This window comes from Sminthopsis crassicaudata, chromosome 5 (assembly GCF_048593235.1).
Source record: "Sminthopsis crassicaudata isolate SCR6 chromosome 5, ASM4859323v1, whole genome shotgun sequence".
Taxonomy (NCBI): Eukaryota; Metazoa; Chordata; class Mammalia; order Dasyuromorphia; family Dasyuridae; genus Sminthopsis; species Sminthopsis crassicaudata.
In genome coordinates, this window is record NC_133621.1 from 75,705,223 (window position 1) to 75,849,401 (window position 144,179).

Sequence of the window (144,179 nt, forward strand, 5' to 3'; positions counted from 1 at the left end):
TAACTCTTCCTCAGTGTCCTCATCTGTAAAATGAACTGGAAAATGAAATGGCAACCACTCTAGTATCTTTGCCAAGAAAAACCCAAATGGGGTCACAAATAGTGAGATACTACCGAAATGACTAGAAAAGGTCTTAGTACATTTCCTTGCACAGTCAGTGCACAATAAATCCTTTTAAATTCATTTATTCATTAAACATCTGAAGGATTTGTCATATTTTTAAATATAGGCATATATGTACATGTATATATTTACATATATATAGAGAGAGATGTGCATAAAATATTATATAGGTTGACATATTTTGGTACATAGCTAGACTAATTTGATAAATTACTTCTTCATATTTATAGCATAACTTGGACAATATATCTTTTTCATTCACTAAATTTTCCAGGGTATTTGTTTAGACCAACTAAGTTATGTATTTAGTTTTTCTGTAGATTTCAGGGAGGGGGCTTTGTAATATAGTATTATAAAGCCCATCACTTTATAAGAAGTGATCAAAAATATATAATGATTGTCAATAAGTATTCTTGAGGAAGAACTACTAGTGTTCTCTATGACCACCAAATAAGCTTAGTAAGTGACTTAAAGGTCACAACTTTTGACAGCAGATTTATAGCTATAAAGTTCTAGACCCCAAAAGATACAAGGATAGATCTTGAATAGAATCATTCTGGAGGAGGCACTGGGAAACTTCCTGTTACTACCTCTTCATTCCTGCCTCTGTGAAAAATAGTCAAACTTTTCTTAAGGACTTACATATTCTTACTCTGAGCAAATTTGTGTTTAATTAGTCTTGTTCTGGATCCCACTTGGAAAGTAACATAATACAATATGATACAATGAAATGTAATACAACTAAATTTTATTAAGCATGTTTGTTGAATATTGTAGGCACTGGGGGAAATGAAAAAAAGTTGTATAAGACAGTCTCTGCCCTCAAAGAGTTTACAGCTTTGAAAAGAGAAAGGACAAATATAGATAACTACAGTATAGAATTTTTTACAATTGATAAGTGTATGAGAGAGTGAATAAGGAATTATATTGGCCCTTGAATGGGGAAGTTCATTACCAACTCAAGAAAAGACGTTCTTGAGGAGGAAGAATTTGAGTTGGCCTTTAATAGATGGATAAAGAATTCACTTAAACTAAGATAGAGTGAAAAGGAATTCCAGGTATGGGGGATAGTGAAGTTACAAAATTCACAAAAACTTAAGATGTGTTTGAGTTTTTGTGTGTACGTGTGTGCGCACGTGTATGCAAAATGAGGTGAGAGTGGAAAAAGACCAAGTTGTAAAGGTCTTTAAATGACAGATCAAGACATTTATCTTTTATGTAGTTGGCAATAGGGAGCCAGTGAAAGATTTTGACATCAGAATGAAATATATCTTTGAAAGATGTTTTTCTTTCCAGGGGGGAGATCTCCAAGGGAAATAAGTATGTAGCTCAGAGTTAAGACACATTCCATTTATGATGTGTGTGCATGTGTGTGTGTGTGTGTGTGTGTGTGTGTGTGTGTGTGTGTGTGTGTGTGTGTGAGTATGTGGCTATATATGTAGTTATGTCAGTACTGAATTTTTTTATGAAATAAATTTGGAGATACAAGATAACCCTGAAACGGTTCCATGCTGTTGATGCATGAACTCAGCTCTAGTGGTATTGCTGTTTATTGAATAAGCAACCTTGTTAACACTCCTTTCTTTTAATGGGAATTGATGGACACTTTTTCTTGAGATTTCCTGGAGATCTGATCACATCCTTAATGATTATTCCCTATCAGGCCCACTCGGATAAATAGGTGTTAAATGAAAAGGCAGCTGCTTGAGGCTAAAGCTGCAAACTGAATTTCAAATATCTAATAAGATACTGAGAATTACCTTAAGCTTTCAAGTGCCACATACTGTAAAAATACAAATTAGACTGGAAATGCAGCCTAGGCATAATTAACACTGTGATGTGTTCAAATAATCAAACCATCCTCTGAGGAGTCTATTGAAGGCGATTATTAGGAGTGCTAGTTCCCTAATCATTATGTGACAACTATTTTTATGTCATTGATCTAGTCTGCCTTGTCTACTTTGTCAGTGTTGCTCAGTATCTTTTAAAAAGGTGATATTTCCCCACACACAGAGACAGCTCTTCCTACAGCTCCAATTGATGTCAACCTTTGCTCACAGTTATCATCTGCACACAGCCAGGCTTCATTTTAAATCAGAGGAGCGGGGAAAAATAAAACTGGATGGCTTTCAGTTCCAATCACGTCTTGTTTTACCTCGCTCTAGCCAATAAGTTATCGGGAAATAATGGATTTTTATCTGTGAAAGTGAAAGAGCAGGTTTAAGATTTTCAAATTTAAAAATGTTCTCTTCCTGCATTTTATGTGGGAAGCAGAAGATTTCTTTGATGGAAAAAGGAAAGTTTCAATTTATTCTAATATTAAAGTGTTCTTTTAGGAAGAAAAATCCAGGGCCCTTTTTACTGGAAAGGAAAATAAGATACTTGCACTAAACAGGGTATTGATGGTGAAGGATCAGGGCAGATTCCTAATGTGCTCTTTTAAAAAGAATGGAACATTATCATCCCCTTTTTCATGTGTAGAGCACTTGACCTTTACATGGTATACACTTTATGGGGCTCAAGATCCAAACTTCCACGATCTATGTGTCTTTTCAAGACATGAGAGAAGATTTTGGTTTTCTTTCCAGGGTTAACAATCTGTGCTTAAGGAAGATTCAGAGAATAAAGACAATGCAGTACTTATCAGTCACTAGAATTCACAACCTCTACTGGTGAATCTTGTTTGAGTTAAAATTTCCCTTAGAAGTCCATGAGTCACACAATGTACAAAAAAGAATAGATATTCTCAAATCCTTCTATGGACATTTAAAAAAAGTCAGCCCACAAGCATTTCTTAAGTGCCTTCCACATCCCTTACTTCATGGTCAGACTTTTATAATAAACGTCTAGAATAATGTATAAGCCGCTAAAGGGTCACAACCACTAGATTTGAAGTTGAGGCCCTGAGTTTTAAGTCTGACTCAAATGTTTGTGAGCTGTGATTCTTAAAAAGTCATTTAGCTTCTATATGCCTCAATTTCCTCATCCATAAAATAGATCTGATAATAAGTGAGAGAACTAAATAAAATATTTGCAACAACAACAACCACAAAAAAAAAATAGCCCAGTGCCTGGCACATAATAGATGCTAGATAAATGTTTATTCTCTTCCCCCTTTCAATTCACCCTGAAGATAGCTGTCTGGTTATGTTCCAAAGCCTTTGATCATGTTCCTCCCCAGCTCAAAAAACAAAAACAAAAACAAAAAATCTTTAAACCTTCAGAAGTTCTCCATTATCCTTTAAATTAAGTTCAAATCTCTGAAAATGATTCTTTAAGAATTACAAAAAATACAAGATCTCAAACTTAAACAAAAACTTCAGAGACTCTGACCCATCTGCACCTACATAGGAATTGATCCCCTTTCTATTTTTTTTGAGACTAGTCTCCTACTCTCCCTCGAATTAGAAGCATACCAACCACTTACTTGAATGATCCTAGTGCTGATCAGTACAGAATTTCAGTCTGCTCCATTTATGACCTGGTCTGATTTACTTGTCCTTAAGCAACTTGGTGGATCCCTGCTTGCAATCCTAGTGCTGGACTTAATTCAGACAATCTATCAATTTCAATCCTACGGCAGTTCAGAACTTTCAGACTTAATGGATCTACTTGCCTTAGCTTCCCTGATAGCAGGGATCACAGTTATGGGCCTCCATACTAAGCTAAATTTCCTAATAAGTCAATGAAAAGAATAAATCCCTTGACAAAATGTCAGAATTATCTCTTTATATTACCAGTAAATCTGATGGCCATGGAATTTGGATGCCACATAATAAAATTTTTTGTTGCTATTTCTCCATGCACTCTTCTTTTTCCCCCTGAAATGCCTAGATAGTATAGTGGAAAAAAACCTACAGCCTACCCCCAACCAAAAATTAAACTCGAAATACAAAAATTAAAAGGAGAAATCAATAAAATTGAAAGTAAAAAAACTATTGAATTAATAAATAAAACCAAGAGTTGGTTTTATGAAAAAGCCAATAAAATAGATAAACCTTTGGTAAATTTGATCAAAAAAAAGAAAGAGGAAAATCAAATTGATAGTCTTACAAATGAAAAGGGGGATCTTTCCACCAATGAAGAGGAAATTAGAGAAATAATAAGGAGTTACTTTGCCCAACTTTATGCCAATAAATTTGATAACTTAAGTGAAATGGATGACTTCCTCCAAAAATATAGGCTCTCTAGATTAACAGAGGAGGAGATAAATTGCTTAAATAGTCCCATTTCAGAAAAAGAAATAGAACAAGCTATTAATCAACTCCCCAGGAAAAAATCCCCAGGGCCAGATGGATTCACATGTGAATTCTACCAAACATTTAAAGAACAATTAGCCCCAATGTTATATAAATTATTTGAAAAAATAGGGGATGAAGGAGTCCTACCAAATTCCTTTTATGACACAGACATGGTACTGATACCTAAACCTGGTAGATCGAAAACTGAGAAAGAAAATTATAGACCAATCTCCTTAATGAATATTGATGCTAAAATCTTAAATAAGATATTAGCAAAAAGACTTCAGAAAATCATCTCCAAGATAATACACTATGATCAAGTAGGATTTATTCCAGGAATGCAGGGCTGGTTTAATATTAGGAAAACTATTAATATAATTGACCATATTAATAATCAAATTAATAAGAACCATATGATCATCTCAATAGATGCAGAAAAAGCATTTGACAAAATCCAACATCCATTCCTACTAAAAACTCTTGAGAGTATAGGAATAAATGGATTATTCCTTAGAATAATCAGGAGTATATATTTAAGACCGTCAGTAAGCATAATATGCAATAGAAATAAACTGCAACCTTTCCCAGTAAGATCAGGAGTGAAACAAGGTTGCCCACTATCACCATTACTATTCAATATAGTACTAGAAACGCTAGCCTCGGCAATAAGAGCCGAGAAAGAGATTCAAGGAATTAGAGTAGGAAATGAGGAAATTAAACTATCACTTTTTGCAGATGACATGATGGTATACTTAGAGAACCCCAAAGACTCTGCTAAAAAGCTACTAGAAATAATTCAAAATTTCAGCAAAGTGGCAGGATACAAAATAAATCCACATAAATCCTCGGCATTTTTATATATCACTAACAAAATGCAACAGCAAGAGATACAAAGAGAAATTCCATTCCAAACAAATGTTGAGAGTATAAAATATTTGGGAATCCATCTACCAAAGAAAAGTCAGGAATTATATGAGAAAAATTACAAAACACTTGCCACAAAAATAAAATCAGATTTAAATAATTGGAAAGACATTCAGAGCTCTTGGATAGGCCGAGCGAATATAATAAAGATGACAATACTCCCCAAACTAATCTATTTATTTAGTGCTATACCAATCAGACTCCCAAGAAACTATTTTAATGACCTAGAAAAAATAACAACAAAATTCATATGGAAGAATAAAAGGTCAAGAATTGCAAGGGAACTAATGAAAAAAAACTCAGAGGAAGGTGGTCTAAGTGTACCTGATCTAAAGCTATATTATATAGCAGCAGTCACCAAAACCATTTGGTATTGGCTAAGAAATAGACCGGTAGATCAGTGGAACGGATTAGATACAAAGGACAAAAAAGGGTACATCTATAGCAATTTAATCTTTGACAAACCCAAAGATTCCAACATTAGGGATAAAAATTCATTATTCAGAAAAAATTGTTGGGAAAACTGGAAATTAGTATGGCAGAAATTAGATATGGATCCACACTTAACACCATATACCAAGATAAGATCAAAATGGGTCCATGATTTAGGCATAAAGAGGGAGATAATAAATAGATTAGAGGAACAGAGGATAATCTACCTCTCAGACCTGTGGAGGAGGAAGGAATTTATGACCAGAGGAGAACTAGAGATCATTATTGATCACAAAATAGAAGATTTTGATTACATCAAACTAAAAAGTTTCTGTACAAATAATACTAATGCAAACAAGATTAGAAGGGAAGTAACAAATTGGGAAAATATTTTTAAAAACAAAGGTTCTGACAAAGGTCTCATTTCCAAAATATATAGAGAACTGACCATAGTTTATAAGAAACCAAACCATTCTCCAATTGATAAATGGTCAAAGGATATGAACAGACAATTCTCAGAGGAAGAAATTGAAACTATATCTACTCACATGAAAGAGTGTTCCAAATCACTACTGATCAGAGAAATGCAAATTAAGACCACTCTGAGATACCACTACACACCTGTCAGATTGGCTAAGATGACAGGAACAAATAATGACAAATGTTGGAGGGGATGTGGGGAAATTGGGACACTAATACATTGCTGGTGGAGTTGTGAAAGAATCCAGCCATTCTGGAGAGCAATCTGGAATTATGCCCAAAAAGTTATCAAACTGTGCATACCCTTTGACCCAGCAGCGCTACTACTGGGATTATATCCCAAAGAAATACTAAAGAGCGGAAAGAGACATATATGTGCCAAAATGTTTGTGGCAGCTCTTTTTGTTGTAGCTAGAAACTGGAAGATGAATGGATGTCCATCAGTTGGAGAATGGTTGGGTAAATTGTGGTATATGAAGGTTATGGAATATTATTGCTCAGTAAGAAATGACCAGCAGGAGGAATACAGAGAGGGTTGGAGAGACTTAAATCAACTGATGCTGAGTGAAATGAGCAGAACCAGAAGATCACTGTATACTTCAACAACGATACTGTATGAGGATGTATTCTGATGGAAGTGGAAATCTTCAACATAAAGAAGATCCAACTCACTTCCAGTTGATCAATGATGGACAGAGGTAGATACACCCAGAGAAGAAACACTGGGAGGGGAATGTAAATTGTTAGCACTAATATCTGTCTGCCCAGGTTGCATGTACCTTTGGATTCTAATGTTTATTGTGCAACAAGAAAATGATATTCACACACATGTATTGTACTTAGACTATATTGTAACACATGTAAAATGTATGGTATTGCCTGTCGTCGGGGGGAGGGGATAAGGGAGGGGGGGTAATTTGGAAAAATGAATACAAGGGATAATATTATAAAATATATATATATATATAATAAAAAAAATTAAAAAAAAAAAAACCTACAGCCTACAGACTTAAAGGACACAAGTTCTGATTCGACTTCTGTTACTTATTATGTTGAGACAAGTCACTTAACATCTTGAGGCCTCAATTTCCTTATTTGCAAAAATATAGATGTTGGACTAGATGGCTTTTAAGTTTTTCTCTTGTAGCTCTAAATCTATAATCCTATGCATGTCCTCAGTACTTCTCTTTTGAAATCCTTCCTCTCCTGACCCCTTCCAAATGTCTTCTATGATAATTCTGAATTAAAAGTGCTCCTTTCTTCTTTTCTTTCCTTTAAAACAGCACCATTTCATAATTGAAAGGGTTCAATATAGATGAGAAAATTACCATATCAGTTGCTAATTTTTAATATTCTGTCAACTTTTTTGTATGTAGAAAGTCTCAGATTGTGTGTCTGTGTGCATGCCTGCATAATATTGACACTTCTGTGTACTTTGGATAATTTGCCTCAGTCTGTATTTCTGAACCAAATTTTCTAAAATGTTTTTCACATCTATTTCTACCATTATGTGAGTATCAAAGTGTTGATTTACTTTGAAGTATCTTCATAAATAGCAACTGATATTGAGGAATCAGTTAGATTTATTATTTCTATGATCATCTTGTGACAAATATTATCATTTATCATATTGCAAGAAGAATTTTAGAAGAAATAGATGAATAGGAGGAAGAGAACTTAAAACTCAAATATTTAAAAATGAATGATAAATTAAAAAATTAAATTAGGAAATAGTTGATGAAACAAAACTATATTAAAACTACTTATGAACATATTTAGAGTGTAAGATCCTTAAGGATAAGGACAATTTTACTTTTGTCTTTGTATCCACCAATGTGTCTAGCATATATTAGATGCTTAATAAATGCTTGATTGATTGATTGATTGAAAATAATCAAACTGCCTATGAAGTGATGTTTCTTGTTGCATTTAGATGGATGAGAAAACCGAGATTTAGAGTTACAGTATACTATAGATATCTATATACTACATATATGTATTATATATGTGTGTATATAGCTATATATCTCTATCTCTATCTATCTATCTTTCTATGTACTATAGAGAGATAGTTAAAGAGTTACAGTGTTACCTCATTTTATAGATGACTGAACTGGGTCTGAGGAATTGTCCAGATTCTGTCATCTTCTAGTAAATGACTGAGACAAGATATGAACTCGTCTACTTTCTATAAACCTTCTTTCTACCTCCCCAAGGAGAATTCAAGCGCTCTTTCTATTTAGATTCAACTCCCTTTCTTATTCTGGTTTTGTTCATAGCAAGAATGTCAACATTGATATGATTCAGTTCCTTTTATATATTTACTCACTGGCCATGAACAGAGAACTCACATTTAGATTATCCAGAGTCAAAGTAAAATTTGTGGATGTTCTAAAAAGTACAAGCATGATAATTTTGTGTTTTTCTTTCTATACTCGGTTGCCATGATGAAAGAATGACTCACTGAGTGGACAGGTAACTGCTGGAGATGTCACTCTATATTTAATCTAGCTTGGTCCTTAGAAAATAGGTTCAGTCAGTTATCATACTCAAAGCCATTCCCATATTGTACTTAGCTGACAAAGCCTTTGACACCTCCTGTCACCTCTATGTGACTCTGTATGAAGTTTAGTTTTTGAGATTAAACAATTTTAATCTTTTAAATTTTAAAGAGATTTAAATCTCTTATTTGATGTTCTTGGGAAAACAACTTTGAAATATCCAAGAGAGAAGAAGGCAAGGATAGCAACGGGTGAGTATTAGGCCAATTCATTGGCTCCTCACATTGGGAGCAGTATATACTGTATTAAATTCTCCTGCCATCACATTAAACATTCCAAAGTGGGAATGCAAAGAATCAGGGAGAGGATACAATTAGGGATGTCAGCAGGAAACTTTAATGATATATATGTATGTATATGTATATATATATATATATATATATATATATATATATATATATATATATATATATTTTTTTTTTTTTTTTTTTTTTTCAGATCACATCAGAAAATTGGAGTTCATGATGACTAGTACTTCTAAATCCAGTCTTCCAGGAAGGGAAGTATCAATCAACATGAAAACTGTAAAAATATTTTGACGATACCCTGTTTCCCAGAGCTAGGATACTACAAGCAAGTTATTTCCTAAGCTTAGCATAACAATAAACCTTTGTGCTCAGGATGATATCACCTTCTGGAAAAGTGTATTGCTTGAACCATTACTAGATATTCCCTGAGGGATTTAACTCCTCTTATTTCTCAGAACCGTCTATTACATATTAATAACCCCTGTTCTTGTCACTGATAGCTATTACACTCCTACTCCAGTCACAAAACTGTCTCTACATCCTCCAGGGGGGCCATAACCCCCCCCAAAAAACACAAAACTTTGAGACAATGACTGTTCCCACAGTATCCAAGAACACCTATATGCTAGCCATGAGCACTATCTCAAGATCTAAGAATAATTGTGTTGTGAGCCAGACTCTTTCAAATATATAACTGGCTCCAGAACCAGTAGCATTAAGCCCTCCTTCTTACAATAAAACCTTCCACCTACAGATGTCATTTTCTTCTATCTGAAATTAGTTGAACTTCCGTTTGTGTCCTAATTCTCCTGTCCCTAGTCTGCTTTGTTTCAGCTCCTTCTACCTGCAACTTAAAGGCTAGTTCCAGTCCAGTTGACACCTGAGACTTTCTAGATTAGACTAGAAGATCAAGAGAAGGAATAGGACAGAAATTAGGATGCACCAGGTAGAAGAAAATAAATAGGAAATAGTCTTTTGAATAAAGAACAAGGCTAGAAAAAGAGGAAGTATTTGTTTTGTTTTATTTTCCCAAATAATAGAGCTATACCACCTTAATAGATATGAAAGTCCATGAGGGCATGGACATGTCTCATCTAAATGAAATAACTTCTCTTAGCACATTGTTCTCTGTACATGATAGATCCTGAATAAATCCGTGTGAATGAATAGGGAGTGAGCTCCACTATCTCTATTACTAAATTTCTAAGGCCCCAGTTTTCCCAATGAATTTATTTTCCTTCTGAACTAGTTTACAGAATACAATGGAATTTAAATTTTACCCTGAACTGTTCTCTTCCATATGGTAAGGAATAGGTTCCTTATCTTGAGAATCTGTATCATCAATCTTATCAGCAACAAGCATCTCTTCCAGTTATAAATCTCCAAGATCTATGTTTCCAGCTTCATTTGTGTTTGATTGAGAGAACTCTCAAGGCAACAGGAATCTTTTAGTATGGTATATGTTCTATTGTTTGCTCATATAAGAACACTGGCTTAAAAAGTAGATTCTAGTCCTGATTCTGTCATTACTTTGCTATGTAACCTTGGGTAGGGTATCTCACTTTAGTAGACTTCAGTTTTATTTTTCCATCCATAAACTCTGGAAGTTAAATTAGCTGCTTTTAAAGTATCATAGTATCAGAGATTGAATTTTGGAAGGGATGTGAAATTGGCCAGGGATACCATCCAATCCTGTTCCCTGGCACCCCACCCTTGGCTTCTATTGTCCTCAGCCATGGGAAATCCCTCCCCAGTGATGGTTATGAACAGGACTGTCAGCTTGGAGCCCACCATACTGAGGTTGTGCATCTTGGCAGGCAAGTCACAGGATAGTCCTGCAGGATGATGTGGCTGCAGTATATAGACTTCAAGCTCCCAAAACAGTAGTACTGGAAGGGGCATGGAGTGTTCAAGGGTGCTCAGAATAAAGAGAAGCAACAAGACCAGGAAAAAAGAGGTACCACAAGTAGTAGCAGTTGTCCTGGAGGAGACAGTGGTAGTGGAGGACCCAGGAATCCTGGCAGCCCAGAGCCCTAGATAGCAGCCATATCTCTAAGCGATGGAGAATGTAGCTTCTGCTTCCACATCCATCTTTACACACACACATAAACACACACACACACACACACATTAACACACTTAAAAAAAAAGACACTTGGACAGAGTGGGGAAGGGGAGACTATAAAGGTTGGGTTCCTCTCAGGAAGTAAATTTGGGTCAAGAAAAGATGAGCCTGACAAGGCTGGGCTGGCTTGTTTTTCTGTAGCTGGAAGCCTTTTTTGCCTCTTTGGGAAACTAGTTAGGGAGAGATGGTTAGTCTGGGGACTGAGTATATACTCCTTATATTAAAATTTTATTAAATACTAATTTTCCCTGCTTGTCTGCTTTCTGGACCTAATTAATAACTGAGGTACTACTGTATAATAATAGAGAAGTGAAAAATTACTTAGAACTAAACTGAAATCTAAAAATTAGGCATTTTGACTGATTTTAGTTTGTTTCTTTGGTTAATAGCTTCTTACTTTTTGACAGAGACATGAAACTTGATATTGTTTTAAAGACAGCAATTTTTTAGTAGTCTCCCTTTTTACTACTTTATTACTAGCCTTAGAATTGTTCCACTTATTACAAAAACAAATAAACACATTAAATATTACCTTTTTTCCCCCCCAAGACCCATGATAAACTAATGAAGATAGCACACAAAGAAAATCTCATTCAATGTACTACAGTACCTACTCTGCAATTTGTTGTCATAGAGCAATACCTTCAGATGCACTGGATGGTTGTTATTTTCTAGGATTACACAAGAAGAAGGTATCAGCATCTGGACTTGAATCCAGTTCCTTCTAATTCTAAAGGCAGATATTTAAGCCCCTTCTGCCTCTATGCCTCATATGAATGATACATTTCCTCTCCTTCCTACCACTGGATGATATAGTGATCCTTCTATACTGTAGTATATTCAAATTAACTTTTCTATTCCTTAGATCACTGATTCCAAAGAGAGTTCTTTATCATCCTCTCACTTGACTTGTTTCTGCTTGTCATTCTTCCCAGTAATTGAGCTCCATACTATTAGGATTCACAAATGACTAAATATATGATATGGTTTTCAAAAATTGTTCAAATGAAAATGATTTTTAAAATTATTTGCATAAAGACTTCTAAGGTTTCAACCAGAAGCATTTTTCAGACTGTAACATTGTAATCCAACAAAGCAAAAATTTCACTCTATCTCCCAAACCCCAGTCCTAGAAAGTGAATGCCTCTTTAAGGCAGTGATATATTCCTTTGCTGCTACTAAATTCTGTCCAATAATTCCTCAGATTATTTGCATCAAATGGCAAGCACTAAATATGTTTTCATTTAAGATATCATAATGGCAATCATAAACAACATTAGCAACTGGCCAGTAAGGAAGCATAATACATAATAATAATTGGGTTAGTCTGTATACTTTAAGAATGCATGGCAATGCTTGTGGCTTTTTCCTTGTTTCCCGTTTTTATCAGAGTTCACTCTTTCATACTTATTACTGTTCCCCTGGCTATCAGTGATGTCACACATTTTGGAATAGCATCCTATGAATATCTCATTTGCCCTATAAGTCTATAATACTATTACAACCCAGGATAGTTATTTTTCTTGCTGTGACAACCATGGAAATTGACTCTCTCATCACATTTCAATATCTGTTCTCTGCAGTGTGCAGATGCTATCTATAAAGCTCTTTTAACAAGGCAAATCTGAAGATAGCTGCCAGCAAAGTCTATTAGTGGCCATCTGGGGATTTGCTGAAAAAATTGGAGGCAATTCAAAAATCAATAGTTAATAATAAGCTTAATAACTGCAATATTTTGATCACAAGTGTTTCATCTAACTGAGATGTTTTTTACCCAAACTTATTCTGGTCTTTAGGGGGTGATGAATGTTATTTTATTAATATATCTATTAATTTCCACTTACATAGTATTCTGTTCCCTACCCTGAAAGATATATACGGTATTGTTATCTCTATTTTAAAGATGTGCAAACTGAGGTTTGGGGAATTTGAGGAATCAACACATGATCCTACAACTTTGAGCAGAATTCAAAACAGATCTTGGGGACATAGGGTGGTTCCTTCAAAAAAGCACTGTATTGGGAGTCAGAAGACTTGAATTGAGGAAATTTATTTAAGTTTTTTGGGCCTCATTCTCCTTCTAAATAAAGCATTGCTGTTGAATTAGGTGATATCTGAGGTCCTAACCTCTATTTATTGGGCTAGATTCTATAATATCAAGCTTTTAAGTCTGACTCTCCGCAGTTCAGGTACAATACTCTTTCGGTTCTCCCACACTGCATTCCAAATAAAATTTGAAATTGCATTTTACATGATATCATAAATGGGCATAATTTTCTTGAGATGACTATTCTGTATGGATAATACTTCTTTTCTTTTGAATAGACATCCATCTAAGACTATACTAAAAATAATTTTTGTCATTTTGCAGAGGTAGAAATTTAGAGAAAACAAAATGATTGGTATCTTTGAAATTTATGATATAGTAGAGAAATATCCTAAATAGTAATTAGGAGATCTGGGTTCTAAGGTAGATATCTTAGAGATAATTGAGCATGGATTTCTTATTTGAGAATATACAACTGAAATTCAAAGAGATGAACTGATTCAATAATTACCAATCATGTAAGCAGTAGAGCTGGGATTCATATATAAGTTTTCTGATTTCAAATGCAGTCTTCCTTCCATTATACTAGGGGATTGGATGATACATCTTTAAAACCCTATCTAGATTTAACATTTTATGAAAATCACTAGTGACAGGAAGAGAATGAAGAGAGCCTCATTCACAAAAGCCAAGGGAATTAGGACTAATGGATCACTTTTGAAGCTTAAAAGAGATATAAAATAAAATAACAATGGCTAACATTTATAGAGTATTTAAAGAGGTTTGGAAAGCATTTCACAAGTACTATCTTATTGTATCCTCACTAATTCTTGGAAGTTGGTACTATTATTACTCTCATTTTACAGATGAGGAAACAGAAGCAGACAGACTAAGTAATTTGCCCAGGGTCACACAGCTAATAAATGTACGAAATCAGATTTGAACTTAGACTTCCTGACTCCAGATACAGACCTCTCTGTTCAGTGTACCACCTATTTGCCTTATAAATGTTTATGGCTTGCCATAGGTAGTGATTTTGTCTTATATTTTTGTTTTTGTTTTTCCACAACTGCAAGAAAAATGACTTGCATACAGAAGAAATTTCTCAGCAATATATTTACTGAACTTAAGATATCTTGGCTCCAAAACAAGAAGATAAAAAAAACCATTTTGAGAAGGTGTCATTCTATCCCTCATTCCAGAATAATCCCCCCTGTTCTTACCTCCTTGTATTTCTTAGTACATAGAACATGTGAAGGAAGCTCCCATTTTTGGTATTGCAGTAATTTGCTTTCTTTTCCACTTTTTTTGCTAATCAGGGCATTTTGACTCTTTTGGATTTGAGATAGAAATAAAAAGACTTGATTTTGGAATAAAATTTTAAGTGCCTCAAAGTACAAGTGAGGTAGAACGAATCTTACTGCTTAGATGCTAAATGACTATACAGGGGGATTGCTGTATGGGTGAAGTGAGAATTGCCAGTGTCTCTATGATGTCTTTCTAAAACTTTAAGTCTAGGCAATAAGGGAAGAGACAGAAAAGTAGACAAAGGAGAGTAAGAAAGTCAAAGGAAAAGGAGAGTCAGAAGGACAAAGAGAGTGTGAGAAATGAGATAGGACAGTGTGAAAGAAGAGTATACCCTCAAAAAGACTGAGAAAGCAGAGAAGCAAAGAGAGATAAAGACAAAGGAGAGACAAAGAGAAAGTCAGAGAGAGAAGAAACAGAGATAGTCAGAGGAAAAAGTTAGAAAACCTAAAACAGAAGAGAGAGACAGGCAGAAACTGAGGGAGAAAGAGGCAGAAATACAGAAGAGAGATGAGGTTGATGAGAAAGACAGAAATAATTAGTGTGCTGAGAGTGATACACAGAGAGAAACAAAGAGATGGAAACAGAAGAGACAGAAACAAGAGAAAAAGAAAGGAGACAGAAGAAAGATAAAAAGAAAAAAGATACAGAGAAACTAACTCATGAGAAACAGAAAAATGAAGACAAAAAAGAGAGAGAAAGGCACAGAGACAGAAACTATTATGAGAGAGAAAGATGGAGACAGAGGAGTGATAGAAAAACAGATACAGAAGCATGAGAAAGAGAAAGTTGGAGATAGAAGAGAAAAAGAGGCAGAAATACAAAGAGAGAGGGAGAAAGAAACAGAAGCAGAAAAAGACAAAAAAAGGAAAAAGTCATATGTTAATGAATGGAAATTATAGTGAGAACTGAGAGAAGCAAGAGCTGAAGAAAAAAATGTTTAGAGAATCTACAACTTTTTTCTTTTTTTTAAGTACAGTGTTATAGTCTGAGAATTGCTTAAGTTTAAATCCTGAGAAGTTTCTATTTAAATAATAAGAAAGGGGAAAAATGAACACAAAGCCCATTTTAATTTATTGGAACATTCATATCATTTTTTATGACCGAGGGCTATTTGAGGTTAGGAGAGTCAGGACACCATCTTGAGAGTCTCATTCCTTAGATTTTGTGACAACAGATTACTGATATAAAAATAGCAAGAGACAGCACCAAACTGTAAGCTTCTCTCTCCATTCAGAGCACTGAGAAGCAACACCATGCCCTTGAAGCTTGATAGCTACTTTTGCTCCAGAATCCATTAAGCCCTTTTTAGGTTCTATGTAAAAGAATAAGTAGTCACTGTCTTACAAATACAATTTCTCCCAAAAGTTAAAACTTGATATGACATTTATTTTAAACCTTAAATTTTTTTTTTAGATTCTGATGCTGTGATTTCTCTTTACCTGCATATTTCCTCCCATATCTGATTTCAGGATAAGATGAAGACATTTCTATAACCAAAGATGCATATTGGATGTTCAAAAATAGAATTCATCCTGGACTCTTAAAGCAGCTTTCTAGTTCACTCCTCTCTTTCCTCAGTTTGAAACCTCATCTCCATCCTGACCCTTACTTCTCTCAGTCCTAGAATTAATTGATTTAAATGTCTTTATCCAGAGAGGCAGCTAAGTGATGATATATAGAGTTTGAATTGGGATGACCTGAATTTTAATCCTGCCTCAGAGTTTAGGAGCATGTCTGTGTAAATCTCTTCACCTTACTTATCAATAAATGTGGATAATAGCACCTAACTCCCATGATTGCTGTGAGACTCAAATCAGAGTAGAGACATAAAAACTGTTCAAACCTAAAAGTGCTGTATAAATTCTAGTTGTTTTTGTTGTTGTTATTCTTACTGTTATTATTTAGCACTTTTTACTGTGGTACTCAAGTACACAGTGGATAGAGCACTGGGCTTGGAATCGGGAAGAATCATTTTCATGAGTTCAAATCTAGTTTCATATTTAATACCTGTTTGACCCTAAAATTTTTTTCTGCCTCAGTTTTCTTGTCTTTAAAATGAATTGGAAAAGGAGAAAAAAATTGAAACACAAGGTTTTGCAAGGATGATTGTTGAAAAGTATCTATGCATATGTTTTGAAAATAAAAATAATAAAAACTTAGGAAAATAAAAATCTCCAAAGGTATCATGAGAGTTAGGCATAATTGAAAACAATCATGACATGTATGAATAAAATGTGACTCCTAACAATAAGGTGCTTAGAATTTGGAAGGAAAAACAAAGTATTTATACAAATAGAATAAAAGGGAGAAGAAATAAGTTTATGAAAGAGATAATCACAAGTACCATGAGGAGAATGAGAAAGGTAGAAGTGGTAAAAAGAGGAGAAAGTGACTCAAACAGAGACAGAGAGTAAAATGGAGAAAGTCAGAGAGAGAGAAAGACAGAAAGTCAGAGACATACAAACATACCTTAGGCATGGTGTCATGTCCAACTCATGTCTCATGGAGACATTCACATATGATCTCATTATTTACATCTATTAGAGAATGAGGTAGATGATATCATCCCAGAAAGCTAAGAAACAACATGATAATATACAAAGTCTGGATAATGCAGTTTATTTATGAAGTGGTGAGTATTCTGATTAGCTAGAATATAAAGCAGTTGAAGGAGAAAGCTGGAATGATAAACTGGATTAGATTGTGGAAGGCTTGGAACAGCCTCCTAAAAAAAATTTGACACTAGGTGTAAGGCTGCAGGAATCAATGCTCTGGAATCAAGAAGTATCTAGGCATCATTGATTTAGATCCCGGAGATATCTTAAAGATTACCACTAGCTCAGCCCTATCATGATACTGTGAGGCATAAAATGACCTTCCCAAGTTCACATAACTAGTAAGTATTGAGCCAGGATTCCAAATTAGATTTTGTAACATCAAATCTGAGGATTCTTTCCACTATACTCTGATGCTACAAATAAATAAACCCTGGCTGTACAAACAACCAGAAATGTACACATTGCAAATGACACAAATGGATAGAACTCTAATTATATGGTTTTCTTTTCATTTTAATATGCTATTTTAGTATGCTTGCTGGCTTTATCATCTAGGAGTGGATATAAGAAGATATAAGAGAAGAGGAAGGTGAAAAACAATTCCTTCTTTTATTTGTTAGAAGCTTTCATAGATGTTTACAAGGGGAGGGCATTGTAATTAAAGAACAAAATTAGAAGTTAGAGCTTATCTGTGGAATTCAGTTGTCATTGCCATCTTTGGACTCCTCCTACTTAGAAATTGTTTTTTTGAGTGTACCTTAGTTTACACAATGATTTTATTTAGTTTCTTTTTTTTCTTTTTCTTTCTCTTTTTTATTTATTATAACAATGTAAAAAAGTGTGGATGACTGATCAGTACAACATCTAATTGGGAATTTAGGGGAATCATGGTGAAACCTGCCTCCCACTTCTCAGTAGAAAGGTAGTAGGTTATAGATGTAGAATGAGACATACATTTTGAGACATAGCCATTATATCAGTGTTTTGCTTAGATGGGGACCAAATATAAGATTTCTTTTGTATAGGAATCTTTTTGTGAGAAATTTCTATACTCCAACTTCCCTGCAATTTATATTCTTAAAAGTTGTCTAGAGAATGGAGATATTAGGGGACTTTGGAGAGTCTATAGCCAGTATGTGACAGAGAAAGTCCCTGAACACACATCTTCCTCATTTTAAGGCCAGATCATTTTATTTGACTCTACTTGTTTGGTGTAAGGGAGGATTATATAGGTATTAGCCAATTAGTCAGTGAAAACAGATATTGATGAAAGAGAAGGTAGAAACATATAGTATTTTTTTAAAGTATATATGAATGAAATTTTTATAAATGTGATATTTTAAATAAACAAAAGAAGACTTTTTAAAAAGGAAATCCTTCAAAGAAGCAAAGAATTCTATTGTAATTCAAATAATCGCCTTGAAATTTATTTATTTATTTATATTTTGATAAGCTCAGATTTACAAAAGAGAACATCATGTATACATGAAAGTTATTCCATTGTGAACTTTCTTGGAAAGTTAGCATTTATGCCCTAACTACAGTAAAATTACTATGAATGCATGATTCTGGGCAGATATGACTTAGTTTCCTTCTTTATTCCTATATGTCAAAGATGCCAACTAATTGGAACCATTTTTATCATCCTTCAAAAATATGACCATTAAATTCTAATAGATTTGGGCTAGAAAGTACCATCTGCATCTAGAAAGAGAACTATGGAGACTGAATGTGAATCAAAGACTTAGTATTTTCACCTTTTTTGTTGTTAATTTTTGTTTTGATTATTTTTCTTTTTTGATCTGATTTTTCTTGTACAATATGATGAGTATGGAAATATGTTTAGAAGAAGTGCACATGTTTAACCTATATCATCAGATTGCTTGCTTTTTTAGGGACAGGGGAGGAGGAAAGAGAGGGAGAAAAATTTAGAACACAAGGTTTTGAAAAGGTAAATGTTGAAAATTGTATTAGCATATCTTTTTGGAGAAATACTATTAAAATATTACCATTACTAAACCTCAACTAGGGAAAAAAAGGACAAAAATCTTGAAAGAACTGGTCAAACAGAAAAATATCTTCTTACCTTCTTAGGGTATCAGCATTTAGTGATTACTAATCTCATTCAAAGGCATTGCCTTTATTATCATGACATAATCTGTATTTAAAACAGGGACAATGATTGTTTTAACCCAATTACTGGATTTTACTATTTTTTTCCCTACAATTTCCTAAAGAGACATAGAAAATACCTGTAGAGACCTCTATAATGACTGTGATTTGTTAATAATGGTTTTGGTTCAAAACAAAAATGGGCATAGTAATGGGTCTGACCTCTTCCATTCTCTCTGTCAGGAGCCCCATGTTGTAGCATTGGGATTCATTTGTTACTCTTGTTCACCTCACCGCAAAAGGTAATTACAGTTAAAATGAAACTCTATGGACTGTGTCCTGAAGACTCTTAACTGCAATGCGAAGGAGAAGCCGATTCCTGTGTACTCACCTCTTGTTTAGAAGATTCATGTTTATCTAATGTGAAGTCAATATTATTGTCCTGGAAGGAGTGAGGGTATTGCTAACAATCCATCAGGGAGTTCTCCTTTATAGCGCCAGGGCCATGCTCTAGTGCCTCAGAAACCACTTAACAGCTTGAAGATTCTGATCTCTCTTCACATACCAACTTGCAGCCTATCATTTATCTCATCTTAAAATGCTGAAGAGTAAAATATTTCAGAGCATTTTAATGACAAGTAAAGTAGATACAGGGATACACAGGGACTTTTAGCAATAAATGGCTTAAAAAGCATAGGGGACCCCATTTTCATAGCTCCTCTATTCCCTGACCTGAAACTATATCCCTCAGTGTATGTGAGAATGGAATTTGGGTGGGAGGGTACTTGGAGAAGTGATAGAGCTCCATAAAATGAAATGAATCAGAAAAAAAAATGATCTTTGTAACAGATACTTTTGCCAACTCCCAGTCGATTTATGCTGGTAATTATGGCCACGATGTAGTTTATTTTTATCTGTCCATGCTCCTTTCTATGCTCATCAAAACTACTTCTCAGTCATTTTTGCTGTAGTGTGATTAGGATTCATGTATTCTTTGATACAGAAAGATATTTGAATTTTTGGCTTTCTCTTTAAATGTAAAATGAACACTTTTCTTTCCTATTCAAGGGATCTCAACTAAGCAGGTGGAAAAGATTGATTTGGAGGAAGGATTCTTATTGTTTCTAAAACCCTGCATGTACCTACTCCTCTATCAATCCATGAAGCCATTGCTTTTTATAACTGAATTATCTACAGAAACTTGAAAAAGTATAATAATATATAAGCAAGATTACCAGAATGGTACGATTTATAGAATGGATTATCCCATTATGGTACTCTTACAAGTACTTTTGGGCATTGACCAGTTGTTTAAAAACTAGACAGTAGTTGCTCTTTAAGATTTTCAATAAGCATTTTATTTTTTTAGAAAGTTGAGCTAAAAATTCCTTCAAGCACAATAAAATATCATCAAAAGTTATTTTTCCTGAATAGCTGAATAGCTTCATTCCTATTTTTTATGAATATGGTTTTAAACTCAAAAGTGTAAAACTTTGATATGAATAGGTGTTTTGTTGTCTTTCACTATTAAATCTATGACTAACACTGTGGATGTGTAATAAAATCAACAGGTTCATCATTCTCATTCATTCCCTTTGCCTTTGGCCTTCCTTGGGTTGTGGTTATAAAGAATGATTATCTGAATGTTGGGAACAAGCAAAAAAATCCAAGTAATTAGAAAAGCCATAACTGTATCATTTTTCAATCCTGGAAAAGTGAAAAAGACATATCCTATGAAGAAATTTTTTTTTTTTTCTGTCCTTTTTATCCTTATCTGAAATTCTTCTTGAAATTTGCATTGTAAAGCCAGTTTTGTATGGAAATCTCTCATACAATGGAAAGTGGTCCAAATATAGGTGACTTCTAAATAGCTCCCAAAATATAATAAAATTATACAACACAAATACTGAAAACCAATTACTGAATGAAAACAATATTTACAATGAGTATATGGTTAAATATTCAAATAACATACATATATTAAATGCCTATTATGTGCCAATCTATATCTGAGGATATACAGAAAGACAAAAATAAACAAGGCAAAATGACAACAGCAAAAGAAATCATTTTTTTAATGCCAACTTCATTCCAGGTACTGAAATTATTGTTTTTTATTAAAGCTTTTTATTTTCAAAACATATGCATAATTGATTTTCAACATTCACCCTTGTAAAACCTTGCATTTCAAATTTTCTCTCCCCCTTGCCCCCACCCTCTCCCCTAGATGGCAAGTAATGCATTTTATGTTAAACATGTACAATTCTTCTATACATATTTCCACAATTATCAAGCATTAAAAATGTTCAAGGAGTTTGTAGTTTACTGTAAATAGCTATATACAAAAAAGTATTTATAGGTTAAATTGAAAATAATCACAAATGACAATATTAAGATTAGGGGATAGTGGGAAAGACATCTTGTGGAAAAGTTAAGCTGAGATTGGAAGGAACCAGGAAATGAAAATGCCTACATTAAGATGTCATTTGCAAGGAAAAGCAAAGAAATTAATGTCACTGATCAGAGTATAGATAAGATATAAGATGTAAGAAAACTGGAAAGATAAGAAAAGAGTAGAGAGCTTTAAAAGCTAAACAGAAATTTTTATAGTTGTTCCAAAAAACAATAGAGAACTACTGGAGTTGATTGAATAAGGAGTTGACACAATCAGACTTATATTTATGGAAGATCAATTTGCCAGCTGAGTCGAAAGGACTCTAGAGGGGAAAGATATTGAGACAATGAATCAAAGTAGCAAAATACTGTATTTCAGATGTGAAGGAAGAAAGGTAGTGGCAGTGTCAGAAGAGAGAAAGGTAAATACTTGAAAGGCATAATAAAAAGAGAAATGATAGAACTTAGCAAAAAATTGATTAGGATGGAGAGATTAGAGAAAATGAGAAATTGAGGGTGACACAGGTAGGCAAGCATGGGAGAATTGTAATATACTTTTAAAAAATAGATATTTCATTTTCTCCAATTACATGTAAAACATTTTGTATTCATTTTTTAAAATTTCAAATTCTTTTTCTTTCTTATCCTCCCATCATGAGAAGGTATAAAAGAAAAAGGTATAAAATCACATTTCCACATTTGTCATGTTGTGAAAGGAAAAAAAAAACATGCTTCAATTTGCATCCAGATTCTATCAGTTCTTTCTCTGGAGATGGATACATTTGTCATTATAAGTCCTTCAGAATTGTCTTAGATAAATATTTTGCTGAGAATAGCTAAGTTGATTATCTTTTATATTGCTGTTATGGTACACAATGTTCTTCTGGTTCTGTTCTTTTTACTTTGCATCAGTTCATGTAAGTCTTTCAGTGCTTATTCTGAAAGCATCTTGGTTATCATTTCTTATAGCATAATATATTCCATTATAATCATAGACAATAACTTGTTCATACATTCACCAATAAATAGACACCCCCAACTTTCCAATTCTTTGTCATCACTAAAAAAGTTGCTATAAATGTTTCTGTACATGTAAGGTTCTTTTTTCTTTCCCTTCTTTTTTTAAAGGATTGTATTATTCTTAAGGGTAATAGGGAAATTAAAAAGAGGATAAGTTGTTTTGGGGAAGATGAGTTTCTTTTTGAATATATTGAATTTAAGGAGTCTATGAAGCTTCTAGATCGGGATTTCTTACAGACAACTCAAAATCTGAGACTAATGATAATAAAAGAGATAATGGATAATTATCTATCATATAATGGAAAATTTGCATATGCATGTGCTGAAAAGATGATCATGTGAAATAATATATAAAGAGGAGAGAAGGATCAGGAGATAGCTCGAAGATCACCTATATTTAAGAGACCATGATCTGGATGACAATCCAGCAAAGGACCCTAAGAAAGAAAGATTAGACAGGTAGGAGATAAATCAGGAGAGAACATTATCACAAAAACATAGAGAAAGGAGAAGATGAAGGAGAAAAGAATAGTGAAGAGTGTCAAAGTCTGTGAAAAGATAGCAGTGTGTAGGAGTATGGATATCTGGATATAGTCAAAACAACTACTATTAAGTTGTAGATGTCCAAAGAAATGAAATGGAGCAGTGGGAAGATTGAGGAGTCTGCCAGCCAAGACCAAATGAAAGGACCCTGCAGCCTACCATGACTATTCCTATGGAAGTTTTGAGCAAAAATACATAATTGGGAAATTAATACACTTTGAATAATGTAGAAAGACCCTATCAGTGTACACAGAAGAGGCCAGGAGAAGGTCAGAGAAAAGCCATTTGTATTTAGAATGAAATTATATACAGTCACATTTTGTATAAGCTGTATGTGGAGGATAAGTGCAACTCATGTTTGGCCAAATATGGCGATTACTCTGCCCTTTTTATTTCTGAATATACATAAAAGCTTGTTTATTTGGCCTTCCTATGACCAAGGACCCTACTTTTTAAAAATAGTCTAGCAAACACAAGGAACTTTATAAATGATCAGTAAATGCTGACTAGTTGACTGATGTTATGTGGTCATTCTTTGAAAAAGGAAAACATGGATCAGGTCCTTCATTCCCCTTGAACTTTTGGCAAGAGTATAGTTTTAAAAACTCTATTTGTGTCATTGTTAACTAGGGAAGAGGATGCAAACCACTCTAGAGGAATGATAAAAGAGATCAATTAAGAATAGAGAATAGTGGAAGAAGACAGATAACTCAAGAGGAACTGAAGGAACTCATAGATGGGGATTATTCAAGATGAGCAGAAAATAATCTTAAGCATGTTTGCTAGCAAACTTATTTCAGAGTTCCTTTATCCTATTTGAATTTGATTCATATCATTTTAGTTGTTACTAGATCAGTTATTCTGAGAAAGATTACTGAATGAATAAAAATGATTCCAGTCAATTCCCTGGTCATCTCTCCTACTTGCCTATCTGTAAAAGTTTGCATTAATCATACATGCATGGCACTTTGTGTTTAATCACTTGACAATTATCTGGTTTATATCTTCTGTTTTCATCCACTAAACAAGATTTGCCTCATCAGATCTTAAAATTGCATTTGACATGGTAACGAATATTTGAATTATTTGTTCCCTACAAATGCAATTATTTACCATGTAATTTTCAGGAAGATACTGCTTCCAGAATTTGCCACCTAATTATCAGGCTTGCCACAGCCCCTCCCCCATCACTGAAGCAGCCAGGGAGGGTGTTCCTGTCAGGGGGAAAGATAATAAGCTTCAGTGTGATTTACTGTACAAAGTACTGGGCACAGAATGGGCTCCTCCTGAGCTGTCACTGTGCCACGATCTTCTTTGGGAGCATTCAAGGAAATCATTTAATTTCTCATTGTGTCAGTTTCTTCATCCAGAACATGAAGGTAACAAGAGGGAAGGAACTTTGTAGAAAATAATAAGGGGAAAAAAAGGATTATTTAGGGGGGAAATGCAGATAAAGTTAAAGGAGAAAATGAGCAGGGTGAGGGAAAAGACATTATCATTAGGGTACATAAGGAAGGGGAGAGAAAGTCTTTCAGTCATTTTAGGGGGAGGAGACTAGCTAGACGACAGCCTGATTTTCAGGGCCAAGGAGAAAGTGAGCTACATGGGAAAAGGAGAGAAAGAAAGAAGAGTTTCCAAACCTTGGCATTTGTTGCCTGACGAAGGTGGATGAGAAGGGTATCCCTGGAGAGTAATAGCAATCACATTTAAGGAAGGACTACTCAGTGAGTAGAAACAGCTTTCAGGGTTGAACCAATGTGGGAATGAGTATATATTTTAATATGCTGAAAACTGCAGTCACATCTTTGAAATAAACAGCTCTAGTTCTTGTCATCCAATCTGTCAGGGGTGATTGTGTCAAAGACAACCATTCTTGTGAAAGTCAAGGTTTTTCCTTTACTTAATTCTAAGTTTAGAAAAAAATGAATTTGTCTTCTTCTTTCACTTAAATAGGTTTTTGCATATTTGATTCAACAGTATAGCAGACTGTTAATATCTAACATTCCATAAGAAATAATTATATTTGCATAAAGTAGGTCAGACTGGATTTTGAGAGTAACACTTTTGTTGTATTTATCATATTATTCTCTAAACCAGCTCCTAAACTGTTTCATGTTTATGGTAATGACGTGATTATTTTCCCATCCAGTCACCCAAACCTTGGTATCAGTTTTGATTCCTAAATCTTTGATACTCACTACCTAGACCAACTCTACCTTGGATTCAATTGCTTGCCAAGTTGTATTGATTCTATCTTTATTATTTCTTGTCATGTGTCTTTTTCTATCCACTTCCAAGGGCTGAATCACATCTTCATCGCCTCAACTATGATATATTGATATATAGCATACCAATAATATTTAGTCTCCCTGCTTCTAGTTTCACTTTTACAGCCCCTATTTGCAATCAATCTTATACACCATCACCAAAATATCATCCTCCACATTAATTTCTGACCATGTGATTCCTAGAAAAAAACAAAAAGACTTTAAATGCATTCATTGCCTATAAAATTAATTTCAAGTTGTTACAAGTTGGTTTCAGTACTTTCCATTTTTTCAAAGCTGCTTTCCTTATTGTACTGTCAATAATGACCTCTATTTCTAAATCCAAAGTCTCACTTTTCTGGCCTTTTAATCAATGACTTCTTTGCAGCATTTGACATTGTGAATAAACTCTCTTTGATACCATTTCCCTTCATTAATACACTCTAATTATTATCTGACTTCCTGGGACTTAGTGGTAAAAAGAGGTGACTAGTAAGGTCAGATATATGTTTGTCATTTCTGAGTCCCATCTTCTCTCTCATTGCTCTGTTTACCAAATAAACTTCAGGAAGATCAAGCTTCTTTCTTATGCATTCACTCTTGTTTTGCACTCACTCATTTCTGCTGTGTAGAGATGATGGAGAGAACTGAAAAGAGGGAATTACATAGAGAACCAATTATACATTAATCTACTAGTCAGTGTGAGGATATATAAAATGCAAATGTTTTCTAGAATCAAGAAAAAACATCTTAATAGAGAACAAACACACTATTGTTTCATTTTTTACTTTTAAAAATTCCATCTATTTTTCTATGAACAACAGTAACTGTTGCACACTTCTGATTTTTAACAATGTCACTTTCAGGAAGGCAAGGTCTTCAAACACAGAGTGTTTGGTCAGCAAACACATAAAGCTGCAAGATAGCATATAATGCAAACTCTTTTCAAATTGGGTTCGGGAATTAAAGTGACAGAAGGAATGAATTCCAGATTTGAAGAGCAAACATTTAATGTGGTGTGTTCAGTGTTGGCCGATTTGATTAGATTAAATGCCATATTTTCATGCACGATGTAAATATTGAACTACAGCTCTATTCTGTTGATTAAAGTTGTTTGCTTGGCTGCAGTGATTAAATAAGGGTTAATAAATATAACCTCTGTTTAATCTGCTAGAACCAAATTTTTCTTTCATCCTCCCCGTAAGAAGAAATCATGGCCAAAGTTATCACAATGAATCAAGAACAGTGTCTTGGGAACAAATCTGGAACCCAATCAGCATAGAATTTTAATCAGTTGAGAATCCAACCAAATGCAATTTTTTTTGTTTTCTTTATAACTCACTCACTCAGTAGAAAGGTTTGTTATTTTAGAATTTTAAATTAAAATTTTTGCTATAATGCTTCCTTATTCTCTGAGTAATTTTGAGAAAGTCAGTGGACCATTCTATGCCTTATTTTCTCATCTGTAAGATTAAGGTATTGCTCACAATATTCTCTAAGGTCCCACCCAATGCTACCAATCTGTAAATTTTTCTACATATTTGTGAGGCAATAGAAAATGGAAAATGGTCAGAGAGATTTATGCCCAGCCAGAGGCCCATAGTAACAATGCCCCATGTGCTTTGTAAACAACAAAATGATTGCTTTATCATCAAGAAATGGCTTTGCCTGAATTCAAGAAAGTGGAGAAGCAAGTCACTGAATTCTAGAAACTTGACAATTTTTCTTGTAAATGAGAAACTCTTTAAGCATGTTAGTACTGAATTTATAAATAAGTTCAGATCCATTCCATCAAACTAGGTTGAATATGATGTTATTTGTTACCTGGAAGCAGCTAAGTGGAACAGTGGTTAAAATGCCACCACTGGAGTCAGGAAGACCTGATATCAAATCTGGCCTCAGACACTGATTGAGTGACCTTGGAGAAGCCACTTAGCTCTATTTGCCTCAGTTCTTCATCTGCAAAATGAGCTAGAAAATGAAATGACTAACTCAGTATTTCTATTAAGAAAACCTCATATGGGGTCATGAATAGTGGGTCACAACAGAAAAACAAATTAATTGGCTACTTACTTAGGACTATCCCAGAAAGGACCACTTATTACTTCTCAGTAAGAAGAATAGTTATTCCCCCTATTGTAGAGGTTTAAATATCTTTGGGGAATATCATCTCTAATTCAAATTGTAAAGTTTTTGTAGTAGCCTCTCCTTTGTATAATAGAAATAAGCATGTGTATTGAAAGAAATGTCACTATCTATGAAGAAATGTTATTTTGTAACCCATAACCATCTCAGTTTTATCAAGGGATGCTACTTTAGTCTCTAGGGCATCATACTAAGAATATAATTTGGTTTAATGAGGAAAGTAGTAATGAAGGAAGGAATCAAGAAGAATTAATTAGGAACTTACTAACTGGCAAATATTGTGATAAATTATGGGAATACAAATTGGGAAAAAAAGCAAAATAGTCCCTGCTGTAAAGGTCACATGCCATTGAAGGAAGACAGCATGGATGGAAGGTGAAAGATGGGAATGTAGGATCAAACTTAAAATATAGGTAATGCAAAGCCTAGAGAGCTTGGTAAAAGCCCCATTGTTTGGAAGTAGAAATTGTTAATCTCCATCAGAATTAAGGTTTTTGTCACCTATCCCTAGAATAACTCTTGGAGCAGAGACTAGCTTGGATAATCTCTTATGGGGAATATAAAATACAAAGAAACAGTTAAAGTAAGCTATAGTAATGCTACATTGGAGCTTGGCCTTACCATGAGTTAGAGAGAGAGGGAGGGGAGGGGAGGGGAAGAGAGAATTATTTTAATAGGATCCTACAGATTAGTATACAAAATTATCTTCTAATTCCCAAATCCTGGAAGGAATTTGTTTTCATCTTGTTTCCCTGACAGAAATGAACAGGGCTAATATATAAATCCTGATCCCCAATATATGCTGAATAATTCTGAATGCTTTATATGATTCTTCATATGTCTTTATGAATATTGAAAGGTAACATGCCATGGCAGTCAGCGTGGAGAGTGGAGTGAGGAAGACTTGGATTTGAATCTTCTCTCCAAAACTTAATAGCTCTGTGATATCAGGCAAGGCATTTAATTTTTCTGAGTCTGTAAAATGGTGATAATAATAGTACCTAATTTACATAGGTCTTGTGAGGGTGAAAGGATATAATGTATGCCAAGTGCTACATAAATGTGAACTATTATTACTTTCTTCCCAGTGTCATATTTTATGATACCCCCAAAGCATTATAGTAGGAAAAAAACACTAATTTTGGAGTCATGGTCCCTGAGTTTTTATCCTATCTCTGATGATAACTGTGTATATTACTTGGAACATGTCACCAACTTTCTTGGGCTTCAATCTCCTCATTTATAAAATGAAAAGAGTTGGACTTGGTGGCCTGTGGGGTCCTTTCTCACTCAATATATTATGCTGTGATTCTCTCAGTGTTTTTTAAGTCTGGTATATGGAGGAATTAGGCTACTTCAGGCATGATTATGTAAAACAAAGTATTAGAAAGATTGATGGTATGTCTCTATAGACTAATTTTCTATTCAGGGCCAAAAGTAACAGACTATATTCATGCTTTTTTCTACAACAAAAGAATCTATCTCATTAGAGAATGAACAAACATATTTCTGTTTCTTTGTAATAATGGCTTTTGAGTTGGTTGAGTGAACTGTCTTCAGGTACAGGAATAATGTACTTTGGGAAAGTTTTAGGGGAAAATAACAGCATTGTCTTATATGTAATATCCTAGTTTCTAAATAAATGCTTGATTAAGGGCCCCCAGTTATATATAATTTATCTAGAATATTTTGCTTTCCTGAATTCCAAGAGAATTCCAGGCCCTAATAGAATTTGAAATGGCAGACAGAAAAGATGTGTTTGGGTAAAAGTCTTGCCCAGCCCTTCCTAAGTTATCAGTTTATTTTGTCTGTGTTAAAGGTCAAACAACTCTCAGCATAAAGGCTGATGTCTAATGGAATAATTATATTTCATCCCAAAGTGACAGGATGATTTCAGGACATTTCACCTCTTTCCCAAACATTGGCATTCTTATTTAAGGACTCTGTTATTGTTGTCCATCAGAAGAGAATCTCCTTAGAGATGAAAAAAGGAAAACTTATCACAGATTGCTCTTTGATTCATTACCTCACCTTTCAATGATCCTGCCTGATCAGGGTACACTGTGGGGTCTCAATAAATATTAATTGAATTGGATTGAATTTATGCTTTGCTCCTTTTATAAATAGCTTAAGTAAAGATGAACAACTTTCCAGAAATACCAGCAGGCCGAACTAAAGGCTATCTGGGTTACTCTATGATTTTATTTCATTAATGTTCCTCACTGGAGGTACTAGGAAGAAAATAGCTCTGGGAGTCAGGAGGCCTGGCTTTCCCACTAGATCACTTTTTGGTCTTAGTCAAGTTATATAAAATCTTTGGGCTTTAACTTCCTTATTTATAAAATGAGAGGGTTGGACTAGATGATAGGTTAAAGTCCTTTACAGGTGTAACTTTCTTTGCAAATCTATGATTAAGACAAAAGCTGCTCTTTCTTCCCTTTGCTTCTTTTCACAAACAGCTGTGAAAATTCACCTTGTATTTTCCCATTAGTTGCAGGTAATTGCAGAGATTCCTTTAAAGACTTAAAAATCTCCTCTCTTTATTGCCTTGTTAATTTCTGGCAGGGAAACAAGATGAAAACAGATTCCTGGCAGTAACTGTATTCGAAAATGAGAAGATAATGTTGTGCCCTCCTCTGCTAAATACTCTTAAAGATAGGGATTCCTTTAGAAAATGGGTAATTCTTGGCACTTTGTTTTCCCTTATCAATTTTCATTGAAGTTTGGCTGTGCAGAAGCAATAGTAAAATAACTGGAAAGCTAAGAATGTTATTTCACCGTCCTCTCCACAAAACTACACTTGTCAGTTCTTTCTCTTTCTCCTTTCACCCACAATCATTTTCAAGTATGTCTACTTCTAAAACTAGCAATTTGTACCCAGAACTCCTCAGGCTTCTTCTTTATTAACTGGTTACTAACCTTCTGTCTATTAAATTACAATTTCCTGGAGAGGGTCAAATGAAAGTGGATTATTGCTAAGGATCTTGATATCAAATGTAGTCCCTCAAATACGGTTAGCATTTAAAGCTTCACTAATGATATTGACATAGCAGATGGCTTACTTATAGGGCTTTGGTTTGCTTTATCTGGATCACTGATTTGGTAGGAGTTGCAAACTCTCTCTAAGGTGAATTAGCAGAAATCAAAGTCTTTGAGAATTATTTGGGACATTGAGAGGATAAGTGAGCTGGCAAAATGCCACAACTAGAGTCAGAGGCCTGGAATCTCAGAGTTCCAGATTCTTAAGGCTGGTCACAGTGACAAAGACCACTCCCAACATACATGACCCAGACTAAGTTCTAATGGCATATATAATTTTTACAATTTATAATTTTTCCTAAAGTGTCAGGATGATTTTAGGTACCTCCTTTCCAGGAATTGATATTCTAATTTCATAGATTATTAAAGTGATTCAGTAATAATATATAGTATTTTCACAAAGAACTTTTTATATGTTATCTCATTTGGTTCTTCACAATGAGGAAACTGAGGAACAAAGATTTTATGTGATTTGTTCAGAGTCATGCAACTAGTAAATATCTGAGGCCATCCTCCATTCACTGTGCTACTTATCTGTTTATATCAAGGTATGCCCAAAAGAGCACTAACAAGGGAATCACACTTGGTTTCAAGTCTTAATTTTATCACTTATTAGCCAAGGGATCATAGCCAGATTTTTTAACCATTCTGAGTCTCAGGTTGCTCATCTTATAAGGAAAATAATAATACTTTTCCTATTTAAGTTCTATTTTTTTTTTGGTGATGGAAGTGCTGTGTTAAATAAAGTGTTGTGCAATGTGAATTATTATATGAGCTATTATAACTACAAAGAGAACAGTAATATGAAGAAGAAATGTGCAAGCACTTTAACCCATCATAATTGATTGTCATTTATGGAAATAAAAATACTATTTTGCAATAATTTGTTTCTTGAGAATGTCAGAGAAATATTAAAAAATGAAAACCAATCTACAAATGTAAATTATATAATTCTTAAATATATAAATTCACAGGCAACAATTATAATGTCTAAGATTCTGTAATTAGTAGCTGTAGTTTTATTAACCAAGTGATTGAATTCATTTTCAGTACTCTGACCTACTGATGTTCCATGTGATACCTTTGCACATTTAGCAATCTTCCACAAGCCACAGCTGCCTAAAGGTCAAATATTCATTATCTTTAAGGACCAGACACTCTTTAGGACCTAATCTTGGTTCATTCGTCTTCATGAAGCCTGGCTCATGTTTTTGATGATGATAATATTTATAATAGTACTATAATTACAAGATACCTCATTTGATGGTCTGTGTTTTCTCTTTACTCTCCTTTCCTGTACTGGCAGATTGGATCCCAGGGTCTTAGAGAGTGTCTCCTGTTTCCTCAAAATTTTGGAATAGCCCTGATCCCTTTCCAAAGTTAAAGCAACACATGACCACTTGCTTATTGGGCCTCCCAAACTCAACTTGGTCTGAAGAGAGCTCATTGTCTTCCCTCTCTTCCTACCCCAAACCATCCCATTTTCTTAACCTCTGTAAGATCCTGCCAAACAATGAGGCTTACTGTTGTAGTGTCAAAGTCAATTTCTCATTTTCCTTCATCCCCTCTGTCCAATGTATTGTGAAATCTTTTGACTAACTCCACAACATCCTTCTTCACATCTTCTTCTCTCTCCTTATCTAGCTATCCCTCTTACAATCAAATCCAGATTCAGATACTTCCTAGATTATGAAGTTGGACAAATCTTCACTCGTTTTGCTTTGGTTTCCTCGTATCTAAAATGAACATAATAACAGTACCAATCTGGAAAGGCTGTGGTGAGCATGGAATGAGAACTTGTTTTGCACAGTACCTGGCACATAACAGGTGCTATTTAAATTATTATTTCCTTCTCCTTCCCCTTTCTTTATCTATTATAACATATTTGACAAGATAGAATAAGGTTAAAAAATGAACAAACCAAAAATTCAAAAATAAAACTATGAAGGAGAGGCCTGGTAGTGGATTGCATATCCTCCTTGGAGTCTGGAATAGCTGGATTCTAGTGCAACCTCTGTAGACATATTGACTGTGTGAGTACAGTAAGTCACTTCTTAGTAACCCATCTATTTCTCTGTGAATAGTTGCTACTCTCTACAAATGGAGAAAATGTAGCTACTAAGGAGTAACTTATGATAACCACAAGAGTATTTGCGTCTCCCTCCCAAACAAGATAATTTTTGCCAAAAAATGAATCATAAATGACATGATTTAAATTAAAAGATACCAAAGTTTGGAGAGAATAATGAAACTGTCCAGTGTCCTATTGCAATCATGGGCAGGTAGGTGGTACAGTTAATAAAAATCTGGTGGTCTTGGAAGCAGGAAGACTTGTCTTTCTATGTTTGAATATGGCCTGAATATGACCCTGAGCAAGTCACTTAACTCTGCCTCAGTTTCTCATTTGGAAAATGAGCTGAAATAGGAAATGGAAAACCACTCTGGTATCTGCCATGAAAATTCCAAATAGAGCCACGAAAAAGTATGAAATTACTTAACAATCAATTAACAGTCATATATTCAGTGCTTTCTATGTGCCAGACCACTATATTAGGCATTGGGTATACAAATAAAATACATGAAAGAATCTTTATTTTCCTAAGAAAAAGGAGTGAGATTTCTTTTAAATTGAATTTCATTAAGGGGTAAAAGTTTGAATACCTCAGAAGGAGAACTCAAGAAGCAAAAATATGGAGAGCCAAGTCTTAACCTCTCTCATTTCAGCTTAGACCAGAAACTTAGGCAGACTATTGCATTTAATACCTGGAAAGCTGATAAATGCAAATCAATCAGAGCAGTGGTAAGTCAGTAGGCTTTGCTTTAGCAAACAACTCAATCACCAGGTGAATGTTTCTATTGGTAAGAGTAATTGCTGATTTAGGGCATCCTAGCTTGATTAGATCAGTGAGCACAAGATATCCTTAGAACCATTGGGAGACTTTTTTTTTTGGTATGGTATACATAATTTGTAACATTTGCCTTTGCAAGATGTAAATCTAGTTAGTTGCATTTACTACTGGATATAATCTCGAGAATTTTTAATTATTTTTTTTTGTGTGGATGTGAACATATCACTGTCTCCATAGAAGACCAGACAAATAAAATATATTGTTGTTTAAAAATTGATTTTTCCTTATTATGGACGTTTCCCTGAGCTTAACTTTAAATTATCCACAATATAAGTAAGTCAGCAACAACTAGCTGAAAAAGAATAGTTATGACATGAATAAAACAATGAGTACAGATTAGTCTACTGTTGACTGAAGACAATATTTTTTCACATAAGGAATAAAGAGCACCTAGAGAGCTTAGACTGTGTTGCCTTTGTAAGTTGATTAAAATTCTAAATGAACTGGTGATATTTTAAAACAATTTCAGATAGCCTTCTTATGAAAACTCACCAAGTAATTGTCTTATCAGGTTACTTTTTGGTTAGTGGCCTGACTTAGAAACACATACACTCACACATTAGGAATAAGTTGTAACCTTTAAAGAAAGACTAATCTAAGCGGAATTGTGGGAGTAGTCTTTTCAGTGTATGGTAACTGTCAGAAAAGCAAATAAGGTATGTCTCTCTTTTCTTCATATAGCTGGCCTCAAAAAGGCATAGGAATGACAGTGTATAAATCAACAATGCATTCTCACCTTGAATATAGCATACAGTACGGCATTCTCATCTTTTAAAGAAACCAGAAAAATTATTATTCTGATAAATGAATGATGACCAAAGAGCAAATGATGATCTAAAGTTTAGGAAAAGGGTATAAATGGAAGTTGATGGGGGGGGGATGTAGAATTATAATTGGGTAAGAATGGATATTATGAAAGGTTTAAGATATTTAGTTATATCTTTCTGGAGCTGTAGTATATTCAGTCAAATATTTTATTGAATACAATTTAACATTGCCCTCTGACATGTTTTTTTTAAGATTTATCAGACTAATAAGAACTATAAATTGGTTGAGAGCAGGGACCTTGCTAGTATTGCTTTTGGAGTTTCTAGAGCATCTAACATAGTCTTGATCACACAGACTTTCTGAATTAACTGTGTATGTAGATTCAAAAGTGGATTAAACTTCTTTTAGCTCATTTCATTTAGGAATATGCTATGTTCAAAGTGCTGAGGAGACAAGCTGCCATATCCCAGATGCTCCTCCAACTAGAATCAGTCTAGTTGGAAATTTCTGGAATAAAGAAGAAACCTATTTACTCGGGGCAAACGGATTTTTTCAGGCACTAAGAAAAGACCTGAGGACCTGGCAGCATTATTATGCTGTTCTCATGAGGGTCATTTTCCCTATTATTGTAAGGACATATAATGTCTTTCATATTTTGTATATTTGCAGAGGATACAGCTATAAATGACTGCAATGTGACAGAGACTAACTGTGCATTCTTATTTTCCCTAATCGATAAGTAATTCAAAACCAAATATAGAATAAGGGGAAACAAGGTGACTATTGATAATCTATTTATGTGGCAGGTGTTTTGGGTGAGGAATGCTAGAGAATGTTAAACTGAATTCACCAACTTGATCATTTTTCTGCTCTCTTTTATTCTAAAAAAAACCAAAAAAACAAAAAACAAAAAAACAGAGTATCATGGGATTATGTCAGTTATTTATTCAAATTGGTGTAATGGGCTGGTGGTTGGTGTTGTATATTATTTGGCCACCAGATGGCACTTTAGCTACCTGTGAGTAGCTGACTCGCTGGCTCCTCACTGCTTATGGTCTCTCACGGGGTTGCCAGTAACTAGTGGGATCCAGTTTTAATAAATTTTAATGATATATTTCAGAATACAACCAAGATGATTAAAACTGCAGAATTTCTTCATCCCATTGAAGCCTCATTTCCCATAGGTCAGATGTATCCCCTCAATTATGGCTCCTCCAGACCTCAAACTCATTGACTGTAACAATTCATGGTTAATGACCATGTGATTTATTAACACAATCAGAATGGAAGACCCAAAACAAATAGTAAGCAAAAGTTTTCAAAGAAATTGAAGTATTAGGCAGGTTAGTTTGGTTCACCTTTTCTTCTACTTACAAGGAAAAAAAAATAGATACAGTTTGGTCTGTACCTATGATTTCACTGGTGAAGAAAACTGCGTCTAATGGATCCTCTTTTACCAATGCAGATCAGAACTTGTTTTCCTGGATGGAGGTAGGGAGGTGGTGGATATTCTGAGGGGGTTAGGCTTTTGTTTAGTGTCCAAAAGCCAGTATGGGTGGGTTAGTGGGTGGGTTATATTTGAACCAAGTCTTCTTAACTCAAAATCTGGTGGCTCTACATAACTTTACACACACATGCACACATACTCTCTGTCTTTGTCTCTGTTTCTATCTGTCTGTCTCTCTCCCTCTTTCCCTCCTTCCTTTAATATCTGTCTGTCTGTCTGTTTCTCTATCTGTCTCTATGTCTATCTCCTTTCCTCCTTCTCTATTTATTCTCTTTGTCTCCTTCCCTCTTTCCCTCCTTCCTTTATTATCTGTCTGTTTCTCTGTCTCTATGTCTGTCTATCTCCTTTCCTCCTCTTTTTATTCTCTCTTTATGTCTCTGTCTATCTCCCTTCTTCTTTCCCTCCTTCTCTATAGTATCTATCGTCTGTAACTCTCTCAGTCTCTCTCTCTGCTACTCTCTCTCTCTCTCTCTCTCTCTCTCTCTCTCTCTCTCTCTCTCTCTCTCTCTCTCTCTCTCTCTCTCCCTCTCACCCTTCTTCTCCCCCTCCTCACATTTGGATCCAAGCTGTTATATTCCAGACAAGAGAAACTCCTTAAGGTAACAATTGCCCCATGAAAAAGATCATTTACAATTCATTTATAGCTTTAAAACCTTGTTTATTGTGTTCTAAGATATATGATTAGCCCCGTGATTATTCAACTTGTGTCAATGGTAGGATTTACTTAAGTCTAGCTAGATCTTTTTGACTGACTGATTCTATTGGGCCCCATTGCCTATCACATACACCTCTATTTAATATATCAATTATAACTCTTCCCCCAACACACACATGAGCCCATATGCCTCTGCAAAAGTAACTATTTACCCTGAAGATATTTTGCAGTCAAATTATGTTACTGGGATATAATAAAAGTGATGTTGCTAAAGGCACTCTAAGGGTTTTTTTTTTCCTTTTTGTACTTCTAAATTATTTTAGTTTTAAACAAGATCTTGTGTTTAATTGTGAATTATAATTCCAAAAGATTTAATTGGGGATAAATTGTTTCTAGGATATATAAAATAGATAATATTCACACATCTATATGAAAGTCAAGCATATATTTGATTATCGATTTTTTTCCCCAAATATGCCATAGTTTGCTGTAATCCTAAATAATAACCTTTGTTTCCTTTTTCTGGATATTATTTCATATTCCATCTTAAGTCTTGATTTAAAGGGATACCACTTTCATTATATGGCCTAGATAAAAGCTACAAGCACAGATAGTGTCTTTAAAATTGGGACAGATGCTTCTCAATAATAAAACATTGTTTTTATTTTATATGTTAAAGAATAAGGGACACATTGCAGTTTTGTTTGGGGCTCTTTTTTTAAAAAATGGTTTTTGACTTTTCCCTAATGAATTCATTTGCTTCCAGCAAGATACCAAACTCTTTTCTATCCATTCAGCAGTAATGAAGTCTTTATGATAGTAGATTACTTAAGTCATGATGATCGAATCACAAATTGTTTCCCCTTATTATTCTTACAAATTGTTCCCAAGAAAAATGTGAAGTTGTTCTCCTGACCTTTTAACTTGTCATCTGCTCATGACAGAGAATGAGAATTGTCACTTATGTTATTTGAAGATGTTACTTTCATTAAGGAAATAAAACGAACAGTTTTTCTCTGACCACTCTATTTATTCCTTTTTACTTCTCTAACCCTTTCACCCCTTTATTCTTCTTTTTCCCATTCCTTCTATTTCCTTTTACTACCTTTCTCCCCATTTTCTCCTTTTCTTCCCATCCCCTGTCCTCTTTACCTTTTACCAATCCTTCCCCTAGACTCTATTCTCCCCTCTTCTCTTTTCTTTCCTTTTCCTTCCATTTCTCCCCTCCTCTCTTTCTCATTCTCTATTATTCCCATATGTGTATTCAAACACATAATAATAGGTTTTATTCCCAGAGAAAAATACATCACATACAATTTTTCTTTTCTTATTTTTTAGCAAAAGCATAATAGACATATATAGGAAAATTGAATTAAGACTTAGGAAATATATGAGCTTATTACCACAAATGAACTCTACTTTCAAAATATGTTTTCACACTGAAAAGTTGAAAGAGAACTTTTATAGAGAATTTGCATATATCTCATGGACAGTGATCTTATTTTTCCTGAAGTCTTAAAATGATCAATGATGCTACAGTGCTAGGCAATATAGTGTCTTCTGTAACATATTACATCATTAGAATACTTAAGAAATATTACTGGCAGTCAGTCACAGGAGGGCAGGAGTGTCAAGATCTTGAAAGGGTCTTCCCTGATTTGTTAAGTATCTGCTTAAACATATGCAAGGATAATCATGAACATTGCAGTTCACTACTCATGTTCACTTAGAAAAAATTGTTAAAATAATATATTTAATCATTCTTTGTAGCTATTTTCAAGAACTAGCAGAACCAAGTAAGCATGACAACTATATTTTTCAGCCAAGACTATCAATTCCATGAGTGTTCTCTAGACTGCACACCAAAGTAAGAATCTCTACTAGAACCATGCATTTTAATTTTTTATATTCCAGAAATAATTTGAATTTGCAATAATGCTTTAATGCTTCAATGATGGCATTACATCAGTAGAGTCTACATAGGTGAGACTATAACCCATGTAGCCTTAGCAGGGAGTCTTAAAGAATTGCTGTCACTATTATTGGCCCCCATCCTAGTTCTGAGGCTTTCAATCAAGTCAAAAGAAATTCTTGTTAAGATACTGTTCAGGGGTTAGTATTTTTAAAAATGTAGATGATTTAAAAATTACATACTGTTTTGTGTTCATTCTTTCTAGGGGACCGCCTATTTATTCCAAATTCAGTGAATAAGCATTTAAGTACTTATTATTCGACTGGTATTGTACTAAATGCTAAGTATACAAAAAGAGGCAAAAATTTGTCCCTGAGCCCAAGGAGTTCATAGTCTGTGTAAAGCATTTCACAAGGTGATGAATTGAGATGTAAGGTACTGGTCTCTGCACTCTGAGAGCTTTTACTTTAAGACCATATGTAGTCCGAAGATGCAATACATGAAGAAGAAACAGGGAAAATGATAGAGACAGATAAATATTCTTGTGCTTTTTAATATGTATTTGGGGGCTACATTACTGCTGAACATTTTATGGAGAGAAGTTAGGGCTTGATGTTACCCTTCTAGAAGTTTTTATGTTTAAAAGAATCCTTGAAGAAAATAATAGAAATTATTTTTTAAAAAGTTCTATGATTTCCAGTTGATGGCAGGTATATAGGGATACTACTGATGGGTGTGTAGAAGAGTTTGTACCTTAAGCTGTTCCTACAAAGCATCCTGAACATTACACATTAATTTCCCTAATGAAGTTTGTGGAAGTCAATTCTACAAACATTTGTTGAGTGCCTAGGTATAAGGCACTGCATTAAACATTGATAACAATAGGATCTCAGCCAATTACTTATAAATCATTTATAATTTTATCTTCTGCTCCTTTTGGAAGGCATTTTAGTTTATTAAAAAGAAGACCTGAATTCCAAAATCAGACTTTCTAGTTTTCTAGATGATCTTTGAAAAGCCTCTGGGTCCTCAGTTTCCTTAAATGTAAAAACTGAAGAAATTGAATTAGGCTACCTATAAAGTCTCTTCTGACTCTAAATATTGTAAAATAGGAAATGAATTAATTAAATTAATTTATTATCTTAATTAATTATATAATTTCCCTTTTGCAATTAAATATTATAGTATGCTATACATTTTAACAGTGTATGATAATTAATACCATTCTGCAGAGCTCTAAATATACGATGATTTTAAAAGGACATATTGATATTCTTTATCACAATTCCGTTTTAATGTTAAATGTTATTAGATTCTATAATTGAATAGAAAAATTTTAATTTTGACCATTATTGTATTATTCCTATTCTGTTTTTAGAATCTACCTCTTTAAATAGTTCATTATTACATAGTTTGGGCTATTTTTCTTGAAACTGAATGTAAAATAAAAGACTGGTATAATATTTATTCTTGAAATTGCACTTTAGTACTGGTTTCTGATGTCTCTGTTATTAAAGATTTATAATTTGCACAAAATTACAGGACTTATATCCTTACTATAACCTGACACTTTTCCCCTAAAATGATGACTAGGATCAGCAGTACATAAAATGTTAACATTTCAACCCGCTTGTTAATCTCACCAACCTTGAGGGCTTTCATGGTTCAGGGATTCTTCTGTGTGGTACATTAGTCCTGAGTTCATTGAAAATGTCTTGAATTTCAAGGAAGTATTTTTTTCATTCGTTACATTTCTACAGCCCATGGCTCTGCCTCAAAATGTGGAACTGGTTGTCTAACAAGAGCTTAGTTAATCGAATTTTTATGAAAACTAGCTATTTTAATAAGTACAATAAGAAGCACAGAATGCATTAGAATGGGGTAAAATATTTTATTTTTTTATTTTAAAAATTTTAATAGTATTTTATTTTTCCAAATATGTGCAAAGATAATTTTTAACATTTGCCTTTGCAAAACCTTGTGTTCCAAAATTTTCTCCCTTTCCTTGCTATTGCCAAGATAGGAAATGATCCAATATAGGTGAAACATGTACGTTCTTCTAAACATATTTTCATGTTCACCACAGTACACAAGAAAAATCATATCAAAAAGAAAAACTAAACAAAAGAAAGAAAAATCACAAGCAAACAATAACAACAATAAAAAGGTGGAAATATTATGCTTTGATCCATAAGAATGGAGTAAATTTTGCCCAGATTATGGAGTATATTCCAATAAAATGGTCTCCTCTTAAGACTCAAGGGAATCACTGTTTTAATAGAGATTGGTTTTCAATGGCAATAAAATAACATGTAAGTTTTACTGGTGAAACAAAAAGAGTGCTAAATCTGAAATCAGAAGAGATGAATTCAAATCCTGGTTTTGCCACATTGTACATTAGGCAAGTCACTTAACATGATTAGGTCTGAGTGCCTTCATTTACAGAGGAAGATTGTTAGATTAATTGACCTCTAAGGTCCATTCCATCTCTTAATGTGAGACCCTGTAATGTGCCAAGTTTAAATCAAAATTCTAATTTCTTAAGAAGACCCTACAGAGAAACTAGCTTCCTAAGCTGTTAAAACAGAACACATCCAAGTGCTCCACTCATGAAGATTTGTGAAACCACAGAGAGAAAAGAAACAAGGGCAAGAAAGTACAAATGCATTCTTAAATTGCAAGCTACAGAACAGAAAAGACTTCCCTTCTGTTTTTTGTCAATGCTACAAAACAATAAGGGATCGAAGAATGTCTGGAGGCTGTCTCTACTAATCAGCCAGTGGGTGAGAGGAGATAAGATAGCTCGCACTGAGCAACAAATGAACACCATGTCATGCACATGTCTCCAGTAATTAATATCACAGGGACTCCAATGCAAGCAATGGTTTTTGCTTTCGTTCCTTCTCTTTATTGCCTGACTGCAGTATTAAAAAATGAGTCACGCACACCTTCATGGCGTTTTGTCAGGATAATGATAAGCCTCTGCAAAATTACTGATCACTCGTTTGGGTCAGCCACAGAGCTGTCATTAAGTATAGCTGAAAATACAACTCAAGAGTCCTTGTGACACCTAGTGGGATCTGAGTGAGTGATGGGAAGGGAAGGGGTGATGGGGACTTGTGTGTGTGTGTGTGTGTGTGTGTGTGTGTGTGTGTGTGTGTGCTCATTCATGCACAGTTTCTTGAAAGCAAGAACTAAGAGCTAGACCTAATGAAATAATTTCCATTTTATTTTCACTTAATAGAATAGAATATGGATTATGCTTTTAGGTCAGCAAAAAATAAACCAAACAAACAAACAATTAACTTATTAGTTTACACCAAAGAAACATTGAAACTCCACAATTTAAAAAATGTTTTGTGTTTTTTTTTTTTACTAAAATTATCTAGATAACTAATTTATTGTTTTTTTGGTGAGGAGCTGGAGAGATCTGACTTCTGTTGTCACAATACAGCAACTTTATTAGAAATTTCTGCCTTATGTAAAAGATGATGCAAAGGAGTGCAACTTGGGTCAAAAGTTAATCTTAAAAACACATTGGGTAGCTATATATGATATTGCCATATAGAATTTATAAAATTTGATGGGAGGGAAATTTCTATTAATTGTTTGCATTAATATTCTTTAATAATTGTGAATTCACATTTATCTCATTATTTTCAAATAAGTGGGATGACCAAAGTACCTCTATAGTATTCCACCTAAATGGGAAATAGTGTTCTCAACATTTGTACTTTAATGGTCTATATTGTCAACAGTCTATCCACTTAGGATGACCATCATTTCTGACTTCTCATAAGGCCCCCAGAAGGATCCATCCAATGTGCTAGAGGTAGATTTCCTTCTAGTTGTCTTGACATTTTACATGTGCTGATCATCATGTATTCCCTGCTCTTGCCAGGTCACTGCCTTACCTTTTTCAAGGACATCTTCTATGCTGTTACTCCTGCACAATTCCTGAATGACCTGACCAGACCCATTACATGAAAAGACTATTCATATAAATCACAATATCTACTTTTAATATATGAATCTTTAGGATTCCTAGGACAAAAATACAAAAACACAATCTTAATGCAGAATCCCCTTTGTGATCTCATTCTTTTGGAATTGACAACGCTTGCAAAAACCTAAATATCAAATGCTGAGCATCTTTAAAATTTTGTTGCTTCTAGCTATATTTCCAGTTATTCTTCCTGACTGCATTTCATCCTGTGTTATTGTCACTTCATCATTGTTGTCACTTCTTTATATCTCAAGTAGGCTACTGAAGTGTTAGAATTTAAAATGTGGTGGCTCCACAGTTCCAATCATGGATGGGACTCACTAATCCTTTATACCTATTTTGGTTTCCATTCCTTTTCTCAAGGACATTTGACCTAATTTTCATTAGGGATTTAATCAATAATAGCATATTAGAATTCTGATCTTAGTTGCAAAATAGCAGGTCCTATCTGTGTCACATATTAACTGTTGGAACATGGATTGGACACAACTTCACAATTCATATTGGTAGCTCTCTAAGATTAAAAACAATAGGTAAGTTGCTGATCTGCTTCAGTAAAAAGAGTTTACATTCTAGGCTCCCTTCCATTTGTAAAATCACAGGTCTGGACCAAAAAAAATTAAAACCATGACATGTCATATATAGAATGTTTAGGTTCGAGTTAGGAAGTTAAGAGTTCCAATCTCATCTGGAACACTTACTAGCTTTGGCTCAGGTAGCTCCCTAGGACAATAAGTTGCAGATAAGGAGTTGATCTGTATTGGGAGACCCAAATACGGGACTGAATTCCTTGGGAAGGATTCATAAATAGGAATAGCCTGTGTTAGAAATAGGAGCAGGGGCCAGACTTAAAGAAACTGAGTCTACCATTGTGGGTTGACACTTTCTCTGTGTCTTGTCCTTGAGAGTTGACTAGAGCACCAAGATTTTGACTTAACCAATGTCTTATAGTTACTTGTATAGATACTGTACCATACTGTTACATAGTAAGGCATTGACAAATAATATGTAATGCCTTATTGTCATGTTAAAAGATTCCCTCCCCCCCAAAAAAAATGTAAAGCTTACAAGAAGAATGACTACAGAAGGAGGAGGAGAAAGAGCAGAAGACTTCCTTTATAATAATTGATATTTATAAAAAAAATTTAATGTTTAAAAAAAATTGGACAACCTCTTATTATTGGTAGGAGGGATTGTGGCCCCAAATTTTTTTAGATTGAGAAATAAGGATCAAATAAATTTAATGACTTGCCCAAGGTAAGGTAATAGAAGAAATAATAGTTTGTAAGGTTGATATTTTGAGCAGGGACATTCTTAAGATTAGTAATTGGATGCCTTCTAGGTAACTAGGTGGCACATTGAGTAGGACACTATACCTAGAGTCAGGCAGACCTGATTACAAATCCAGTCTCAGATACTTTCTAGCTGTGTGACCACAAATAAGTCACAACATCTATCTGCCTCTGTTTCCTCATCTATAAAATGTGGATGATAATAATAGCAACAACCTTATATAATATTTGTGAGGGTCAAATGAAATAATATTTATAATGTAGTTTGCAGACCTTAAAGCCTCTTATAAATTCTAATTAACATTATAGTTTTCCTAAAACTATAACTTTGGGTTAGTGTACACACATGAAAAAATTGGAGAACAAGACAGTATATAGTAAAGTATAAAGGAGACTCAGAAGCATAAATCAAGAAGGGTTGTAAATACTAAACAGTAATCACATTTTACAACACCTTATATCCAGGTCCTTCCTGAACATTATCCAATTAATTTGCCCCGTACCTACATAGGATATCAATCATTAAGAGCTTAAGCAATTAGTGTGCAGGAGAATGAAGGCATTCAACAAAAAACCAGGTAGTGTGAAATTAGGGACCACAATGGAAGAGAAATACAATTCCTAACCCTTTCAAGTGAAGCCAGAATAAATGTTCCCTAGTTATCAAAGACTTTAAAGAGATTTGCTACTGTTACTACTCTCTAAATGGGTCTTGTTCATGAAAATGTCATCTTAAAGCGCTATATAAATGTCAGCTATTATTAGTGTCTTAATGTTAGGTTTTGAAAAGGGGGAGAGATAGTTTTTAAATGAATGCTTTAGATTCCAGAACAATAATAGCATATATACATATACAGCATTTTAAAATTTACAAATCATTTTGTATGTATAATAAATTTCATTCTCATAATAACTTGTAGTAGGTGCTGTTATCTTCATTTTCTAGATAAGGAAACTGAGGCAGTGAGGTCTTTTGTGATTTACTCAGGGATACATAGCTAGTGTCTGGAGGCAAGATCTGAACTCAAATCTTCTTGATTTTTGGTTCAGCTCTCTAAGCACTGTACCACTGGGTTATATAGACTGAAAAGGGTCAGATATTTTGTTCTCTCTCTCTCTCTCTCCCTCTCTCTCTCTCTCTCTCTCTCTCTCTCTCTCTCTCTCTCTCTCTCTCTCTCTCTCTGTCTCTCTCTCTCTCTCTCTCTCTCTCTCTCTCTCTCTCTCTCTGCCTTTCCCTCTCTCTCCCTCTCCTTTCTCTGTACTTCAGAGAAACAGAGATAGTCTTTCTCTGTCTCCCCCTCACTCTCTCTTTACATTTATATATATATATATGCATATATATAAACATATATATATATATGTATAGATATATAAATATAAATATATATTCATAAATAGATTATAGATATAGAATTGATGCTTTCCATATATAGATATACATCCATATATATATATATATATACATATCAAGATAGTTCAGATTTTGTGGACAAATCATGGATCACTCAAATTGAGTAGGAATTAAAGTACAATCTCATAGTTCTGGAAATGTCATTTATTCATTATTTCTTGACATTTTTTGAAAATAGTTAATAGCTACATTGGCTACTGAAGACTCTTATACTTCCCATTTCTTTGTCTTTACACTGCCTCTTCACTATGCCCAGAATGGTTTGCCCCATCACTTCATTCTTTTAATTTCTCTATCTTCTTTCAAGATTCATCTAAAATCCTGCCCTTTGCAAGAGACTTTCTGCTTTCCTTCAGCTGCTACTACCTTCTTCCCCAAGATTATCTTCTATCTTCAATATATGTATCTTGTATGTATCTATATATATGTTAATTTATTGATTAAAATATATCTTCCTTGAGGTCAGGAATTACTCTTTGTATTGCCTTGTATCCTATGTACTTAGCACAGTGCTTAGCATATAGTAGTCATTCAATAAATGTTTGTTGACTGACTAAAGAAGGTGACATTTAATCTGAATTTAATAGATGAATAGGATTTCCAAAAATTGAGATGGGGAAGAAGTTTGAATATGGGAAAGCAATGTGACCAAAATGATATAGGAAACAAACAAAGCAATAATATAAATCCTTCTAAGGGCATGTCTTAAAATTAAAAACATCATTTTTAATGAGTTAGAAATTTCACATTTTCCTGAAGGCTTTGCTGTTTGCACAGTTAGTATGGCATGCATAAGAAAAAGGTAAAACTGAATGATTTCCTATTGTAGGTCATGCTGCTTTTAACATCTGTGTTTGCTAAAGACATAAAGCAAAATCCCTACTAATACTTTAAACAGAAGGTTCCAAGTATATTTAGCTCTTGGATTTAATTTTTATTTGATGAAACATCTTTTTTCAGAGAGTGAATTGAATGCTCAATGATAATTAAAATATATTTATGTAGATGTTCCTAAGATGCCAGTAACTCCTCTATGATTGTGATGACTTCAAAAATGGTTATTCATAACCTTTAACAATTTCCCCCTTTCTCTTCCAACAAGTAATAGATATATAGATGAAATGAAAATTATTTTAATTCTTCTCTCTAATTTATTTCTTATTGAAAATTAAACAACTTATTAATAATAATAATAATAACAACAAAAGTTACTTTGGCTAACGAAGTAAGAACTTAGGAGAATCATTGCTCACCAATCTGAGTTATTGAGGTTGGGGTCAGATAATAGCAGTAAAGAGTCAATTAAATATGAAGCAAGAAGCCCATATATTTTAGTTGGCTACTTGGATGCCAAGTTGGAAGGCATCTGCAGTAAACCTGGCCTAAGAGGTTACTAATATACATATTTTAGGGCAGTATTCATAAGCTAAATGTTATTCATTGTATCACCATATGAAACAAAGCAAAAAAAAAAGATGACTATTTCAATAAAGCACAGCTGTTTATACAAAAAAATTAGTATATTTGTGAAGAAAAATGTATATTAAGTATAAGAAATAGACCAGGGTGTTATCATTTTAAGATAATTAATTTCATTAAATCAAAGAAATTGGTCCATCAAAAGAGACAGAAAAGAGAACTTTCTCAGGCAGGACTTTGGAATCTTCCACCTTTAATAGCCTAGTCTTTTTGTATTTCTAAAAGAAGAAAAAGAAACATTGAAAAACACAAATTACAACAGCTGGCCTTCTAGTTCTTTATGGATCATTTATAGTAAAATGGCTGATATAGAACAAGATGGAGTCAGCATGCCTTGAAGCAGAACTGTTTAAGAAGGGGGAGGTCTTTGTGTTGCACCAATTATTTTTGAATGATTAAACCTTTCTTTCTGGATCCTTAGATTGCCATCTCCTAACTTCGTGCATATATCTGTAGGGCCTTACTATACAAAAAAATCCCTTTTTTTGGCTTGCCTCATCACAGTCATGAATATGTTTGGTATCTTTATAGCTCTGATCTTTATTATCGGAAACTTATTAAACAAAGTAATACTTTTTATATCTTAATGTATGGATAGGAGACACCTCATTATTTAAAAAAAAAAAAAAAAAAAAAAAAAAAGGTTTGTTAGATGGTATTTGGTTCCATTGAGCCAATTTTTAAATTTCATAATAAACAATCAACAACCAACATTAACTTGAGAAAATCTGCTTGGATCTTATTAATAGCTCTTATGGAAAGATAGGTAATAATCACCAATATTTATGTAGTTTTTAAAGCTTTGGAAAACCATGCACACACATACTTACAGATGCATATACACACATACACATATATGTTATCTTCCACATATATACAGAATATATGCAAGATAGTAGTAGTGAGAGGCTATACAAACTAGTGGAATCAAAAAGAAAATCATGTGGGACACAGTCCTTGGAGTAAGCTTTCAAAGGAGGTTTGGATATATGCAATTGTTAAATTATTAAATTATAAATATGGAAATTTATATGTGCCATCAATTGAATTTAAGCTATTACGTCTGATTGTTAGATTACCTATTAACTGTTATTGGAGAATGTAACTTTTTAGGGTTTTTTATTTTTTAGGGGGAAAAAGAATCTACTGTGTCAAAACCAAATGTATTCAGATTTTTTTTAATTTAAGAGACTTTTTAAAAATTAGTGAATGGAACACCTGTAAAATAGAGTTGACTAGGGGATGCTGGTCAGGGGTAGGCTGATAAACTCTGAATGAGGAACTGATTTTATATATAAATGGAAGAGAATTTGAATGTTTTTGTAGTTTTTAATTACTCCAAGACTATATGGGAATGGCCTAACTCCTGATATTGGTAAATGATAGAGTAAACATCATTAGGAAACTTACCTATTGGAAGTAGGGAGTGTTATAGTTGTAGGTAGAAAATGCAGGGTGGAAGGAGAGTTTATGGTATGAGTTAAAAAGAGAGAAATATTACTATATAAAATGTAAAAAAAAAATGTGGATCAGTGTGTGAATGTGTTTGTATGTGTACATGTGTGTATGTGTGAAAACACCTTGAGGTCAAAAATTGCATATGTATGTATTCATTCATGCATATACACAAATGTGAGCATAAGCAATTACAATATATTTAATTTCTATAGATTTGTCTATTCATCTACCTATTTCTCTCTATATCCCCAGTACTCGATTCAATTTACATTTTAATATAATGGGAGACAGATGCATATGAATTAGTACCTATGAAATACATAAAGAGTTGAGGTAAGTGAACCTTAGATTAAAAAGTTATTCCAATTGGAAAAAAAGAAAAAAATTCTAAATAATAGTCAGGGATGTGCTGATCAATAGTTTTGTATCTTTAAAAAATTGTGACATACTTTTAAGTTTAATCTGCATTATTAATACTTTCTTGAGACCAGAGAATCTACAAAACAAGAAACTAAGACCTCACTTGCAACTTTTGTGAATTTCTAAGGTGCAAATACTCACTGAACATTTAATAATCAGCTTTTTGGAGACCAGAGGCAGCTAGGTGGTACAATGAATAGAGTGTCAGGGCTGGAGTCAGGAAATCTTATCTTTCTGGGTTCAAATTTGACCTCAAATACTTACTACCTATGCTATACTGGGTAAGTCATTTAAACCTGTTTTCCTCATTTTCCTCATATATAAAATGAGGTAGAGAAGAAAATGACAAACTACTTCAGTATTTTGACCAAGAAAATCCCAAATGAGATCGTGTAGTCTTGGATACCACTGAAAAAAATGACTGAAGAACAAATCTCTGGAGACCAACACATCTCTGCTTACAAGTGCCCTAAATTATTATAGGTTGTCTTTGTTAGTAACGAATGTGTCATTATTGGAACTCTTTGGAGAGCAGAGAAGAGCCAGTTACTTATAGGGGATGATGTAAGTGGGGATTCCTGTTTAGGCATGGGTTGATCTAAATTGTCTCTGGCTTATCTTCTACCTTGGAGATGCTGCAGGTGTAGAGTTATTTTAGTTTTATAAATTGTCAGAAATGTTGTGACCTGAATAATTGAAAGAAATGTCCACACCTATGAGTTGACATATTCACTTTTGGAATATAAGAGAATTTGTAAAAGTATATAAGTTTTGGGAAATCTTTTGTTCAGCTGTATTCAATTTTGTCCAGCTTCATGACTCTACTTAGGATTTTCTTGACAAAGATACTGAAGTGGTTTACCATTTTATTTTATACATGAGGAAACGGAGGCAAACTGAGGGATAAATTACTTACCCAAGATCACACAGCAAGTCAGTGTCTGATGCTATATTTGAACTCAGGAAGATGAGTCTTCCTGACATTAGCTCAGCATTCTATCTGCTGTATCTAGCTACTTTATTATTATTATTATGAACTTAATTGCACTTAAAGGGAAAGTAATGGGTGTAAGGCATTCTACTAATAGCTAGTATAAAATGTCTCAAATATTTTTGATAATCTTTAAACCCAATCAGAATTCTCTCTAAAGAAAATGTGTGTGTTTGTGAAATCCAACAGTTGTTTTAAAATGAAAAAGTACAGATGAATCATGAAATGAAACAACAAGCTGCCAGAATTTCTAAGGGACTAAAAAGCTATTGCTGTATAATGAATATGCCTCTATCACCTTTTTTGTAGAGCATTGTTTTTCCAAGAGAACTTTTTGTGAGCTCTTTTGAGTAGGGAGAGAAAACAAGATTCAAATACTTTTCTCTTGCTAACTGAAGGTGACAGGGAGGACTAATAACAATTAAAAAAGGAAGTTGTCATATTAGATGGGAAGCAATGAGCTATTTGGAGAATGAGTATTAGATGAGTAAAGCAACTATTTAATTGACTATCTTTCTTTAATCTTAACTGCAATTAGTTTTAAATGTGCCTGGCACTTGATAGAGGAAAACATTTTTTTTTTTTGTTGTTGTTGTTCTTTGAACTCTTCTGGCCTATAGAAAGGGATTAAATGTGACTTTTGAGAAATGCCTTAATTCTGTAAGCCAAATTGCATGCATCTACTCTATTAAATAAGTATGATGGAAACTTTGACCAAAAGTTATTGCAATGGCACCATATTTAATTAGCAGACAATTTTTTCCCTCTTCTATCTGAACTTACCAAGATTTCTCCCATCCTATGTTCCCATACATCATTAGGGTAAGATCATAAGATTTACAGATAAAAGGAACCTTACAGATAATCTGATTCATCTAATCTTATTTTACATATGAGTAAACTGAGTCCTAGAAAGGTTAAGTGATCTAATACCCAAGGTTACATATAGTAACTTTGCTCCAAATTCCATGCTCTTGCCAATACATTACTAACTCACGGCAAACAGACTGTGACTTTCCTCCACAATTATTAGTCCATTAAAAAACGAATTGAACTTGAATAGGAAAGAGACTGAGCATAATAAATCATTTCAGTGTCACTGCCTGAATTTCATTAAGAGACCTGTTCTCTCTTTCTAAAATCCTTAAATGCAAGTTCTGGGTAAGTGGGGGCAGGGCTTATTTTCACAGTTACATTAAATGTTTGGGTAATAGGTTGTCTTTTGGGATTTGCAGGGAAGAATGACGAACACCTCACCAACCCCTCAAAAGAAAGAACTAACACTCTAATAGTTCCAGCATAAATTGGAATCTGATACAATACTGCTTTATTTCCTTGGACGACCCTATCCATAAAGGAAGTGGCAACATCTGTCTGGCATAATTTAAGGAATACTGAATGACTAAATGACTCACTACTCCCAAAATCATAGCTCTTAGACTAGGGGTCAATAATTCTTCAGTAGGAATACTCATTTTTATTAAAGCAGTACTTATAATAATCCCAGCTAAAATTCAAATCATTCATGATTTCCTTAGCCCATTATTTTGCCTGGATCAGAGATACAGTAGATGTTGGAAAGTGTTAAACCATTCTCATACTCAGGAGAGTTGAAGGTTGCCAAACTTTGATAAAACCAAATAAATTTCCAAAATATACAACTCAGGTCAGGTTGCTAGAAGGAAGAGGAAAGAACCATTCCCAGAAGCTTGAAGACAAAGGCTAGAGAGAATAGGAAACTCTAAAGAAATAATTCAGGAATAAGAATTCAGATCTATTAGAGGAATTGACAGTTTAATTGACATAACCTTACATTGTAAACCATAAACAGCTTGTTCCCTTAAAGCAGCAGACCTGATGGGTAACTTAGGTTACAAAGTTCATTAATATTGGCTGAAATTAGCTGGCTCTAGCATAGAAAAACACTAGTAGAATCCTGGAGAGATGCAGATATTTATGGCATGGAGGAGGAAAGGTCAGGTTCATGGGGCATTTCTGAGAAGGGCTGGTAGGGAAGAGGGCTATGATAGAAGGCTTGTAGTGGCCCAGGGCAGCACAAGGGCACCAAATACCTGCAGGAGGAGGTAGAAGTGCCAAATACAGAAGAGAGAAATACATACCAAACTTGCTTTCATCTAATTCATAGTTTTCTTGAGTGCCAGTCTTACTCAGATAATACGTACAAGACTTTGCAAATCTTAAAACACTATATAAAGCTAACTATTATTATTTAGTAGGACATGCAAACCAGTGGGGAAAGAATATGAGATAAGTAAGGAAGAAAAGAACATTAAAATGAGCAAACAACAGCAATAAAAAATAAGCCCTAAGTCTGAAAATGAATTAGAAACACATTTCCAAAATGAAAGGTCACTATGTTCATTCTAAGTTGGCTAGCTCTGCTGTTAAATTTAAATGTGGTTCTTCCTAGCACAGCCAGTCATTGCTAATAACTTTTCCTAAGTTATTTTTTTCCCTGAGATGGAACCTGGAGTAAGGCTGAATTCTTAACTGTTCTGGAAAGAGAGCAAAACCTGAACTGTGCTTTATTTTAAGAATATAATCATTTATTGATTACTCCATTTTTCTGAGAGATGGAATCAGTGTATAGTTTTTTTTTTTGAAGAAAGTCCAAGACAGGTTTTATACTCTGTATTTAGTTCAAATCCATTCGAACCCTCCCTATAAAACCAGCATTTCAGGCATTGTACTGCAGATAATCATTATTTTTAAAAAGGATTCATCATACCGCTTGTGTGAAAAATTCACAGTAGGCAGACAATATTTAATAAGTAAATCAATAATGTTCATTTCAAGGAAAAATTAGGTATAGCATATAGCTGCAGAAGATAATAAAACAAGATCAAATACTAAATCTCAGAACTGATGAACCATTAGGGATAATGCAATTCACTGCAGTGCCAAGCTGCAGTATATTAGAAATCTTACATCATAAAATGCAGTGTAAATGCAAATTCAATCTAATTTGTCATATGATTAAAACTCGAGGAAAAAAAGAAATCCTGCTGTAATCGAATGAAACATTTGTCACTTCTGTGTAGCAGTGGTGAAAAGAAGGACTCCCTTAGGCCAGAGAGGTTGGTGCTAAAAGCTCTCTCATTACCAGGCCATGTATAGGCCACTGTGCTGAGGGGAAAGAGAGAGCTACTCTGGAGCTTCACAATGATGCTGTCATATATGTGGTCCCGGGATCTTAGTGTTGAAAGGAGATTGAGGGATGTCCCCCATCAATGTTGGAATTCTTGGTGCAGTGTCTCAGATATGTCGTTACCCAGCTTCTCCTCAAGTGGGTATGATATTGGGAAACTAATGATTTCCTGAAACATCTTATTCATAGATCATAGAACAAAGGATAACACAAACATTTGATTCAGTCCCTTCATTTTAGAATTGAGGTAATTGAGGCCTGGAAATGTTAAGTGATTAATCTAAAGTCTTGGAGAATTTGCACCCAGATCTGTTACCAGAATCAGGGCTTGTTCAAAAGTATCAAACTAATTTTTAAAGAGATCTTTCATATATGGAAAAAAAAATCCTTTTCTCTCATAAGTTTGCCTTAATTACTAGTTCTATCATCTGGAATAACATAAATCATAACATCCCCTTTTCCAGATGACATCTCTTCAGATGTTTGAATAAAGCTATCAAGTTTCCTCTACCTCAGCCTGTCTGGAATATTGTCTGTTTTTTTCATATGATTGATTTTTCAAGATAATTACAAAAGTCAAAACTCTTCCCATACTTGTTCAAGATTTCCATTGTTCTTTTAAAGATATGGTTTGCACAAATGGATTTGGGTAAGTAGGTGGCACAATAGAGTGCTAGACCTGGAGTCAGGGAGATTCCTTTTACTGAGTTCAAATATGGCATCAGATACTTCCTAGCTATGTGACTCTGGGAAAGCCACTTAACCCTGTTTGCCTCAGTTTCCTTATCTATAAAAGGACCTGGAGAAAGAAATGAGAAAGCACTCTAGTATCCTTGCCAAGAAAATCCTAAAAGGTCTCATGAAAATTAAAAAAAAAAAAAAATAACACCTAAAAATGACTGAACAGCAATTAATTCCCTAAATGGAAGTAACACTCTGCATGTATTATGATACAGCCTGCAATGGGGTTCTCTCTTCCTTATCCTATTTAGCCCAGTTCACTTTTTTTTTTAAATGGCTCTACAGATGGAGTTATTTTTGTTTTCAAAGCAGAAACAGAACCTTTTCTGACACAAACCAAGGTGGAGGATACTAGTTACAGATCTCCTGAGTCCTTCCTTAGCTTGGACACCATCCCTCCTTGCCTTTAGATCATAGAATCTCTAGTTTCATTCTTGGCTCATTTCTGTTGCTACTTACTTTCAGAAGGCCCTTTTTGATTTCAGACTTGGGCATTAATGTAGTTTTCCTGGAAAAGTACTCTTATACTTAGCTATTTAAATGCTGTATCTCCCTAGTGTGATATGCACTCCTTGGGAGAAAGGGCTGTTTTTTGTTTTTTCTTTCCTCAGCATATTTCTCAGTGTGGTGCCTTCTATCCTGTAGCCATAGAATAAATAAACAAACAAATACATAAATAACTAAATGAGTGAATAAATGAATGAAGAATGAATGAGCAAATAAATAAAGTGTTCAGCGAAACTTAGCCACAAAGAAGAAGTATGAGTAGATATTCTCCTCACTCATTTGGGAGTCAATACCCAGGAAACATTGCCTAAAATGTCAGATTTTTCTTTTGATTGATATGGTGGCTTTTTTTCTCTTTTGCTTTGTAAAAAAAAAATAGGTGAAGTGAAAAGATATAAGGAAAATGTAGATGATATAAAAGCAAAAGATATTAACATATAACTATTATTTAATGTTTATTAAACTGAAATAAAATAACTTGAGACTACTATTTATTCCAAGTTCTTTTTCACATGGTACTGTCAAATCATCTAATAATAAGATCTTTTTGGAATATAAGGAACTAATTTTTTTTTGGATGGGGTTCATATTAGACCTGCTCTCTGCTAAATTTTACTCTGGATTAAATAGTTTAACACAGATTTCTAGTGTTTAAATTTAGATAAGGAGAGAAGTGTGGCAGATTCTTCAATTTTCATTTTTTGTTTATCAGTGCAAATTCTTCCTTTCTTTTTCATTTTTTTATGGTCAAGTATCTTTGGTCCTTGTCAACAACTGCTAAGTAATTGGGGACCATTTAGTAGTTAAAGGGATCCTAGAAATATCATGGCCTCTTTTATTTTGAGCAGAGGACATTTAGGGAAATATTAGCCCTGACCCTCTTGTTTTTTTTTTTTTTTTTCTTTATTCTCCATAAAACCTAATGAGTTGGAGCCACAATGCTTTCAAGATATCTTATTTAATAATTTTTTAATGTTTAATTCATGTTCCTGAATATCTAAATGACTTCCAGATGTTCTAGTTCTTCTTCTTCCTGGCTCACTTTGGACTAATAGAAGTTGAAAAAAAAGTTTTGTGAGAGAAGCAAAAAGAACCTGAAGTGTAGGTTTCTACAAAGTGCCAGAAAATCATTGACTTTTATATATTATTTTATATTATATTACGTTATGTCATGCTACATTATATTGTATTATATATAATATATTATTATATCTACTATATATTATACATAGTAGATATAAGAATATATAATATAATTATCATATTGTTACATTCTATTATATTCTATTAAATTATAAACAAATATAATATATTCAATATGATATAATTATATAAAATGAATATTTAATATATATTATATAGACATATATAATTTCATTTGGCCCTCACAACAATTAGCTAGAAGATATTATTGTCTCCATTTCACAGACAAGGAAACAAAGTGGGTAAGTGATTTGTTTAGAGCCAACCAGCTAGGAAGTATGTGAGGCAGGATTGAACTCATCATCTTGACTGCCACTTAGAATAGAGGTAGAGCTGGAAGGAACCTACAGGCCCAATGAATCCAACTCCCTCATTTTATTCATTAAAAATAACAAAGAAACAATCAGAAACAAAAACAAAAATTACCCTGGGGTCTGAGAGATTGTGACTTGGCTAAATTATATAAATAGTTAAGAATCAGAAACAGGATTTGAACCCAGGTCCTAGACTCTATTACTCTCCTTCATCTTCAAGAATCTCATTAAGATGGTATTAGAAAGGAATCCTTCACTTGTATTATAGCATCTTCAAAGTTGTTTTGATAAACTAGGGAATTCTATAATCTCACTCTTTTTTTTGACCTGGGGAATTCAAGGAGAAGATAAAGTAAGTTTTCTGTAATGGAGTATCCTCTATATTCAGCTTACTTAGGAGCAGCTATGTGGCACAGTGAAATAATGGGACCTTGAGTTGGGAAGACCCTAAGGTTCAATCTTAGACAGACTAGCTGTGTGACAAATCACTTGTTTGCCTTAATTTCATCATCTGTAAAATGAGCTAGAGAAGGAAATGGCAAACAATTCCAGTATCTTTTCCAAGAGAACCTCAAAGGGGTTTATAGTCGGATTTAACTGAACCAACAGAACAAGAACACGTGGGATATCTCCTGCCATGAGGATGTTTCTTCTGTGAAGAGCCAGGAAGGTTCTCTTTCCCTTACTGAAGGATCATTATAGAAAATACACTTAGGATTTTTCTAAGATATAAATAGTTTAGATTAGGGCAGTGCAGTGCAGTCTTTTTCTTATTTCTTTTAGAATTCCTATAAGATATTCAGGACAGGTATCATTATCTCTATTTATAGATACATATAATGAAACTGAGAATTTAAGAACTTTGACTAACAACACAACTAGTCAATGGGACTAAAACTAGAAGTATTCCTTTCACTTAGTTGTTTGTTTATAGTCACTTGAAAACCTAAACAACATATGATGGGAACTAAGGATTGTCCTCTTACACTTGTAGACTCTTATAGATTTCTGTAAGTACTTTACACTTTTCATAAACTACTTTATTTGCTACTTATTAAAGGGATGCTCAATTTCTTCTAAGTAAATTAGCTCTCTAAAAGAAACTTAATTGGCTAACTTTGCTAGATCCTGTAGCATTCCTTTTTTAGCCCATTCAAGTACAAACAGGAACATGTCAATTAAGTGACTGGCATGATTGCAAGGGATTATATAAGAAACAAGTGCTCCATACTGATGAATATTTCAGGGATGAGCATATCTTAAGTAAGAGCTTGGCTTCAATTTCAAAACAGAGCTACAGTTAAATGCTTTTTTCACTTTATGGTTTGAAAAATGTCAGAATATGAGAGGGTTATTGTCTTTTCAGATACTTTTCACTTTCTTGGATTTCTATTCCCCCATCTCTAAAATGAGGAGATTAGTCTAAATCCCATATAACCCTCGAGCTAGAAGTCTAGACTTGACCAATGTCTTAGGGTCTACACAAGCCCATAGTGTCTTTCCCAGAGTCATATAGCTATATGTGCCTGAGGCCAGATTTGAATTAGGGGGTTTTGTGTCTTCCTGCTCCTAAGTAAGCTGAATGTAGGATTTAGCTTCCTAACAGAGTTTTATTTTACCCTTTCTCCTTTAATCCCCCCAGGTCAAAACAAAGAATGAGATTATGGAAGTCCCCAGTTTATCAAATGATCTATGAGCCAACTTTAGAACTGTCATTTTCACCCTCACTATATTACACTTATTGCCTGATTAGGCAGATTTAAAAGGCCCTGAGTTTATAGAAATTCTGCCCTTGGCAGTAGAGCTACAAAAGCTAGGAATGACTTGGTTTTATGCCCCTTGTTAGGGAGTACAAACTCTCTAATAATGGGTTAGTTCCTGCTGCCTAAAGTGGTTCCCACAACTATCCCATACCATCAAGTCCTTAACAAAGAGACACAAAAATATGTGAAGGATGCTGTTGATCCTAAGTATTTATGAGAAATCAGGTGAGATAACTAAGAAATACTTTTAACAAAAGAAAAAAGGACATAATTAGAATCTGGTGCCAATCAGAACTTAATAGTTCTTGGGGTTTTTTTTTGTTGTTGTTGTTTTTTTTTTTTTTTTTTTTAATTCCTCTTCATACCAGCAGCCCAGGTGAGCAATCAGGGGGAATAAAGACAAAGAAATGAACAAAACCAAACATTTAGGGTTAGAACAACTATAATCTACATAGTTCAATCTTCATAGTTCTTTTTCTGGGTACAGATGGCATTTTCTGTCCAGTCTTTTGGGATTTCTTTGGATCACTGTAGAAGGGAAGTTTATGATCATTGAAAAGGCTCAGATATGATCTAGGCCATACTCCTCTCCTTGTTCAGTTCAAGGCCTTGCCCAGTGTCCATTTTTCAGGGTCTGTCCAAGATTAATATAGTGATTGGTCAACTTAATAGGTTGACCTGCCACCTATATGTCATAACCTAGGTAATGCATACTTTTCATTCATCAGTTTTTGTTGTGATTATTTCTTGGCTAATGCCTTTTAAATAATCCTGAGTAAAAAAAGACAAAAACTAGGAGAGATTACCACAGTTATTGATTATCCTTTATGGAGAAAATAGAGCTTTCAATTCTGTTTGCATTTATGCACATTTTGTAGTTTCATGAGCCTGAAGCCATCTGCATGGCTATCTTTGTAACTTCCTGATAAGGAATGTTCCTTTTTTTTCCTTTTCTTTTAAATAATAATTATCTGATTATCTGATTTAAGATAAAATGTGTGTTTTCTGAGGGAAGGGCATGAAAATTTTAAATTTTTTTCTCTGTATCCTTAGTGCTTAATTCAGTACTCTGTCCCTCACATAAAACTGCTTGTTGACTAAATGGGATAAATTATCATAAAAAATAGTTCTTTATAATTAAAGGGGGATCTTTGTTTATTTCTTTATGGGTAGTAAGATTATTAACTTGTGAGAGGTTTTCTGGGAAGGGTATGAGCTATAACACAATCCATTTATGTACAGTTTGGTTAAAGTTGTGGAATCAAGGTAACCAGAGATTGGTAGAAGAGAATGAAAAGGCTTTGGCTGTGAATGGGACAAAGAAAACTAAGAGTTTAGGCATAGCTAAGATTTAATAATGACCTTCTCCAAAACAAAAGAGTAACTTCCCACCACCCTTCCAATATGCCAGGTATTAGTTAAATAAGAAGGAAAATTATATGGACTTCTATGACCAGTTTTGAATTATTTTAGAACAATATACATTCATTATTTTCTTTGAATGTTTGCTTTGCTTTCAAATCCATTTCTTTCCCGAAAGACCCTTCTTCCTCACAGTATAAAACACAAAAAATGTTCTGTTGTTGTTGTTGTTGTTGTTTTCCACAGTTGTACAAATGTGAACATCTAAATATTTTTTTATCTTTTGGGTCAGCCTTGCAAATGTGTGTAGCTATTTGTACTGGTAGCAACTTGGTTATTTTTGTCCTCCCTATTTGCAAAAATAAAAAAATTTAAAAAAAAATTAAAAATCTTGAAGAGAATTAGGCTAACATCCAAGAACTATTTAAAATCATTGTTGTTGTTCTTTCTGGCTCTGGCATAAATCTATGTTTACTATGAGCTCATTTAGCCTATAATAGTTTTCATATTACCTGAAACCTCCAAAACGAAAGGTTGTATTAAAATTTCTAAATAAATTCAGTAAATTTCTTTTATTTAGAATCAGTAGAAAATACTTAGTTTAGTTTTTCTTTGTTTTTACAATGTTATGATTAAAGACTGAAAAAATTATTACCCTTTTGTCTTCTCAGTCCTTGAAAACAGATAACCCAGAATATTTTTAGCCAAGCCTTACTGTATATTTTCTTTCCACAGCATAGACTGGCAGAATTTTAGTCATAATGAATTATCTGACTAGATTCAGAGGCTATCTAGACCAAGGTAAACCTACAGAAAAAAATTCTTCTTTGTTAAACCTGACAAGTGATTGTCCACACTTTCTTTGAAGACCTCCAATGGTGAGGAGCTCATTATCATCTATGAGAATCTATTCCCCTTCTGGAACATTTGAATAGGTAAGGAAGGTTTTTTTTTTTTTTAATATAACAAGCCTAAATTTACCTGAGAGGATGTTATTTAGAAAACTGATGGACCTGACATGAATTCTATTCTCAAGTCACAAGTTGGTGATCTCCAAGTAATATCAGCTTTAATCAAAATGAACTTATTATAGTAGAGTCTTCTGTTTTTGTTTTTTTTTTTTTTAAAGCAAGAAAGAGCCTGATCCTTACTTTTTAAGCCTTTAAAGGAAATTAATATACAAGTTAGGTTTACTATGAAAGCAGCTTTTGAATAGATGGCAAAATTCACATTTACGTATTATAGCAAGGGATTTTAATCTTTCTTGAATCGTGGCTGCTTTTGGCAGTCTGGTGAAAATTATGGACCTCTTCTCAAAATATTGCTTTTTTTAAAAATGTATAAAATTAAATACAGAAGACTAGAAAGGAATGCAATTATGTTGGAATGCAAGAAAACACACACACACACACACACACACATAAAAGTTCAAGGATTAAGAATGACTTGGTTTATGATATCTATAATGCAGGACATAGATAATGTTGGGTTATGATAAATATTGTCACTCAGTTAATCAACATATAATTTAAAATACATAGTATGTGTCAAACACTACACTAAACACAGGATGCAAGATATGTCAAAGAATTCATTCTATTGGAGATATGTAAATAATTGTATATATAAAAGATATATACAGAAAAATACATATCACTAGGAGGGAGGTTTCTGTTGAAGGTGGAATTTTAGTTGAGAGACTAGAATAAATCCATGGAAGCTAGAAAGTAGAGATCAAGCAAGATGGTATTCTAGGGATGGAGGATAGCTGTTTGGCACAATGTGGGGGGATGGAGTGACCTGACTGAAAAGTAGCAAAAGGGTCAGTGACCTTGGATCTTTGATAGAGAGAGAGGTAAACATTTAAGGAACCTGGAAAGATTGACAGGGATCAAGTTGTGAAGTATTTTATATTTGATCTTGGAGGTGAGAAGGAACCACTGGAAATCACAGGGCCACCAACATGGACCAAAATTTATTCCTTGGTTCATTTTTTTGAACATAATTAAATGTCTATTACAAGCATGTTCCTGTGTTTGTTTATCAAAAATCCTATGTTCTAGAAAGGTTATATGATTCAATAAGCTTTTTAATTTTTTTCTGCTCGGGATCCCTTTTCACTATAGAAATTTTTACACAACCCCACCTCAAATCTGCTCATGCAGTGTAAAGTGCACATGTTATAGTTTCAGAACCAAGTCTGTAGTGAAGTTTCCCAATGCAGTCTGGTCAAGTAGTACTAGAAACACCTCAGGTTCATTACACATTTAATTTTGAATTAATTTTTGGTCATTAGGTTTAAAAACCTTTTATTGTTGACAAGTTTTGCACAACCCTTACATTCAGTTCTGTGACCCCATATGGGATTGTAATCCACTTTTTAAGAAGCTTTGGATTAGATAGCCTCGGAGATCATTTCCAGTTCTCAGATTTGACTTTATTGTGATTCCAGATTGAGTTCCAGTTAAGCCACAAGCATATATGTTTATTTTATGGCTCAAGTATAAACAAAATCCTTTAAGTATAACCAATATGGCATTAATGCAGAGAAACCTAGGTCATATCTATTCATTCAAAAGTCTGAATAGATGATTGACTCATATAATCAGATTAAGCAAGTTCCTCCATATGTGGAAATTATAGTCTTTCTCTGTTCTTTAGAGACTCTAAAGTCCAGGCTAACTTCCTGAAGGCCTCAGGATCAGCCAGAGTCAGGATAAGCAAAAGTCCTTGGTCTTTAGGGTGAGAAGTGAAGGAGATGGACAAAACTGACAGGAGTTTTGCCAAGGACCCCTCCTTGATTCTAGAGTCCAGAATCTCTATACTTTTCTCCTCCTCATCCTGAAGGCAAGTGAAGTTCTCTCACCTCTCTCACTCTACCTCCTAATCCTTACTTACAATTCTCTTAAATCCAAACATAGAGCCTGCATTAACTGAGAGAAAAGAAATTCCAAACATATGCTAATGGAGTTGTTGTCCAATATGTAATTAGCCTTAAGTGCTCAGTTGTCTGATTCAAGTGCACCTATTCAAAGTTTCAGCCCTTTACATCTCCCCCTTTCTTTTGTTTTAGAACACACGTGGTCACGCCATCCTTGACTTCTCAGGGAGGTGAGAACTCCAAAAAGGAGGTAACACCCCCCCCTAACTTCTCAGGAAAAGAGGTAAAAACACCAAAAAGAAGGTGATCAAACCCCCTATATGATCTTCTCAGGAAGAGAGATGAAAAACACCAAAGGGAAGTGGGGAGTCAAACCAGATATTGTTAGCAGGTTTCTGGGCTGAAGGGTCTTACTAGAAACAGGTATGTACAAACCTATCAGCATGGGAGATATTACCCAAGCACATAGCAATAATGCACAGGCTATTAGTGATGACTCTTTCCACAGCCGGTACAGGCTCAATCTGGTATAACAAACATGAATTGTACATGCAAGTAGTGATATAACAAACAATATAAATAACATGGTATTGTAAAAGATTTCCAGAAGTCATAGAAGGAGGGTATGTAAATAACAATCACACATACACCTTTTTTAGCAACCAAGAGATAGTCCAAAACCAATCTATTGTTCATTACTTCATGTGTCAGGGAATCCAATGATTCCTGCAAGTTTTTGAAGTCCTGTAACAGTCTTTTTATGTGTTGGGGAATCCAGTGATTCCCACAGATTTTTAAGTCCTGCAACATTCATATAATTTCTCAGAAAATCCAATGATTCCTGAGGGTCCAACAATTTTTGATGTCCATGAACTGCCATGCTCTTTCAGTGGTGGACACAGTCAGCATTGGAATCACCCAATGTTTCTTGGGGCTTCTCCTTCGTTTCAAGGGTCTGTTCCATCTCTCTCTGATGGACAAGGTGTATCTGATTCCTTCTCCATCTGTAGAGATACAAGCAAACCCTCTCCCCCAAGCAGTTAACCTATCTGGTCCCTTCCATTCACCACTTTCTGGGTCTCTCCACTTCACCTGGCGATTATTTAAAGACAGTGGAGCTGCTTGCACTGGACATTACCCTTACGATGGGTTATAAAGCTTGTCTGCCAGAGCCAGTGCATCTTTGTCAAAAATCAAGAAGTTAATAGTATAAAGAGCTAGATTTAGAAATTCTGTAGGGTTACCTGTGGCTCCCCCTTTCTTTTGTTTTTGGAGGAGCATCTTAATGTCTCTGTTTCTCTTCTCTACTCTTGCCTGTCCTTGAGGATTAAAGGGTACGCCAGTGGTGTATAAAATCTTACACTGTGCACAAAAGTGTGCAAAATGTTTAGAAGTATATGCAGGTCCATTGTCTGTTTTTATTGCTTGTGGCACACTCATAATTGCAAATGCTTGTATAAGGAATTCAGTAACCATTCAGCTGTCTCTTTTGCTGCTGGTATTGCAAAAGTGAATCCTGAAAAGGTGTTTACCACAACATGGATAAAAGACAGATGACCAAAAGATTTAAAATGGGTCACATCCATTTGCTAAATTTCATTAGATCTCAAACCACGAGAGTTCTTCCCTAGAGGGAGTATAGAAGCATGGAAAGGAAGGCAAGTTGTACAGGCTTTTACTATGCTCCTAGCTTCTTCTCTTGTTATTCCAAATTGTAAACATAAAGCTCGAGCAGTCTGATGATATTTAGAATGAGATTCTTGGGCTTTTTGAAATAAAGGAGCATTGGCCAACATGGTTAGAAGGCTATCTGCCTTTGAATAACCATCAAAAATAGGACTTGGAAGTCCACTATGAGAGTGGATGTTCAAGATATAAATCTTACCTGGATGTTTTCTCACTCACTCTTGAAGTTCCTTAAAGAGATGCTATATATTGGAGGCTACACATTTTATTTGGGCTGTGGCAATTCTTTGTATCACACCTACTGAACAGGCCAAATCAAATATTATATTTATATTTCCTGGATAATAAGAGCTAGAATGATTGCATACAATTCATTTTGCTGAGTGGATTGAAAAGGAGTTCTGACTACTCTCTTTATAGTTAAGTCATGAGAGTATACAGCACAAATATTATGTTTGGATGGACCTGCGAAGATAGTTGGTCCTTTAAGAGGAACTTTAGAAACCTTTTCTTCAAGAATCCATAGCCAATTATGTAATACTCTGGTTATCTTTAATGGAGATCCATGCGTAAGAGTTGTAGCCAATAAAATTTGCCACTCTGGGATGGTTTCACAGCACACATTAATTTGTGCATTAGTATAAAAGGTGTATATCTTGTCAGGTCTTATCCCAGATAATTGTACTGCTCGTTTAATGGCCTTTAATAAAATTCTAGCCACAAGCACTGGGTAAGGAATAAGGCTTTGTTCTGGTTGTGCTGGGAGGTTCACACACTTTATCACACTGTCTCCTTGATGAAGGACTGCTGAGGGTGCCTCTTTTGTAGCATAAATATTTCGGGTTTTTGAGTGACTCTTTCAACCACATTGGATAAAGCCAGTTCAACTTCTCTCAAAGCCTCTTGTGCTTCTTTTGTAAGCTGGCGTGGTGAATTTAAAGCACTGTCCCCCTTAAAATGTCATACAATGGTTGTAATTGATAGGTAGTCAAATGAAACACTGGACGTATCCATTGGATATCTCTATCGATTTCTGAAAGTCATTTAAGGTGTTTAGCTTCTCTGTTCTTAACGAAAGTTTTTGTACTGTAAGCACTTTAGGATATACTTCATATCCTAAATATTGAAAAGGAGCATGTTTTTGAATTTTTTCTGGAGCTATATACAATTTATAATTCCTTAATGCTTCCATGGTCTTTTGTAGACATGCTTCTAACATTTGTTCCTCAGGTGCACATCCCGATACATCATCCATGTAGTATAATAACATTACTTTTGTAAATGCTTTTCTTACTGGAGTAAGAGTAGCAGCAACATATATTTGGTACATAGTAGGGCTGTTTTTCATTCCCTGTAGCTAACCTGTCCATTCATATCTTTTTATAAGGCTCAGCTAAGTTAACACTGGGCACTGAAAAGGCAAATCTTTTCATATCCTCTTTATCTAGAGGGATAGAATAGAAACAATCCTTAATGTCTATAACCCAAAGAGGCCATTCTCTAGGCAATTGAGAAGAAGATGGAAGTCCAGGCTGAAGAGTTCCCATAGTTTCCATCTGTTTATTTACTTTTCTTAAATCAGTCAACATCCTCCACTTTCCAGATTTCTTTTTTTACAACAATACAAGAGAATTTCAAGGACTTAGAGAAGTTTGTAAGTGTCCTTGGTCAAATTGCTCCTGTCCTATATCTAATAAGGCCAGAATTTTATCGCTACCTAAGGGCCACTGTTCTATCTACACTGGTGTATCAGTTTTCCATTGGATAGGAACAGGTGAAAGTGTTGGCAGGCCTTCAACAGCAGCCCTGCCTAAAAAACCGAAGTACTCATTTTTAGCCCTAATTGTTGTAAAATATCTCTTCCCCACAGATTGATAGGGATTTTTTCAACTATAAAAGGAGTAAAAACTCCTGTTTCTCCTTCAAATATTCATCTCAAAGGGGTAGCACTGACTTCAGCTGCTATTGATCTCCTACACTAGACATGTAGGTGTCTACCTTAATTTTTGGCCAGTGACTGGGCCAGTGAGTACCTCTAATGACTGTGCAATCTGCACTAGTGTCTACCAATCCTTTTAATGGTATGCCATTTTTATAAATAGTGAACATAGGTTGGTCAGCTGTCATAGCTGCTCTCCAGAATTTTCCTGAATTTTGTTGCTTGGATTTAGAATCTGGGCAACTATCACCAGATTGCTTATTAGAAGTCTGTATCAGTAAACCTGATGCTACTACTTCTTCTGGTTGATAAGTCACACATTATCTACCTGTATTAGTGATTGGGATATAATCTACACATTCCCCAGTTTCCCACATCAGTGTATGGATGGACATTATTTTGTATGTACTCTCAGGAGGTGAAATGGTCAAGCCTACTGTGCCTGGAGGCAAGAGATCCGTAGCTGGAGAGGAACAGATTTCACCTCTCCAGGGGGTATCTCATTTGTACCAGCTGCATACGACTCTATTCTCTCCAATTGTAATCTCTTTCTCCCAATCAGGTTGTTTCCTGGCTGATTGGTCATGTATGAGTATTGAACTTCTAAAGGTTCTCTGGGTGTAGCATCGGTTGCCCTCATGCCCCAGGTTTTTTTTGCCTTGAGCTCTGGGGTTGGGCCCCTCATTCTGTTTCCCTGAATCAGTCTACATGCAGATGCCCAATGGAACCTTCTGTTGCATTTTGAACATGGGCTTTTGGGTCTTGTTCTCCGCCCCCTGTTTTCTCACTCTGTCTCTATGCCAACAGTGAGCTTTCAGATTCTCTACTTTACCACATTGAAAGCATTGATGAGTCTCTCTGGAAGTCCCTTGCCAAAAGGGACCCTGTCTTCCCATGTTGGGATCTTGGGAAGTCTGCATCATAGCCTGGCTATAAAAGGTATTTGTGCCCACTGTGGCACAGAGTCTTATGATCTCCTCTAAAGGAGCATCCTTGTGTAATCCTAGTATAATTCTTCTACAAACCTCATTAGCATTTTCTTTACCAAGTTGCCTTATCATAAATTCTGTTGCTGCATTTTCACTGATAGTTCATATGACAGCTGTCTGCAAATGTCCCACAAAGTTAAAGAGTTCACTGGGCCCTTGTGCTATTTTTGTGAAAGCTTCTCTTTTGTCCTCTTTACCTTGGACAAAACTTCATGCTTTGCTAGCAGCAGAAGCAATTTTCTCATATGCTGCTATGGGGTAATTAATCTGTGCTGAAATATCTGAATAGGAACCTGTTAGTTGGTCATAGGTGATTGGAGGATTAACTCTACTTTTATTATTTTGTTTGGCTTGTATCCTATAGAGCTCACTATATTCAAAAAGCCACAACAAATTTTGTCCAGGTTCTAAGCATGTCCTTGCTATAGATTTCCAGTCCCTAGGGGTTAAGATTTCATAAGCCAAATTCTGTAATAACATCTTAACATAAGATGATGTAGCTCCATAAAGAGTGCAAGCCTTTTTCAGGTTTTTGAGGATTTTTAGATCAAAAGGAATGTATCTTCTACTTTTTTGACCTGAAGAGTTAAACTGTTGAAACACAGGATACATTTCTATTCTCAAATCAGCTGTATTCTGCCCTTCTCCTTAGCTTTAAGTACTACCTTTTGTAATCTAGTCATAGGAGGGGGTGATTGCTAGGTGGGGAGGTACATCACTGTCCCTCCCACTCCTTCTCCTCCCTCCACCCAGGAAGGTGAGGTGGGGTTGAAACTGGGCTGTGAGAGTGAGAATCACCATGACCTTCAAGTTCACTTAAGTCCTCATACCCTCTGGTGATATTGCCATTAATCTCTCCTTTGTCTTCCTCTTTTTCCTCACACTTCCTCATCTGGCTGTTTTTAAAACTTTTCTTTTTTATATAACTTGTGGGATTCTTTAAGGCCAATTGTATTAAGTTGTACATATAAAATGTTTCCTTGGAAATTGAATCAGGATCATTATCTTATAACATTCACATAGTTGATCTCCTATTAGTTTCCGATTATCTGCCTTTATTTCTTCTTTGAAGAACCAAGGGGACATACGTTCTTGTATCCACAAGTCCATCAATCTACTCCCAAATTACAATCAAACCCTGTCTCTTTAATCAGTCTGAGTCTGATTCTTGTAGATCTCCTTTGGGATGTGGTTGGGGATTGGAGTGGGGGTGAGGGAGAATTTTTTCCTAATATCTGCCCCATTTCAACTAGAAAATGAGAACTACTAGTTTAGCTCTTAACAAAGTAAGTTCCCTGCTTGTCTATTAAAATATTCACCCTATTTCCTGGTCACCTGGGATATCTTTAGTGAAATTAGGGTCCTTGGTTCACATGTTGGGCACCACAATGTAAAGTCTGGCCTAGCTTCCTGGAGGCCCCAGTATCAGCCTAAGTCAGGATAAGCAAAAAATCCGTGGTCTTTAAGGGGAGAAAGGAGATGGACAAAACTGCTAGGGGTTTTGCCAACGATCCCTCCTTGATTCTAGAATCCAGAATCTCCACACTTATCTCTTCCTCATCCTAAGGCCAAGTGAAGTTCTCTTGCCTTTCTCGCTCCACCCCCTAATTCTTACCCACAATTCTCTTAACTCCAAACATTGAGCCAGCATTAACTGAGAGAAGAGAAATTCCAAACTTATGCTAAAAGAGTTATTGTCCAATAGATAATTAGCCTTAAGTGCTCAGTTGTCTGATTCAAGCACACCTTTTAAAAGAGTTTCAGCCCTTTACAAGAGGCATCAAAATTAAGTTCTCTTAAATCTAAATGTCTTTCCAGTATGTCTTCTAATATGTTTCTCATTATTTTATCCTATCTACTAATCACAAGTTCAGATAATTTCATATTGATATTTCTAATAGATATTTTCACTATGCTTCACTTTGAATAAATCACCAATCCCTCTGGGTCTCAGTTTCCATATATAAAATACAGGGATTGGATTTGATAGCTTCTAATGTCACTTGCAGACATAAATTTATAATTCTGTGGTCCTAAAACCACATTACAATTTGTAATGGAAACAGCATCAGAGATGCTTACCCTTCCTGGGTGTATGTGTATGTGCATGTGTGTGCAAGGTGTCATAGACTCTTTTGATAGTCAAAGAATGCTCATGACCTCCTTAGAATAATGTTTTTTAAAGTATAAAATAAAATACATAGGATTATCAAGAAAATTGCTTATATTAAAATAGAATTTACAAATATATATTTAAAAATGTTTTTGAACCCCAGATTCAGAACCTGTAGCTTGATCCCTGAAAAGTTGCATATACATTAGCTCCTTGGGTTCATAAGACATGGAATCAGCAGGGTTATCTTGGTCAAATTGCTTAAAGATTCTTAACCGTAATATCCACTTATGTAAAATAGATATGACTTGTTGCACTGTTTGTCACACAATGTTATAGGGAAGAAAGCACTTTGTAGTAAACAAAACACATTATATGAATGTGAGCTAAAATTGCTTTATTTGGCTCATGATAGCACTCCTTATTTCTTTTACATTTAGGCATGACTGCTTGACTCTTTGTAAGATAGCTGCAAATCAGCTGGTTTCTACAGTCTTGATGTGACTCATTTGTATGTTTGTTCAAGAGATTTTGCTCTTCATACCTCCCAGAAACTAGTGTGACTGTTAACAAAAGAAACCCATAATTCTGATAAATGCCTTATTTCTAAAATATATTAATAATTGACTCAAATTTATAAGAAATCAAGCCATACTCCAATTGATAAATGGTCAAAGGATATGAACAGACAGTTTTCAGATGAAGAAATTGAAACCATTTCTAGTCATTTGAAAAGGTGCTCTAAATCACTACTGATCAGAGAAATGCAATTTAAGATAATTCTGAGGTACTACTACACACATCTCAGATTCACTAAGATGAGAGGAAAAGATAATAACAAATGTTGGAGGGGATGTGGGAAAACTAGGATACTAATAGATTGTTGGTGGAATTGTGAATTGATCCAATCATTCTGGAGAGCAATTTGAATCTATGCCCAAATGACTATAGGTTTGTGAATACCCTTTGATCCTACAGAATCTACTGAGGTTATATCCAAAAGAGATCTTAAAGGAGAGAAAGGAACCCACATGTGCAAAAATGTTTATGGCAGCCCTTTTTGTAGTGGAAAGAAACTGGAAACTGAGTGGATGCCCATCAGGCAGTGATCCTCAAACTTTTTAAATAGGGGGCCAGTTCACTGTCCCTCAGACTGTTGGAGGGCCGGACTATAGTAAAAACAAAAATTCACACTCTGTCTCTGCCCCTCAGCTCATTTGCCATAACTCTGTGGGCCACATAACCATCCTCAGCAGGCTGCATCTGGCCTGCGGGCTGTAGTTTGAGAACCCAATTTAGATAATGGTTGAAGAAGTTATGGTATATAAATGTTATACAATATTATTGTTCTATAAAAATGGTCAGCAGGATGATTTCAGAGAGCTCTGGAGAGACTTACATATACTCATGCCAAATAAAATGAGCAGAACCAGGAGATCATTGTACACAGCAATAACAAGATTATATGATGATCAATTCTGATACAGATGGCTCTTTTCTTTCTTTCTTTTTGCTTTATGTGTATATATTATAGCTTTTTATTTACAAGATATATGCATGGGTAATTTTTTAGCATTGACAATTGCAAAACTTTTTTGTTCCAACTTTTCCCCTCCTTCCCCCCACCCCTTGCCCCAGATGGCAAGTTGACCAATACATATTAAATATGTTAAAGTATAAGTTAAATACAATATATGTATATATGTCCATACAGTTATTTTGCTGTACAACAAGACTCAGACTTTGAAATGAGATGTCTCTTTTCAACAATAAGATGATTCAGGTCAGTTCCAATGATCTTGTGATGAAAAAAGCCATCTATAACCAGAGAGAGAGAGGACTGTGGGAACTGAGTATAGATCACAGCATAGCATTTTTCACTCTTTTTGTTTATTTTGGGCTTTTTTTTTTCTTGAATCACTTTTTTTCCTTTTTCATCAGATTTTTCTTGTCTAGGAAGATAATTGTATAAATATGTATGCATATATTAGATTTAACATGTATTTTTTCCATGTTTAACATATATTGAATTACTTGCCATCTGGGTGAGGGTATTGGGGAAAAAAGAGGGGAAAAACTGGAACACAAGATTTTGTAGGAATCAATGCTGAAAAATGACCTATGAATATGTTTTGAAAATAAAAAGCTTTAAAAAAACAATCCCATAGTGTAAATTATTTATTAATAAATACAAAATTACTGCTGAGCAATGATTATAATGATGTTAAACAATGCCTGCCTATAAACAAAAACTATACTTTAAGGTACAGAGGCTACTCAAAATACATAGGGATTGTGTAGAACCATAGATTTAGAACTGAATCATAAATCTAGATCCTGAAGGAAACTTAGAGGTCATGGAGTCAAATCCATTCATTTTTCAGATGAGGAAACTGAGATCTAAAGAAGTTACATGATCTGCTCAAAGGCACACAGCTAGTAAGTTGCTGAATTAGGAGTTGAATCCTGTCATTTTATCCACTCCATCATTATTTTGCTGAATTGAATTTCAGTGGTTGAAGGACTTAGCCAAGATGATACATGGTATGTGTCTGTGTATATATGTTTTTGCATGTATATGTGTACATATATGCATGTGCATATGTGTGTATATGTGTATATGTATAGAATGTATGTGTATATGTATATATATCTGTATGTGTGTGTATATATACATATATATATATATATACATACATAATATATACATATACATGTGGGTATATATACACATTATATATGCATATAAATAAACAAATAAATATAAATACATAAAGTGTAAAGAAATAATACATATATAAATATGAGTAAATACATGTATCAATAAATATAAATAAATATATTTATAAATATCAATAATTGCATGTATCTATAAATATCAATGACTAATTATGTCTATATATATAGATATGAATACATACAGCTACATATATAAATATAAATAAATGTATATATATGTATTATGAATGTAAGTATGTAGGAATGAATGAATGTATATATGTATATGTATGTATTATGTGTATATGTGTGTGTATAAATTGGGACTGGTCTTGTGACTCCAAATCTAGCATTCTGCCTGCCACAGTCCTCTGACACCCTAGATAATCCCAGTCTAAATGCTTCATTACCTCATATAACCTCTACCAGGGCCTAGTTTGAGGTAAAAGCAAGGTAGTTCCAGCAAAGGGAATCTGCAGTATTCTTTCCCCTTTTTTTGGCTGCTAGAGACATTGGTTTCTGGAACTGAACTCTGGGGAAAAATAAAACAAAACAAAACAAAAACTGATTCAGGAGGATTTCCTGTACTCAACAAAGCAGCAAAATCAATTAGCAGTCTTGAGTCCTGCTGAGGTTCTCTGTGGTGCCTCTAGCAACTCAGCGGGCACTCACAAGCAAAAACAGCTTGAAGGTTGCAGATTCTACATCTCCAGGTGCCAGGCTCATTTCAAGACCTATCCACAAATCCAGCCTATTTCAGGTCAGATGGATGGGATTCATTTTTTTCCTGTTCAGACATTAAACAGAAGGGATGTATTCATTTGGTTGCACTCAGAGGGTTTAAACCTGCCTTGGCATATTCAGGACCCAACCAACCAACCAAATTAAAAGAAAACAAAAGTATAATATGGGGTCTTCTTCTAGTTCTGGTTTGGAATCCTTTCTTTTTCTTCTCTTTTTTGCGTGTAAAACATTTCTCTCATTTATTACATTGGTGATGTTGACATTGTAAAGGTGATTATGCTTGACTCTACCTCTTTCCATCAACAAAATTGAAGCTAATTTAGGGCACTGATGTAAGATTATTATCAGGTTGAGTACTTATATAACTAAATTTATGGTGATGAGTCTTATACACATTGCATATGCCATCAGTCTCTGATTATGAGCTTTTATGGCACTCCTATTACTTGGTGACAGCTGTCAAGTATGTGGATGTTATCCTTTTATTTACTTCTGACATTTGAAGGTCAGATTAGAGTTTTAATTAGATTTTTTTTCTTTTGTCAATTCAGAAATATCACTCAGTTGAGGGCTCTTTGAAGTGGCAGTGACATCCCAGGAACTGATTGTTTTTTTGTTTTTTTGTTTTTTTTTCTGTGTTGGCTTGTTTTAACCAGTGTTTTCAAGGAAAAAAATAATTATTCACCACAATGACACTAGGAACTAATGAAATCCAGAAACTTATTAAGACTCTGCCAGCTGGGTTTATAATCCAAACAGGATATAAACATATTGCAATCTGTGTTTTTTTCTTTTTATTCAGGACCTGTAAGATCTGGTATAAACTCACAAACTGATTCTTTGTCTTGCAGGCTGGTTGCCTCTACCTTCCTTGCCTCCAGCAAGAGTTACTGGGTCTTAGTAGCAAGCAGAAGGCTCTCTTCTTCCACTACCACATGACTTAAGCTCAACTTTTGTCTCAAAATTTAGTGCACCACCATCCTGCTCATATCCTCCACTTGTGTAAAACTTGAACTTTCTCTTCCAGAAATGTCAGTCCATGTACCTTTTGCAAAGGTTAATAATCCCTGATTTAGGTACTGGGGTTGATTCTCTCCCTCTGTGACCAATAGATACTATCTTACTGTTTCCCTCCTATATTTAATGGGGATGATTGCTTTAGTTCCCATAATACTTAAAGGACAACACAGGACAACAACTAGGCTTGTGAAAAACCTTGGTTTCATACCATTTGGGGATTAGTTGAAGGGATTGAGGAAGTTTATCTGGAAAACGAGAAGGCTTAGAGGATACCTGTTTTATAACTTAGAGTTTTAAAGGGGAATAATAATGATTAGATTTATTCAGTTGTGTCCCAATGGAAGAATCAGGAGAAATGAGTGAAAGCAGCCATGGGAAACATATAGGCCTGATGTCTAATGGAGATTTCCTAACAACCAGAGCCATTCAGAAGTGAAAAGGGGTGCTTCCTGAGAAAGTAATTCATCCCTCATCAGAAATCTTCAAGCAGAGATTAAATATGGTTGAGATTGCTGTTTGGGAATGAATTGCATTGGATAATCACTGAAGATTCCTCCATTTCTAAAATTCTGAGTTGTACTGCCTAGGGTGACTAAATAAAATGTTCCAAATACCTTACATTTATATTGTATATTTATAGTTACAAAAGTTTTGGGATATATCATCTTATTAGATTCTCACAATTAGTTCCTTGGTACATTCTTCCTGTTGAAATCCTACATATCCTTGAGAGCTTACTCAAATTATTACTTCTTTAATCAAGTCTTGGCTTATTACCATAGTCAACCTGAAATAATTTTACATGGTTCTTTGGTTATTCTTTTACAAACATTTTTTGCAAAGTGGATTGGTGGAGAAAGTATGGACTTGGATTTTATTATCATAGAACTCACCCATTATGAAAAATCATTCTACTGATGCAGATCAGAAACTTCTCTGGCAGTCATTGAGAGATTATTTTGCCTGTGGTAATACAGAAAATACAAGTAGCTCTTTCTTACTCCAAGGACAACCTCCTCTTCATTTAGCTACTATTCCTGTCCCTTATGTATGTTGATTTATTTTGAATTATAGTGATTTATGTTTGCTATATATCTCCTATTCAACTACTAAATTCATGAACTCAGGGACTATTTTTTGGACTAGAACAATATTGCCTTTATTGTAGATGCTTAATAAAAACAATATTAACAATGCATGTCACAATTAGTATAAGTTTTATTCCGATTTCATAAAGTAAAGAAAAAAAGTTCAAACACTAAAGGGTAAAAGGATTTTTTAGAGTTGGAAGAAATTTTAGTTGCGATTTAATTTAAACTGTCCTTTTCCAAATAAAAATAAAGATGTAGGAAACTGGTTACAGAACCATTAAATGAAAATGCCTTAGCTTCAAGCCTTCTTATTGCAAGTTGGTCACTCATTTTACTGCACCATGATAATGTAAAGGGCCTTGATGAATTTGTCATTTGGGGAAGCAATGCTGGCTTGTGGGAGAACCATAGTGTGTGCTTTAGTCACTTAGTGCAAAAACTTGGTCTCTGATTCAATCCCATCCCATCCACATGAATTTTTGAATTGGAAGAAAGATTGGTTCTGAATAATTTTTTTTAATTAGAAGGTTAAAAGTTATTCTAAGGAATTGTCATCAGGCTAGTAAAATTATGGAGAATAGAAATTAGATATTAGGCATTAAATAGTTTTCTCTCACTAAGTGTATATAAAAAAAGTACAACCACAAAAGGAAGACAATGGAAAGAATACTATTTCTAGAGTATGAGGACTAAGGTTCAAATGTTGCTTCTGATTCCACCTATGTGATATTAGGCAAATCAATTCACTTTCCTGATCTCAATTATCACATCTGTAAAATTAAGAGTTTGGACTGTACAGCCTCTGAGATTCTTTTCTTCTCTTAATGTATGACCCTATGGTATTTTTCTCTCTCCTTCAATTTACTTATCTTTACATCAGAAATTTTAAGTCCCAGATCACACAATATATATCAAATGAACTTGTTTCCTTCCTACATTTACAATCACTGAAGAAATATGATAAATTAAGTACAGGTGCATTGATAGTGAAGGTATGTGTTTATCCAATGATTTCAGATTTTATTTGGTGAAGTTTAGGTTTAAAGTCTATAAACATTTGATTATCTCTCTTTCCCACTATCAAATTCAACTAGGTTTAAAGAAACATCAAGGTTACTGGGTATGCTATAAATTAACAGCATACATGCACAACAATTATTTGCACTGTATCAGCTGTTTGAAATCCTACCAAAGTCACCTTTAACCATGACTATGACTGCACCTGCTGGTTTGTCAATTCTAAAATGGTCCCAAAATTAAGTTCTTTCAGATAAAATATGATCAAGTAGAGGTATGAGTTATATATTTCCAAATAAATTATTTCTTATACATGTAAATTTTGTTTTTAAAGAGTTAAGTTCCAATTCAAGTAAAGTTATATATTAATATAACAGGGCTAACACTAGATATATGCTATCTAGAAGCAACATAGCTGAAACTATATAAATGACCCCATTGATCTTCTGTTACTAGTCTTGGCTACTACCAAGCTTTACTGGAGAGTTACTTGTAGAGGGGGAACTTTCTCTGTATAGAAATCTATATTCATCTATATCTATATCTCTCTATGTATCTACCTGTAGAGGTGGGGTGGTTTTGGAACATTTGATATCTTCAAGAAATTTTACAACAAACTGTTAGGTGGTCAATTCCAACTTAGCCTCATCTAATTTTCTCTTTGTCAGGACTTGAGACATTAGTTTTCTCTTCAAGGTCCAAGGACAGTGAGAACTTATTCTTGAGGGAAAATGACCATTTTTATCTACCTATCTATAAATGGTAGCAGGGAATCAGGGACACTAATCAAAACTGGTGAGATGATTGTGGTTAGTAATAAAAAGCGACCCTAGGAATGCTGAGGTTAATTCTGTGTAGTGACAATATCTTTATAACTTGATCAAGTAGACATTTGTGATCTTATTAAAATGAAAAGCTAAATAACTATAAATACATTGATTATATATTTACATTATATCCATTATACATTTAAATTAATTAATTGTAAATATAGCAATGTATAATGATAAAACAAACACTAAAACTGTGGAGATATGACTAGATTCAAGTGAAGAAGTATTTATTAAGTACCTGCTATGTATCAAGTATTGGGCTAAATTCTTGGATACAAAGAAAGGTAAAAGACAGTTTTTGCTCCCAAAGTTATGGGAGATAACATGCAAAGAATACTACAAGCAAGTCATAAAAATAGTAAATTGAAGCTCTTGATCTTATGATGAAAGAGAGAGAGAGAGAGAGAGAGAGAGAGAGAGAGAGAGAGAGAGAGAGAGAGAGAAACAGAAACACAGAGACAGACAGAAACACACAGATACAGAATGAGAAAAATACAGAAAGAGACAAAGAGAGACAGAAACAGATACAGTGACAGAGAGACAGAGACAGAGAGATACACAGAGTGCCAGAGATACAGAGAAAGAAAAAGAGACAAAGAAAGACATAAAGACAGAGAAAGAAGTCCAGATCCCTTTTTAAAATAAAAGACATAAAAAAAGTGGATATTATTTGATATCCAGGTTAGATTTGGCAAGATTAGATTTGAAAAGTTTCATTAAAAAGAAATCACTTAAAAACGCTAGAAGTTTTCAAAGATAACAAAAAAAAATGCTAGGGAATAAGATTATTTGGTGAAGTTTGAAGTACAGGTACATTGATAGTGGGGACACGTGTTTATCCAATGATTTCAGATTTTATTTGGTGAAGTTTAGGTTTAGAGTCTATAAACATATGATTATCTCTCTTTCTCACTATCAAATTCAACTAGGTTTAAAGAAACATCAAGGTTACTGGGTATGCTATAAATTAACATCATTCAAACATAAGTAATTATTTGCAATATATCAGCTGTTTGAGATCACTACCAAAGTCACCTTTTACCATGACTATGACTGCACCTCATGGTACACCAATTCTGAAATGGTCCCCAAATTAAGTTCTTTCAGGATACCAATTGCACTCTCTTTTCTAGAATTTCTTTTCAGGTTTCTTTGCAAACAAACAAACAAAAAAAGTTAATCTCACCTCTCAGAGGAAAAAAAAAAAAGTCTTATTAATTCTTCTTTTTATCTTTTCTTCATCAGTCACCATTAATGGTATCTATAGAGAGATAAATTGTCTCCTTAAAGACTTCTCATAGAAATGACAGTTAAAACATGTACAATCTACAATGTCAGATTCTTTATGCAGGACTTCTGGGGGCAGAGCCAAATCAGTAGAGATGACACATTTCTTTCTGACCTTCTCATACAAGCCTCAGATTAATTAGCAAATTCAGCCTCTGAATTAGCTCTGGACCAGCAGAATACATAAATATTGGGAATGCAACAAATTACCAGCAGAAGATAAATTCAAAGATTGCCAGAAAAAGGTCTGTTTCAATTAGAAATAGGGGGGAGGCAACTAGCACAAGCAGCTGAACACAAATGTCAGAGCAGACAGTGCAGACTCCCAGAGTGGTGCAAACTCTAAATGTCAGAGAATCTATGGGGAGGAATCTACAGCAATAGTATTGACTACTAGTTGCAAGCCAGTAGATCATCAGAGAAGTTAGAAAACATCCAATACAAATACAAAGGTAAATAGTGAATCCTGAAATGCCAGAGTCTCATTGCACCTGGCTATACCCACCCAGCACTGGGAGTGAGTCAGCACTGACCCAGGAGAGCTGTGGCCCTTTAAAGAAGAAGCCTCTACTTGTAGAGGAAGCTTGGAAAACCTCCCCTGCCCTAAAAGCCGTCTTTAATTTTTTTTTAAATGAGTAAAAAAGTAAAGAGAACTCTGATGATAGACAGCTTCTATGGTGAAAGAGAAGAAAAGATATAAAATGCTGAAGACACTTAAGGAAGATTGTCTCCAGATGAAGCCTCAAAAGATGATATAACTTAGTCTCCATCACGCAAGGCTCTCCAAGAAGAAATTAAAAATGATCTTTAAAGAGAGGTAGATGAAAAATGGGGAAAGGAAATGAAAACTTTGCAAGAGGGTTTGGAAATGTCATATAACTCATTAAAAGATAGATTTGATAAAAGAGAAAAAGAAAACAACTCCCAGAGTTGTTGCCAGAAAAAAATTATTATAGTGACAAGGAATATCAAAACACACTCAGAAAAAGACAACAAAATCAAAGCTCCTACATCCAACCCTTCAAGAAAAATATGAAATGGCCTCAGGCCATAGAAAATTTAAAAATGTGATTATGAAAATAAAGAGAGATGAAAATTTGAAAAGAAAAATGAGAATGATGCAAGAAAATCATGAAAAACAAATCAAAATCCTGGTAAAGGAAATACAAAAGAATGTTGAAGAAAAGAATATCTTAAAAATAGGTTAAGTCTCATGGCAAATGAAATGCAAAAAGCCAATGAGGGGAAGAACACCTTAAAAAGCAGAATTGGCTAAATGGAAAAAAAATCCCCTGAAGAAAATAAATCCTTTAAAAGAATAATTGGGCAAATGGAAATAGATATCAAATATTCAATGAAATTAAAAATTAATCAAATGATCAAATGAAGGTGGTCTAGCTGTATCAGGTCTAAAATTATATTATAAAGCAGCAATCACCAAACCCATTTGGTATTGGCTAAGAAATAGACTAGTTGATTAGTGGAATAGGTTAGGTCCAAAGGACAAAATAATCAATAACTTTAATAATCCAGTGTTTGACAAACCCAAGGACCCCAGCTTTTGGGATAAGAACTCAATGTTTGACAAAAATTACTGGGAAAATTGGAAATTAATATGGCAGAAACTAGGCATTGACCCACACTTAACACTATACACCAAAATCAGATCAAAATGGGTTCATGACGTAGGCATAAAGAATGAGATTATAAATAAATTAGAGGAACATAGGATACTTTACCTCTCAGACCTGTGGAAGAGCAATGAATTTATGTCCAAAGAAGAACTAGAGATCATTATTGATCACAAAGTAGAAAATTTTGATTATATCAAATTGAAAAGTTTTTGTACAAACAAAACTAATACAGATAAGATTAGAAGGGAAACAATAAACTGGGAAAACATTTTTATAGTCAAAGGTTCTGATAAAGGCCTCATTTCCAAAATATATAGAGAATTGACTTTAATTTATAAGAAATCAAGCCATTCTCCAATTGATAAATGGTCAAAAGATATGAAAAGACAATTCTCAGCTGAAGAAATTGAAACTATTTCTAGCCATATGAAAAGATGCTCCAAGTCATTATTAATCAGAGAAATGCAAGACAACTCTGAGATACCACTACATATCTGCCAGATTGGCTAGAATGACAGGGAAAGATAATATGTAATGTTTGAGGGGATGTGAGAAAACAGGGACATTGATACATTGTTGATGGACTTGTGAATACATCCAGCCATTCTGGAGAGCGATTTGGAACTATGCTCAAAAAGTTATCAAACTGGGCATACCCTTTGATCCACCAGTGTTATTACTGGGCTTATATCCCAAAGAGATCTCAAAAAAGGGAAAGGGACCTGTATGTGCAAGAATGCTTGAGGCAGCCCTCTTTGTAGTGGCCAGAAACTGGAAACTAAGTGAATGCCCATCGATTGGAGAATGGCTGAATAAATTGTGGTATATGAATATTATGGAACTAAGTAGATGCCCATCAATTGGAGAATGGCTGAATAAATTGTGGTATATGAATATTATGGAATATTATTGTTATATAAGAAATGACTAACAGGATGATTTCAAAAAGGCTTGGAGATATTTACATGAACTGATACTGAGTGAAATGAGCAGGACCAGGAGATTGTTGTATACTTCAACAACAATACTATATGATGATCAATTCTGATGTATGTGCCATCTTCAAAAATAAGATGAACCAAATCAGTTCCAATTGAGCTGTAAAGAACTGAACTGGGTACACCCAATGAAAGAACTCTGGGATATGACTGTGAAAAATCAAGTGGATAGCAGACTCGATTAAAAGCAAGAATTCTACAATATGTTGTTTACAAGAAACATATTTAAAGCAGAGTGATACATACAGAATAAAGGTAAAAACCTGGAGAAGAATCTATTATGCTCCAGGGGAAGTAAAAAAAAAAAAAAAAAAAAAGCAGGGGTAGCCATTCTGATCTCAGATTAAGCAAAAGCAAAAATTGATCTAATTAAAAGAGATAAGGAAGGAAACTATATCTTGCTAAAGGGTAGCATAAATTATGAAGCAATATCAATATTAAACATATATGTAACAAGTGGTGTAGCATCTAGATTCCTAAAGGAGAAGTTAAGAGAGTTGTAGAAGAAATAGATAGCAAAACTATAATATTAGGAGATTCAACCTTTCTCTTTTAGAACTAGATAAATCAAATAAGAAAGAAGTTAAAGAGGTAAGTAGAATACTTCAAAGGGTAAATATAATAGATAGGAGTATGCTTTCTTCTCAGCAGTTCATGGAATCTATACAAAAATTGATCATATATTAGGACATAAAGACTTCACAATTAAATGCAAAAAGGTAGAAATAGTAAATGCATGTTTTTTTCAGATCATGACAAAATAAAAATTGCATTCAATAAAAGGTCAGGGGAAAATAGACCAAAAATAAATTGGAAATTAAATAATCTCATCCTAAAGAATGAATGGGTGAAACAGTAAATAATAGACACAATCAATAATTTCATCCAAGGAGAATTACAATAATGAGACAACATACCAAAATTTGTGGGATACAGCCAAAGTGGTAATAAGGGGAAATGTTATATCTCCAGATGCTTACTTGCATAAAACAGAGAAAGATATGATCAGTGAATTAGGTTTGCAACTAAAAAAGCTAGAAAAACAACAAATTAAAAACCCCAAATCAAATACCAAACTTTAAATTCTAAATATAAAAGGAAAGATCAATAAAATTGAAACAAACAAAAAAAACCTATTGAATTACTAAATAAAACTGAGAGTTGGTTTTATCAAAAAAAAAAAAAAAACAACAACAAAATAGATAAACCTTTAGTTAATTTTATTAGAAAAAGGAAAGAGGAAAATCAAGTTATTGATTTCAAAAGTGAAAAGGGAGAACTATCCATCAATGAAGAAGAAATTAGAACAATTATAAGAAATTACCTTGCCCAATTTTATGCCAATAAATTCGACAAGTGAAATGGAGCAATACTTCCATTTATATAGATTGCCCAGATTAACAGAAGAGGAATTAAATTACTTAAATAGTCCCATTGCAGAAAATAAATAGAACAAGCTATTAATCAACTCTCTAAAAAAATCCCCAGGACCAAATGGATTTACATGTGAATTCTACAAATAAACAAGTTAATTGTTTAAATTAACTCCAGTACTATATAAACTATTTTAAAAAAGAAAGGAATGAATGAGTCCTACCAAATTCCTTTTATGACACAGACATGGTACTGATACCTAAACTAGGTAGGTTGAAAACAGAGAAAGAAAATTGTACACCAATCTCCCTAAGGAATATTGATGCGAAAATCTTAAATAAAATATTAACAAAGAGATTACAGAAAATAATCCCCAGGATAATACACCATGACCAATTAGGATTTATACCAAGAATGCAGGACTGGTTCAATATTAGGAAAACTATTAGCATAATTGACTATATCAATAATCAAATTAATTTAAAACATATGATTATCTCAATAGATGCAAAAAAAAGCATTTGATAAAATAGAGCACCTATTCCTAATAAAAACACTAGAGAGTATAGGAATTAATGGATTTTTCCTTAAAACTCTCAGTAGCATCTATTTAAAACCATCAGCAAGCATCATATGTAACGGAGATAAACTAGAATCATTCCCAGTACAATTATGGGTGAAACAAGGTTGTCCACTATCACCATTACTATTTAATATTATATTACAAATCACTTTAGATAAGAGAAGAAAAAGAGATTAAAGGAATTAGAGTAGGTAATGAGGAAACCAAATTATCACATCTTTACAGATGATATGATGGTATAATTTAGAGAACCCTAGAAAATCAACTAAAAACTCTGAGAAATAATCCACAACTTTAGCAAAGTTTCAGGATACAAAATAAATCCACATAAATCATGAGCAGTTTTATATATAATCCAACAGCAAGAGATACAAAGAGAAATTCCATTTAAAATAGCTGTTGATGGTATAAAATATTTGGTAATCTATCTGCCAAGGAAAAGTGAGAAATTATATGAGGAAAACTACAAAACATTTTCCATACAAATAAAGTCAGATCGAAGCAATTGGAAAAATATCAAATGCTCTTGCATAAGTCAAGCAAATATAATAACTATGATGATATTCTCTAAATGAATCTATTTATTTTGTGCTATGCCAATCAAACTTCTATGAAAATATTTTACTCAACTAGAAAAATTAACAACAAAATTCATCTGGAAGAACAAAAGGTCGAGAATTTCAAAGAAATTAATGAAGAGAAAAGCAAATGAAGGTAGCCTAGCTGTACAGATCTAAAATCATATTATAAAGCAGCAGTCTTCAAAACCATTTGGTACTGGCTAAGAAATAGAGTTATTAGTGGAATAGATTAGTGGAATAGAACAAAACAGTCAATGACTATAGCAAGCTAGTATTTAACAAACCTAAAGGCCTCAGGTTTGGGGGTAAGAATTCACTATTTGAAAAAAAAAACTGCTGGGAAAATTGGAATCTAGTATGGCAGAAACTAGGCAATGACCTACACCTAATATAGTACACCAAGATAAGGTCTGAAATGGGTTCATGATCTGGACCTAAAGAATGTTATCATAAAAAATAAGAAGAACATAGGATAGTTTACCTCTCAGATTTGTGGAGGAGGAAGGAATTTGTGATCAAAGAAAAACTAGAGATCATTATTTATCACAAAATAGATAATTTTGATTATATTAAATTAAATTGTTTTTGTACAAACAAAACTAATGCAGACAAAATTAGAAGAGAATCAATAAACTGGGAAAACATTTTTACATCCAAAGGATCTCATAAAGGCCTTATTTCTTTTCTTTTTTTTTTTAAATTTTTATTTTATTTTATAATTATAACATTTTTTGACAGTACATATGCATGGGTAATTTTTTACAACATTATCCCTTGCACTTACTTCTATTCAGATTTTTTCCCTTCCTCCCCCAACCCCCTTCCCCAGATGGCAAGCAGTCTTATATATGTTAAATATATTACAGTATAATTTAGATACAATATATGTGTGTAGAACCGAATTTTTTGTTGCACAGGAAGAATTGGATTCAGAAGGTAAAAATAACAGTTTACATTCATTTCCCAGTGTTCCTTTTCTGGATGTAGCTGGTTCTGTCCATCATTAATCAATTGGAATTGGATTAGCTCTTCTCTATGTTGAAGAAATCCACTTCCATCAGCATACATCCTCGTACAGTATCATTGTTGAAGTGTATAATGATCTTCTGGTTCTGCTCGTTTCACTCAGCATCAGTTGATGTAAGTCTCTCCAAGCCTCTCTGTATTTCTCCTGTTGGTCATTTCTTATAGAACAATAATATTTCATAACATTCATATACCATAGTTTACCCAACCATTCTCCAATTGATGGACATCCATTCATCTTCCAGCTTCTAGCCACTATGAAAAGGGCTGCCACAAACATTTTGGCACATACAGGACCCTTTCCCTTCTCTAGTAGTTCCTTGAGGTATAAGCCCAGTAGTAGTATGGCTGGGTCAAAGGGTATGCACATTTTGATAACTTTTTGGGCATAATTCCAGATTGCTCTCCAGAATGGTTGGATTCTTTCACAACTCCACCAACAATGCATCAGTGTCCCAGTTTTCCCACAGCCCCTCCAACATTCATCGTTATTTGTTCCTGTCATCTTAGCCAATCTGACAGGTGTGTAATGATACCTCAGAGTTGTCTTAATTTGCATTTCTCTGATCAATAGTGATTTGGAACACTCTTTCATATGAGTGGAAATAATTTTAATTTCATCATCTGAAAATTGTCTGTTCATATCCTTTGACCATTTATCAATTGGAGAATGGCTTGATTTCTTATAAATTAAAGTCAATTCTCTGTATATTTTGGAGATGAGGCCTTTATCAGAACCTTTAACTGTAAAATTTTTTTCCCAATTTGTTACTTCCCTTCTAATCTTGTTTGCATTAGTTTTGTTTGTGCAGAAACTTTTTAATTTGGTGTAATCAAAATGTTCTATTTTGTGATCAATAAAGGTCTCTAGTTCTCCCTTGGACACAAACTCCTTCCTCCTCCACAAGTCTGAGAGGTAAACCATCCCATGTTCCTCCAATTTATTTATGATTTCGTTCTTTATGCCTAAATCTTGGACCCATTTTGATCTAATCTTAGTATGTGGTGTTAAATGTGGGTCCATGCCTAGTTTCTGCCATACTAATTTCCAGTTTTCCCAGCAGTTTTTGTCAAATAATGAATTCTTATCCCAAAAGTTGAGATCTTTGGGTTTGTCAAACACTAGATTGCTATTTGTATTCACTATCTTGCCCTGTGAACCTAACCTATGCCACTGATCAACTAGTCTATTTCTTAGCCAATACCAAATGGTTTTGGTGACTGTTGCTTTATAATATAGCTTTAAATCAGGTACACTTAGACCACCTTCCTCTGACTTTTTTTTCATTAGTTCCCTTGCAATTCTCGACCTTTTATTCTTCCATATGAATTTTGTTGTTATTTTTTCTAGGTCATTAAAATAGTTTCTTGGGAGTCTGATTGATATAGCACTAAATAAATAGATTAGTTTGGGGAGTATTGTCATCTTTATTATATTCGCTCGGCCTATCCAAGAACACTGAATGTCTTTCCAATTATTTAAATCTGACTTTATTTTTGTGGCAAGTGTTTTGTAATTTTGCTCATATAATTCCTGACTCTCCTTTGATAGATATATTCCCAAATATTTGATACTATCGACTGTTATTTTGAATGGAATTTCTCTTTGTATCTCTTGCTGTTGGATTGTGTTGGTAATGTATAAAAATCCTGAGGATTTATGTGGATTTACTTTGTATCCTGCGACTTTGCTAAAATTCTGAATTATTACTAATAGCTCTTTAGCAGAGTCTTTGGGGTTCTCTAAGTATACCATCATGTCATCTGCAAAAAGTGACAATTTGATTTCTTCATTTCCTACTCTAATTCCTTGGATCTCTTTCTCGGCTCTTATTGCCAAAGCTAGAGTTTCTAGTACTATATTGAATAGTAATGGTGATAGTGGGCAACCTTGTTTCACTCCTGATCTTATAGGGAAAGGTTCTAGTTTATCACCATTACATATGATGTTTACTGAAGGTTTTAAATATATGCTCCTTATTATTTTAAGGAATAGTCCATTTATTCCTATACTCTCAAGCGTTTTTAGTAGGAATGGATGTTGGATTTTATCAAATGCCTTTTCTGAATCTATTGAGATGATCATATGGTTTTTATTAATTTGATTATTAATATGGTCAATTATACTAATAGTTTTCCTAACATTAAACCAGCCCTGTATTCCTGGTATAAATCCCACTTGGTCATAGTGTATTATCCTGGGGATGATTTTCTGAAGTCTATTTGCTAATATCTTATTTAAGATTTTAGCATCAATATTCATTAAGGAAATTGGTCTATAGTTTTCTTTCTCAGTTTTCGATCTACCTGGTTTAGGTATCAGTACCATGTCTGTGTCATAGAAGGAATTTGGTAGGACTCCTTCAATCCCTATTTTTTCAAATAGTTTACATAGCATTGGAGTTAGTTGTTCTTTAAATGTTTGGTAGAATTCACCTGTAAATCCATCTGGTCCTGGGGACTTTTTCTTAGGAAGTTGGTTAATAGCTTGGTCTATTTCTTTTTCTGAGATGGGACTATTTAGACTACTTACTTCTTCCTCTGTTAAGCTGGGCAAGCTATATTTTTGAAGGTATTCTTCCATTTCATTTAAGTTATTGAATTTATCGGCATAAAGTTGAGCAAAGTAGCTCCTAACTATTGTTCTAATTTCCTCTTCATTAGTGGTGAGTTCACCCTTTTCATTTTCAAGACTATCAATTTGCTTTTTCTCTTTCCTTTTTTTAATCAGGTTTACTAAGGGTTTGTCTATTTTGTTGGTTTTTTCATAAAACCAACTCTTAGTTTTATTAATTAATTCAATAGTTTTTTTACTTTCAATTTTATTAATCTCACCTTTTATTTTTTGAATTTCAAGTTTTGTGTTTGTCTGGGGGTTTTTAATTTGTTCCTTTTCTAGCAATTTTAGTTGTAAACCCAATTCGTTGGCCCTCTCTTTCTCTATTTTATGCAAGTAGTCCTGTAGAGATATAAAACTTCCCCTAATTACTGCTTTGGCTGTATCCCACACATTTTGGTATGATGTCTCATTATTGTCATTTTCTTGGGTGAAGTTATTAATTATGTCTATGATTTGCTGTTTTACCCAATCCTTCTTTAGTATAAGATTATTTAGTTTCCAATTATTTTTTGGTCTATTTTCCCCTGGCTTTTTATTAAATGTTATTTTGATTGCATTATGGTCTGAAAAGGATGCATTTACTATTTCTGCCTTACTGCATTTGATTTTGAGGTTTTTATGCCCTAGTATATGATCAATTTTTGTATAGGTTCCATGAACTGCTGAGAAGAAAGTATATTCCTTTCTGTCTCCATTTAGCTTTCGCCAAAGATCTATCATATCAAACTTTTCTAGTATTCTATTTACCTCTTTGACTTCTTTCTTATTTATTTTGTGGTTTGATTTATCTAATTCTGAGAGTGCAAGGTTGAGATCTCCCGCTATTATAGTTTTGCTATCTATTTCGTCTTGCAGCTCTCTTAATTTCTCTTTTAAGAATTTAGATGCTGCACCACTTGGTGCATACATGTTTAATATTGATACTGCTTCACTATTGATGCTTCCCTTTAGCAGGATATAATGCCCTTCCTTATCTCTTTTAATTAGATCAATTTTTGTTTTTGCTTGATCTGAGATGAGGATGGCTACTCCTGCTTTTTTGGTTTTGCCTGAAGCATAATAGATTCTGCTCCACCCTTTTACTTTTAGTTTGAATGTCTCATCCTGTTTCAGGTGTGTTTCCTGTAAACAACATATAGTAGGATTCTGACTTTTAATCCAGTCTGCTAACTGCTTCCTCTTTATGAGGCAGTTTGCCCCATTCACATTTATGTTTAGAAGGACTAATTCTATATTGCTTGCCATCCTATTAACCCCTGCTTATGCTTTTCCCCTTTCCTTCCCTTTTATCCTCCTATCCAGTATTAAACTGATAAACACCACTTGCTTTTCACAGCCCTCCCTTTTTAGGATCCCTCCCCCACCTTAAAGATCCTCCCCTTATTTTACCCCTTTTCCTCGAAATTATTGTATTCCCTTCCCCTTAGCTTACTCCTTCCCTTTCACTTTTCAATGAAGTGGAAGAAGTTTCACCATAAATCGAATATGTCTATTGATACACGCTATGTTCATCTCCCTCCTTTCTTTCTCTCAGATATAATATACTTTGCCTCTTCATGAGATGTAGTACCACCACTTTATACTTTTTTATGATATAATCTCCTTTCCACCTCTAGTTTCTAAGACAAATTGTACATATGTTCTTTACATATTCTTTTGACAGAAGTATAGTTCTCAAGATTTCTTTTTACCTTTTTTAGAAGTCTCTTGACTTCTGTATTTGAAGATCAAACCTTTTATGTAGGTCTGGTTTTTTCATCAAAAATAGATGGAATTCATTTATTTCGTTAAATGTCCATCTTCTTCCCTGGAAAACGATGCTCATTCTTGCTGGGTAAGTTATTCTTGGCTGCATACCAAGTTCCTTAGCCTTTCGGAATATCATGTTCCAGGCCCTGCGTTCTTTTAATGTGGACGCTGCTAGATCCTGGGTTATCCTTATTGTGGATCCTCTATATCTGAATTGTTTTTTTCTAGCAGCTTCCAGTATCTTTTCCTTTGTCTGATGGTTCTTGAACTTGGCCACTATATTTCTTGGCGTTTTGATTTTAGGGTCCCTTTCAGTAGGTGATGGATGAATTTTTTCAATGTCTATTTTACCCTTTGTTTCCAAAACGTCTGGGCAGTTCTCTTTGATAATTTCCTTCGAAAATGGTGTCCAAGCTCTTTTTTTCCTCCCATTTTTCAGGGAGTCCGATTATTCTCAAATTGTCTCTCCTGGATCTGTTTTCCAGGTCTGTTGTCTTTCTGGTAAGGTACTTGACAGTCTTTTCAATTGTTTCATTTCTCTGGTTTTGCTTGACTCCCTCTTGGTTTCTCCTTGAGTCATTCATGTCTACTTGTTCCAGTCTAATTTTCAATGATGTATTTTCTTCACTCACTTTTTTTATATCTCTTTGTAATTGTCCAATTGAGTTTTTATCTTCTATGGAATTTTTTTCCATTTTATCCATTTTATTTTTTAGAGAGCTGATTTTTTTTTCCAGCTCTCTAATCCTGTTTTCCTTGGAGTTGTTTACCTTTTCCAGCTCACTAATCCTGTTTTCCTTGGAGTTGTTTACCTTTTCCAGCTCACTAATCTTGTTTCTCAATGATTTGATTTCTTTATCCACTCTGTCTTTGAATGCATGGGATGACTTCTCCAGGCTCTCTTGCCAAGCTTCCCTTTCCTTTTCCCATTTCTCTTCCAGCTCTCTTGTGAGAGCCTTTTTGATTTCCTCTATGAGCTTCTTTTGTATTGAGGAGCAGCTTATATCCCTCCCAGGGGATACATATGGGGACAGTCTGTACCTAGTCTCCTCAGCATTTGAAGTCTGCTCCTTTTCCACACAGAAGCTGTCAATGGTTAGAGCCCTTTTGAATTTTTTGTTCATTTTGTCAGAGTAGGAATCAAAGAAAACAAACTGACAAGAGAGACAATTGGTCTGTTTTGCGGGGGATAGGGCTGGATGGTGTTAATGGGCTTCATCTTCAGACTGGGGGTAGGGCAGCAGAGAGCCACTAACAGAACAGCAATGACTGTACTGAGTCTGCGCTCTGAGGCTCTGAGAATGCACCGAGTCAGTCCAGGTGGGGGTTGGGGGTGGCCGGGCTCTGAGAGACGCTGGCTTTCTGGGGTTTTAATCTTCACCTCTGGTGTTTACACCCTCTCCACCGCTCCTGGCTTGCTGCCAAGACGGAGCATCCACACTGGGGCAAAAGCCCTTTCACAGAAATGGCAGCGATCACACCCCTCCCCCTCTGGTCTGAGCTGTGTGAGCTGCCTGTCTTGCTCTGGCTGTCTGCCCTCAGTCTGCGCCCAGTCTGATTGACCCTCCCCGGAGCAAACACAGACCTTTTCTGGCGACTTTCAAGGATGTCTTCTCTTGGTGATAATTTGTGGATTTCTTTCTGGGTCAAGCATTAAGTCAGAGGCTTGTCATGAAGTAAGTTCTGAGAGAAAACGAGGAGCTCAAGCAGCTGTCTGCCTCCACGCCGCCATCTTGGCCGGAAGTCACCTAAAGGCCTTATTTCTAAAATATATAGAGAATTGACTCAAATTTATAATAGTTCAAGCCATTCTCCAATTGACAAATGGTCAAAGGATATGAACAAACAATTTTTAGATGAAGAAATTTAAATTATGTGTAGTCACATGAAAAGCTGCTCCAAATCACAATTGATAAGAAAAATGCAAATTAAGACAACTCTGAGATAGCACTACACACCTGTCAGATTAGCAAAGATGACAGGAAAAGATAATGACAAATGTTGGAGGGGATGTGGGAAAAGTGGGACACTGATACATTGTTTGTGAAACTGTGAACAGATCCAACTATTCTGGAGAGCAATTTGGACCTATATCCAAAAAGTTATCAAACTGTCCATACCTTTTGATCCAGCAGTGTTTATACTCTGATTATATTTCAGAGATCTTAAAGGGGGGAAAGGGACCCACATGTGCAAAAATGTATGTGGCAGTTTGTAAAGGGCTGAAACTCTTGAGTGAATGCACTGGGGTGGGACAATTGAGCACTTGAGGCTAATTACTGATTGGACAATACTCTATAGAAATATGCTTACAACATGGCCCTTCCCACTATCCTGTGCTAGCCCAATAGTTTGGTGTATACAGAGAATTGTGGGAGGGACTAGGAGGTACAGTAAGACTAGCCAGGGTCACTTCTTCAAGAGAGATAAAGAGGTGAGGTTGCAGAGATCCTATGCGTCCACTCTCTTCACTTCTACCACTAAAGACCAAGAATAAAGACTTTTGCTTATCCTGACTCAGGCTGATTTTAAGGTACCCAGGGTCTAATGCAGTCGCCACAGCAGCCCTCTTTGTAGTGGCAAGAGTGGAACTGAGTGGATACCCATCAATTGGAGAATGGCTGAATAAATTATGGCATATGAATGCAATGAATACTATTGTTCTGTAAGAAACAACCAGCAGAATGATTTCAGAGAGGCTTAAAGAGGCCTACATGAACTGATGCTAAGTGAAATGAGCAGAACCAGGAGATCGTTATATATGGCAACAACAAGATTATACATTATACAACTATCAATTCTGATGGACTTGGTTCTCTTCAACAATGAGAGGATTTAAACCAATTCTACTTGTTCAGTGATGAATAGCGCCATCTAGACCAAGAGAGAGAAGCATGGGAACAGAATGTGAAATACAACATAGCATTCTCATTCTCTCTGTTGTTATTTGCATGCATTTTATTTTCTTTCTGAGTTTTTCTTTTCCTTCCTTCTTGATCTGATTTTTCTTGTGTAGCAAGATAACTGTATAAATATGTGTACATATATTAGTTTAACATTGGTTTCAACATATTTAACATATATTGGACTACTTGCCAGCTAGGGGAGGAGAGTGGGGGAAGAGAAGGACAATTTGGAACAAAAAATTTTTCAAGAGTCAATGTTTGAAAAATTACCCATGCATTTGCTTTGCAAATAAATGAATGAATGAATGAATGAATGAATAAATAAATACGTAACTAAATGGAATTAAAAAAAAAAAAAAAAACTACTTTTGTGCCAGCTACTATGTGATTACCTGGGAGAAAAAGGATAGTATATATAGGCTACTGGCATTTTATTTGAATTATATATAAAATTACCTAAATTGTCTTTATTTTGTTACTATGAATCCAATTCCTTTACCTATATGCATGTCTAAAAGAGAAATATTGACCTATTTATCACAATATATTCATATTAGCATTACTCAGTGATTAATGAATATCTAAACCCTCCCACACTTTTGGTGTTTAATTATATCTTAAATTTAAGTCATGATGAATATGAGGAAATCAGCAGAATATGGAAGTGGTTTGTGGAACCCTAACTTATTTCATTTTTTTCATATTTTGGATAGTATATCTTTAAGAGAGAATTAATAGAATTATGGGAAGTGATTATTATGGCTAGTTTACAAAGGCTCAATTGCATAAGATATAAAATAAAGTTTAATTACAATTGTATGAACTTTTCTGAAGAAAAATATGCAGGACCAAGAAAACAACATACAAAAAGATTATAAAAATTTGAATTAAAAGATCACTAAAAGGATGTTGAACTTTGAACAATACAACAAATAATGAAAATTCCATAGATGAGATAATAAGTCATATTCTTTAAAGTGATGAGGGGCAACTAGGAAAGACTATTGTATGTATTATCAAACACAATCTCTATTTTTTTAAAAATTGTTCTAATGGTTGGTTCATTCTGGATCTGAAGAAGATAGGTGGGGATTGTCTATGAAGTAAGGATAAAAATATCGATGTATCTCTTTAAAAAAGAAACCATGGTCTAAAATTATATAGAGGAAATTGGCCTAAAAATAATGGGATGATATCAAGAATGCAATTTTCAAAGCGAAGAGTAATAACTGTGATTTAAGGTTAGAAAACTGGAAATTGTCTTTACAGATTGAGGACATACAAAGTTGATAGAATAACTAAGACTTCTTTTAATGCTCTAAAATCAATGCAAATGAATGACAGGGTCTTTTATGTATTGTATGATTGCTAAATCTTAAAATAAGCCAATGTTGGTGGTGAATAAATTTGGCCAACCTACCAAAAGGGCATGTTTAACAATATTGAGCTAAGGGAAAGGTCACATAAATACATTGACAACTATTAAGGGTGGGTGGGATACCCTTTATAGACTAGATGAAAGATAAATTTTTTTTTTAGCAATTATTTGAAATCCGTATAAGTAAGATGGGTATCCTTCAGTGAACTTAAATCTGGTCGAAGTATAGGCAAGAGTTTGGAGAACAAGTTACTTTTACCTGGATTGACTTTTAAATATTTCACTGGAACTTGCCCTATCACTATCCTGTTCCATTTTTCTTGTTCTAATTTCTAATTCATTCAAGAGACTTGTTTACCCTTCATAAAAGGATCTTCTGGCATGACTTTTTTTTCTTCTTCTTTCTCCTCATCCTCCTCCTCTTTTTCCCTTCTTCTCCTACTCCTTCTTTTCACAGTTAATTTAATACCATGTTATCAGTCCCCTTTCTGTGATTAGATCTTGCAATTTGTTGTCATTATTTAAAATATATTAAAAGTTTCTCTTTTAAGTAACAAAAATTAATTTTATTTTGCTCCCCACTCTGTCCAACTGGGAAAAAAGAAAAGCAAATTCCTTATAAAATACATATAATCAAACCCAAACAATATATTTCCTTCATTTGCCACATTTTTAAAAGCATGTTTCATTGAATTAATAAAATTTTCATTTTGCAAAAACAAAATCCTTCTAAACCAGAATGGGGAGAGTCTATATCACAAAATAATATGAATATTCATTCCTGGGGGTTTGAGGAAAAATCTAGACTGTATCATTAAAAGCATGTTTGTGAGCTTTTAGAAAAGGAAGAACTGATCATTAATAAGGGTTCATCAAGAATTGTCAGTCAGATTGAAAAGACATCTATTTAAAAATACATTTATTGGAGAAGTCAATCCTGGAGATGCCATTTTGTTGTTGTATAGTTGTTTCAGATGTATCCAACTTTTTGTGATCCTATTTGGATTTTTCTTGACAAATATATTAGAGTGGCTGTCATTTCCTTCTCCAGCTCATTTTACAGTATCAAAACTGGTAAACAGGGTTAATTGTCCAAATTTACACAGCTAGTAAATAACTGAGTCTGGATTGTTATATGTCTTTCCCATGGAAATAAAAATATTTGGATCAGGATTCTAACTCTGGTTTTCCCAATTACAAATCCAGAACTCCATCCAGCTGCTTCTCTAGTTGATTGTTTTTTTTTCTGGATGTTTTCAGTCTATGTGAGATTAGTTGACCACTACCTTAGGTTGATGTGGAGAGGATTCCTGTTCATATCCAAGGTTAACCCAAATGGCCTCTCATACCTGTTAGCTCTGAGATTGCTTCTATTCCTTCAAGAGCTTTTTTTTCCAATACTAGAAACTGAGGATTTTGATTTAACCCAGATTTTGAGATTTGGCTGCTTCATTGATGAACCAAGTAAAACAGCGTAGGGAGTTTGAAAGGTAGATCATATATCTAAGTAGCAACTTTAAAAGGATGCTATTATCTGAGTCTCAGAACAGCTTTGCTAAGAGACTGATCCATTCTTTGGGGGAAACTACTACACATCTGCATTCTGCACAGTCAATCAGAAGGCAAATTAAAAAGCCCGCTTCTTCAAAACCCCAGGGAGGTAACTGGGTCCTGCTCCCCTGTAATGCCTCACTAGTCCATTAGCCTGGAGTCAGTTACAATAATGGCTCCCCAATTGTATTTTCATTCTGAGTGCCATGCAATGCTTCATTGCATAAATCAATCTTTCCAATATCACTTACATTTAAATATTTGTTTATTTGACAGAGACTCAGATGGATGCAATTCTTTTCTTTAATATTAGCAATGATATTGGAAGCTCAGTTTTAAAAGAAAATAATTCAAATGTGGTTCTCTGATGATAATGCCCACTTTTGAAAGTATCTACAAATGGGAATGAATACATATATATGTACACAATACATATATGTATATATATAAGATACATATTTATCTTTATATTTTACATATATGTGTTTATATCTATACACATGTATATACATATATATGTTTATGCATATATGTATGTGTGTATTTTATATATTATATATACTAAGTTCATAGAATAAATGGCAACTTTTATTTTTGTAAAAAACTATAGAGCTGTTCTAGTAATTTCTCTAACTGTTAATTATCATAATAATTGCTCACCTGCAGAAATCATTAGGTGATAGACAACCCATAGTTATATTGTACAGTGTAGACAGGGGAAGCATGAAAGGATTAATTACACTGCATTATATATGCAATGACATCTTTGTCTATGGTTGAAAACTGTGATCATGTTTAGATGTGTCTCTTTGCATTTTGCTTATAATTTAATAGCTTTTTTTCCTCCATGGTTTCCAAAAAGAGGTAAGATTTTTATCCCTTTCTTATTGGATGCAGGCAGATCTCTAATGGGGCTAAATCTATTCATTTACTAGTAAGAATTCATTTGGCTTATAACTCTGCTGATTGTGCAGGTTTCATAGTGATGCCATCAATTCTTTGCTAGCCACATCCTGATATCAGGTTATATAGATTATTCAAGTTTCTTGTTTATGTTTTTTCTCCTCTTAACTCCTTCTTAGTTTTAAATCATATTTCTCTTTTATTAATCCCAATTTTAAGGAAAGTTCAGAAGAAAGGGAAATTATTTGAAACTCAAGGTGATTTGAGAATTATATTTATCCACATAATGTGTCCATTTTAAATTTTGCATTTAGAACAAATGGGAAAAAATGCCCAGGTCAAGTCATAGGAAAGAGAACCTTATGTGATGATTCTCTTTGTTTAAAGGGAAATGGAGTCAGTTTGGGAGAGGAGAAGCCAACCTATTATGTAATCAATAAGACAAAAAGCCAACTAATGAGAAGTAAACTCAGATTAATCATGAAAAAAAAAAAAAAGAAGACATTTTCCCTCTATGGAGTCTCAATTATTTTACCATTAGGGAATTGGACTACATAACTTCCAATGGCCTTTTGAATGCTTACATTTCTTGACACTTTGCCCATTGGAATAGAAGATAGATTTAGAGGCCAAAAAAAAAAAACAAAACAAAACAAAACCCTTGGTTTCAAGTTATGACTATGCTGTATAGGAAAACTTTATGCCTTGGTTTCTTCCTTTGCAAAATAAGGAGAGGAGTGGAATAAAGACTCTAAGATCCTCTTCAGCTATAATTCAACAAATCCATAATTCCTATGATTTGCCTTGACCAATTATAATATCTTGTTGCCTTGGTCAGGGTTAGACATCACTATAGACTGGCATACTTTGCCTAGAACATAATGATCAGGGGTAGGAGTGACATTTGCTTCTAAATCTAGGCTCAGAATCTAGTTTAGGCACGTTTATGTGACCTCCTGATGTTGGAGTTCAAAAATGATGACCTGATGAATATTAATCATGAAAAGAACTAACCACAGCACCACGGAGATACCTTTTCATTTTGAGATGAGTGTTGGTCAGTAAGCTGTTCATCTTTTATATGAAACTAGCTGCAGTGGCATCCAGCCAATCTATGGGACCCACCCTCACTCTCTGGGTTTTTTGATATCAGGAATAGTGGAGTCAATAAATCTTCCATGCTTTTCTGTGACCATTTACAGTGCCTTTTATCTTTTTTATGGAAAAATTTTGAGAGGATCTCACAACTTTGCTTTTTCTTTCTTCTTTCTTTCTTTCTTTTTTTTTTTTTCTGGCAGCAGTTCACAGAAACATGCCTCCAACTCTCCTTTTTGACAGGGAATGTAAGGGTGAGATTTTTCAGTTCATGCTGATGCAAAGAGAATTTCTGTTTTTTCCTCCCTCCTTTGTCCTTGGTTCGATTTCAGATACATCTCCCCAATACTCTTCTCTATTCCCTGTCCCTGAAAGATAAATGAAAATTGGTCTTCTGAACAGTGATCCTTGCTGACACCGGGGAAAAAAATTCTGTCAGAGACAACTGTGCCACATTTTGTTCTATAGCATATTTAAAGTATTTCCTAAATTGTTTTGAACTTGCCTTTCATGTTGGATGGCTCTATCCCTTGGCACCACTGTAGTAATTGAGGTCAACAGAAGTGCTTCTGCTGAATGTCAGGGTGGTCTCCAAGTACTGAACATTTAACTCTAGATTCCACTTGTCCTCTCATTCTAGCTTAACTTCATATTGTCTCATTTTTCTTCTGGAGGGCATTAAGAGGAGTTTTAATAGATATTTCATCTTATCAGCACTTATTTCCAACTCTCCTTCCTCCCTCCCTTCCTTTTTCCTCCCCCTCCCTCCCTCCCTTCCTTCCTCCCTCCTTTTCTCACTTCCTTCCCTCCTTCTTCTCTCCCCTCCTTTCTTCCCTCCTTCCCTCCTTCCTCCCTCCCTTCCTTCCTCCCTTCTCTCCCCTCCCCCCTCTGTGTTTCTCTGTATTTATGTGTGTGTCTGTATCTCTTTCTGTCTGTATTACTCTCTGTCCCTTCCTGTCTGTTTCTCTCCCTTTCTCTGTCTCTCTCCACATTCTGTCTCTACTTCTCTCTCTCTCTGTCTCTCTCTGTCTCTCTCTCTTTCTCTCTTTCTCTCTTTTCTTCTCTGTCTCTCTGTCCCTCTGTCTCTTTCTGCCTCTGTATGTTTGTCTCTTTCTGTCTCTTATCTGTCTGTCTCTATCTCTCTGCCTCTCTGTGTGTGCTGATAGTCTCTGCGCATTGTCTCTCTCTTTGTCTGTGTCTATCTGTGTCTGCCTTTGAACATGTCTATTTGTCTTTGCCTGACTCTGTCTGTCTGTCCTCTCTCCCCAACCCCTGTGATTTACCTTTGTTTGTCAGGACTTCAAATCTAAGGTTTCCTATGGGGGAGATCATAGAACATATATATCTATCCAATCATCCATCCATCCATCCATGCATCCATCCATCCATCCATCCATCCATCTATTCATCCATTTATATGAACTCTAGGCCAGGTACAAATCCATATGACCCTGAGTAAGTCATTTAATTTGATTTTCTTCACTTTCCTTATTTATAAAATGATCTGCAAAAGGAAATGGAAAACCAGTAAATTTGTTAAGAAAAACCCAAATTAATTCACAAAGAATTAGACATGACTAAAGCAAGTGATAATATATATGTGCATATGAACCTATATATATATATACATATATATATACACATATATATATCATATGTAATTTCAAAATGTTATAACAGATAACTGTTTAGTTGAAGTAAATTAAATTTGCCATATATAATTTTTAAAAATTGATTACAAATTAATGCAAAGTGTTGAGGTTTCCAAAATACCGTATCTTCCCAACAACCCTGTACTCCACAATGTTATATAGGAATTATTTTCTAAATGTTATAAAGAACTAGACCCCAAAATATTTGTTTTCTAAAAATGTTCTGTTGTTGCCTTTTTCTTTTATTCACAATAATTTCTGTGGGAAAAAGACTCATCTACTTTAAGTTGAACCTTTTTTCAATTAACAAAGTGAAGGAAAATACCTGATGTGGTCTGATTTAGAGACGATGTCTATTAATGTCTGCTTTAAAGTCTCCACATCTGTGATGAGTATATAAGTATGTTGTATTATGTTTCCTAGTGTATACAGTTTCCTGGGGCCAGATAAGTTACAGGCTGGATTCATTTTGGACCTTTTTCACAAGTATTGTTGTCATAGTGGGTTTTGGTGTTGTCATTTTACTCTGTATCAGTTCATATAAATCTCTACAAGTCTCTCTGAATTGAATTATTTCTTTTTTTTGATAGTCTCTTCAATATCCTCCAAAGGATCAGATCCTGTAGATTGGGAACCTTTGTCCTTTATATTCAGTATATGTACTTCAGTGGCTGTTTCTGTGTTTGAATTTTTCTACTGTTCAACTTGTTAGAGAATGAGAGATCCAAATGCCTGACAAATAATTGGTCCTATATTAAGTGCCTTTCAGTGTTATTCTTTCCAGACTTAGAGCATTTTCACAGCTCATTACATCCTATCTTTTTTTTAAAATTAATATCTTTCTGAAGCCCAGTGCTAAACTCACTCAAGTCCAAAGTTATAAAAAACATAATAGGGTTTTCATTAGAGGACAAGTTTCTAGTCAGTCATTTAAATGAAGCAGCTGATCATTTAAAACAGTCAAGAATATACCATTTGGGATTAAAAAGAATAAATCTCATTCAAATGTTTCCTTGATCTTAACAGTCCTTCAAACTTAGATGAAAAAGTTATGTGCGGAAAACTTAAAATTGAGAGGTATTCTATTAAAAATAAAACCATCCCCATCAATCTGCAGTTGGGCACTCCCATTTATAATAAAGACTGGTGAGATTACTATCGAATGTTTACTGAGTCACACCTTTAGATGAGTAAATAACTCTCTAGAATTAAAGAAATGGAGAATGGGCATAGAAGACAATAATACTAATGGTAACAGTAGTAATAGCCAATCTTTACAAAAGTTTCATGTGTGGAAAAAAAACAAAAAAGAAAAACAAAAATACTTTACAGCTATTATATTATCTGATCCTTGCAATAACTCTATGTAATAGATATTCTTGTTGGTCCCATTTTACAAATGAGGAAATGGAGTTTCAGAGAGGCTCAATTGTGTGATCCAAGATCACACAAATAGTAACTACATTAAATGGGTATTTGAATTCAGGTCCTGAATCCAAGTCTAATACTCTTCTACAGAATATTGCTTCCATCTGGATATCTTCTAGTCATGGGTTTCCAGAATGTTAGCATTGGAGGAGACCTCAGAGACCATATAGTTTAACCTGTAGTTTCAGCTCTTCTGCTCTCCTCACCCCACCCCCCAACACACACACACACACACACACACACACACACACATTCTGACAAGTGATTATCCAATAAAGTAAAAAGGACCCATCTTTATTTTCCTAATTCTAATTGTTAGAAAAAACAGTTATAAAAATAGCAGTGGATAGAGCTCTGGACCTGGAGTGAAGAGGACTCATTTTCCCAAGTTTAAATTTATCTTCAAATATTGACTAGCTGTGTGGCCCAGGAGAAATCATTTGCAAAATACTACAATGTCTTTGCCAAGACAACCCTAAATGAGGTTCAGAAGAGTTGGGCACTACTAAAAATGACTGAACAGCAGCAACAAAATTGTTAGAAAGTTTTTCCTTGCTTAAATTTGAATTTTTGCAACTTCTACTTTGGTGCTTTTAGTTTTGATCTCTTAGGTAATACAAAAGAAGCCTCAGTGGTTTCAGAAAAAAAAAAACCTAGAAAGATTTACATGAACTGATGATACTGAGTGAAGTGAACAGGACCAGGAGAACCTTGTAATACACAGTAACAGCAAAATTATATGATGATCAACCTTCATGACTTTGCTCTTTTCAGCAATGCATTGATTCAAGGCAATTCTAAAAGACTTGGGATGGAAAATGCCATCCACATTCAGAGAGAGAACTATGAAGGCTGATTGGGAATCAATGTGTAGTATTTTCATCTTTTGTTATTTGTTTGCTTGCTTTTTCTTTCTCATGTTTTTCCCTTTTTGTCTGATTTTTCTTTTACAACATGGCAAATATAGAAATATGTTTAAAAGGATTGCACATATTTAACCTATATCTAATTGAGTGCTGTCTTGGGGATGAGGGAGGTAAAGAAAAAAATTGAAATGCAAAATCTTACAAAAATGAATGTTGAAAACTGTATTTACATGTATTTGGAAAAATAAAATATTTTTGAAAATAAATAAACAAATAAATATAAAAGAGCCTTTGTCCTCTTGCAAGTGATAACCCTTTGAATACCTGATGATAGCTATCATAAATTCCTCCAAAACTTTTCTTCAAATTAAACATCCTTTTTCTTATCTTTTTTTTCAGACTGGGTTTCCTTATCCTGCCAGCTTAGCAGTTCCCAATATCAAAGATGGTTGCCATAGAATCATCTCCTTTTTATTGTATTAGGTTATTTAAAATTTTTTAATACACATTGCTTTATGAATTATGTTGGGAAAAATCAGAGCAAAAGGGAAAAGATAATGAGAGATATAAAAAAAAAAAACAGGAAAAAGAAGTGAACATAGCATGTGTGGATTTATATTCAGGCTCCTTAGTTCTTTTTCTGGATGCAGATGGCATTTTCTATTCAAAGTGTATTAGGGTTGCTTTGTATCACTGAACTTCTGAGAAGAACCAAGCCTTTCATAGTTGATCATCTCACATTGTTGCTGTTATTCTGTACAACACATTACTGATTCTGCTTATTTTGCTCAATATCAATTCATATACATCTTCCCAGGCCTTTCTATAATCAACTTTTTCATCATTTTTTATAGAACAATAATATTCTATTATCTTCATGTACCACAACTTGTTCAGTCATTCCCAATTGATGGGCATCTAATCCTTTTCCAATTCTTTGCTACCACAAAAAGAGCTGCTACGAACATTTTTGCTCATGTGGGTCCTTTTCCCTCCTTCACGATTTCCTTGAAACATAGACCCACTAATGGCACTGCTGGGTGAAAGGCACAGTTTTATAGCCCCTTGGACCTAGCTCCAGATTGCTCTTCAGAATGGTTTGTATCATTTCAACTTGGCCAATAATGCATTAGTGTCCCAGTTTTCCCCCATCCCCTACAACATTTATTATTATCTTTTCTTGTCATCTTAGGTAGAATGAGAGGTATGCTCATCTCCTTTTTTGACTTCAGCTGGTTTTTTAAAGCAGCTTATTTACTTTTGTAAGACTCAGTTTAGTGAAGAATCTCATTTGATTTTATTCATATGCAATCCAGAACTCATGAAGTCAAATAATCCATCAATCTTAATTTTTTGAGCATCAGATTACAGGCATGTACCACTACTCCCAGCCTTAGATAAAATTCTAAAGTGTACTAGGTATTCCCCATTAAGGCACCCATAATTTCTTTCCATAATACCTAGTTTATCCTCTTTGAAAAATCCAATGCAGAAGAATATTCTTCCACTTTTTGAGGATGAAATTGTCATTTAGACAAATCAAGTGATTATGAGATGTTCTGTTTCCAGGCTTATGCTCTGTTTTTTGAATGTCTCATCTATTTATTTCTTTCAAAATAGTCTGTAGAATAGTCTTTTTTCTGTTTTCATCTTTGTTAATATACACTCAAATATTCTTCATTCCAATTCATGGCTGTAGCTCCTTATTTTTTCATGTTTGTTTTTACTTTTAATATCAAATGCCCTTCCTTTACCTATGCTATTCCTTTTGAATAAAGAATGCTCTGCCAGAGTTAGTTATGATTCCAAGTACTACAAAGTCTCAATTATTACTATGGGATTAAATTTGCCTACTAGTGTTAGGGTCACTAATTCATCTTGTGTGTCTGAGACTACTCCCCATTCCTTCAATATAGCCAGAAGTAGAGGCAATATGGTATAGTGAAAAAAATAGTAGATTGAGTCAGGTGACATAATTTTATACTCTAACTCTGCTACTTGGCTGTGGCCATGACTTTTTACCCTATTTTGCTGATTAGGGAGTCACCAATGCACTCCTTAAAAGTCTTCACATTATAATTTACTCTTCAATTCTATTCTTAGGATCTCCTGTCATTATTATCTTCTCGGCCTTTGTGCCCTCTGGACCCCTGGGCCATGCCATTTGCCCTTTGATTGAATCCTAAAGTGTTTCTCCATTTTTACAGACTATAAACTACTTGAAGGCAGGGATAATTTTGCTTTTCATTTGCATCATCAGCATTTAGGACAGTGACATTTCCCACTGTAGGAACTTAATAAATATTTGCTGACTGATAAAGTCCCTGAAGTTTCCTCATTTGTAAAATGGGGATAATAATTACTTTGGGAGTAACTCACATGCTTCTTGTGAAGCTTAAATGATGTAACACTCTTAAAGGGCTTCAAAAATTTTATACTCTCAATATTACTATTGTATAAAGACACTCAAATCCAAATTGGCTATGTGAATTGCCCAAGGTTATATTAATTAGTGTCAGAACAAAGAAAAGAACCCTTTAAATTTATTTACTTACTGTTCCGTTCCTCTATCTCCTGCCTCATGCTCTCTTTGCTTTATTACTTAAGCACAATCTTTCATGTAATAAGTAGCTTATTGAGTCACTTTGGACACCAGTTAATTAGTGACATTAACAAAATTCCTTCATGAGAGCTGTAACTTTTTCTAAGATGTAATCCTATTTGAAAAATGGATCAAATACCTGTTATGTGTAAGATAAAAGATTGGATCCTAGACCAGATTTATAGTTGGAAAACTATCTACTCTTTCACAATTAAGCATAGAAACAGCTTGGAAACACATTCTAGTTTCCTTTTTTCCCTACCTAGTTTTTCACATAAGAAAAATATGCATAAAAACAGCATATTTAAAAAAAATCTTTCATTTTATGCTTTCATTTTGTCATTTCCTACATAGTCCCTCTAAATTCTTACTTTTCCAGCTTCATTTCTTCTGCTAGAATTGAATAAAACTGTAATATTGTATACAACTTAGTGTTCAAATCCTGCTTTAGCCATAATTTTAAAGGAGGTAGAATTTATCTTTGGATCTCCCCATTCATTGCACAATTTCCATGATGTCTCTAAGAACACAAAAGATAACTTCTCATATAGTGGATATAGTGATATAGTGGATAGAACATGGAACTAGATCCAAGAATAACTGAGTTCAAATACTGCCTCAAATAATAGGTGGCTATGTGTCTCTACATGAGTCATTCAATTTCTGCTGTCACAGTTTCCTCCTTGGTAAAATGGAAATAATAAACATATCTACATCACAAGGATATTGTCAAGATCAAGTGAGTTAGAATGTATTGAGTGTTTTACAAATCCAAGGCACTAAATTAATGATAGCCACCTAAAAACAAGCATAAAAGGAAAATAAATACAAAACAAATAAACAAAAATTACTTTTAAATTATTATTAATTCATAATAGAATGAGTGATGGACACTGTTTGAACATGTTCATATATATATGTATATATATATTTAAAAAGTTGTAGTTCTCAAAAAGAAGTAATTAAGTTTTATAAATGGAATTTCAGGGGAATTGGTATAGGTAAACCTACAACTTTCTTACAGCATAACAGTGACTACTAGTTCGTGCTAATACCTGGGACCAATTATTTGGCAATTATTGATCAGAAGATTAACCGTACTTCAGAGATGCCATTATTGGTTTGGGATGAATTATTACAGATGCTATATATATGGAGCCAATCAAGCCTCTGGATGGCCCCTACAGCCTAAGTGCTGATTTGCTTCATAAGCTTTTGTCTGTTCAGTAGCTCTCTATGCCACATGAATAACAAGCTAATCATTAAGTACTTTTTTCAGAGCCTACTATGTGCTGAGTATTACACTAGGTGCTGAGGACACAGAGACAAAAATTAAATAGTACTGATCTTTAAAGAGTTTACATTCTAATAGAGGAGACAACACCTGAACATATAAAAATATGCAAAACAGATTCTAAATAAATACAAGGCAATTATCATTGGAAGACATAAATAAGTGGGAGGTAAAGGGGAAGGGAACAAACAATTTTTAAGTGTTGACTATATTCCAGACATTGTGCTAAATGCTTTAGAAATATTATCACAGGTGATATCATTTGATGAATAGAAGTGATAGAAATATTTTTTTAAAATCGATGCAAACAGAGATACAGGTAAGAATGAATTACATTCCAGATATGGGGAACAGATAGATTAAATGCATGAAGAAGGGAGGGAGATGAAAGCTTACTATAAGAAAAGTAAGATGTTTAGTTTGACTGGATTGTAGGATGTGTAAAACAGAGGATGATGCCTATGGTTTGAGGAATTGGAGGGACGGTATTATATAAGGAACGTGATTAGGAAAGATGTACAGTAAAATATAATTAGCTGGGTTTTGGATATATTGAAGTTTAGCTGTCTAAACATCTAATTTGAGATGTCTGAAAGGCAGATAAGATACAAGATTAGAGATTAACTGGGAAGTTAAGACAGGATAGATAGATTAGAGACAAGATAGATAGAAGATCATCTGCATTGAGTTGGTATTTTAATTATTGGAAGATGATGATATTCCTGAGTGAAGTAATATAGAGAAGAAGATAGAAATTGGTGTGATACCTACTGTTAGAGTATGACATCTTAATGAGTATTCTGTGAAAGAGACTGAGCGGGAATAATTAGATACTTAGGAGGAGGACTAGAACACAATGATATCTTGAATACCTAGAAAGAAAAAGTATTCTGTAGGAGAAGGTCTTCAACAACATCAAAGGATGCAGAGAGGTCAAAGAGAATGAGGATTGAGATAAGATCATTGGATTCAGCAACTAAGAAATCATGGATAACTTTGGAGAGAACAGTTTCAAAGGAATGATGAGGTTAAAAGCCAAATTGTAAGGAATGAAGTAGAAAGAAGAGAGAAAGTGAAGGCACATATACCTTTGCAAGGAAATAAATCCCAAAGAGTAGATGACAGTAGGAATAGAAAGACAAAATGAGGGTTTTTTGACAATAAGGGAGAGATGGGCATATTTGTAAGCTGTATGGAAGCAGATTGTAGACTAAGAAATTGTGTAAATAAGTGACAGAGAAGACATGAAAAAAATGAATGAACTGTTGGAGAAGATGGATTGCAATGAAACTGAACATAGTTAAGGGATTAGCTTTGGGAAGGAGTAAGGCTATCTTATTATATGAGACAGAGGTAAAGTGATATGTCTAGTGATAGTGATAGTGATGAGGTAACTTGAACCAAATCATGAGGTAAATACCTAAAAATGAGGTATATACCTCAATAGAATTAAGTGAGGTCTAGTGGCAGGATTCGGGGTACAGGAAGTCACATGGAGCTCCCCTGCAATCCCCTTAGGATTCGGCGCAAGGATACAAAGTTAAATCAGGTTTGGTGGAGGCGAGAGTCCCCTGTAAATGAATTTACAGGCCGAAAACCTAGATGGATAAAAGATGTTTATTGCCAGGTTTAGAAGCAAGCTTAAGGCCTGGTTAGTAAAAGGCATTAGATAAAGATAAACACCGAAAGGGGCGGGGACAAAGAAGCTCTGATGCAAGCATCTTAGCTGGCATCTTTCAAATCTCTGAACCCAAGATGATTCTAGCTTTGCTCTCTTTATCTGCTTAAAGAAGTAATGGGTGGAGCTCAGGTTAATTCCTTGAAAGCCAGATTTTTGGCGGGCTTTATCCAAGCCAGCTCAGATCCAGTGGTGGGGCTGGATACAGCCCAAACTGGCTTTGACCAGATCTTGCATCAAAGGGGGCTGAAAACCCAAACCAATTGGGGGCTGGGTACAGCCCAAACTGGGTCAGATACAGATCTTTTCCCTTGGGAATATCTTGTCCCAAAGGTAGATCAGACAAGGAATCTTAAAGGGGCTACGCCCACTACAATATGAGATGAGAAATATGGAAGCAGATGAAGCTTATAGATAATACACATTATTTCCTGTAAATTATGTGGTGATGTTTTCAGCTGAGAGGGTGGAGGAGAAGTCATTGGAGATTTAAGGAAAGGTGAACAGATTTGAAGATTCACTGTGGAAGGAGAATAGTAACTTAATGAGTAAAAAGTATATTAAGTTTACTTAGCAGCAGTGAAATGATAAGAAGGCTAGGGATAGAGCAGAGCAGTTTAGAGTTTGATTAATTCACCTCCATCATGGGGGTGAGAAGAAGTAGACAGTATCCAGTGCAGAAAAGTTAGTGCAGAAGAGAATAGAGGGGTCAAAGTTTTGGATGTTATTCATCATAAACATAACAAATCACAATGGACAAAGAATAGGGTTTTATAAGGGAAGGGAGAGGGAAAAGCTGAAAGCCAGTAAATTATGGTTGGATAAGAGAATTTTGGAATTCTTGAACATGGAAGAGGTACATTTGTGGATGGTGATTATTTTGTGTATGACTGACATGGCAGAAAAGAGTAGGGAATTAGGTAGTTTGAAATTTTAGAATATTTGTCAGCTTGTAGGTGTAAGATACCATTAGGGTTGATTACATTTGATTTTTTTTCTTATTTTAAATGATTTGGAAGCTCCCCTGCAATCCCCTTAGGATTCGGCGCAAGGATACAAAGTTAAATCAGGTCTAGTGGAGACAAGAGTCCCCTGTAAATGAATTTACAGGCCGAAAACCTAGGTGGGTAAAAGATGTTTATTGCCAGGTTTAGAAGCAAGCTTAAGGTCTGGTTAGTAAAAGGCATTAGATAAAGATAAACACCGAAAGGGGCGGGGACAAAGAAGCTCTGGTGCAAGCATCTTAGCTGGCATCTTTCAAATCTCTGAATTTATATAATTGTGGATTATTGATGTGAGGTTCAGATAAGTGGTTAGGGTAGTAAAGGAAAATTGATATATACTCAAGTCCTGTAATATAAGGGCAGGAGCAGAGAAAGAAAAAATGTTAGCCATGTGCTAAACAAATTAAAGAAGGAAGAGCAATGACCTGGACAACAACTAGACAGTAACTAGTAGGATTTTGATTGGATGATAAATTTGAGTAGCTTGAACTGAGGGAAGGCGGAAGGGGGAGAACCTGAAGGTGTCAGTGGGGATAGAGAAATAGTGTAAGTTCCCTGTATTGACTAGTGAACCCAGAACAGTTATTAAGAATATAGCCAAGAGACTTCTGGGGTTGGAGCCAAAATGGCAGAGATGACACACATTTCTTTCTGACTTTCTCCTACAACCCTTGGACTACTTAGCAAATCCAGCCTCTGAATTAGCTCTGCACTGGCAGAACCCATAAATATTGGGAATGTTACAAATTATCAGCAGAAGATAATTTCAAAGATCACCAGAAAATGTCTGTTTCTTTTTTTTTCATTTTTTATTAATTTTATAATTATAACATTTTTTGACAGTACATTTGCATAGGTAATTTTTTACAACATTATACCTTGTACTCCCTTCTGTTCCGAAATTTTCCCCTCCTTCCCTCCACCCCTTCCCCTAGATGGCAGGTATTCCCATACATATTAAATATGTTATAGTATATCCTAGGTAAATATATATGTGCAGAACCAAATTTTGTTGTTGTTGTTGTTGTTGTTGCAAAGGAAGAATTGGATTCGGAAGGTAAAAATGACCTAGAGAGAAAAAACAAAAAAGTGCTAACAGTTTACACTCATTTCCCAGTGTTCCTTCTCTGGGTGTAGATGATTCTGTCCATCACTTAGCTATTGGAATTGGATTAGCTCTTCTTTATGTTGAGGATATCCACTTCCATCAGAATATATCCTCATATAGTATTATTGTTGAAGTGTATAATGATCTCCTAGTTCTGCTCATTTCACTCAGCATCAGTTGATGTAAGTCTCTCCAAGCCTCTCTGCATTCATTCTGTTGGTCATTTCTTACAGAACAATAATATTCCATAACATTCATATACCATAATTTACCCAGCCATTCTCCAATTGATGGGCACTCATTCATTTTCCAGCTTCTAGCCACTACAAAAAGGGCTGCCACAAAATTTTTGGCACATACAGATCCCTTTTCCCTTCTTTAGTATTTCCTTGGGATATAAGCCCAGTAGTAGCACTGCTGGATCAAAAGGTATGCACAGTTGGATAACTTTTTGGGCATAATTCCAGATTGCTCTCCAGAATGGCTGGATTCTTTCACAACTCCACCAACAATGCATCAGTGTCCCAGTTTTCCCACAGCCCCTCCAACATTCATCATTATTTGTTCCTGTCATCTTAGCCAATCTGACAGGTGTGTAGTGGTATCTCAGATTTGTCTTAATTTGTATTTCTCTGATCAATAGTGATTTGGAACATTCTTTCATATGAGTGGAAATAATTTCAATTTCATCATCTGAAAATTATCTGTTCATATCCTTTGACCATTTATCAATTGGCGAATGGCTTGATTTCTTATAAATTAGAGTCAATTCTCTGTATATTTTGGAGATTTATCAGAACCTTTAATTGTAAAAATGTTTTCCCAATGTGTTACTTCCCTTCTAATCTTGTTTGCATTAGTTTTGTTTATACAAAAGCTTCTTAATTTGATGTAATCAAAATTTTCTATTTTGTGATCAATAATGATCTCTAGTTCTCCTTTGGTCCAAATTCCTTCCTCCTCCACAAGTCTGAGAGGTAAACTATCCTATGTTCCTCTAATTTATTTATGATCTCATTTTTTATACCTAAATCATGGACCCATTTTGATCTTACCTTAGTATGTGGTTTTAAGTGTGGGTCTATGCTTAATTTCCAGTTTTCCCAGCAGTTTTTGTCAAATAATGAATTCTTATCCCAAAAGTTGGGATCTTTGGGTTTATCAAACACTAGATTGCTATTTGTATTCACTATCTTGCCCTGTGAACCTAATCTATTCCACTGATCAATTAGTCTATTTCTTAGCCAATACCAAATGATTTTAGTGACTGCTGCTTTATAATATAGTTCTAGATCAGGTAAAGCTAGGCTACCTTCATTTGATTTTTTTTTCTTTACTTCCCTTGAAATTCTTGATCTTTTGTTCTTCCATATGAATTTTGTTGTTATTTTTTCTAGGCCATTAAAATTGTTTCTTGGGAGTCTGATTGGTATAGCACTAAATAAATAGATTAGTTTAGGGAGTATTGTCATCTTGATTATATTTGCTCAGCCTATCCAAGAGCACTGAATGTCTTTCCAATTATTTAAATCTGACTTTATTTTTGTGGCAAGTGTTTTGTAATTTTGCTCATATAATTCCTGACTCTCCTTTGGTAGATATATTCCCAAATAGTTTATACTATCGACAGTTATTCTGAATGAAATTTCTCTTTGTATCTCTTACTGTTGGATTGTGTTGGTAATGTATACAATTGCTGAGGACTTCTGTGGATTTATTTTGTATTCTGCAACTTTGCTAAAGTTCTGAATTATTTCTAATAGCTTTTTAGCAGAGTCTTTGGGGTTCTCTAAGCATACCATCATGTCATCTGCAAAGAGTGATAGTTTGATTTCTCATTACCTACTCTAATTCATTGAATCTTTTTCTTAGCTCTTATTGCTGAGGCTAATGTTTCTAGTACAATATTGAATCGTAATGGTGATAGTGGGCAACCTTGTTTCACTCCTGATCTTCTTGGGAAAGGTTCCAGTTTATCACCATTACATATGATGTTTACTGACAGTTTTAAATATATGCTCCTTATTATTTTATGGAATTGTCCATTTATTCCTATACTCTCAAGTGTTTTTAGTAGGAATGGATGTTGGATTTTATAAAATACTTTTTCTGTATCTATTGAGATTAACATATCTTTTTTGTTAATTTGGTTATTGATATGGTCGATTATGCTAAGTTTTCCTAATATTGAACCAGCCCTGCATTCCTGGTATAAATCCCACTTGGTCATAGTATATTATCCTGGGGATGATATTCTGTAGTCTTTTTGCTAATATTTTATTTAAGATTTTAGCATCAATATTCATTAGGGAGATTGATCTATAATTTCTTTCTCTGTTTTCAGCCTACCTGGTTTAGGTATCAATACCATGTCTGTGTCATAAAAGGAATTTGGTAGGACTCCTTCAATGCCTATTTTTTCAAATAGTTTATATAGCACTGGAGTTAGTTGTTCTTTAAATGTTTGGTAGAATTCATATGTAAATCCATCTGGTCCTGGGGATTTTTTCTTAGGGAGTTGGTTAATAGGTTATTCTATTTCTATTTCTGAAATGGGACTATTTAGACTATTTACTTCTTCCTCTGTTAATCTGGACAAGCTATATTTTTGAAGGTGTTCTTCCATTTCATTTAAGTTATTGAATTTATTGGCATAAAGTTGGGCAAAGTAGCTCCTAACCATTGTTCTAATTTCCTCTTCATTAGTATTCACTTCTCCCTTTTCATTTTTAAGACTATCAATTTGCTTTTTCCTCTTTTCTTTTTTTTAAATCAGATTTACTAAGGATTTGTCTATTTTGTTGGTTTTTTCATAGAACCAATTCTTAGTTTTATTAATTAATTCAATATTTTTTTTTATTTTCATTTTTCTTAATCTCACCTTTTATTTTTAGAATTTCGAGTTTCATGTTTGTCTGGGGGTTTTTAACTTGTTCCTTTTCTAGCATTGTTAGTTGTAAGCCCAATTCATTGACCTTCTCTTTCTCTATTTTATGCAAGTAGGCCTCAAGTGATATAAAACTTCCCCTTATTACTGCTTTGGCTGTATCCCACACATTTTGGTGTAATGTCTTATTATTGTCATTTTCTTGGGTGAAGTTATTAATTATGTGTATGATTTGATGTTTCACCCAATCATTCTTTAGTATGAGATTATTTAGTTTCCAATTATTTTTTGGTCTATTTTCCCCTGGCTTTTTATTGAATGTAATTTTAATTGCATTGTGGTCTGAAAAGAATGCATTTACTTTTTCTGCCTTACTGCATTTGACTTTGAGGTTTTTATGCCCTATTATATGATCAATTTTTGTATAGGTTCCATGAACTGCTGAGAAGAAAGTATACTCCTTTCTGTCTCCATTTAGCTTTCACCAAAGATCTATCCTATCAAACTTTTCTAGTATTCTTTTTATCTCTTTGACTTCTTTCTTATTTATTTGGTGGTTTGATTTATCTAATTCTGAGAGTGCAAGGTTGAGATCTCCCACTATTATAGTTTTGTTGCCTATTTCTTCTTGCAGCTCTCTTAATTTATCTTTTAAGAATTTAGATGCTGCACCACTTGGTGCATATATGTTTAATATTGTTACTGCTTCATTATCTATGCTATCCTTTAGCAGGATATAATGCCCTTCCTTATCTATTTTAATTAGATCAATTTTTGTTTTTGCTTGATCTGAGATGAGGATGGCTACCCCTGCTTTTTTGGCTTCACCTGAAGCATAGTAGATTCTGCTCCACCCTTTTACTTTTAGTTTAAATATATCACCCTCTTTCAGGTGTGTTTCCTGTAAACAACATATAGTAGGATTCTGGCTTTTAATCCAGTCTTCTAACTGCTTCCTTTTTATGGGGGAGTTTACTCTATTCACATTTATGGTTAGAATGACTAATTCTATATTGCTTGCCATCCTGTTAACCCCTGCTTATGCTTTTCTCCTTTCCTTTCCTCTTATCCCCCTCCCCAGTATTAAACTTGTGAACACCACTTGCTTTTCACAGCCCTCCCTTTTTAGTATCCTCCCCTACCTTAAATTTCCTCCCCCTATTTTACCCCTTTTCCTCACAATTTCTGTAATCTCTTCCCTTTAGCTTACTCCTTCCCACCCACTTTTCAATGAAGTGGAAGAAGTTTCACCATAAATAGAATATGTCTATTGATACACATTATGTTCATCCCCCTCCTTTCTTTCTCTCAGATATAATAAGTTACCTTTGCCTCTTCATAAGATGTAGTACCACCACTTTACCCTTTTTTATGATATAATTTCCTTTCCACCTCTGGTTTCTAGGACAAATTATACATGTGTTCTTTACATATCTTTATGGTAGAAATATAGTTCTCAAGATTTCTTTTTGCCTTTTTAGAAATCTTTTGAGTTCTGTATTTGAAGATCAAACATTTTGTGTAGATCTGGTTTTTTATCAAGAATAAATGGAATTCATTTATTTCGTTGAATATCCATCTTCTTCCTTGGAAAAGTGATGCTCATTTTTGCTGGGTAAGTTATTCTTGGCTGCATACCAAGTTCCTTAGCCTTTCAGAATATCATATCCAGGCTCTTCGTTCCTTTAATGTGGTCAGTGCTACATCCTGGGTTATCCTTATTGTGGCTCCTCCATATCTGAATTGCTTTTTTCTAGCAGCTTCCAATATTTTTTCCTTCATCTGATGGTTCTTGAACCTGGCTATTATATTTCTTGGCGTTTTGATTTTAGAGTCCCCTTCAGTAGATGATCAATTAATCTTTTCAATGTTTATTTTACCCTCTGTTTCTAAAATGTCTGGGCAGTTCTCTTTGATAATTTCCTGGAGAATAGTGTCCAAGGTCTTTTTTTCCTCAAATTTTTCAGGGAGTCTGATTATTCTCAAATTATCTCTCCTGGATCTGTTTTCTAGGTCTGTTGTCTTTCTAATAAGGTACTTGACATTCTTTTCAATTCTTTCATTTTTCTGGTTTTGCTTGTCTACTTCTTGGTTTCTCCTTGAGTCATTCATTTCTACTTGTTCGAGTCTAATTTTCAATTTTCTTCACTCACTTTTTTTATATCTTTTAAAATTGTCCAATTGAGTTTTTTAAGTGAGTTTTTTTTCTTCTATAGGATTTTTTTCCCATTTCATCTGTTTTATATTTTAGAGAGCTGTTTTCTTTTTCCAACTCACTAATTTTATTTCTCAATGATTTGTTTTCTTTATCCACTCTGTCTTTAAATGCCTGGGATTACTTCTCCAGACTCTCTTGCCAAGCTTCCCTTTCCTTTTCCTATTTCTCTTCTAGCTCTCTTGTGAGAGCCTTTTTGATTTCCTCTATGAGAGTTTTGTGTATTGAGGATCAGACCATATCCCCTTTAGGGTATTCCTCTGGAGACAGTCTGCTTTTAGTCTCCTCAGGGTTTGAAGTCTGCTCTCTATCCATATAGAAACTGTCAATGCTTAGAGCCCTTTTAAATTTTTTGTTCATTTTGTCAGAGTGGGAATCAAAGAAAACAAATAGACAAGAGAAACAATCGGTCTGTTTCTGGGGGGGATGGGGATGGATCGGGCTATCAGGCTTCCTCTACAGACTGCGGGAGACAGCAGCGAGGCACTAGCAGGACAGTGATGGTTGCACTGTGTCTGTGCTCTGAGGCTCTGAGAAAGAGCTGAGTCACTCCAGGTGGGGGTAGGGGTGGCTGGTCCAGAGAGACGCTAGCTTTCCAGGGGTTTTATTCTTTACCTTCAGTGTTTACACCTTGTGTGCTGCTCCTGGCTTGCTGCAAAGGAGTATCCATTCTAGGGTAAAGGTCTTTTAGCAGAAATGGAAGAGATTACACCCCTCTCCCCTCCAGTATGAGCTGTGTGAGCTGCCTGTCTCGCTCTTGCTGCCTGTCCTCAGTCTGAGCCCAGTCTGTTTGTCCCCTCCCTCAAGCAAACACAAACCTTTTCTGGGGAATTTCAAGGATGTCTTCTGTTGGTGATTATTAGTGGGTTTCTTTTCCAGTCAAGCATTAATTCCGAGGCTTGCCATGAAGTAAGTTCTGAGAGAAAATGCGGAGCTCAAGCAGCTGTCTGCCTCCTCCACGCCATCTTGGCCAGAATTCCCAGAAAATGTCTGTTTCAATTGGAAATGGAAGGGAGGCAGCTAGTGTAAGCAGCTGAGCACAAACACCAATGCAGACACTGTAGAGTCCCAGGATGGTACAGTTTCTACTTGGTGATGCAAATTCCATGTGGCAAACTGGATAAAAAGCCAGAATCCTACAATATGTTTTCCTTTTTTTTTTTTTTTTTTTTTTTTTTTTTGCAAGAAACACATTTAAAGCAGATCAATACATACAGAATAAAGGTAAAATGCTGGAGCAGAATCTATTATGCTTCAGGTAAAGTAAAAAAAAAAAAAAAAGCAGGGGTAGCCATCCTGATCTGAGATCAAGCAAAAGCAAAAATTGATTTAATTAAAAGAAATAAAGAAGTTAAATTCAAAGGGTATCATAGATAATGAAGCAATATCAATATGAAACATATATGCACCAAGTGATATAGCATCTAAATTCCTAAAACAGAAGTTAAGAGAATTACAAGAAAAAAATATAGGATCCAATATATAAAGTGAGAACTCTCAACCTTGCTCTCACAGAACTAGATAAATCAAACTGCAAAATAAATAAGAAAGAAGTTAAAGAGGTAAGTAGAATACTAGAAAAGCTAGATATGTTTGGAGAAAATTAAATGGAGACAGAAAGGAGTACACTTTCTTCTTGGCAGTTCATGGAATCTATACAAAAAACTGACTATATATTAGGACATAAAGACCTCAAAATCAAATGCAGAAAGACAGAAATAGTAAAAGCATTTTTTCAGATCACAATGCAATAAAAATTACATTCAATAAAAGGCCAGGGGAAAATAGACTGGCTAAGATGACAGGAAAAGATAATGATAAATGTTGGAGGGGATGTGTCCCAGTTTTGATACATTGATACATTGTTGGTGGAACTGTGAATGGATCCAACCATTCTGGAGAGCAATTTGGACCTATGCTCAACAAGTTATCAAACTGTGCATACCCTTTAATTCAGCAGTGTTTCTACTGGGCTTATATCTCAAAGAGATCTTAAAGGAGGGAAAGGGACAAACATGTACAAAAATATTTCTGGCAGCCTCTTTGTAGTGCCAAGAAACTGAAAACTGAGTGGATGCCCATCAATTGGAGAATTGCTGAATAAATTATGGTATATGAATGCTATGGAATACTATTGTTCTGTAAGAAATAACCAACAGGAGGAATACAGAGAGACTTGGAGAGATCTACATGACCTGATGCTAAGTGAAATGAGCAGAACCAGGAGGCAACAACAAAACTATATAACAATCAATTGTGATGGACGTAGCTCTCTTTAACATTGAGATGATTCAAACCAGTTCAACTTGTTCAATGAAGAAGAGAGCCATCTACACCCAGAGAGAAAACCATGGGAATAGTGTGGAACACAGCATAGCATTCTTACTCTTTCCATTGTTTTTTGCTTGCATTTTTTTTCTTTATCAGTTTTTTTCTTTTTCTTCTTTCTTAATCTGATTTTTCTTGTGCAACAAGATAACTATAAATATGAATACATATATTGGCTCTAACATGTATTTCAACATATTTTTAAGAAGTATTGGACTAACTTCCAGCTAGGAGACAGGGTGGGGGGAAGGAGGGGAAAATTTGGAACATAAGGTTTTGCAAAGGTCAATGTTGGAAAAATTACCCATGCATATGCTTTGTAAATAAAAAGCTTTAATAAAAAAAGAAAAAGAACAAAAAATAAAATAGAAAGAAAAATAATATAGCAAATATTAAGGGTCACTAGGGAAACTATATGATCAGTGGGAGGTCAAATATAATATTTAGAAGAAAATGGATTGAGAGAAAAATAGGCTGAAGGGAATTTTGTTGCCTTTGGAATAATATTCCTATAGGTACAGTGGAAGGGGATAGTGATATTTGGTTGGACCTTTGAGGTGGGAAAAGTAAAAGAAATGGGAATGACTTACAAGGCTTCAGTACTGGGGTGTGTAGAGTATGACTATGTATGAAACTGTTTATCACTGAGTGTTTAATTGAGTGCAAAATATCACTTCTTTGTCTGAAGGATGCTGGAGATAATGCAAGAAATGGGGCATCAGGAAAATTTTCCCACTTCCCACTGATAATCATTTTCCTTTTCCATCAGAGGAGCTGAACAGCAGAAGGTAGCTGAGATCAAATGGAGGGTTCCTCTTCTTTATCCAGTGAATTCTCAACATCACTATTGGGAGATTATGATGGCCCTAAGATGGAAGAGTTGTTTTGGGCTAGCACAAGTTGATCATCCCTGACCTCTTTTCTCTTTTCCTCAAGGGACTTGCAAAAGAGAACACAGAAAGCATGATCAGAAGATGTTCTGGCTCTTCTATTCACCTAAGGCTGAATTTCAGCAGGAACATCTATTGTTCTCTACTAATGCTCCACTTCTATATACCTCCAGATCTCTTTCCCCTCCTCTGTATTAGTAGCACTACAGAAAGAAATAATTATTTCAATTATGCTCACTACAAATTTATATGACCTTATTTAGCAGAGTTTTAGTGTTTCACAGAAATCTTTTCATTTCTTATTAAATACTATTCACACACCTTACTTCATTGAAATTATTACAAACCTCCTCTCTCAAATCTTAAACTCCATTCTCCAACCCCTTTCAGTAGATGATTGTGGGCCTTTGTTGTAAAGACCATCATTGTTAGCCTTATCGGTTTCCTTTCTTCAACCTAAGTTTTTGTCTTTTCTTCCATTCTGCCTTCCTTCCTTCCAGTTCATTCTCCTATTTGTTGAAACTAATTTCTCTAGGATGTTGATCCCTTATTTCCACCTTTTTCTATCTCATATTAAACCTTGATTTTTCTGTTATTCTTTCCTTTACCCTATCTTAAATGCCTTCCTCATTACTCACTACTTTTCATATATCCACATATAGCTACATACATATATCTACATATCATTCCAGTCTATCAATTAAAGGGAAAGAAGAAAAAGCTTTGCAACAAATATCTTTGGTTAAAGACTGATATTTGAGATATACAAGAAAGAAATGCATAAATGTAATAAAGTTTTCCAACCAAAGTGGCAGTCACCAAAAGATATGAACATATTTTAAAAGAAAATTGATAAGCTATCAACACCCATATGAAACTATTCCAAATCAATTTAATCAAGAAAAACAAACAATTTAATCCTTTTTGAAATAGCTGCTCACTCCTACAAAGTTAGGAAATTTTCTAAAAAATAAAATAGTTTATGTTTGAGGGCCTATGTGAAGATAAACACAATAATACATTATTGGTGGAGCTATGAAACTACTTTGGGAAATTCTGGGGAAAAAACATTCTGGAAAACTAGTTGGAATTATTTTAGAAAAGGCACTACACTATTTAGTAAATTTTATCCCAGAGATATTACTGTGAATGTATTAGGTCAAAGACAGGGAAAAAAGGTCACATGAATAACAAAATATTCACAACAGCACTTTTATTGGCAGAAAGAAAAACCAGGAAACAAATTGAATTATTGTCACTTGAGGGATGTTTAAACTTATTGAGGTTTATGAGTAGAATAGAGCACCATTCTACCTGAAAAATGTGAATAATACCCCATTTTTTATGGGGAAGCTATGTGGTGCAGTGGATAGAGTACCAGACCTGAAGTCAGGAGGACCTGAATTCAAATCTGATCTCAGACACTTAATACTTCCTAGATGTGTGACCCTGGGCAAGTCACTTAACCCAATTGCCTCAGTTTAAAAAAAAGGAAAATGTAAGAAATAACATAGAATAAAATAAGCAGAGCCAAGAAAACAGGGAAGTCCCTCTTCTACCTCAGATCTATACAGACTCCCTCTGCATGTCCTTTTCCCTCCTGGAACTAAAAAAAAAAAAAAAAAAAAGACAAGAATGTTTGTCTGTTTGGGGTCAAGGTTTTGTCTCTTAAAGTGGGCTTTGGAAATACTCTTGGATTTTTAGTAAGGTTTAGAAGTCTCTCTTCTTCCTGAAACACATTCAGACTCCCTATGCATGTCCTTTTCCATTCTAGAACTTAAACAAACAAAATAAGTTAATGAAATAATATTAAAATAAAGTTGAAAACTTTGCACTTGTCATGACCTACCTAGATCCTGGGGAATAGTAAAGGGAATGTCTCTCATTCCTTCTTCTCCTTGGACGGATGGGAGACTATGGACACATCATTTCATGTGTTATTGTTTAATTTGTTAGTTTTGCTTGTGTCTTTTCTTTGTTACAGAGGAAGTTTTCTTCACTGGTTGAGTGACAGTACATCTAGAAATTACTGTGATATACAAAGCTTGATACCTTAATAAAGGTCAAATTAAATTTGTAAAAATGATAAAGAAATATTAGAAAGGATAAAATTGTCACTGAGCTTAAGGAGTTTGCAATCCTAGCTGGGAAGATAGGAAAAGAAAACATTATCTAACTTTAGAAATTAGCTTCAGTGTTACCTGTGTTAGACAGTAACTGTTATAGGAATTCAGGGGAGGAGAGAAGCTATATATGTATATCCTTTCATACTTTATATGGATTATGGGAATATGAATATTTAACATTATAACTTTACTGTAGAAATGGAACAGAAAATAGCACACAGAGAAATGAAAGCTTGCAAATTTAGGCCACCTTTGATTCAGGATAATTGGAGTCAAAATAATTATTGAATCTAGCTGGTCATTTATCATTTTAAATGAGGTAATTTGATGATTTCTAGACTCTCTAATGTTCAATACAGTTTCCAATAACCCTGTGTGTGTTCTACCACTGTGAAATTATTTACTATTCTTTGAAAAATGGTGGATTTATGTGTTTTATTTAAATTGGATAGAAAACCCATTGCAATCATACATTAAATTATCCTGCATTCCATTAAAATAAAATGCTGCCAATTTGCTACAGACTTATACCCGCCCCTCAGATAGATAGGAAGCATCTTGTTATCAGTGCTTAGAGAAGTTAAATAATAAGATTTTGTGCTTTTGAATTATTCCATAAATTAATTTTAAACTATGTCATTTATAAGTAAGTAGAATATTTATAACTTTGTTCTAGGAAGATGTATCCTCAGGGTAAATATGCATTAGGAGATGGGAGGAAAAGATGAGAAGATTAATATACAAGAGTTTCCATTTTCTGTATCTAGAAAGAAATGAGAACAGGCATCATTTTGATTCATTTATATTGCAGATTATAGATATGACTATGCAAACAAGTATAGTATAAATGGATACAAGTGGGTGGTGTACTTCATAGAGTGCTTGACTTATAATTAGAAAGATCTGAGTTCAAATACAACCTTAGACATCAGTTGTGTAGTCTTGAGCAAGTCACTTAACCCTCTTTGCCTCAGTTTCATCCTCTGTAAAATGAGTTAGAGAAGGAAATGGCAAACTTCTCCAGTATCTTTGCCAAGAAAACCCAAAATGTGGTCACCAAGAATTGGACACAATAGAAAAATGTTGAAAAACAACAAAATAGCATGATAGGAATTTAGATTTCAATAATATTAGTAGTTTGTTTTTCTTTTCCTTGTAAACTTTCCTTCCCTGTGGGTGTATTAATCATAGATATCATTCTGTGTATACTTGAATCTTTTTAGTTATATTTTGGTAATTTAAAATTAAACAGAAAAAATAAACAGAAATGATCCTGGGAAGAAAAATGAAATAAAGGTGAAGATTAGGCATTATTTTTCTAATTCTTCTGGAATGAAAACTGTTCCCTATATCAATAAATCTGGAATTTCTTGTTATTGCAAATGATTACTTCCATATGAACATTGAATCAAAATTCTTAATTCTTTTTAAAGAAGAAAGAAGTAAATTTCTAAAGAATGTTTCCTTGGAACCAAAGGTCTTTATTTTCAGTCATGGTAAAGAAAGTTAAAGCAGATTTTCAGTAGTGCACATAAGATGCAGTATAGCTATAGATGTCTCTTGTATTTCTGTAGTATGTAGTATTTCTCAAAATAGAATTTCTCAAAAATGAATTCATGTAAACATAAAATCGACTAATATACAACAAGGAAACAATCATCTACATAAATAAAGTCACATAAGAAGGCCAACCAATGCAAATCTAAAGGTCTATAATTATTCTAAAACACAAAGCAATAGAAATCTCAGTTTTCATCAAGAAAGGCATCTATTTCTTAATGGGCATAGATCTAACCCTTTACCACTTTCTTCAGTTTAATCATAATCAACTCAATGACCATTTTAAAATTATCTCCTAAAGTATTGTTAAACCTTAGGAATTCAAAGCTAAAAAATGAAATCTCTGGTGTCATGAGATTTATATACTACTTATTTTATTCAGGGAATGACAATTTATAAACAGTATTACAAATTGTTGCTTGTTTTGCTGTTTGTTTGTTTGTTGCTATATGTTTTGTTTGTTTGCTTATTTTTCCCCCAAGTTAAAGGAGTACATATGTGTAACCATTTCTCCTTGAAGGAATAATGACTCTTCTCTAGCCTCAAAAAGCCAAGCAAACATGTGCTGCTGGGTGAATGAACAATTGTAAAGGGTTAATAAGGCTTTCTATATTATAAGAAAAAGATGTCCTTAATATGTGAATGAATTAAATCATTCAAATAAATGAACTTCTATTGAATTCAGTTCATATTCACATAGGAAAAAGATACAACTAAAAATGAGAAAAAATGGTTCTTTTAAAAATCTATCATTAACATTGTTGTATTCAATGCTGTGATATTGAAAAATTACACTATCTATTTATTGTAGAACAAATGTATTATTACATAAAATATGGAATTGAAAATAGCTTTATAACTTTTTTCTGCCTCCATTTTTTTTTTACAGATGAGAAAACTAAAGCCCAGAAGGAAGAAATGAATCCTGAGAGCCGGTCCATAACAGCTAGTTAATGACAGAGCCAAGAAAAAAGTCATGTCCCTTGACTCTTAGTTCATTGGTTTTTTTCCCCCATTATCCCATTGGGATTATGGAGCTATATATAAAACTTTTCAATATAATATTTTGTCAAAGAGTTATAATTAAGATAAAATGAAATGGAATTCATAAGAACATGTTTTCTAAATTCACTTATTGTAATATATATGTATATGTATACACATATTTGTATTTTTTCCCAGAAAAATGATATTTAAAAACATTTTCAAGGACATCATGTCTGCAGGCTTTAAAATATCAGCTAATTATCAAATCAATGATCATTTGGGGGAAAGTAATGAAGTATGGAAAATAACCACTTCAAATTATATAAATCATTACCACGAAGTATTTAAAACTGATAAGTCATTAGGAAAAAAAGACTTAATATGCAAGTATTAAATGCCTCAAAAGTTGATGAAAAAGGCAAATCGTATTTTAATTGTTATAATTTCTCCAAAAATAACCAACTTGCCCTTAAAGCTTTTATATTTAGTCTACCATTCATTTGTTCGTTTTTTTCCCAGAAAATGTTCCCTTATTTTAATATATGTCATTTTCATGAAGGTAAAACTAATTATTTAGATTTCTTTAAATTTAAGATTTAATGGTATAAAATTACCTTATTGGGATATTATTGATGAATGCTATTTGTTTAAGAAAATTATAGTGATTTGGAAGTTACCAAATTTCCTGTCTATTTCACTATACTAAAACAGCATCTAGCCATCAGATTTATTTATTTAAAAGATTATATGGTATTTGGAAGTCTACATGCAACATTACAGTTGAAGAATTATTGTGATATATAATAGGTGGAAACATCAGTATGATTTTTTTTTATTGTTAAGTCATCTCCAACTCTTCTTCACCCAATTTAGGGTTTCCATGGCAGAGATATTGGAGTAGTTTGCCATATCTTTCCCTCCAGCTCATTGTACAAATCATCACTGAAGCAAACAGGATTAAATGACTTGCCCAGGTTCACACAGCTGGAAAATATCTGAGGTCAGATTTAAAATTCTAACTGTAGCCTCAACATTCCATGCCCTGTGTCACCTACCTACCTATGGTTTTATATTTAGGAGCCATTTTGACCCATTTCTTTATGGGGAAAAACTTTCTTCCAAGCATGTATTTTTCCCCAAAATTATTTTTAATAATAACTTTTAATTTTCAAAATACATGCGAATATAATTTTCAACATTCACCCTTGCAAAACCGTGTGTCCCAAATTTTTCTCCCTCCCTCTCCCTAATACCTCCCCTAAGATTCCAAAATATATTAAACGTGCACTTCTTTTATACATTTCCAAATTTCCAATTTATCATGCTGCACAAGAAGATATCAGATCAAAAAGAAAAAAAATAAATAAGAAACAAAGAAAAAAGCAAGCAAACAACAACAAAAAAATTCTATGTTGTGAGCCACATTCAGTCCTCACAGCTCTCTTTCTGGATGCAGATATGATTATGTATTTTTCTTAAGGAAATCTCCTTGACTATGTTTTTAAAAGGCCTGTCTCATACTTAATTGTATTTTTTGATGTTTAACTCAAAGTCATAAGGTTTTTGAACTCTATCCAGTAGTTAGGATGGAATTAAGAAAATGCTCATTGCTACCATAAATCCTCTTTATTTTATTTTTTTTTACTTTCCCAAAATATATACTTTAAAAATGGTCAAAAATAAATAATTATAAGCAAATGCTTTTAAATTTTTTTTTAAGAATCCCTAAGTATCTGGTATCTGTCCACCTACCCAAAAAGGATAATTCTATTTGGAGGAAGAAATCATTGAAACATTTTCAGCAAGTTTTCCTACTATGCCAATGAATCTAAGATACTCCTGCATGCTTGTTGACTTGACCCTCATGGAATTTATTTATACAATTCTTGTAGTATGAATTTGTATTATTTTGATATATTGCTTTGTAAGTATTCTTCATTCGTGCCTTTGTACTCAACAACAAAAGAGTTTTCCAAGGCAAACATATTGACAAGAATGATAGTAATTTTGTAAGGTGGACTATTGACCATAATTAATTTGTTAAAGCATATATTTTATTATTAAATCATATAGTTTATTATTAAATGATTGCAATATACCAACCACCATGTTAGACCTGAGAATATAAAGAAGACAAAAAATCCTTCCTAATTAAAAAGCAAAATTTGGTTCATTTTAGTTCTAATCTATTCCTCTCAAAATATATCTCATAAGCATTTATGGTATGGAGACTGCTGAAGACTATGTTCTATGGAAGAAAAAAATAGATTCCTGAATTACAAAAGATTTAAAGCCTAAATGATATTAGATAGTCCAAGTTTATCTCTAATAAACTGATATTGAGTCATTACATGAAGACCTCAGTGTTGGAGAACAGCATTATAGTGTAGACTGAATGTGGGAAAGATAGCAAGGGCTTAATGGACAGAAAGATAACAGATTTATTGATATAATCCCTCTTAGAAAAAAACACAGAAAAAGAAAAAAGGACAACCATAAGAAAAAAGAGAAGAGGAGATGGAGGGAGTTAAATTAGTAACTGAAAACTAGCTATAAATTATTGCAACCATTCTGGAAAGCAATTTGGAATTATACAAATAAATTAGTTTAAGATGTTCAGATTTCTTGAACATCTTAGCCTAGGAAGTCAATGATAAAAAGAAAGGTTCTATGTATACACACACACACACACACACACACACACACACACACACACACACACACACAGTTTTATAGAGGCACTCTTTGTGGAACAAAGTGCTAGAAACTAATCAGATACCTAATCATTTGGGCTACACAAATTGTTGTACATAAATGTAATGGGACATTATTGGATTGTAAAGGACTGTTGAATATAAAAAAATACAGATATGTGAAGACTTACATGAATTAGCACAAAGTGAAGTAAATAGAGCTAAGAAAATAATATATACAAGACTATAAGAAATAATTAAAAAGAACAGCAAGTAGAAAAGAATACCAAAAGTGTTGCAGAATTTCAAAGGATAACTTTAGCCTCAAAGAAGAGATGTTAAAAGATCAGAGACTTGAATGTAAGAGCAAAAGTCTATTTGCAATATCTTATTTTTTAAATTTTTTGTATTTTAAAAATTGTTGATGAGATGTAAAAGTAAAATATACCAAGACAATTTATTTTTAAAAGAAAGAATGAATTAATTAAAATATTTATTAAGCAACCTATGCCAAATACTAGATTTCCTGATTTAGCTGCTTATGACCTATGTGACTTGGAATGAAGTACTTTTTAATATGTTATCATCTAACCTATTTTTTAAAAAAATGAAGGTTTGTAAAAAAAAATCCTTGTTAGGATTCTTACAAGGTGCTAAAGCGGTTGTCTAATTTAGCATGGTACTTAAAAGTTCTCTAGTTCAGAGTTCACATCTTTCACACCTTTAAGAGTTCACACCTTTAAAAGAGCATATAAAAGGGCAAACCCACTGGAAGCTCCAGGAGATTCAGAGCCAGGATTCAGTTGGGAGATTCACAAGTCCAGGAGATTCACAAATCTAAAGAACAAGCCCACTCATAGACTTCCAGGAGATTCACAACTAGGATTGACTTCCAGGAGATTCACAAGCCTACCCATAAGTCCACTCTCTGGGAAAAGGAGTCAAGATTCATTCTAACTTCCACATTTTTGCTGGCTGGAGACATTGGGAGGATGAGAGGCTGAAGCTTGCAGAGATAAAGGACTAATGGCAAGTGCTCTCGGGGAACCAAGGAGAGAGATAGTCCTGTAAGAAAGCTAGCTGGGCCCAAGGAAGGGGACAAGATTTAAAGGAGAAAATAAAGGATCTGGATTTTAACTCCTGGCTGCACTTGGGATTATTGAACTGATCTAAAACTAAGGCTGCCTCCAGAAGCGCCCCTACAAACCTGCTCACAGAGAACATTATAATTTAGAGAAGAGAACATCATAGGTCCTATTTGAAATTTGTTGATTTTACTGAGGGACACTGATTAATTTGCACTGATGTTTTATTCTTCTCAAAGTTGGGTTAGGTGGGAATATATTTTTTGCCCATTTTCCATAATAGATCTGTGGTTTATTAGGTCAGCCTGGATCAAAGATAGCCTGATTCATTTGTCAGGGAGAAAAAAAAAAGATGACTGGAAGATATCTTAAACATTCATCAACTCAAATATCCCCTTTGATTTATTTTCATTCATCTCTCACCCTTCCTCCTATTCACAAAACAACTATTATTTGTATAATATTATTATACAAATATTGTCTAGTCATTAAATTGTAGCCAGGTATAAAAGTCAGGTTCCAATGAATGATTTTGTCCATCTTTCTTCTGAATATCAGAAAATGATATGTAATGAGAGTCTGATAAATGTAATTGACAGTCTACCTCAGCCAGTCTCCTTCCTTCTCCTTGGGTTATTATATAGATTATGATAACATTATATAGAAATTATAGATTATATATCTGAATTTCAATGAATTAGCAGTCATACTGTTTAAAATGGACCTACAAAGGAAGTACCCGATATAAATTGAGATGGGTCTATTTTTAAAAAGTTCACTCTAGGTAAGAATATTAATATTTGATGATGTGTCTTGTGGGCTTCAAGATATATACATATACAAACATACATATACATGAATATATATATATGTATAATATGTTATACATATATATTATATAATATTATATATATACACAAACATATATATATACATATATATATATATATATACATACATACAATGTCTATCTAAGTGATCCATAAAAGATACTAAAGTGTTGTTAATATAATCATTCAGTTTGTTGTATGGCTCAAAAACAAAAACTACATAATTTCTCCAAATTCTTTACAAGCCTATAGTTCTGATGTAATTAAATGCCAGTATATATAGTCAGTAACAAACATGAATTAATCATCTGCTCTATCCTAACCACTTTTCTGGACATATGAAGGATTGCAAAACAAAACAAAACAAAACAAAACAAAACAAAACAAGATAGAACAAAACAAACAAACAAAAAACATGTACTGCTTTCAAAGAACTCACAATCTATCAAATTTTGGCTTGGCTAAAGGGAAAGATGGTGGATTGAATAACATAGTTACTTTAACAAAATTTTATCTTTCCATATATTGTATGTGCTTTAAGACATAAACATGGGTATCATTTTGTTGGCAGAGATTTTGAAGTGTTATTTTCCTTTATCAATTGAAATGCTTTCTTAAGCAAAAAATAGAGAGTTCTCTTATAGTTAATACATATAGCAAATAATATTTTGAATGTATAGATGTGGTTGGTATGAATATTACTTGGTAAGAATGTGTTTTCTCATAGTTTATCAAAAGATTTGGTAGTTATTGATATTTTCCAAACTCAGTTGCTAGGTGGCTTTATTTGTTTGTTTTGTTTTTTGCATAATAATGGTTTTTGAGATTCACTTTTCCTCTACCATATACATACTGCTGGAAACTTCTATTTTTTGCCAAATACCTTGAAAATCAATACTTCAAAAATTTCTGGAAAAATTTTATTTCTAGCATGTGGTTCTTCTATAACTGAGTCCAGATTCTTTTAACATCATTTTTTCACTTCCAAATTCTCTCCCTTCTTTTATTACTCTTCCTATCTAGTGAAAAGACAAGAAGCATGGTTCTCATTATAAATATAAAATAATTTAAAACATTTCTATATGAATCATACTTGGTGAGAAAAAAGAAAAAAATAAATTTTAAAATGTGCTTTATTCTACTTTGAGTCTATCAGTTTTGTAACTGGAGGGGTATACCATTTTCATTGTGAATACTTTAAAGTTGTGGTAGATCATTATATTAATTAGCATCATTAAGTATCTTACTATTGATTATCTTTATTATCATTAATATTATTAATGTTTAGATTCCATTCCATTTGCATCAGTTCATATAAGTCTTCCCAAGTTTGTCTGAAACCATCCTCTTTATCACTTGTTAGAGCACAATAGTATTACATTATATTTATATAACATAATTTGTTCAAACATCCTTCAATTCATGGGCATCCCCTCAATTTCCAATTTTTTTGCCAGCAACAAGAGGGCTTATATTAATATTAATATTAATAATAATAATGATAATAATGATTTTTCTTTAATGTTTTGGGACACAAACCTAGTAGTAGTATCTCTGGGTCAGAGAGTATGAATAGTTTTATAGCCTCGAGCACAATTCCAAATTGTTCTTTAGAATAGTTAAAGCTATTTCTAAGGATCCTCCCACATTTGTCTTTTTTTGTTATCTTAGTCAAACTCCTGGGAATAAAATGACGCTTCAGGTTTGGTATTTTTTTTTTCTAATTATTAGTGATTTAGTGAATTTTTCACATTACTCTTGATAGCTTTGATTTCTTATTCTCAAAACTGTCTTTTCCATACTTTTTGACTACTTATAAATTGTAGAATGGCTCTTATTTTCATAAATGTGATTCAGTTCCTTATATATTTGAGAAATCCGAATGTTATCATAGAAATTTGCTATATTTTCCCCTCAGGTTCCACTTTTCCTTCTCACTTTGGCTGCATTGGTTCAAAATCTTTTAAATTTTATTTCATCAAATTTTATCTTACATGATCCTTATCATATTTGTTTATGAACTCTTCCCCTATCCATTTGTCCTTCCAATAATTTGTCCTGTGCCTATATAATTTATTTATATCATACTTTATGTCTAAACCATTTACCCATTTTGAGTTTATATTTGTATATACTGTGAGATGTTAGTCTATGTCTCATTTCTGCCAAACTACTTTCCATTTTCTCAGCAGTTTTGTTAAATATTGAATTTTTACCCTAATAGCTAGGATCTTTGAGTTTATCAAACATGATGTTATTATGCTCCCTTGCTTCTGTATATTATATACCGAATGTATTCCCTTGATCCAGCACCCTCTTTCTTGTCCAATTCTAGATTGTTTTGATGATTACTGCTTTGTAGCATAGTTTGAGATTTGTTACTGCTACTAATATGCTTTCACATTTACCCCCTTAAGTATCTTGATATTTTTGACCTTTTGTTTCTCCAGAAGAATTTATTTTTCTAACTTTGTAAAGTTATCATTTGTTAGTTTAATTGATATACCACTGAATAAATACATTTGAGTATTATTGTCATTTTTTGTTGAAAATACTTTTTATCAACCTGAGTAGAGATATTTTCACGTAAAAAATACATTTTGTTACCTTCTTTCCAGATTTGTATTAAAATGTTTTTTTTGTATGACTGCTTAATTGTATCTCTCATAGAGCTTTCTTTAAACTTATTTTTTTTCCACTGTATCTTGATATTTTAGCAGTAAAAATCATTAAGATCTTTCATCAATCTTATCAGTAATATATTTCAAAGAAGCTATATCATAAATTAACATTTAGGCTGACCTTTTTCTCTTCTTGATACCTAAGTCAAGTATTTTCTTGAATTAATGGATTCTAGGCTATTTTGGTCTTTCTGTAATGGTGATTGATTTATATTAGTTAAAACTCTTTAGAAAAAAATTAATTTGAATCTCTATCTGTTCTTCCATCTATTTCTCATTAATTCTGTCATCCAAAGGTTATTTAAACACTTCTTTCTTTCACTAAGTGCATGCCTCATCTTTTAATAATTTTTTTCTCTAAGTTTTTGTAATCTTATTTTAGTTTTAAGAGGCTGGTAATTTTACTGTACAGATTCAGGTCTCAGAAATCAGAGACAAGATTGTCAGGACTGTTCTTAACTGAATTCGTTTGAACCCATCTAATATTTGAAGACAGTTGTCACATTTGTTTCTTTATCCCAGTTTTTAAAAAATGGGTTTAATATGTCCAATTCTTCATTTGATATGATTATATACTTACCATCTTCTAGCTTGCTAATGTGGGTCCTAAAATGTGATGCATATAATTGAGTATAAAATTCCATAGGTATAATTGGCTATCACATTTTCATATAAAAGAATGAGAAAATATTTATTGCTTTTTATGTGCCAGAAACTATGTTAAACATTGTAGATATAGTTTAATAAGGGAGCACGGCAGTTCCTTCCCTCAAGGAGCTTATATTCCTACAATAACTCCCAAATATTACCTCGCTTTATACCTTCAACAAACCTAGGTTCTAGTATTACCATCTCCACAACATGGATGAAGAACCAGAAATAAACAGAGATTATGATTTTCACAGGATCAAATAACTAGTTATTTGCTGAGGAACATAATGTAAAACATGGTGAAATTCATAGATGAGAGTCTAACATCCGAGGATTTGATCTGAATTTTGGTGGGGGGAAGAGGAAGAAGAAGAATGGAATAGAGAAAATGTGGTTCAGAGGTGGCTGTAAAAATGTCCTCAGATAATTTTTGATCTCTTTTGAGAATCCTGACACACTCGAGACTTAATGGGTTGATGATCCAGTAAAACATCCAGAACTTCTGTTTAGTTAAGTCCCTATAATTCAGCACAAAACTTTCAAAACTTCATTGTCTTGATCAGCATTTAAGGAATGCAGATGCTAATCTCAAGCTTCCTCAAACATAGTTGGTATCTGAGTCAAGCTAGAAATCTAAATAGGGTACAGACTCTCCCAAGAGCCTTTAAGCTTTTATGTTTCAGCTGGACCGGAAAAACTGCAAGGACAATCTTTTCAAACTTTCCTTTTCCAGAAGCATAGAACTGGGTGAACAAAAAAAATCTAGGCTTGCCAAACTTTTGGGGAGTCTCCAGCAGCACAAATCTTGTTTGGTTTATGATCTGGACAAAAGCTTGATCTGTTTTATACTATTCCCAGACTAATATATATATGTATTTCTGGCTCTAAACTTGAGGAAAAAAATATTGATTTGAATGGTGAGGCATTTATCCCTTGGCAGGTACTGAGAAAAAATAAAATGTTATAATTTTATTTCAAATATATGAAATGTTATTGTTTAATAATGTTACCAACAAATCATTTTCTCAAAAATAATTATCAATTTAAATTGGATATTCAAATACATTTTACGTATATTTAAAATGACATAAAATGTGATCTAATGAAAAATATTGCATCTGTAGTCTGAGGATTTGATTTTAGATCTTGTCTCTGACACTACTTATGTGCTTTCAATAAGTCACTTACCTTCCTTGGCCCTTACTTTTCTCATCTATAAAATGAGGAGTTGGAATAGAAGTTCTTTCAGCTGTCAGATGCTATGAGGGAGGTAAATAAACGGTTTCCCAGGCCTCTTTAATCTTTAAATCTGCAAAGGCTTAGAAAAGACATATAAATTTTGACTATGGTATGATGTTATAATGATGAGTTGAGATCAGAAACCTCAAAAAGAAGATTTAAAGTTTTGTAATATAATAGTCCTGTCCCACAGCTGATGCAGATGGAATAATTTCCTTAAAGTGGGCTAGAAGAGCAGTGATGTTACATATTGCATCTTTAATTTTATTTCATAGAAAGGGAACCAAGAGAGAAAGGTAATGTGTATTTTGATCTTGAACCATTCACATCATTGACTGCATTGGGCTCTGAATTGGGAAATCTTGTTTTATTTTGCTTTTTCTCTCTAATTATATCTTAAGAACTTTATCACATAATATTTTTACTCATCCCATGGAAACTCTACTAGTTTAACGAACAAAAAACATAATTCTTTGCTATATTTGTTTTAATTAATTTGCTATAAATGTTTTAATAGCCTAAGAAACTCCAAAAACAATCAATAATCTAACCTAACATGCTTAATAGATTATTGAAACATAAAAAATAATCCGTAAAAGTGACTTGAGTATGTATCTCTTTTCTTCCTTTCTCTTCTCAGTCCATCCCAACCTCCCCTCTTTTGGTATACTGTGGACTCAGTAGCATACTGAGATGAAAATTTTCTGTTTCTGTTAGTACAGTAAAGAAGAAAATGGCCTGGGCTAAAGTCTAAGGAGCTTCTGGGCGTAGTGTCTTACGTAAGAGAAGATAACTTACAGAGTAACTATATATTGTATTTATTTTTTCAAACAATGAATCACTGTAGAAACTGATTGCTTGTCTCAACTCTTTCATTAAATATATAAACTATATGAAGTTTATGGAATAGTATTGTTCTATAAGAAATGATCAGCAGATTGATTTCAGAGAGATTTGGTGAGACTTGAATAAACTAATGCTAAGTGAAGTGAATAGAACAGGAGATCATTGTACACAGCAAAAGCAAAATTGTGTGATGATCAACTGTAATGAATGTGGCTCTTTTCAACAATGAGGTTACTCAGGCCAATTGCAATAGACGTGTAATGGAGAAAGCCATTGCACTCATAGAGAAAGGACTGTGGAGACTGTATAGTGCACAATATAGTATTTTCACAATTTTGTTATTGTTTACTTATTTTTTTCTCATTTTTCCTGTTTTGATCTGATTTTTCTTGTGCAGCATGATAATTGTGGAAATATGCATAGAGTAATTGCACCTATTTAACATTTATTGGATTACTAGCTGTCTAAGTGAGAGGGGTATGGAGAAGGGGGGGGAGAAAAATATTTGAAATACAAGATTTTGCAAAGGTGATTGTTGAAAACTATATATGCATGTATTTTGAAAATAAAAAGATATATAGATATAGATATAGATATAGATATATAATAGGTAAGCTGCTCAGAACAACGTCAAATTAACCATAAAAATCTAAACTATATATATATATATCTAAACTATATATATATATATCAAGACAAAGAATTAAAGTGAATCTCTTTCCACCAGTATATTAGAAAGTTAATGTCTAGACCTATACTGATACTATGTTAATCTTAAAATATACTTCCCATCATTTCCTTGTAATTTGGTTGATATCTGGTTTTCTGCAGATGTTAGCCTGAAAATTAGGATCACACTTAATGGCTGTTCCTTCATAGCTCTTTTCCTTGAATCCTGACTCTATGTTGTATTTCTTGACCCTGAAAAGATATTTTGATGATAGACCACATTGCAAAACAAAATTAAATGAAAAGGTATGTTGCCCAAATTTCCATAGACTTTTGGCTAGGTTAAGTTTATTGGATTCACCAGTACTTACATATATCATGGATCATGTCTGTAGGTAGAAAGGTAATGAGCTGGGACCAGGATTCAATAGAAGAAACTGGCCTGGCTCTTAAATGGAAAAGTATACAACACATTTAATGCTTCTCTCCAAAGCCCATTTTTGCTTAATAGATCTTAATGTTTTTTTTTTTTTTCTATTGCTTGGTTTTCCCCCTTATGTATCTTTGTAAAATCCATTTTCTCCTAGTATTTTGTTTTTCCCATTACATGCAAAGATAGTTTTCAATATTCATTTTTTATTTTTATTTGATTTTGAATTACAGCTTTTCTTCCTCTAACTTCCCCCCTCACCAAGACAGCAAGCAATCTGATATTATACATGTAAAATCATTCTAAACATTCTAAAAAAATTAGTCATATTGTGAAAGAAAAATCAGAAGAAAAAGAGAAGAAAATGTGAGAAAGAAAAGCCATACAAACAAAAAAGGTGAAAACAGTATGCTTCAATCTGCAGTCTTCATAGTTCTCCCTCTGGATGCAAGTGACATTTTCTAGCTCAAATCTATTAGAATTGTCTTGAGTCATCACATTGCTGAGAACTAAGTCTTTCATAGTTGATCATCACATAATCTTGCTGTAATTGAGTACAATGTTCTTCTGGTTCTACTTCTTTCATTCAGCATCAGTTCATGCAAGTCTTTCCAGGCTTTTCTGAAATCAACCTGCTCATCATTTCTTTCAGAACACTAATTTTTCATTGCATTCATATACCATAGCTTATTCAGTCATTCTGAAAATGAAAAAGGAATTTCCAAATCTTTGCCATTACAAAAATTGCTTCCATAAACATTTTCTGCATATATGCACTTTTCCCCCTCTTTTATGATCTCTTTAAGATACAGACTTAATAGTGACACTGCTGGGAAAAGGTTATGTACTGTTTTATAGCCCTCTGGGCATAATTCCAAATTAATGTACAGAATGGCTTGATGAGTTCACAATTCTACCAATAATGTATGAATGTTACAGATTTCCCATATCTCCTCTAACATTTATTTTTCCTTTGATCTTAGGCAATCTTATAGGTATAAAGTGATACCTCAAAATTGTTTTAATTTTTATTTGTCTAATCAATAATGATTTAGAACATTTTTTTCAAAGGACTATAAATGGATTTAATTTCTTCATTTGAAAATTTGTTCATATCATTTAATCATTTATCAGTAGGGGAATATAAAGTCTATATTTTAACCCCCAAAGTCTCATGTTGGTAAAATATGATTTTGAAGCATGGAAATTTATTATCTAAGAAGAATAAAAGTTGTAGATGGCCCAAATATCAAGTTGTATAGGGGTATAAGTGGGGTACAACAGATTTTCAGTTTTGTGACACGAAAAAAGGGCATCAAAGTATATTGTATGTTGTTTAGATGGTTTAGTCATTTAAGCTATACCTGATTCTATGTATCCCTATTTTAGGTTTTCTTGGAAAATATATTGAATGGTTTACAATTTCCTTCTCCAGCTCAACTTGTAGATGAGGAAACTGAGGCAAATGGGTTAAGTAACTTGCCTATAGTTACATAGATACTAAGTGTCTGAGACTGGACATGAACTCAGGTCTTCTTCACTCCAGGATTGGTATTCTATATTCTGTACCATCCAGTTACATGAGAACATGTCTTACTGCAGAGTATATGAGTCAGTCACACAGTGAGATCAAAGAAGAACAGTGCAATGACCTTAATTCTGCATTAGTATCTAGGTAATATTAAAGGTACAGAAAATTCCTCTAAAGTTCTGTGTAGAACCTTTTTCTAGTATTTATTTAAGGACATAGATTAAAAAAATGCATAAGAGAAGGTATGGAAGAGCTGAATTTTAGACCATGCAAAGAGTACTCATACTCAAAAGACCATGTGTCCTCCAAATCTTATCCTTCTTGTCTTAAGGTTCTCCCACATCCAACCTTTGGATATTTTCCTCAAAGCCCCATTTATCCCATTCTTCATTGTCTTATCACATATTTCATTTCCCTGCCTTTTTTCTATGACTCCCTTCTTCTTCCTAGGTGATTAGGGATGCACCAGGTTGTGCCAAAAGTACCTAAGTCTGATTCTATAAGGAATGGTTAGCCACTCCCTCCCCTGATACAAATTTATCCAAATGGGCAGAGGACTTGCTTTCATGGTTTCCTCCAGCTCCAGACAAAAATTTGCTCAGGTTCAAAAATTTCTAATTATATCTTTTCCTCAAGCTAATTGCCTTCATTTTGTCTGTTTGAAGATAACATGAGATCAATCATATATGTGAAACATTATAAAATGTTATACAAATGTATCCGAAATTTCTGAAGGGAAATTTGGGGAATTCAGAATTGGAATCTGAATTATTTCTTCTCTATCCTGGTGCATGGAGATAATGGGTTCTGAATTTCAAGACCTCAAAGTATGCATTTCAGTGCCAGATACCATGTTGAAGTTGTAAATTTTTATTTTTATTTTCATGCTGGATTCAAGTAGTTAGGCTTTCAGTGGAAAGGTGAGTGGTTTATTGTGGATAGAAGTTAGCAAGCAGTCAGGTGTCTTGAAGCTTATCCTCACAAGTGAACATGAGTAGTGACCCTATGGAAATCCTTAAGGATTTCAGAAGAGTCATTTCAGGGATCAATGACAGTTTCATTACTGTTTTCATGGTTAATCAATGGAGCACACTCTGTGACATTAGGTGGTACCTATACTCATCGTCCAGACCTTGCAGTATGTGAAGAGTGCATGCTGGAGATTGAAAGACTGATTCTAAAAACCTAAAGCAAACAGACTTAGGCTGGTTAGTAAATTTCCTTCTACCACTGCTCATGAAATCTGCAGTTAAGCATATTGTCTGACTTCAGCACTTCAGGAAGATTAAAACAGAATTGATGGTTTAGTGTGTGTGCGTGTGTGTGTGTGTGTGTGTGTGTGTGTGTGTGTGTGTAGGATGAGGAATGTACTGTGTTATTTAATGTTGTTAGACAATGGATATGATACATTGGAAAATAAAAGTCTGCTTTAAAGAATAAAAATCAATGAAATCAGAAATGATTTAAGCCTTCTTTTAAAAAGGGAAAAGTATATCTAGGTGTTCTTTGTCTTTCTTCTATCTTATCATCTTACTGATGAAACCCTCATGCATTTTAGCATGAACAAAATATATTACTTGAAAAGAAGTACAGGAAATATCAACAAGCAGAGCATATCTCATCCCCTGTGTCTTATCATTTCAATTACTATTCTGGATTCATTTCATAGGCCATTGATATGCAGATTTAAATGCTGATTATTTCATAAAGAACACCCTATTGCAGATGTAAAAATGTGATTTTATACAGAATTTCCCATTTCTAAACCATAGCTATGTGTCTCAGGATGCAATATAAGATGATGATAGAAGATATGAGACATGATCTCATTGGTAGGCTGTTTGCTACAGTGGAAAGAGAGTTCATTCTGGAGCCTGGAAACCTGACTTTATATCCTCTCCTTTCACATATTATAGTAGGGATATATGGAAGCCACTTTATCTCTTTGGTTTTCCAATTAATAAATTAATTAATAAAGAGAAGAATTTGTTCTTAATGACTCCTAAGGTTCTTTTCCCCCTCTAAAATTCTTTGGTCTTAGTTCTGTACTTTTCCTTCCTCCCTCCTTCCCTTCATTCCTCCTCCCCCCTCCCTCTCTCTTTCCTTTCTCTTTCCCTTCTTCCTTCTCTTCCTCTCTCCTTCCTCTTCTCCTCCCTCCCTTTTCCAATCCTTCCCTCTTTCCTTCTACCTTCCCCCTCCCTCCTCTCCACCCTTCCTCCCTCTTTCCTTCCCTTTATTCCTTCCTTCCTCCCTCCTTCCCTCTTTAATTTCTTCCTCGCTCTTTCCCTTTTTCCTCCCTCCTTTCATCTCTCCCTCTATGTCTCCCTTCTTTTATCTCCCCATCTTTTCTCTCTCCCTCCCTCTCTCCTTCCTTCCCTCCCCTTTCCTCCCTTCTTCTCTCTCTTCTTCCCTTTCTCCCTCCCTCCCTCCTTCCCTCCCTCTCACCCTTCCTTCCTTCCTTCCTTCCTTCCTTCCTTCCTTCCTTCCTTCCTTCCTTCCTTCCTTCCTTCCTTCCTTCCTTCCTTCCTTCCTCCTTTCCTTTCTTCCTTTCTGGCTTCCTTCCTTCATGTTACTCTATTCATATTGTCATATATACAAAACAGTAGAAAGTAAAAGAACTCTCCCACTGGGAGCAAGGTAATAGCTCAAATAAGAGTGAGTCCTAGATCTCACCCTATATAACCACACAAGGGGAAGCTCTACAAAATCTCTCACATAGCAGTCTTTCAGTTCCTTTCCTGCCTTCTGAGAATTATTTCCTTCAACAGCTTTAAGAATAGTTGACCTCTGGAAAATGAAAACCAAAACCATTCATAGTGCAGGCAGAATCCTAAGAGCCCAAAGAAACTCCTGAAGAGATTTTTTTCCTCTTTTTTAAAAAATTTATTTATAATTTTTTGACAGTATATATGCATGAGTAACTTTTTTTATAACATTATCCCTTGTATTCATTTTTTCCAAATTATCCCCTCCCTTTGATGACAGGCAATCCCATACATTTTACATGTGTTACAATATAACCTAGATACAATATATGTGTGTAAATACCATTTTCTTGTTGCACATTAAGTACTAGATTCCGAAGGTATAAGTAACCTGGGTAAATAGACAATAGTGCTAACAATTTACATTCACTTCCCAGTGTTCCTTCTCTGGGTGTAGTTGTTTCTGTCCATCACTGATCAACTGGAAGTGAGTTGGATCTTCTTTATGTTGAAGATTTCCACTTCCATCAGAATACATCCTCATACAGTATTGTTGTTGAAGTGTATAGTGATCTTCTGGTTCTGCTCATTTCAATCAGCAACAGTTGATTTAAGTCTCTCCAAGCTTCTCTGTATTCCTCCTGTTGGTCATTTCTTACAGAGCAATAATATTCCATAACCTTCATATACCATAATTTACCCAACCATTCTCCAATTGATGGACATCCATTCATCTTCCAGTTTCTAGCTACTACAAAAAGAGCTGCCACAAACATTTTGGCACATACAGGTCCCTTTCCCCTCCTTCCTGAGGAGATTTTTAAAGAGAATAACTACCCTCCTAAACTAGTCAACTCTATCCCAGCTCTCACAGTACGGGGCAATTGATCTCTACCACTGAGGAGAGAATCGTATTTCATTAGGGTTTGGGGTTTAAATTATATTTATTATGTGCAAGACAGTAGGCTAAAAAGACAAAAAAACATAGTCCATGATCTTGATGTGCTCATATTCTAGTGGAATACTATATGTATACAAATAAAATTGCTCCAAAGTGTGTGTGTGTGTGTGTGTGTGTGTGTGTGTGTGTGTGTGTGTGTGTGTATGTGTGTGTATATATATTTATATATATATATATATATATAATGAAATAACAAATAATTTCAAGATTAAAAAGAAAAAGCCTCAAGACCCTGAAGAAAAAAAAAACTGAGAATTCTATGATTCTCATCTATGTAATTAGAATATTGGCCTAGGTATTATATGGTCTCTATGATTTCTTCTAGTTCTCACTGATATAAGCCTAACAGACACTTGGTTTGACTTCTAACTTTTAACATTTGTAATATCCCCTTGGGGCTCACACACCCTGATAATACTGATGTTGATTGGTTGCATCTCACAAGGGGTGGCTATTCCTACTCACAGGATTCAAGAGTGAATGTCTATATGACCCCTACTATACTCTCCTATTAATAATCAAAAAAGTAGATGCTACTCTAGAGTTTTAGCAAAAATTCTTATTCAAATAATATAGGAAGAGCAGTAAGTAGAAATGATTTTCTCAAACATCAGAGCCATCCTTTCCCACAGAAGTCTCCACAGTCTGGGAGAAAAAAAGAGTGAAGCAGAACCCAAAATGCAATGGTACTTGGGTATACAGGTGATTAAGACAATTTACTATTGCAAAGCTTCAGAACTATGAAGTGTCCTCTATTTAGAGAGTCTTCACAAAGCTCACAATGTGTGGTTTCACCATTTAGATGATTTGGTTCTTTACAGACCATTGTATCTCTGCCAGACAAACTTGCTCTTCTCAAGGCACAATTCTTACTTAGTTCCATAGGTTAATTTGATAATAAGTAGGGCCAAGTTGCTTACTTGATGGCTACTGGACTATGTAGACTGCTCTAACCAGCCTGGACAATTGCTATTGGACTATCCCAGGCAAGTTATTAAGCAGTAGCTATGAGATAAGGCTGGTGTTTCTGATCATTTCTGCTGGAAGAGTCAATTTGCTGATTTCCTGGGCTTGTTCTTCTATGGGCAACTACAGTATTTTTCCACCATCAGCTACTGGATAGAATGAGGGTTATAGCAGATGGAATGTTACTGTACTGTTTCTTGCTAAAGTGCTAGAAAAGCTCTTTTAGTTAAGGCAATGATCCTTAGCTAAAGATTGGCAGAAGCTTCTTCCTTTTGACTTAAAAAAAGCAATGCTTAGTAAATGTTTATTGAATTCAATAGTCAAATTATTATTAGAAAAAAATGATGGCATTTCACTCAGTAGGTGTGACTCATAGCTATAAGGTTTGTGGGCATCCCCAGAAAGCAATGCAGAAAAAAATCTCCTCATAACCCCTTCCCATCTATAAACATCTCCATGTTCCTTCATAATGATCAATAATTTTATTTTTTACCTCTCATACTTCTTATGTAGATAATTTTCTAGGGACAATTATGTGATTATATAATCTATTCCTTGAAAGGAGGTTCTTTGTTTCCCTGATCTCTTCATATATAATTAAGAAATTCAAGCCTAACATGATATCTTAGAGAAGGAAGTTCTATTTTTCATCTGTAGGCTTTCTCCTTCACCTTTTAATGCCTTTGTCTTTTTGTTCTTCAGAGCTTTCAGCTTTTGCAGGAGTCTCACTTGGGTAGCCTCCTGACATTCTTTAGTTTTAAAAAGTCTCCTTTTTTCCTCAACATTTTATATGTAGTTGATCTACATTTTTCCATGATAAGTTTTATGAATTCTGCTTTAATTGAAAAATTCAATAAATTTGTTTGTGCCTTTGTGTACAGACCTGACCAAGGAAAACTCTGAATGATCAGAGTTAAGGAGTTTTATAACTAGAAAAGACTTTAAAAATCAACTTATAGTGGCAGTTAGGTAGCACACTGGATAAAGAACCAGCCCTGAAGTCAGGAGCACTTGAGTCAGATTTGACTTCAGACAATTAACAAGTCCTAGCTATGTGACCTTGGACAAGTCACTTACCCCCCAATTGCCTCATTAAAAAAAATCAATTCGTAGTAAGTTCATCATTCGTGGATAAAACTGAGGCAGAGGATCAATATACTTTAGAGTCTAGATAAGATGGATGATAACTTGTTCTTTGAATTCAACATGCTGAACTCCATTGTTGGAATGAACTCTCTCCTCATTTCTATATCTTAAGACATCTACCTTATTTTAAAACTCAATTCACAAATCAATTTCTGTAGGAAGTCTTTGATCCACCTATGCATTAGTGCATTCTCCTACTTAAAATATCTAATAAATTCTTCTATCTTTACATGTTCCCATGTAGAAGACTTTTTTGCTGATACTATATTTGCAGCTATTTATATTTTTATCTTTGTTTTTGGCCAGAATCTTGCATATCATAAGTATTTAGTAAATGCTTGCTGGATTAAATTTGATTGAGTATTAAAAGTGCTTTCTTATTTCAAGTAGTTACTTTGGAGGAAGGGAACAGCATTCATTTTTTTTCCAAGAAGATACCTCCATTTTCATTGCTTAAAATATTTTTGTATCAACACCTTTGAAATTAATCTTTGGGGCTAATGTATTGATAAAACAACTAAAAAGTCACTTCATTACTTTAAAATCATACTTTATTTTAGAATAAAGAATTATTACTCATTTTAATTATAGATTTTTTTATTCCAGGCTTATTTTCAAATAACTTTCACTTCTTTCCAAAACTGGCAATCCTCTTCAAAGGATGAAAATTTGCTATCGTTGAAAAATTTTGGGAACCTGTGCCTAGCCTCTGAAGATACTTTAAAATTTGGAAAATATGACTATTCCTTCTGAAGGCAAAACTCTCATTTGAATATGAATTTTTGCTACAGAAAACCACTGAGAAAAGCATTGTAAGAAGACTCTGGAACTATCTGAGATAGGGGAGAGTATTTTCCTAAGCTCCAAAGCAGTGGAAAAGACATACCTGTAAGCAATGTTTATTATAAGTTGTGAAGAAAGATAGAAAAGCTAAATTCTAAATGAAGGAGTTATGAAGAGCAAGGTAAATGAAGAGACTGAAAGGAAGCAAAAACAGATGGATAAAGATATATCTATATGTACACACACACACACACACACATACACACACACACACACATATATATATATATATATATACATAAATATATATATATATATATGGATACACACATAGATATAGATATAGATATAGATACCCATACATAGTTATATAGAAAAATGAAGATAGGTAGGGAAATATGTGGACAGAGAGTTAGTATAGAACATTTATTAAGCATTTTCCATGTGTCAGGTACTTTACAAACATGGGATATTAATAAAAGCTAATGAAATCATGCATGATATTAAGAACATTATAATCTAATAGGGAAATGTAGCTCATAAAAAAACAGTTGGAAGTAGGAGAGTAAAGAAGAATCTATCATATTCTGCTAAATCTAGCTTCATGTAGATAGTTGAGATATCTATAACCTAGAAATCCCTTGAATTCAAGCTTATCTATAGATAGAAAATTAACTGGCTTTCAATTTTATTAAAATGCTAATTTATTAAAAGCCCTTTAATTTTATTATTATTATTATTATTATTATTGTGATGACCTCATTTGACCTCTTTGGCCTGATTTTATTCAATTTTGTTTTCCACACTCACTGCCATAATTCTCATATAGTAAAATAGGCTTTCTTGCTATTTGATGTGACATCCCATGTCCTTTTTTATGCCTTTATCCTGTCTCTCATGCCTACAGTATATTCTTAAAAATAACTAGTTTCTGACAATATCCATCTACTTCTTATAATGTGTGTATGGGGGGTTGTTGTGAAAATTAGTCTTTAATTTTGATGAATGGCAATTCTGAACTATCTTTTAAATTTCTGCATTGGAAACTTTTATCTAACAAAACTTTGAGAAATGATTCATAATATAAACCTCTTGTTAGTGAGATTCTCCTACAATGAACTAACAATTATATTTTCAGCTGAATTTCCCAATTAATATTCTTTTTTTTAAATATTCTTTTTATTACTAAAACTCCCAAAACTGTCCCATTGCATATTCAGACTTTGGACAAAGGGACACATCTGGATCAATCATGCTTTTATAAAGAGAGAACAAAAGTCAAAATAAAGGAAATAGCTTAGTTCACATCATGAAAGTCTATTGAAAACCAATTTTTTTTTAATGAATATGCAAGGTGAGGGGGAAGAAAGTTGAATAGAACCAGTTCAGTTCCTTCCCCACAATACATCTAACCTATCTGAAACTTCTCATACTTTGGCTTGTAAAACAGTTTGTGTAACTCTCTTCATTGACTTTGAAGGGAATCCACTTGTCAGTCAGTGTCTTCAGCACTGCTGCTAGTTCTCCCTCTGTCTGCATCTCTCCACAATCTTGTTGGGGAAGAATTAGAAGATTTCCTCTTCATTCCTCTCTCTTCTTCATCTTTGTAAATTCCTTAAGGTATTTTTTTCTGCTGTTTAACTCTTATTTGGGAACTCATGGCTAGGAAGAGGAAACCATCTCAAAAAACAAAACAAAACAAAAATAAAAAACTCCAAGCCCCAAAAAAGTTTAAACTTATTAAGTAATCTATAAGTTTCTTTAGCAGAATGCCCCTTGGAGTCCCAAAATTTGCTACATGCATAAAGCTTTTCTTGATCCCTCCATCTGCTAGTGCCTTCTCCTAATGGTTTGTATCTCTTCTACTTTGTATGTGTTTTTTCATGTCAAATGTATGTTTCCCTCCATGTTAGAAAGTAAATTCCTTGAGATCATTGTAATGTTTAGGCTAACTTTCTGGAGGACCTGGGTATCAGCCTTGGTCTTAGTGGAGAAGTGATGAAGGCAGGACAGCCACTACAAAGCTGGTCAAAGATGGAAGGTCTCATTTCCAGTCCTCTAAGCCTTTAGTACAATTATATCATTACAACATACTGAATATGTGTGAATTAGAGAACCATTACATCACCAAACTAAGTAATAAAAATAAGAGTACTAAAGAATCATCACCTTATCAATTCCATTGAATTAACTTCTTGTTGTAAGTATCCTTGTTTTAAGTATACTTCTTCAAAGTTTGGGGTCCTCTACAGAATAGAGCCTGTTTTTTTTTTTGCCTCTCTAGTTTCTTCCATTAAGAACATTTTAAAATGTTTATTTTTTATTGATTTAATTGATTAATGGGACATAACATAATTAGACTTATTTCAAAATTATATTGGTCAGGTTCAATTTAAGTATCTTGAGTATCTTTATACTTTTAAAAATTGTTATGTATTTTACTCCAAATAGCAAAATGGGATTCTATTTTTCTAAAATGATAATTGTGGAAAACTTAGGCATCACTGTGTAGAATCGGAATTTCTGAGAGCAGTAATTGAGACTTCCCAATGTTATTACCAAATAGTATCATTATGTATCAGCTTCTGTACTGAGTTTTGGGGATAAGTACAAATAAGCAAAACAGCAACAATCCTTGATTCCAATAGTGGGTCCAATGTTACAGTACTATATTGCAATATCTCTGAAATTTCTGCTGTATTTGGAGAACGTTTCAGTGATGTCTGTACTTTTATTCAAGCAATGAAGATCCATAATAGTTTCTACAAGGTCAATTACTGACAGCAAGGGAGGGGCAGATGATTAGTTTAAAAATAAATATGAATTCATCTTACAAGGTATATGGAATGCCTTTGTGAATGCTATGTATGTAAAGCTAGATTAAAGTTTTATTTGTACTTCATACCATAGGCATTAATGGAACTGTCTTGTGTCAAAAACACATAATAAAATCTTAAAATATTACTAGTATTTATGTTTTATCACCTTCTTCAAGGCTATCCATGGTTAAAATTCTGGCTGTTTTTACCCTTTTCAAGGATTCTCCCTCTTGTGCTTGTAATGAAATTAAAATCTGAAGCTATGAATCTTCAAACCATCTGTCAATGTCTTCATGTCCCCAAATCAATTGGTGATGGAGCTGAATGGAAAGTTTGAAGTAGTTTTTGCCATACTCAAAAAACTTTCTTAAACGTAGACAGTATCTGAGAGAGCAATTTTTCCCCTAGTATTTGCATTTTTTGGGGGGGGAAGAGATATTGAGGTATAACTCCAGAGGGGAAAACCCTTCAAGCAAAGTCAATGGATCACTATTTTGCAATTTTCTGGCTTAGAAACTTATTTGTAGTATTGAAATTAAATGATTTGACTAGGTCATAAAGCTAATGTATGTCAAAGATTATATTTGAACCCATCTTCCTATGCATTAGGCAAATCTTCTATCCCCTAAGTCTTGATTATTAATCAGGTATTGATGTGGCATTTTTTTCATGAAAGAAGTCCTGTGCCTTTACAGAGCACTTAGATCACTATTATGTAAGCTTTATTGCTTATTTTTCTTAAGTTCTAATAGGAAGTATTCTAACACTAAATTCATTGGGAGTTATCAATGAGGGTATTGTGGAATCTTACATTAATTATCTTCCTAGAGATTGCCTAGTTATCATATGGAATTATTGTACAAAGGAGTATAACATGAATCTGATTATAAAATAGGGTAAACATGGAGTAGATTGGGAGGGGCAGAATTGGGTAGAAGAGGAGAAGGAAATCAATGATGGCTCTGTTTTCTAGTGCGAATGTTTGAGATGTAAGATCACCAAATCTTTCAAATATTTTCTATCCTGAGTTAATGAAGAAGAAAATTGAATTTGTTTCTAGAATTTTTACATGTGTTAGTAGTTTAAAAAAAAAAACCTTACCTAACCTTGAACCTAATTACAAAAGAAAACTGTTGCTGGATGTGTTGACATAACAGCATCATAGAGTACAAATAAAATAATGTATCTTTACTTCCTGGTTTGTGGCCTGGAAAAACAAACACACAAACAAAAAACAGAGGTAGGAATCTGGGTGATTTAATTGTGTAAAGTTGGCCTACTTGAGAGTGGTATTTTTGTGGGGATAATAGAAAGAGAAATGGAATTGGAATTGGTAAAATCTAAATTCAAATCCCTCTTCTATAATAAGAAGCCATTTATGAGACCCTGGGAAAATCACTTCACTGGTCTGTCCCTCAAATTGATGTTATAGGATGCTGCTATCTATCTATCTATCTATCTATCTATCTATCTATCTATGTTAAAAATTTTGTTGTGAGGTAATTGCGTTTAAGTGATTTGTCCAGAATCATACAGCTAGGAAGTATTAAGTATCTGAGGTCATATATAAACTCAGGTACTCCTGACTCCAGAGCTAGTCCTCTATCCACTTCACCGTCTAGCTGAATTACTACAGTTGAACTCACCAAACTGAAAATCCTTCTTAGACTTGTGTTGGGCAATAAACCATTTATTTAATAATGACTGTTCATTTGGATATTGAGCTCTTAGTCAGGTCATCTTGCTCCCCAAATCAATCTAGTTGGTCTTAAAATGACTATTATGTTAGCTGACAAATAATTCCCAAAATATTTATTTTATGCTATTTTCTCTTGGTAGTTTTTCTTTCCTTGAACCTTATTTTAAATCTTCACAGTCTACATTCATCTAGTACCAGAGCAATACAATTAACTGAATAATGAAGACAATATTTTACCTTGTTTAGTTCGATTGTTTTCTTTGACCCTTGAGGATGTCCCATATCACCATTAACACAAGTAACTCTCATTCTTAAAATAAACAAAACAAAAAAACTGATGAAAAGACAACTTGTTATTTAGGTATCTTTAAAATTTAGCATTAATACCTTGCTAGAATGAAAATTCCCACAAGTAACAGGATCAATATGATTTTATCTGCAAAATATGGCTGTAGCATTCATTCCAAAAACTAATTGCCCTGTCCATGTGAAAATCAAAGTCTTCAGAGTCTTGGCAAGTTGCAAATTGTTGTTTTTTGATTTTGTGCTGAAGACATGACAAAAGAGGAAGTAGGGGTGTGGGGGAAGGGGAAAAACAATATGTTTGCCCTAATGATTTGAGCACAAGTTATTGAAACAGAAAATTCATTTTCAGAAAAGTCATAGTCAT

At 34.0% G+C, this 144,179-nt stretch overlaps 1 long non-coding RNA gene across 1 annotated transcript; it reads left to right on the top strand.

Annotated features, from left to right (window-relative positions):
- Positions 1–24,373: 24,373 nt before the first annotated feature.
- On the top strand, positions 24,374–73,140 carry LOC141542634 (uncharacterized). Its single transcript, XR_012482222.1, has 3 exons — positions 24,374–24,495; positions 70,427–70,586; positions 72,356–73,140. It is a non-coding gene; the product is annotated as an uncharacterized LOC141542634 (long non-coding RNA).
- Positions 73,141–144,179: the final 71,039 nt, after the last annotated feature.